The sequence below is a fragment of the Empidonax traillii genome, unplaced genomic scaffold, assembly GCF_003031625.1.
Source record: "Empidonax traillii isolate 1590-97213 ecotype Southwest subspecies unplaced genomic scaffold, ASM303162v1 scaffold171:size1303362, whole genome shotgun sequence".
Lineage (NCBI taxonomy): Eukaryota > Metazoa > Chordata > Aves > Passeriformes > Tyrannidae > Empidonax > Empidonax traillii.
Window position 1 is genome coordinate 791,751 of NW_020955364.1, and position 142,438 is coordinate 934,188.

The following is a 142,438-nucleotide window of genomic DNA, read 5'->3' on the forward strand; positions in this document are numbered from 1 at the left end:
GAGTAAGCAGGCTGGTGCTGAATGCTTTGAATCCTTTATTTCCTATAGCAGCAAGGAGAAAACTTGTCAGGAAAAATTATCTCCAACTTATTTTTGTAGGGGTTTTTTGTTTGTTTTGTTGAGTTGGGTTTTTTTAAACTTAAACCCATTATGTTAAACCTGTGCTGTTTTTGTTTGCTTTCTTGTCTGTTTGTTTTCTCTAGTGTGGGATTTCCTTTTTCTTTTTTTCTCTTTTTTTTTTTTTTTTTTTCCCCAACTCAAGGTCTCTCAGGAGAGATAAAATATGAAATGTACTCCCATTATATACATTAGTCATGGCAAATAGTTTGGCATATATGGCAAAGGCTAAGCTGATACTTAACAAGGGGACATTAGGAGAAACACTGGTTTTACTGTTTCTCTTCTTACTGTTACTGATACAGGCTTTCCGTATTTATTTACCTTTTAAAGTACATCTCCAAAATCTGAGTTGCTTCCCTACCCGACAGAGCCCTGAAAACACAAGGAGTTTATGTTGGAACAACTGGAACAGCCCTGAATGGAGATGAAAACAAAACAGAAGGGGCTGTAGCTGTTTTAGCTGAGCAGCTTTACTGAAACCAGGGACAAGAGCTGCAAAAGCAGACTGGATGGTGTGGGACTTGCCAGAGAATGTGGGAACTAAACCCCCACTATTGAACTCCTCCTTCTGTTTCCCATTCATTGTCTCTGCATGTTATGAAACACCACTGTGAGGGAACTGCAGTTTTCCTGGAATTGTTTGGCTTCTTGCTGTGTAATTATCAAGACTCTTCTTACACCTCACCTGAGATTAAAAATCAGGACTTAAAATGCATGTACCAAATTTGTGTGTGCATGGAGGGGAGCAGGGACAGGAACCCCTGGAGGGTGCTTCACTTTTAGGTTTAGTTATTTTCAAAAAGTAGCAGCAGCGATGATGATGATTAGCTTCAAGTTAGCTAATTAAATTTGTTTTTATTAATTTATTTTTACTTATTTTCTTTTTTTAAGGAAAACATTGATCCCTCCTGTAAATCGGGTGTGATCCTAAGCTTAAAGATATCTTAATCATATGGATGTTCTTTGTTTTAAACAAAAAAGAATGAAAATGTGGGGTTTGTTTGTTTGTTTGTTTTCTTTAATCTCATTTAAAACGCAACAGCTTGTTGTGAGAAAAGCACAGTGAGATTGAATTTAAGACTTGAAGAGAGAGCATAGAGGTACAAAGTGGAAAAGTCAAAACCAAAGAATTTAGAAGGAATGCTTTGCATGCAAACATTTCCGTGTAATCTGACTTCTCTTATCAGTTATCAATCAATTCTTAGTTGTCCAGAAATGTCAAAACTCTTTCAAATATTTCAGTGGAGAGACAAATAACAGTAGTGATACCACCTTTGGTAAAAAAGTTAAATAATACGTAATTTATAAGAAGCAATGTAGTAACTGGCTTTTGGAGTTACAACACGTGGCAGCGGACTTCTCTTCAGAAAAACTCACTTGCCTGGATATTACTCTTTTATTGGAAACTTAATACTACTGTTCCCATCAATGGGAATAGTGGAAAATATGTTCTTCTGGGTGTCCTCTTAAATGAGGACTTGTCCATCCAAAGCTGTGTGTGCCTAACATGTGTGACCTACTGAGCCACTTCTACGCTGTGGTGATGCTTCTAAAATCTTTTTGATCTCATTTGGAGGAAAGGAAAATAGAGATGGGTAAAAACCTCCATAATTTCTAGTTCTGATCCTCTGTGGGGGATGTCAAAACGGGAGGAACCAGATCTTCAAAGATGTATTTTTATTTGATAGAGGACTGGAGAAATTTATTTAGGAGGGTAAAAAATAGATTGTTTACCTGTAATAATAATAATAGTCATTTAAAAATACTCCTTCAGATAGAATCTGCTTTTTCAGAAGGGTAAGCTGTCTTGATTATTTTTTTATTTAAATGAATTCATTGCATCTCATTTGCAGCTAGACGCTTTATCAGACTGACTTTATTCCCCTGAATATACTCCCCCCCGTTTTTCCTCTTCATCCTTTGTAACATTTTATAGTTGATTTAAGGATGTAATCTCTCTGTTAGCCTCTGCCCCTCTCTATGTCCAGCTGCTTTCTCTTTGTCACGCTAATGACCCGTCACAGTGAACTGTCACTTGAGGAAGAGGGTGAAACCAGAAAACCTGCCCCTTTGGGTTTTAGAAACGTTTAATATCTGTCCTGTTCTGACAGCTCAAGCCTAGCCTATTTTAACAAATGCCTCTTGCCTATTTAGAAAAAATGCCGAATAAAAGCCTTGGGTATTCTGTTGCAGGAAGAGGGCAAAGGCTTGTTTTCTTAAAGGATCAGTGTGAGCGCACGAGTGGTTAGTTTGTACCAGGCTAACTGCATTTTCGTGTGTGTGGATGTAAACTCGTGAAATGTGAGTTTAGCTCATATTAATTGTAGCACAAGTTGTGTATTTATCTCATGCGTCTTAGGAACCTCAAGGAAGATGAACTTCTTGTTGTTTTTCTGCGTGTCCCTGGTGGGAGATGAGCTGGGCAGGCAGAGAGCAGGACCAGGGTGCAGCTGCACCGTGTGGCTGTTGCAGGAGATGATGCTGTTCAGGTTTGTCCTTCATCATCTCCGTTGTTTAAAAGCATGCAGGTTTCTCAGCAGCCTTTGCAGAATGCTCGGAAGGTGCCGTGGCTGTGGAGGTGATACAAATCTGTAGCTCTGCTGGCTGTGAGGTGTAGCCCATCTCCTGCATGGTTTTAACTCCACAGCCTGTGTTACTTGAAACGTTAATGATGGTGACTGCCTTCACAGGGATTCTGCTTCACCACTTCTGGATTTCTTCCTAGAAAAAGACAGGGATAGGATAAGAAAGTATTTAACTCCCATTCCCATGAGTAATGTCTTCTGTTGGCTAGAATGGACAGAGAAAATGGTATTGTGGGCAGGTTATGAGTAAACTCCCTGGCTGATTTCTGATCACCTGGCTTTCTGATCCCTTCCCTGGCTTGCTGGCTTTTGAGATAACAAAAGCATCTGGTGTTATCTCGTCTCAGCTTTCCTCAGCTTGCTGTAGATCTTGTTATTTTCTGTAAAGTAGGACACAGAGTATTAGAATTCAGGCAGTGTCAAATGTTTTGAATTTGGTAATGTCGAAAGCTACATTTTTGTGCATTGTGGCTTTTCTTTTTTGCTGGGTGGGGGAGATGTGTGAGTTGATGGTGTCTGTGATCTAGGGCTACTTTGGAAATGTGCAGGAGTTGCACTTGCATTTTTACTTATATTTTAATATTTGTTTCAAGAAACAGACTTTTAAGTACCTCTGCAACAAGTGTCTTGATAGCTGATGTTGCCTTTATTGAGACAACAAATACTCTTCTGTGGGCTTCTGCATGCTGTATAACTCAAAAGCATCAGTAGGTTGACCACGTTTTATTTGTGCAGTAAGAAATCTTATTTCTGTCTCTGCTGAATAACGTGTTCTCCTCTTAGGGGAAGGTATGATAAATAATTTTGTTAGGTTGATGACATACAGTTCATTACACTGACCAAGTTTTATTGTTCTCTTTTTGGCCTCGTTTTTTAAAAAAACTGTAAGATAAAAATGCAAAATACTTATTGAGAACAAAATGCCATGTAGTGATTTACTAGTGTATTTTTCTCCCTTCTTTCTCTTCTTCTTGGAAATAGAGCGAGAGCAAATTAACTTGGATACATAAAAGTTTACTCCAGTCCCTGCAGAGCTGTGCACACCTGTGTGTATTTGTGTGGTTTGTAGTCTGGATGCTACTCCAGAGATTGTCAGAGATCTCCCCTGCTCCTCCACATAAAATTCTGTCAGCAATTGTACACAATTCAGACTGAGGACAGGATTTGGAGGAAAGAGGACTCTTGTCTACTGAAACCACAGAGAGAAATATTAACAAACTAGGATGAGGTATTTTTTTTTCACCCCTAGGCTCTTCTTATCTTCCAGAGTCTTCCATTAACACATCTTAACATTCACACCCTTGCTGTCCATGTACTCTGCACCATCCATTTGTGTCCCACTCGTGGCACATTCTTGTAAGGTCATCTACAGCTTTCCACCATCCTGCCAACTCACAACCAAACACTGGGCTCTTTTCTCTATTTACTGTTTCATTCAAGGTCACTGTTCTATTGTGTAGCAACACATTCTCGTGGTGCAGGCAGGGCTTACCCTTTTGTTGGCATCTTTCTGTTGTCTCTCTCTGAGATGGCCCAAGGGGTCTGCCTCAAGTCACTGGGATGTGCATTACACTTAGGGCGGTGTCACTGATGTGTCTATAGGTGAGCATGTTTTTTTAAGTACTGCAGAAGAGTAGTGGTTGACTGGGATGGTGTTTATAGATTCCTCTGTAGGCAGCATGGGCAAACAAGTTCGCAGGTCAAGTGCTGTAAACAAAAGAATAGAAATTCTGTGGTACTTGAATCCAGGTCAGTTCTTGTATTTTCTGCACTGGTCTGGATATTATTTGAACATATCTTCTCTTTTCTGGCTTCTGGGGAAGTAAAAAGTGCTAAATATTCCAAATTTGACAGTGAAATTTAAGTTAGTCACATACCACGTATCTTTGGTAGATCAGGCTTCTAAAAGACATGGGATCATTGCTGTTTAACCTAGGTTTTGTAGGTTTTCTGCTTTGCAAAAAGTATTAAAGGATTGGATTTTCTTCCAAATAAAAAAAAGGAGTTAAATTGAAATTTGCAAGGGCTAAAAGTGATTTTGTAATTTTATGTAGATGATTAAAGTGTATCTGTGCAGGGTTAAGCAATGTGTCTTTATGTTACAAATTTATAACATAGTAAATATGTTAGGTGGCCAAGAGTTTGCATGTCAGTGGTAAATAAGACTTGAATTCCTCTTTGGATATAGTATATATACTATTAGACTGATCTTGCAAAGCCTTATTCATAGACTTGAGGATTATTTATGTGTATAAGGCTTTAGAGGATCAGATCCTATCATCTAAGTCTGCAAGGCTTCATGACTGCTTGTTTTTGGGGGTAATTACTAATAGGAGAGACCTAATGGAGTAGAAGCCAAAGAAAATAACAGAAAGTTACCTAGTGTTCCAGCACTGAAACCTCTCTTTTAAAAAAGAGCATGGATCTGTGTAGGGAGAAGTGTGGATCCGTGCTCCTTTGTGGTGCTTAATAGCATATTAGTGCTCTGACATGTTTTAGAACAAGTACTCTGGAGTGTTGAAGCCTCACTGGCTGTAGGGATTTGTAGAGTCAGAGATGGAGAGGGGTTTACAAAGAGCCCATCAGCTCCTCTGCACAGAACTGCCCTTACAGGTGGCCATCAGTGCTGTCTTCCAATTTGTGCTGAGCATTTGGGAGAAATACGGCTTTACATCTCTCATCTAAGTTTTGCTACTTGCTTTGTTTACCCTGTAAGTTCTCAGGACTTGGGTTTCTTACGTTTGCTGCAGTTTTTAATGAAATAACATGAAAAAAACCAGATATAATTTCTCCCTATATTCAAAGAAGCTTTTATAAATTTAATGAAGATCCCTTTTTATCCCCATCTGTACGGCAAGGACATTAAATATCAGCAACTAATATTATTTACTGGATTGCTGGCATAACTTATGGGGGGAATCTGCTCTAAATTGCAAGACAGCAGTTTGTAGCCTTTTCTGTACAACATACTGTCTCTTAGTGTGCATTTTGGCAGTACTCATACTCTCCTCGTGCTCTGTACAATGTAAGACTCTTTTACACAAAGATATAAACACGCAGAAAAGACTCCCCACACATTTCTTATTAATCTGTTTAGTATGATAGATTTTTTTTTCTTGCATGTCCTTCTATAAAGCATGAAAACCTACTATTTTGCTTTAACCTTTCTGTAGTTTCAAGCTGTATTATGTGGAAGTTGGTAGCAGTGTTCAAAGCCAAGGACTTGATTGGCAAGTTTTAGCTGTGAGTAAATTTTCACAGCTGATCCATAAATCCCCAACAGACCATTAGGAGCTTGAGAGCGGCTCTGGCAAACTCCCCTACAATAATTGTAGTTTTAAGTTTGTTATATTTAGTTTTCTCACCTCTTAGCTGGATGCCAGGGGGACCTCACTAGAAGCAAACCAGCTCTGTATATACTTTTTTTCTCCAAGTTAGCAGTTAGCACAAATAGCACAGCGTGGGAGGAGGGCTCACTGGTTTGGCTCCCGGTGGACAAAGCAGAGACTGACCAAGAGCGTGACTTGAGACAAATGGACCCCAGATCTGGGGTTAGACATTTCTGTTATTTGAGGAGACTTGGAGTACGTAATTTTCTGCCCTCCACCTCCATCCCCTGTTCTCAAGAAATAACAAAAATCATTAAAGGAAGCAGAAAAATGCTTCCTCAAGCTTGAACGCGACAGAGTTGTATGTAACCATGTGAGACAGAGAGGCAGCTCTTAATTTAAGTTCCCTGAGGTAATTGTACTTATTTATCTGTAGCAAAGCTGGCAGAGTGACCAGCTTTTAGGAGTGACCACTGCTCTAAGAACAGAAGTGCATGGGTGGCAGCGGGGAGAGCAACAGGCATTGTTTTGGGTGCCAGCGTTTGATGGTAGCAGTGTGTCTGAACCAGCTGGAAGCCTGACTTTGAGAACACATCCCTCTTGGGTTCATTGCTCTTTACCCACGCAGTAAAACCAGTGCTGTAGTGACTATGTTGCGTTTTCCATAAACCCTGGAGAATGCTTCTTATATAGTAGTGCCCCACCAGACAGCCTAAGAAAGCTGGAGGAGAGGTTCCTATCATTGCCCTGGATTTGGATCCTGCTGAATGGGCTCTGGAAGCAAACTCTGACTTGGCTGCTTGTTTGAGCAAGGGATGAGTATTTTGTAGTTTTCCTTCTGAAATCTGAACTGCTTTGCCAAGGGTGTACTCACCACTTGGTGGAGTCTGGTGTATTCCCTTGCTGAAGGACGAGGGGGCTGTGTAGAAGAAAGGAGTGTGTCTGCATGGAAAACTCTTTAAAAGGGGTATTTTTCCTTTTCTAGAAGATGGAAAGATAAATTGACTCTCTTTGTCCTCTGCCAGCCTCTCATAACTGTAACCCATGAATGGTTTGTTTACACAGGAGGGTGAAAGAGAAGCGTTAGCTGAACTATTTAGGAAAGCAAATTAAGCAGATCTGGTCTTTGAAAATTTTCAAAATTTTTTTTTGAGCAGGAAAAGCAGAAATTTTATTTGTATTAACAGCTCCTTCAAACAAAAATGACTTTATTTTACAATTTTGATTTAGGAGGATCAGAAGTTTTGTTGATTAGGGTCTTGTTAGGATAAGGATAGAGTAAGTAACTATAAATAGTGATACAGTGAGTGATGATCTCTCCCTACAAACTTTGTGTTGAACTTAAGCAGGAGAAGGTTAAAATACCAGCCAACAACCTTCTTGCAAGGAGGCATCTCTGCTTAAAATGGAGGGATATTCAGTAAAACAAAAGTAATTGGTCATTTCTTCAGTGTTTTGTTTCAAGTGCTTTGGCTTCATTTGATGCAATAAGTGAAGTGGAAGTTGTCATTCTTGTTGTGGGAGTAGAGTGCTCTTGATGCCTGGGCCAGTTTTGCTATCTGACACTTAAACTAGAAATGCTAGGAGTGATAAGAGTAAATGAGCTAATTTCATGTGTACAAATGAAATGCAGAACATGCTTCTTCTGGGAGAAAAGATGGTGCCCTTCATTTATATATCTAATTTTTTAGAACTATATGGAACTTCTAACATGGATTTGGGATAGCTGGATTGTGGAAAAAAAAATACAGTAATTAAAAATGCAAAGCAGTGTTATGATTAAAACCAAAAGGTATCAGTCATGTGGCTGTAAGTGAATGACATAACATCTTCCTGGGGTCAGCTGTGTGAGTGTTGTGCTCTGCTTTATTTCCTCAAGAGCTGAATGGATGGGAAGCAGGTCACTAAGAGGCCAGCATGGACCTCTATGCCTTTGGATGCACAGTTCACTAAGATATGGGGCTACAGATTAGAATGGCAGGACATCCTCATCTAGGAGCTGCTGACCAGCAGGAGGTTAATGCTAACTTCCACTAATTTGCATTTCACCTCCCTGGCAAATAAAATTTGCAAATGCTTGTTCACAGGTGTAGCTGGAGTGAATTAGTGACCAGTATTAATGTAATATTCCTCCTAAGGTGGAGCCTAAGGTGAATCTACAGTCTAAACAGGCTAAACATAACAGGGGGTGGGTGATTCTAGATTCTCCTGCTGATTGTTGCTCCAGAATACACACAAGCAAATGAAACTGTGGAAGATGAGGGGAGAGTTTAGCAGACTTGTTTTCACCACAGGATGAACTCCTGCCTAGGCTTTAACTGTTGCCATCTATCAAGAATATTAGTCTTAGTTGAAAAGGTGCTTTTGAGGAAGTTGAGGATTTTGAGGAGAATCTGACCTTCACTTGGATAGTTGACACTTTAAGAAGAGTATGTCAGAAAAATAATCTACAAGCTGGTTATCCTCCATTTCCACCATTCCCTGAAGGACAGGAAAAGTTCTCTGTGTGATGCAGTTGACCAGGAAAGGTTTCAGTCCTACCCCACTGTGAGAATTTGCCAGCCCCAAACAGTGCTGGATGGCTGTGGCGAAGCTTGTGCTGGTTGATCAGAGCTATGTCAGGAAGGTGAAGTGTGTGAGGGAGCCGTACCCAGAGGAAGAATCTTTCTTTATGTGGGAATACCTATGTACTTCTCCCCAGCTGCTTTGGGAGAGCCTAGGCACTGTGCCAGGATTAAGTCAAAAAACTTTTCTTCCACCCACACCCACACGCCTTTCTGGTTTGTATTGACATATTTTTTTTCCCAGCTGTTAATTCAAATGAGAATGAAGTTAAACTTATCTCAAGATGTAGACTCAATCATTTGCTTTTCCCCAAGCTCATGAGAGAAAATTACAGCTTTAATGATTGCAAGAGGTGACTGATGGGAAAACTAAGTGGTTTTTTTCCTGTGTGGATGTTATTTACCTGTGAAGTGGCCAGGGCAGTGGGACCGTTCTCCAACTTGTATGTCTTTGAGAGTGCCAGTGATTTGAAGGAGCAAACTAGAACTTTTTCCTGATTGAAAGGGTGCCTAGACTTATCTAGGGCTACAACAGGATATTAATAGCACATACTGCATTTCCTTCACATAAAAATACGAAGGGCACTTTGCTGAGAAAAAATCCTGCTGTCCCTTTCTGTCTTTGGGACCAGCTCATCACCCAGCTAAAATTAAAACGTGAAGTCAGGCAGTTCTTGCTCTCTATTTTTAAACTGCTTCAGCATATGAATGTGAGTGTGAAATCTTTCTTTAGGCCTCTCTTAACTTAATTACCTACTTATTCAAAATATTCTCTTCTCAAATTGCTGAGCTATAATTATATTAATCTTTTCTGTAGACACACTTTAGCTACTTGATGTTTGTTTAATTAGTTTTATGCTTAATTTGTAGTTCTATAGTTATTTACAGTGATGGAAACCTCATGGTAAGTGTTTAAAATCTATTTTGATTCGTTAAAAATTAGCAAGTAGATAATGGTTTTGTATATCTGTTCCGTGTTTTCTTCTGGAAAATATCATGAGGGAGTGCACTAAAAAAAAAAAGTATTCAAATTAAATGAAAACAAATGTCTTGGTAATCTTTCATTTATTCAAGTATTTTGTTTTCTGCAAGCTCATTCCTATTTTATTTTGGTTTTCTTTTATTTGTGTGGAAGGGGTGATGTGGTCCCAGAACTGGAGGTGCAGTGGAACTTCTTATAAACCATAGATTTATACTGGTTTTCTGCTGATTTGGGTCTGTGGAATTCTTCCTGCATTTCAGTCAGTCTAAGAAAAATCCCTGCAACTGCCTTTCAAATTGAGCTGTCTTTGCTTACATACAGCAGTCGTGTTTTCCAGAGCCGCAGTCTCAGCCTGCAGAGGGTGTGCTTCCTCCTGCAAACAAACCCTCCTCTCCCAGCTCAGCGCCCTCAACACCCGGTCCCATGATCACTGCGCTCCGGGCACAGCACTGCACCCAGAGGTACCAAGGGTGTCTGTCCACCTCTGTCCCCTGTGGCATCTGTCCCTTGATTTCTTTGACTCTCAGCTGTTTGGATCACAGGCTGTAAGACTTAATTCCCAACTGACCCCTTTCACTGAAAAAGGACACTCCTGAGAGAACACAGCGTTCCTTTGCATACTCTTTTGGGACGGGCTGTTGATCCTGTCCACAGCGCAACATGGAAATGGATGCTCTTTCCTTCTCAGTGTTTCCCTCGTTCCTTTGCTTTTGTCAGTGCGGAGATCTTGGGAAGAATTTCCCCCGCAGTTTCCCATGTCTGGTCAAGCAGTGTTCAGGCTCCACTGTGCTGGGTCATTTGTATTCTGTCAGGTAGATGAAGCTGGGTAAGGTGGGGGGTTTTGAAAGGCATTGCCTTCAACATCCACATTCTCTTGGGGCGTGCATATGGGACTCTATTTGCAATCCTGCCTTGGATATCTGAATGAGTAAATGGCCTGTCTTTAGGGTGGCTGGTACCTGAGGACGACAGTAAGTGTGGTTACATCTCCCCAGGCAAATCCCACCTGCTGTTCTGACTGCTGTATTTTCACATACCTCCTGCTTACCAGAAATACCGGAGATTTCATAGATCTGGGTATTGGATGACAGCGCATTTGTATCACTGGTGAGAAACATGTTGCTATTCACGGTGTTTAGTGGCAGTATAGTTAGATAGCTAGACAGTGATGTTAAGTAACACAAACCTGGAGCCAGTCTTTTGGACACATCTTCCCATGCCAATCTTGGTGCTTGGAACAGTTTGCTCATTAATTTGTTCCAAGCTTCCACCCCCGCCCTGCCCTCTCCAGAAAACCTTGGCAAACCATCTCTTCTGTAAATCCTCCTGCCTTGGCTGGCCACCGCCCCTCTGTTCATGCTCTCCTGTCCTGTTGCCCGTTTTTTACTTCAGATTGAAAATTTGTCAGCACAAAGATTTATATGAGCATTTTGCATCCTGTAAAGAAATACACAGACCCCTTATTCTTTCAAAAATGGAAAGTGTCATATTAAGACTTAAATGCAGATATGATGTTCACCCAGAAGGTGGTTTGGGGTTTTGTTTATAATGATAAATATATCAAGAGATTGTCTTTTCCCTAGCTGGAGACTGTAGTCCCATATTAGAAATGGTAAGCTAACAGTGTCTGCAGAACTTCTGCTCCCTCTGTGATCTTTGTCTGCATCTTCTGCTGCCGTTTAGCTTTCAAAACTGATTGTTTTGTATGTTTGTTTTTGTAAATGGATTAGCGAAACGCATTCTTGACAAAAGTATCTTGGCAAAATCAGTGGGTTTTAATGGTGTCCACACACTTCTGTGCTTGAAATGAAGCCTGAAGAATTTGTCCTCTGGAATGTTACATTATGTTTTGGCCACTGGAAGTGAAGCACCTGACAGCATTAAGCTATCAGAAGGATTTCCAGTCATGGGCAAGCAGCCATTATGTATATGTTGATCCACAGTAGGAGAGTTGGACAGCTTTTGATTTACTGGCGCTCATCTCTTCAATCTGAGCTGGCGGTCAGCACAGCAGTGATCTTTGAAATTGATTGAAGAGTACTGAAAGGGAAAGGAGAATCTCATGGGTATGATGCAAATCTGGTAGAATTGCTGGCTGTTCTTCTAGATAATCTTAAAAGTGCATTTCTCAAGGTGGCAAAAGGAACTGTTTTGTAATTTCTGTGACTGGTTAAAAATACCTTACCAGTCTTGTCTTATTTTAAGGAAGATGCTGTAAATTCTCTAATATCCTTTTCAATAGATTGGGCTAAATAACTGGAGAATTAGAAACTGTATCTGGTTTTTAGCAGCTTGAGCATTTATACATTTGTTTGAATGCTCCAGAGTTCACATGAAGAGATTTATTAGCTGAGCTAAACATTTGGTTTTAAAATGACTATAAAAATTCTTATGTTTGCTTAATATTATGACTTTAAATAGTTTAAATAGCTGTAATCTGAAGAATTCGAAGCATCCTCATTTTTATTTCCAAAAATGGCACATGAAATGTATTTGTTTAAGTGATAGTAAAACTAAAGAGCCAGGTCATAAAGCAGTGTTCACTGAAACCAACAAAAATAATGAGAAGATTCCTGTCATGTGATCTGATAAGGAAATCAGAGCAAATAGTTCTCTTGTATAGGATATCATGCAGATGGAATAGAAAACATCTATTTCAACATTAGATGTGTGTAATATATTAGTATTTTTATGTGTGCGTGTGTGTTTTGGTGTTTATGTGTGTTTGTGCACTTATATACAGTTCTATTTCTTTAAGGAGCTCCTGTTTTAGAGATTATGCAGGATTTTAGCTATTAATATTGCTAACCTTTCCCAACATATAAATACTCTGCTGTGGTCTCCCACACGGCTGATGTGTCATCCAAAAAGGCCTGTGCTCATTTCACTGGGGAATTGTGTAAAAACAGTGTTAGGATGATGATGTGTATGATAAACTATATCGTCCAAAAGGTCTGTTGGTTTCTTACCATGTTTCTGGGGTGGCCTGGGTCAAAGCATTGACATGGTGGAAACTGCCTTTATATTTTCAGGGCATGATTTTAAAAACAGACCTGAACTGTTCCAAATCCTCCCTAGTGATCTGACTTTTCTGTCAGTTGAGATTTCAGATTATTGCATGACCTATGACATGACCTAACTTTTACAGCACCTTCTAGAAGGTACTCCTTCTTTAAGTTTTACCACCTTATTTTTACATTTGTGATGAGGTTAGCCTGGCCTGATTGTTTGGAGAGCTGGGGATTGTGAAAGAGTTGAGAATGTTGTATGAACGTGACTTTGTATAGAATAGATAGATGTTTTCTTGAGCTGTGGTTAATAACTTTGTTGCATATCTCCTTTGGGATACTTAAGTCTTGAAACTAAAATGAGAATGACTGCCTGTAAAAGCCAGTCCAGTTTTCAGTTACTGAGCTCTCCACGGGTTGCCCTGTCAAAGGCTTGGCTTTGTCTTCCTGGAAAAAAAATCTCTGAAGGAGCACGGTGGGATGTGTCAGCCCAGGGCTATTTGTAAAGGTGATCCACTGTGAAACTAAACTGCTTCGTGGTGTTGACCCTTGTTGGCTTTCAGCCGTGGAACAGGTTTCACAGAAATGGATCTAAGTGGTGTTGTATAAGCTTTGCTTTGCATGTCAGAAGCAGTGCTAGTCCCTTGCTGGCAAGGAGGAGCTCTGGCTTATCCTGTAGCGAGAGTGAGCCCTGCAGCACACATATCACGGGCCAGGAATAAGCTAGGATGCTGTGCCTTCCTGATGGGAAAAGTGGGTGATACTCACTGCATACCTAATAGAAGGTGCTAACCAGTGACTAGGGAATCTCCCAGTCACCTTGCTGGTCCTGGAGAGCTATATCCCAGCGTGGTTTCTCTGAGCTAACTAATCCACCGCAAGAATGGATTTAGCAAGACAACTTATCGGTGGAGATTTGCATTGGTATATAATTGGTTAAGGATATAAACTGAAATTCAAGTTTGTACTAAGATATGGCTTTTATTAAGAATAATATCCTACTTAGGATTTCAGTAACATATTTTACAAATCACCCTTCAGATGCTCTTTCTGAAGCTCAAACAGTTACGTTATTAATGAAGAACGGATTCAGGAGGCTTCACAGTATTAGTGATTATCTTGTAATGTTTTCCAGATGGTGGAACATGATGTAATCCATACTGCCCAGTTTGTTTCACTGCACTGTATAGTGCTACACCCAATAAGTAACCGAGAGACTTTAGGAAGCTCATCAGGATGTTATGACGATAGCTGGTTAATCCATATGTTCTTTTTACATTAGGAAAACTACAGAATAACAAATCACTTGTTGGTGAATTCAGGAAGATTGATTGCTACTCAAAGCTCTGAGAGAACTGGATATGCAACTCGGATTAGCTTAGCTCAAGCTACACATTGGTGAATGAATTCCATTTTCCTCAGGGCTGTGAAGTAGTTTACATCTGTTTAACTGCAGATTTCCCTAGCTGCACTGGGTAGTTTTGATTCCTCTCTGGAGAAGTGGCAGGAATGTTTATTTGTTGTTGTTTGCATTGATCTGAAATAAAACCACAGCACTAGCATCACTGGTTGTGTGGGCATGGTGGCTAAGGTCAAATTAATTGCAGCTTGCAGTTGCTCATAATTCTGCCAGTGTTCGTGCAGTAATGTTGTTTACTAACTGGTGCTTTTATTAGGCTGACAGACCATCATTTAAATGGCAAACCCATCAAATTTAAGTAGGCACTTAACTCAGGATTTTCTCAGCATTAATTGAAGGCGCCAGGGGTACTGTGCTGGGACAGGTGCAGTCTTGCTGTGCAGAGGGAGGATTTGAGGAGTACATGGGGAATGAAAACTCCCTGTGCATCCTGAAATCCAGCTGTGTAGGATTTCTCACTTGAACCCACATGCAAGAAGTCTTCAAAGGAGATTAGAGCTGGGGTTGGAGGTTTCAGTCTGCTGGCAGTTATCCTGCAGAGTGGGTTTTGTAGGCACATCTTTAGGCTATCCTGCCCTTCGGTTAAATCCAGAAAAATGGCAAGGAGAGAATAACAAAAGAGTTATAAATATATGGTATTAACTAGCTTCTGGAAAGAAGAAAATTTCCTAAAGTGGGTTTAGTACTTTGTGGTTGTCTCATCATCTGTAGATTGCCATAGGTAGGTTCAGATCACTGGGCTGGTTGATCTGATCTGGCACAGCACTCTCTACCCTGACTGTAGGCATTCAGGCAAGGAGGGTTGGAACAGGAGCTGAGAAACACTGGAAAGGAGAGCAGTGTCCAACACAGTTGTCGTTCTGATGCCTGTGCTCTGTTTGCTTGTGTTGCTGTTTGTCCCAGTGACTCCCTCATCTGGTTTTTATCATGTATGGCATTGACTGACTGGTAGCTTTTTTTATTTTTCTTTTATCATGTCTCTGGGGAATTCCACGGTTCGGTGTCAGAACATCCCCTTGTAGGGAAGGAAGGAAAGAGGAGAGTTTTGCATAGTGTGCCTCTCATTTTACATTTTCCTGATGATCTTCAGTTTGGCTGCTTGTAAGGAGCATTTGTTGTTCACAGTCACTCAGCCTGGTTTTGTTTATTGATTCAGGCCATCTTTGCTCACTGCAGTGTTGCTGGTGATTAATGTGCTTTGCTGTTCTGATTGCTACAGCTTGTCTTGTGAAACAAAATTAATAACAGGGGCTTATGGAATTGAAGAATAGCAGAGACCTAATTACATTTTTCATTAAATATTTCTCTGAGACCAGGGGAAGAGCTGTAATGCTCAGTTTCTTGTAGCCTCTGTCTCTTTCTGGGCATCTTTTGAGTATGTGGAGAATCATAAGGTTGCTAGTGATTTAAGGGCTGGGAGAGGGGACACAGAAGGGGAGAGAATCCTGAAAGGATGGTGTTTTTATGCCTTTCTCCCACAGCCCTTCTCCCTTTCTTCCTCTTCTCCTCAGCAACTTTTCCTTCAGGTTTTCTCTCACATGAAATTTTTTAGTCTTTCTGACGTCCTATTGTGTTCTGATTTGCCATATCCCTAATTTCTTCTCCTTTACCAGACCTTCTTTGGTTTTAACATTTTTTTGTGTGTGCACGTGTAATAATTGGCTGCTTCCTCCTCAACAGCTGAACGTTGTGTATAAAGCACAGAGAAGAAATATGCATTGCTTCTTCCTGTTTGCAAGAAATGCCATAGAGAATCACAGCAGATTTGACACCTGGAAGGGTTTTTGCTCAGAAATCCAGCCCACTGACTTGGTTTGAGATGGTGGGAATGGAAATTCAGCATTTGATGGACTGAGGCCAGAGATTTTCAGACTTGAGAGAAAGAGAAAACTTTTATCTTCTGGAAATGTGACATTTATCAGAAACCTGAAAATGCTCTATTAACAACAGCTTTCTAGCACTATAGGGTCTCCACTCAAAACAATTTTACTTTCTTGATGAAGGTGGTAGCAACTGTAAAAGGCATTACCTTCCTGGGGAGGAGTAGGGAACCCTTTCCTGTGTTTTAAAGAGGCTATAAAACTAGTCGAAATGCTGCCTGGGAGGATTTTTGGCGTGCAGGGCGCTGCTGTAAGCGTAGATTTTGTGTTGGCTCAGTGCACAGACTGCAGGTCTCGTAGCCATGAGCGCAAAAGGTCAGGATCACATTTAGCCCATAACTATCAACTCTGTGATACACTATTAGTCATAGAAACTTGAGAAATTTGTTAAGAAACCCCGAGTTTGGTTTTGATACCTCAGGACTACTTTTAAAATTCCCTCACAGTTTAAAGTGATACTCCCAGAACGAAAGTTAGTTGATTAAAATACAGTGTTTTTAACAGATTTTACTCCTCTTATGCTTTCTTGGTGAATTAACAGTCATCTTCTAATTTTAAAAGAAAAAGGTTATCTGTAATTGTAAAACCTGTCTGTCTAGAAGTAAATTTTTTTAGGCATAATATGGTTAAAATATGTACATGGAACGATTCAGTTGCAGGAATAGTACAAGATCATTTTAGCAACAGTAGGTTAAAAAAATTACTCTGCTACAAGGTTGGTTTTTTTTTTTGTTTTGTTTTTTGTTTTTTTTTTTTTTTACAATGTACATGTTCCCTTAGCATTCTTAATTACGTTTTTCTTCTCACCTCAGCCCTTGATTTCTAATCAATCCCAGTTGGGCAATTTCTGTTAATCAGTAGTGCAGGACTGTATTTTGTCTTTGTTTCTTAGGAGCCGTTTCGTTAGGAGCTGTTCTTTATCTAAATCTGCTGTGTCAAGCTGTGACTTCTATAGGAAAGCTACAGAGCAAAACATAAACCACGTCTCCTGCATAAAATCACTTTATTCTTTAAACATCAGGTTGTACATATTAACCTTACCCTTTTTCTGTTTAAAGGTTTTATGAAGCAGTCACGTGACATGGTCTGTTCAGACTTTTTTTCTAGTAACAGGAAAAAAAAATAATTTTTGCAGAAATAATAGAACAGGATATCAAACTGTATTGTTTATTTTTTTCTTATTGATAATAGGTAAGATCAAACCTAGAACCGTTGGGAAGTCTTGTCCTATGCAGACACTCTTTTGAGTGGGTTCGTGGGGAGCGATGGGGCACTGCAGTGTGGATGGGACAAGCAGAACAGAAAATCACTCAAGGTTATCCATCAGTAAACAATAATATGCTGTGGCACATCAGACAGTTTTACTGTAATTAAATATTTCCTATCTAGGTAGATTAAACAAAATAGCATCTCACATTTGTTCATATTGTAGCTCATTCTTGCATACTACATCAGTGTATTTATTCTTTCCAAGGCAACTGCAAAAAGATCCCTTTTTTTTTTTTTTTCACTTATTCTCCAGATATGTTGAGCACAGAAATTTAAATAATTAGTTCAAGTTACTTTATGAGAGATACAGGCTTATTCTTATTTAAAATTGTTTAACGTCCTTGTTTATATATGTAGGGCAGAAGGAAATTACATGTTCTGATTTGTATCCCATGAAAAAGATTGTGTGTCATATGTGTGTGTCACATATAGGAAAAATCTTGAAACATTTTTCCATTAAATTATGTCGGGTTTGTTTTGATTTTGGTTGTGTTTTTTTCTTTGCTTGTTTTTTTTTTTTAGATAAGGCTTGGAAATAATTCATTAATTTAATATAATTTAAATTTGTGAATACGAATCTTTTAAATAAGAGGGAGTGCACATTCAGGAACAAATTTAATGTAATAATGCTAATTTCATCTGGCTTCATAGTGATTTTTATCCTGGTCTGTATGCTGATACTCTGTCAAATGTGACTAGTTAAGTATTACCAAATAATACTCATCCTTTCAGATACTATTTACACATCAATTCCCCCCTTGATTTAATGAAGTTTTTTTTCTCTCTGCAGCCATTCAATGCTTTAGAATTCCACTAAACCTACAGGTTTTGAAAGACAAATATTAAATATTTTTGAAAGCTTTCTGATCTCGAATTTAAAACACATGACAAAATTTATGTTTTGTGTAGTCTTGAAAAAAATCTATCAGTGCTCAGTTTATAGACTCTAGAATATATGATTTTAAAATAAGAGCAAAAATTTTCCTTTAAAAAGAAAAAAAGCTTTTTACACGAGAGAGTCTTTCACTGGAAAAAGCTTTGTTTTGTTGGCTTGCAAAGAAATCTGCATGTCTCGGCTAAAAAGCAACCCACTACCTTTTTATTAATTAAACTGCAAGTCTCAGAAACTGGTTTATTTCATTTTATTGTGAAACTATAAAACTCCGTGGTGGAAAAAGCATGGGTTCGAAATCTGCCTCTTTGAAAGAGGTGAAATGAATTGATCAGGAATTAGTAACTCCTGGTGAAACCTGGCAGACGATCTTGTTGTCAACGCTTTTACTTGGTCATTAATCTACAAACAGTAACTCAACGTTAACTTACAAACTGTCCTGGCCTGAAGTTCTGTTTCAAGCACCCTGTTCCCTTTCAAAAGATAAACTTTCCATGGGCCAGTGCTTATCTGCCCGGCTCCCTGGCTGGCTGAGTTTTGAGCTATACAGGCTCGGACAACGCTTGCAGTCGAACTGTGCGAACTTACGTGAGTTGCTCAGCGAGAACATGGGGAATTACTGATTTTGTATCAGAGGAAAGCAGACAAAATTTTGTAAGAGGAAAAACTCAAAAGCAAAGATAATGAATCAGAAAAGGTAGCGTATTTCGTTTAACGTGATGATGTTGGTTTGTTATAATTGCTTAGAGTAACATGTGGTGGTTAATGCTATTTCTCTCCGAGGTACATAAAAAGGAGGAGAACACGGTGTATCTCACTGCTTTGTGTGGCTATCCAATCTTTTGTTAGAAGCATTTGTGCCTCCAGTGGGTAATATTATTGTGTTAAATAACAAAGGCAGAGGAAGGTCTATGTGTTTTGATTTTAATGTTTACCATGAATGGGGTGGTGGTGCTTTTGTGAAGAAGACACCTATTTCTGTTGAAAGCATAACGCACAGACACGAGAAAAAGGACTTCAGGGTAGGATTTATTTTTCGTAATTGTTCTTATTGCTGTTGAAAAACATGCTTTTTCTCAAACAACATTCAGAGTTGCTGCTCCCAAATGATTCCATGGCAGATATGGATGCTGTTACATGAAGTGCTTAATGTGGTTTGAAAAACAACTAAGAATGAGATAACTGTGGAAATGTTCTGTGCTGCTTTCAGATGCAGACAGTCTATTTTTGACCTGGAGACTAGTATCAAGCCCTGGGTTTTGCCAGGTCAAGGGGGTGGGCACCGAAGACCTTATCTCTTTTTTCCTTTGTTGACAACATATCATTATCCTTCCTGGGTCCTGGGGTGACTGCTTGATAGTGCTGGTATTTAAAACACCTAGATAGGAGAAGTCACAAACTTTTGTCTATTTTTAAAGATGCGCTTTTTAAAGTGGCTAGCAAGACTCAGTGAGCTACAGGGCTGTGGGATGAGACTGGGGCAGAAGGCTGCTAGTGAGGCCAGGAAGCCACAGGAAATCATGCTGCCCTCAGCAGTGCTTTGTTAAATAGAGACCTATTAAAAGCATGAATTAGTGTTACATAAACATTACCTTGGAAGTACAAAATATTTTATAAACTTCTTAACTAATTTATGTATTGTTTTTATTTGATAGGTCTACTTTCAGGAAAAGCGTGTTTCTCTGGTGCATTTGGGATTTTTAAAATTGAACAGTTAATTCTTCTGTTTGTTTTTTTTAAGAAGGACCACTGCAACTGCACAGTGTGTTATTTGAGGAGAAGTTATTTATTTGTGCATTGTTTTTTAAGATTTATTGTTAGATAAGCAGTGGTAAGGCATTGAAGGAGGCTTTAAAACAACAAACAGGACACATCAAATTTTGTGCAAACCACACGCTTAATGAAGGATATGGTTTGTGCTGGAGTGTGGTAGTGGGTAGATTCGCTCACATGATGATAATTGATTGTTTCTAACCATTTAGTGTCTTAGGCTAACACTGCTCCCCTGCCCCAAATTCTTGGAACCTGCAGTGTTAAAAGAGCAAAGCAGTTTAATTGCTGAGTTACTACTCTGTCTCTGTGGGATAGTAATAAAGAATTACATAACTGAGAAACTGTGTGTTTTAACTGGTATATTTATGTTGGGATTTAAAAGCAGAACAAAATAATGTAAACAGACTGTAACTGTGAAAATTTATGAAATCTGCAGCTATAAATAATGCACATTTTTTTCAGAAGAAATTGTGAATATTGTCTTGAAGAAAATCCCATCAGAGACTGTGCAAAGCTTTTCATTGTTATGGTATCACTATGGATAAATATGTGTGGGTTTGGCAAAATGGTAGTTTTTCCTCTGTTTTCACTCTCTTTTATATCATAACTTCCTTTACTAGAAAGAAAGGAGCAAAGAGAAAGAGAAGGAGCAATTTATTCAATATAGGCATTTAGCTGACAAATGATTCTCTGTCTAAAGACACATTTGCAAAATTTAAGCAGAATTTTGAAGGAGAAAGTGAAAATTCATGAGGTTCTGTGCTAACAGAAAAATGAAATGCTCTTTAGTGTGTTCTGACTGTATAAAATTGTAATTCTTCATAATCATTAAGTTGCCTCTGTCTTTTCACCTTAAACATCCATGGAAAATATATTACAGTAATATTGTCCTCATGGAAGACATGGAATACTCTTTTTCACTGGTTACTGAGGGGTTTTTATGTTATTTGTTGACATGCCTACTGATGTGAGCAATCCTTGTGTAATTGGCAATAGTGGTGCATTATATATGACAAAGAAAAGGAAGGTGACAAATAATATTTGAACTTGTGTTAATGAAGCCTGGCAGAAGCTCCTATTTAATGCCTGCATGTGTATAACTTTTATTAGGCAATGGATGCAAGCCTCTTTATGAGGAGAAAATACTGCTGTGAATGAAGAAAAGCTGAAATTCTTTCCAAATAAATTCTTAATCAAATAGTCATGATTGAGGCAGTTCACACAGTCCAGTAGCTCATTTATAAGGTTTCCCTGAATATCTTCAATATGTTAACTGCTGTATATGTAAATATTCATTATCTGCAGTATTAATCTCATGGGGTTATTAAAATGGTTGGAAAGAGTTTTATGAAATCTAACTCAGTATTTCTGTAACAAATGAAAAAAAGTACTACAAGTTGGTACTGAGTAGGATTGAAAAGTAATTAGAAGAGATGAACAGATATTCCTTGATATCATACTTCTTACTTATATCACTGCACATAGTTTCCCAGTTACAGTGTGAGGTGAAAACCAGGAGTTAAAAGCAGAGAGTAAATTGTAGTATAATTATGCTCCTGTTTTTCCTGAATCAACAAAGACCTTCATATCCTTTAGGAGAAATTTGGCAGCGTATCTTATTAATTACAGTTACAATAAATGGTTTCTGCTGTAGTTATCCTCATGAGAGATACTCCCATATTAACTACAGTCCTAGTTATTAACTAAAAAAATCCGAATCAGACAACTTGATCACTCCGTGCCCTGGGAGTTTGTAATTCTGGCTTCACAGATTTTTTACGTGGTCTTCTAAAAATTATAAATTTAGCAGCACAGACTGCTCTGAAGCACTTCGCAATCATATGGATTGCAGGTGTAGATTAATCCACAGTGACTCCTAGGACTAGATGAGTTGATACAAAAATGTTTACCTGTTAAAAAGTGTGCTGTCTGTTTTTCAGTGGATTATGTGTAGTTTCTGGTTAGAGATCTGTGAGGTTGTTGAATGGAAGTTTTTGTCTTTTTTTAGTGTCATTTGCCTGTTGTGAAATTGCAAAAAAAAGGAAAAAAGCTTAAAAAGAAAAAAAAAGGGAAGAAGAAAAAAGTAGTATGGTAAAGCTGGTTTGGTCCCAGCCAGATCCTCTCTGCTTCTCCAGTTAGAGTTTTCTTCTTTAAGCTGCCTCTTTTCAAGGATTTTAACAGCCAAAATACTCTGTGTGAGTAGTAGAAATGGCTTAATAATATCTGCAACACATTGATATTTCCTATGTTAAAATTTGTCACGGGGACTTTTTGAATTTCCCAAAGCCCAGCTTTCAGGCTCTCTGTGTATCAAGCAGGTAATACAAGTCAGCAGGGTATTAGAACTGTGCTGAATGTAACCCATTCCTTCAGTGGTATTTCGCTGTCCTTCTCTTGCAGTTTGTTTTCTAAAGCAATGACACTCCTTTTGGTTTTTTTTTGTTTGTTTGTGTTTTTTTTTTAATTATTATTATTTTATTTTGTTTTGTTTTAATTTTAGTTGGAGTGAAAACTGGAGAGGTTACTTTTTATCAGACCTTACTGCTGATCTTCAGTAGGGTTGGAGTAAAATGTTTCCCGGTAAATGAAGTGGCAAAGAGAAGGACAGATCTCGTAGCTGTTGCAGCGCTACAAAGTCTGAAAAGTGGAGTTGCTACACTAGGAGCTAAACTTTTTGGTCCTGGCAGCAACCTGCTGTGTACAGCACTGTAAGCAAACCTGTGAAGGAGTTTAGGCTGCAAGTTACTCGTTTGCACGATACATCAAATATCATGTTGATGGGACATGGGGTTTGTTTATCTTGTTCAAGTACTCCAAAGGCATTGTTGAAGTACACTTAATTAAATCAGGATGGAATTATATTCCTTAGGAATAATTAGTTCTGGAAGAGTTCTTTACATGTGCCTTTTTGCTTGGTGTTTATACATTATAGGCATAAAACTAAGCAAATCATGCAGTTTTAGAAATCTTATTATGCCAATAAATATGTCCTATCCTGTTACCCCAAAGAACAGCAGAGGCAGCATGAACTCTTCTGTTTCAGGAACACATGAATACATTTTATATTCCTTTGTGTATCTTCATCATATCTCACAGTGAGTTTGTACCAAAAATTAATATTTTAGAGACTTCGTTCAACACTCTCAGAATTTTACCTGCATGCAAAATTGCCAAAAGCAGTTGGTTTGCGGTTTTCTGTTATTCATTAGTCCTCCTGGAACGTGCAAATTTCTTTCTTAGGATTAGCAGTTCTTTTTCTGAATCTTTGTTTGATGAAACCTGTCAAGGAATCCTCCATGTGCTCTCTGGTATCTAAGAAAATAGATGTTAATGTCCAGTATTTGGACATTACATCCAGTACACGGACACTAACATCTTTGTTAAAGAGCCCACAGAATGAATAAATGCTCTGTTTCTCAATAAAAAAGGTAAAGAGAGAATGGGAATCTTGGCTTTGTTGAGCAGGAAAATTCTCTCACTGTGTTCAGTTAGTGATTCCAAATACTTCTTTATAAATAGTTTACGTGGGACAATTTGAAGCCCAGGCCCAATTAATTCTCATCAACGGATCTTAAATTTTAGAGCTGTTATTCATGGAAATTCATTCACTTACATTTTTGGACTTGAGAAAAAAACAAAGCAAAAACTACCTTAAATTAAACCAACTGTCCAACCTGTGGAGATATTGGTAACCTTGACCACTCTCATCGAAAAGTGCTCATGGAATTAGTGATTTTTTTTTTTCTTTCATAACACAACTGGGACACAGAAACCCCGTTTTCTTTAGTGAGAATGCTTGGATGCCCTCCAGTAGACTGGGAACAAAGAGTTGTCTGTCAGGGTCTCGGGAGCCCCCACATCTGCTTTTTAAAACAGGATGTGGGGAAGGGTAAAAATCCTCTCCATTTGTGACGCTAACACAGCTTTGAGAACACCTGGAATTACTAGACCCAACATTTGATTCTTATCACTGGAGCTGATTTCTGATAGACCAAATGCCTTTAGAGGCCGAGTTTCTGTGTTGTGTGAGAGATGGTTGTTCAGGCGGATTTTCCACTGGAGGATCTGGACCCTAAAATCTTAACCCAGCCCTCACTTGGAAAACTGTAAAATAATTTCAGCAAGTAGCTTCTGGGAGACTGTTTAGTCTGTTTCTAGCTTTTACTAAAAAACAAAACAAAACAAAACAACCAAAAAAAACCCCAACAACAACAACAAAAAAAACCCAAACAAACAAAAAAATCCCCCCCCCCCAAAAAAAAACATGGAGTAGTTTTTAGTGCATTTCACTGTCTGCTCAGAATTTTGTAAGCAACTGCATCAAATTTATGCCATTATCTTTGTTAATTGCATTCTGGTTTACTTGATTTCACTTGTGTAAATGTCCAGTGGAGCAGAGAACATTAAGCACACAACCAGGTTGTTTAAGGAAGTTCCTTCTATGCTTGAAAGAGTGCTAAAAATTATCTGTGTGTTTTCAGTGGAGCATGAAAGTGTTTTCTCTGATCAGTGTGCAGTGAAAATGGCCCAGGTACATCATATTATCAGTCAGCTTTTAACAGAATTGATTTCAACAGTTTCCTTAGATAATTGGATAGCTAATGAAAAGAAGAAGAAATATTTTGGTAGACAATTTATCAAGAGAAAATTGTTTCTAGACTTTTTCATATTAATTATTCATCTGTCTCTGTTTCCTACTAAAGATGCTGTTGGTGAATTCTGTCGATTTGAAATAATTAGTGCTGTTTAATTTGATTAAATTTGGGGTTGGTTTCTGTGTGTCATGTAAAAAAAGATTTGTTTGGTATCTACTGTTTTGTTTGTTTTGTTTGCAATGGGGAAACAATAATGTTGGAGCCATTCCCTGGCTCTAACACTGCTAGATTTAAGGAACAATAACAAATAATAAGGAGCAATAGCAAAACTTGACTGGGAAACTTATAAAATGTCTACTTTCTATTTCAAATATTGATTTTTTTTTTTAAATCAGTGGCCTAATTACCTGCATATTAATTAACGTAAAGTTTCCTAATACAAAAATAAAGAATTTGGTCCAGAATACGTTACAATAAATTTTACAAAGCAGTCATAATAAAAAAATGTGGTTACAGGCATCTTTATTTCTGGAATTTTGAAGTTTGCAGGAAGGCTCTGAAAGCAAAGGGTTGACAATCATATTTGTAATCATGTGTTATTGAGACTAGTAGGTAAGTATGTTAATGACTGCTTTTTATAGTCCCTACTCATCATTTAGGATAGCACATAATCTTAAAAGTTCATCAAGTTGTGTTTGATGTTTTTATATGGAAACCCCCTTGCAATTTAAGAAGTTATGCAGTACTTAATGAGAGGCAACTGAGTATGTTTTTTCTTGTTTTGTTTTTATGATAAATCCCAACAATTACAGATGTTTGCCACTTTTTCTGTCAGGTGAGTTTCTGTTGGTTTTCTTGAGTACAAGTCTGATTGATGTGCTCAGAGTTTTAAAATTTGATTGTTTTAGAAGTCAGCTTAAGTTATTCAGAATGAATATTCAGTTTCGTGTCTTGTATAATTTTCTTCTTAAAAAAAAAATCTTTAAATTACCACAAACTACAGAACACTTAATGTCTGAGATGGGTTGGATACATCTTTCTTAACACAGGAGTCTGTGAAATGCTGGAACTATAGCACTGGACATATCTACTTCCTAAGTTCAAATAAAGATAGTGATAAGATTGTTTCAAGGTTTAGTTTTAAATTTTAAAAATGGAGAATATTTTAAATGGAATAAGTTAAGTGGTGGAAGGAAAATCCTGATGACAGCATTTGTGTTAATCTGGCTCACAGTTTGCCTTCACTCTCTTCCGACAGTCTTAATGCTGTGTAATCCTCCGTAATATAAAACTGACCATGCACTGCTTTTTTTTGTGAAATAAAATATCATCTAGAGGGAAAAAGAAAAGAAGGAGTAACAGTTATAGACAAAAATCCAACATTTATAGTAGAGGCTTTTCTAATTACTTGGGAGAAAGTACCATAGTCTCTGTAGCTTTTAGAGTCATGTTCCATTACTGTACTGCTGGCCATATATTCATCAAATAAGAAATTTGCATTTCTGTATTGCTGTTCTGAGAAGTTTGAGTTGCAATTCAACTAGAAGCTGCTCTGCCGTTGGCTTGCTGAAATATAGTACAGTGTTAATTTCCCTAGATGTTGGCTGTTATAGTAGTGTATGATTTCTGCTTCTTTGAAGTTAATATACTCATATTAATACTGGCAAGGAAGAAAGTTTCTTGAAATCCTCACTGGGTTTAGTAAGTTCTGTACTCTCCAAAGGAAATGGGGAAAAAAGCAAAAGCAGTTTGATGTTATAGTTAAATGTCAGTATGTTACAAACGTTGAACAAGATAAGTTTTTCACATCAGAAGATTCTTTATTGTGTTTGGCGTTAGATTTTGGGGGGCAGATATATGTAACAGATCATTTTACATAAATGTTGTTAATTACTACTAGTCCACAATATGATAGAAAGTCAACTAATGATTGTTTAAGTATTACAGTGGTTTTAATGTTGCATTTTAAAATTGCAAAGGATATAAATTTGTTTCCCTTTGCGTGTGTTTAAATATCTTGAGGAGAGTTTAGTTTTCTTTCAATTGTATAACTGTACTTTTCCTTTCTGGAGCCATTTTTGTTCTTGTAGCTTAAGAGGAAGTGTTTGCCACACAAAAATACTGTAGTGCGTTGCCACTTCACTTTAAAATGTAAAATACAGAGCTGTCTCATGCATCATGAATTCCCTGTCTAAACACGCACACACATCGGGAGGTGAGTTTAGGAGGCTTGAAACTAGCTGACTTTTTTGAAAAACAGAGTTTGTATTTGATTCCTTTCAATTTTTATTTCCAAATCAAGTACCAGTGCTTTCTTTTCAAGTACTTTTTAAGGGATGCGCAAAACGAAAATATCTGAAAATTATCCGGTAACTCCTGTAAGATTTGTGGAGAGTGACGACTGGAATATAGGGAGGATGAAATTACAGACAGTGCAGTAATCTGCCATGATACTGCAATAACTAATTAAAAATGTAATAACTAAGTAAAAGCGTGAGGCTGTTGTCTTTCCCACGATATCTGGGGAAGGCACGGTCTTGTCGCCGCTGGGAAAAGAGTGGGCAGTTGTGGTAAACCTGCGGTATGACCCACCTGGCCCTGGGTGTGTGGTGTGGGACTCGAGGTGTGAGGATGGTTTGCCCCTGGCTCCACAGTGGCTCCACTCTCGAGGCTCCCGGCGGGGCGGGTGAGTGTCCCGCGGCTGCTTCGGAGCCGGAGCTCTCGCCCTCGGTGTCGCCACGGGCTGGATCGCACAGGGACCGAGAGGTCTTCGTGCCATTCCCCTCGGTGCTGTGCACATCTAGCAGCAGTGGTTGCCTCTACCTCAAAGATTTTGTTAAGGATTAGGGGGCTTTAGCAAGGATTGCGTGGTTTCGGTGCTGCGAGCGTTGGAAAATGTGCTTGTGGCTTAACGCGGGTAGAGGTTACAGCCCGGTGTGAAAATTGAGCTACAAGAGGTCCCCGTAACACCGTGAATTAAGTGGTGTTAGTTGAAGCACCAGAAAGAACTAGATAAAGGTGGAGAGGACAAAGGAGAGGAATAACACCAACAAGTAAACTGGGCACACAGACACCAACAAGTAAACTGGGCACACAGGCTTGTTCTGGGAGTACTTTGGTTGCCTTGAGTCAACAATTTAATAGTGATTTGCCAGTGTATATTTGGCTACTGGAAGGCTCTGCAATCTCCTTGCATATTTTTTCATTTACATATTGATTAAAAATAGAACATATTGCTCTCCCTCATGTGAATGAACTGGGATACTCCCTGAGTGCAGTTTAAGATCAGTATTATAATTTAAGTCATAGAAAACACAGGTGCAGAGAACATAAATAAGATTGCACATGCTTTTGCCACTCCATATCATGAACTGCTTAATTATCCTTCTTTGCTTGTAATTGAATATATCCAAACCAGGCTTGTGTTTATGAACAGCAATGGGTGGTATTTCTTACAAGATTCCTTGATGAGATTGCCATATTAACTGACACTCTTGACCAAAAGTCATTTTATTACCTTCTAGTCTAAGATCAGTAGGTGGGGATTTTTTCATGGCTTGATGACAGATGAGATTAGTGCTGCACATGGGAATATTATCTGTGCTAAGATGTAAGTGAAAAAGTTTTATAGCAGAGAGTTAAGAGGGCTTGCACCTTTTTCTTTTTTAATGAGCATGAAAAGCATTGATGTGCGTCATCAGTGGTAACAGTCAACTCTAAGGGAAAAACACCTGCCTGGAAGCTTTATGAGATAGCGAAACACTGTGTTCAGGCCCATTGTTTTTAGTGTAAAGCCTGGTTGGAAGTATCTGAGGTTGGACTTTTTGGTGATTTCTGCACAGCAGACTGGTATGTCTGATTTGGATTCCCAGTGAATAAGCATCTATCTCACCAAGCCTGCCTGTTGTTCTCAGCAAAGGGAGACTGCATTACTTTAACCTCTGGAAGGAGCCAGTGTTCTCTCTTGTGTGTCAGCTATGTGGGTTTACTTATTCATTTCTGGCTGTGTTGCTGCTGTTTGGTGCATCAGTAGGATGCTGGTGGCTGGAGTGGCTGTATTTTTTAGTAGTCTGAAGACCTCTGGATTTCAGCTTTCCTGGCAGCTGGGGTCTTGTGTGGCTTTCAGTGGCCTTCTCAAGCTGCTGAAGTGGCCACATTTTGTTGTGTGTTTGCCCGTCTTGACCGGTTGCAATTGGGACTTCACCATTACTCCTGTAGAAATTATGAGTGTATGAAAGAGGGATGAAACCCCCACTGAAACCAGTAGACCTCTGAAGTTAGTGTCAGAATTGCAGTCAACCTGCTTATTAGTAATTAGGAGTGACATCTGAGAAACAGCCTTTCCCCAAAACAGGCAAGAAAAGAAACATCACCTCTTCTTGAGGCTCACTATGTGGAAGCAACATACAGGCTTTTACACACTTTTTTTCAATTTGGGGAGGAGCTAGGTTTATTCAGGCCAGTGTTAGGCTGAAGAGAGAGGCTTGCAAAGAGGTTACCAGGCTGTTGGAAGAATTACTGTGACATTGCTGCAGTTAGTGAGTTTGTCATGTTGGGGCACTGGAGTGACAACGTGGCTGGTTGATCTCTTCCAGAAACCTCTGAACTCCGAGAATAAGTTTAGAGGTGATTATAGTAATGCTGTATCATTTACATAACTTATCTATCAGTAACACTTCCCATATTGTCAAGTGTGTGTGTTTATATATATGCCTGCTGAAAGGATCGGGTTCAAAGGATAAACTGTGACAGTGATGTGGACTCTATTTGACCTTGTGAAAAGGTAAGTGCCTCCTCCTTGGCTGTACTGCTTTTCATAAAAGAAAAAGCAAATGCCTGCATTAGCTGTTTCTTCTTCCCCCTACACAGGCAATGCAGGATTTGTAAGAAAAAGGAGGAAGTCTGATTATAGCCCTTAAGCTTTTGATGACAATCTGGTTTGGTTTTTGTTCTTAAGCATTTTATGTTGTTAAAGACTTGACTCACGTTTAGGATAAAGGGCTGAAATAACAAGGATTTGGGTCACTGTTGATAGTCAGCAATGTCCATAAGTGTGGCTTTTCACCAGGCTTCATGCCATATTAATCACAGAGTTTGAGAGCAGAGGTGGGACTTGTCTCCTCACCATCAGTGCCCAGCCTGTGTGCTGGATGTGTCAGCACAATGCCGCTGGCAGATGGAAGAGTTGCAGTAAATATGCACAGTTATGGTTTAAATGAAAAAGCTGTGGGAAAGGAAATACATTAATCCGCTGCGGCTGTTTTTTCTTTTAAGTAAGCCTCTGTAATAAATTGTGAGTTTTTCCTGGACTTACCCTTTAAATTTCTAGATTCCTTTCTTGAGTGGAGGAGGGAATAGAATAGGCATTGAACTGAAGCATAAAAAAAATAAAATATGGAAGCAACTGAAAATTAAATTAGGTCGTGTATGTGGAATGAAATTTTCTTCCATGGGGCCTTTTTTCTGAACATACTTCAGGAAAACCTGGTCTAGCAGATCATAAAATATGCACTATGCATACAAGTGCATCATCTGTTTAGGTCATCTGGTGGTGTGGAAGTGATGTTTAGGAAGTGCTTTAAAGGCAAAAAAAAATGGATCCCTGAATATGGGAAGAGCTAAACTTGATGAAGGATTGAGTACAAGCTTGATCTCTGAAAGAATACTAAACATTTGATCTTTTAATTTGTTGGGATTTAGGTATTTTCTTCCTACATAATCAGGAATTTCATGTCTGATTCTCTTTGTTCACAGTTTTAAGAACATTTAGCATATAATTACTCTTGCCAAAAAGGAGAGGATGTTGAATAATTTACTAAACTTTTTTTAAAATTCAAAACTCTTAATATAGTTTTGAAAACCCTTTAGTGTCTCAGACGCCTCATTTTTGTTTTGATTCTTATGTCATCATTTTGTTATTTCTTTCAGTTGCCACAGTTTTTGTGTCCTGGAAGGACCAGATAATGCTAAGAAGGCAATTTCATGTGCCATACAAATGTGGAGGAAAATAATATACTCTTCTCTCCCATGTCCCCCTCTCCATTCGTTGTAAATCACCTTTGAGGAGCGTGAAAACTCTGTTCCTTACTTTTGCAGAGGCCCCTGCTAAGTGAGGCAGCAATGCAGGATGCTGTCTGTTCCAGTGCAGCGTCTCCAGTGTCTCCATAGGGTTAGGAAGGGGGTGTTTGGGCTCCTGCTCTCTATGGATGCCACAGCTGCTGTTGGGATATGTGGCACAGCCAGTTTGCCTGTTTGATGTGGATGTGGGTGTTGCTGCAAGGGCTGGTGACAAGTGACTGTGCGATGAGGACATGGGTAGCAGGAGGCTAAACTTTCTCTGCAGAAGTGCTGTTAAAATGGAATAAAATGCCTGCTCAAAATGGGGTAGGAGTGGCAGAGCCCGCTCACGAAGCTGAGCTCAGAGGTGGGCACTGATCCAAGCCTAACGTATCTACAGGCTGTGCCAGTTGCTTTTGATCCTTATTGGCATAGATGAAGCTATGGCAGAGCTCTGGGTTGTTACATCTAGACCCATTTTTTGTGCTCAAGCCAGTTTATTTTAAGCTATCTTGAAATATCTCTATGCTGCACCGTAGTGGGTAATGTATGCAAAGTCGTGCATCTCAGTGCTATCAGTTGCAAATTGCTCTTCTGTCACATGGAAACCTTACAAGGAAAAAAAGATAAATAGATGTAAATGGTGTAAAACTCAAGCTAAACTGTTGCTGACTCTTAAATATTGGTCTCTTGCTTTCCAGAAATTTTGTGGAAGCTGGAAATACTCTAGGAAAAGGTGGCCAGCTAAGGACACTGCTGAATTAAGCCATGGCTTATGTGTGTTCTGTTGTGTGAGTAATTTCATATCCTCCTAAGAGCTTGTTGATCTTTTTACAAGGGTTTTATGTGAACAAAATTGGGGCAGAGGATGATGCAAAATATGTATTACACAGCCAAGTCATGCACAGTGAAATGGGTAAACCCCATGTGCATGTGCCCTGCGGGCACCTCCTCATTGCTTAAATGTTATTTTGGTCAGGTCTGTCCTTTGGTACTTAGATGCATGATCAATTTTGTTCACCTTCTTGTGGCTTTTCAGCACTGAAAACACATTGAAAAAAATGCAAAGGTTACCTTAGTAAGCTAACAGTCATAGCAGAACAGATTTTTTTCTTTTTTTTCTTTTTTTTGTTTTTTTTCTCTTTCTTTCCTTTTTTTTTTTTTTTTTAATGTCACTGAGGTACATTGTGAGCAGAATAGCTTCAAGTTCAGCTCTCAAAGCAGCTTTTGTCCTTAGACAAGAATCCCATCCAGAGGAAAGTTGTGCGCTGGCCAGCGCTAGCTCTGATGCAGATGGGGCACCTAATTCCCTTGTGAAGGAAAAATTGTAGTCATGTAAAAAGGAGGAGATGCAGATGTTTTCCTTGTTCAGATCCTCTACTCAGTTAATGCTGTACTATGCACCATGTGTGCTCTGTGCCATGTGGATCCTGCAATTCTCAGAGAGGCTTTCTTTAAACATGCACTGCAGCATTCCAGAGCTGTGGCGACACGGATACCCCTCACAACCTTTCCCTTTCATGCTTCTTTTCTAGTCCTTGATCTGTGCCAGATACATAAGTATCTTAGAAATTGGGCTTTTGCAGGCTAATTTTCCTTTTTGCTTTTGTTCTCACGTGGTTTTCGTTCCTTTTTCTTGCACAAGTTGCATTTGTTTGTTGTTAGATAAAAGGTGTGATTTCTTGCTCGCAACTACAGGACTGCACTCTGAAGTTTCATTATTGTTTGCAAAACTTTCTGCCACTGCTGCATTTTGAGATACAGAATGTGAATCTCTTCTACTGCACAAGTTGACAGATTACTTTTCTTCTTAAATGTTTAATTGTTCTGTAGCTTGTCAAAGTGAGATACCCCAGATGCTTCCACCCTCCCAGAGTGAGGACTCAAGAACAGCCTAATGACTTGTTGGGACAGTAAACCAAGATTCTGGCCTCTTGTCTGAGTGCTTTGTGAGCAGTGTACCTAATGGAAGTACCTGCTGGCACGTGTGGAGGCTGAGAGGAAGGATAATACTATGTTACTGAGGCTATTTCAGCATCAAGGAAACAAATTCTTCAGCTGGGGTAATGAATTTCTCGGTCTGTTGTGTTTTAGAAAATAAGCTTCAACCTTATTATTGAAAACATTTTTAAAGTACCTTTTGTTGCTTTGGAAGAAGAGAACATAGCAGTCTTACACCAGCTGTCTTTTTGATAAGTGTCCCTACACAGACTACCAGAGGCCGTGACATTCCTCTTACCCCATCTTGATAATCTGAAAATCTTCTGTGCTGGAGCATCTGCTCCAGGGCAGTAATGCAGGAACGTCAGATAAATTCTGTGTTTCATTCCCTGGTGGATACATTAGCCAGCAAGTTATACAATAATCTTGTGTGAGAAAAAGGGGTTACGCCAAAACCTAATGGGATGTTTTCCCTGGGAATCAGAAAATTAGAAATACATTAATCACAGTACATAAAGATATTGATGACTAGAAGAAATGGGACTGAGTCTTGACATGATTGCATTATCTAAGAGAGAATTTTACACTAATCTTCAGAAAGAGTACTATAAGCCCAGTGCTTAATCCTGTATTATATCAGAGCCCTAGCTCTGCATATTTGAGCTGTAGAACTCCTTTCTGCTGTGTTAGTAGAAGCTTTTCTTGGTCTGTCCTGAAATTTGGGGCCTCATTGCATGACAGGATAAACCTTCTAAATTTGGGAATCATCTGCTGTTTTGTTTCCTGTAATACAGCATCCCTCTACTGTAGTTTTTCTTTCAAGTTTTATTGCTTTTATTTTATATGAACACGTGGGAGTAGCACTGTTGTTCTGATCACATCCCAAAAGCAGCAGGAGCTCTGCATGTTCACCTGCGTAGCATTGAATTCCCTTTATCTTTAGCAGAGCAAAACTGAAAGCCTGAAAATGAGTTGGGGGGGGACAAGAGAGGCAGGAATCTGATGTGCAGGAGATCCAGATTGCCCTGCACATGTAAAGGTCCTACTGCCAAAAGGGTTTTTAGTCTCTCAGGTATCATGAATCCAAAGAGACATACCAGTTGAACATGGTTTTTAAGCACCCAATTTCAGTTTCCTACTGACAGGTATCTTGTTTTAGCATGTTCATCAGAGGGCTGTGATTCTTTTAGCCTTCCTCTGAAGACTAAAAGAAGAACTGACTGTTGTTGCAAATATGACAGGTTTGTTCATCAGTAAGTTAATATTCAATGAATGACATTAAGTATGCTGATTAAATAGTAGTTGCAATCAGTATGTTCTGACAAAATTAGCACCAAGTGCCCTGTTTTTTTCTCTTGATGAATCAGATCTCTGAAAACCTGTTAGAACTCAGTGTCTTTCTTCAGAGTCTCCCTGTTTGTCTGTAAAGACATACCTCAAGACATCAGACATCTTGCCCTTGTGCACCTCTCCTGTGCTCTGTTAGTCTTCAGAAGCTCTCTAGAGCCCATGGCATTGCTCTTCAGGGGGTTGTTCAAGCCTGCTGGAATGCAAAGTGACCTTCGCTCTTAACTAATGCTATGGAGATCAGTGGGAATGCAGCAGCATATCCCAGCAGTAAATCTGGCATCCTTAATTTCAATTACATGTATTTTTCCTGCAACCAGGCTGAAGTTTGGGCTCAGTTTGGCTCAGCAGTGTAAGCTGATTTGAGGACTATGAGCAAATCTTACTTTTCAAAATCGTCTGCAGTTCAAGCTGCATTGTCAGGAACACAGATTTTGGAGATACCGAACTGCGTCAATAAGCAGTTGAATGAAGCAGCCTAAAAATTATTTCCCTTGTAAGATTTTTTTTTAAACAAATTTGACACCTCACGCAAGAGCTCCATTGCACAAAAGTATGTGAGAATGGTGCATAATTATGTTGTTGCACAATCCAAAGTGCTTGCCAAGGAGTAGATAACTATAATCTTCACAGATGTGGGAGATAATAAGCTGATAATCTATTTATTGTCCCAGCTACTAATATGAGCAAACATCAGATTATTTTGAGAGGTACATATGTGTGTGAATGTATGTAATAAATAATTTCTCCCACGTTCCATTCCAGGACAAGATTATTATAATGTGCTGGTTTTGGCACAGAATGTGAAATCATTTAGAAGATAAAGCCAGTGCAGAATGTGTCAGCTTGCTTTTTAGAGCAGTGTCCCTCTGTGAAAAAACACAGCACATATTGTGTGATCTGAACTAATGGGCTTTTTCTTGCAAGCATTTAAGGCATAAAATTTCTGACTCACGTTTTTTTTCCTCTCAAATGATCCAAGCAGGAGGTCCCTGCTTGAGAGGCACTGCCTCTGCATCGTTCACAGCTGAGATTTTTGAGTTGCTTTGACCCTTTGGCTCAGGAGGCAGAGCTGGAGGAACTCCCTGCAGAGAAGCTGGAGTTCCTGGTGGTTTCAGCAGCATAAGCCCAGGTTCCCAGGGCGCCCAGCCTGGGATGGAGCCAGGAGCTGAGCCTCAGCTGCAGCCAGTGCTTCAGGTTCCTGCCTCCATAAATGTGAAACTCAGTCATGCACTGCCCAGCACCTTGCTGATGATCCAGCAGACCAACCCTGACAGCCCTGTCCGCAGCCAGTTCTCCCAGGGCTTGCCAGGTTGGCTGCTGGATGATGGAGAACCAGAAGCCCAACACTGGGGACTGCAGACTATAATAATCTGTCAGGAAACCCCAGGAGACCTGCCAGTGTTGTCTTGCCCAGTACTTATGCACAGAATATTTTGATGGCAAATGAATTAAGGACTCAGAGACAACACTTTGAAAGGCATGAGTGTACGGTTAAAAGAATTTATTCTTTTCTGTGGAAATAAATAAAAATCTTTTTCTTGGCTTCAGCAAAGGTTGGAATAACATCAGGATAGTTGTTTTTAATTGCTCTGAGTATCCTAGGGAATGTAGTTGACGAGGTCATGGTAGCTATTTATGTAGTAGATATTAATTTACTGTGTAAAATCATTTGCATTAGAATTCATCTAAGCATAAAAGTTGATGCAGATTAAGCTGGGGTTCCCATGGACATTAATTGCTAGAAGACTTCTGTTCACACAAATAACAAATGAGAATTCGTCCAGAATATAATTTACATGGTAAACTGGAATCAGTAGGTAATGGAGTGATCATTCTGTTTTGAAAGTCAGATTTCAGATTTGTTTTCTGTGCTTAGAGAATGGATTCCAGGTGGGGCTGTTTACCTGATTTAGATGCAAGATGATCTATGCGTTATTTAACATTAATTCACTATGAAGAGAAAAAAAAAATGGATGTCTGTTTTGACTTCAGAAGCTCAAATTCTATTAATTAGGCTTATAAAAAAGGACGAAACTTGTTATCGTTTCTTGTGGTCATTAGCCAGAGAAATGTTGCATTTGTTCCCAATCTAGGCAGTCCAAAATCCAAATTATAACCATCACATGACTTTATTTGTTGACTATCAGTTTTATATATTGACTGTACAGGAAATCAAAGGTGACTATAAATCTAGGCTTATCATATTTGTGTTGTGGTAGGCAAATATAATAACGCAATATTTCCAGGGAGAATTGCTTTGATTTGGAAAAACATGCAATTCCTCAATTCTCTGTATTATTACCAGGTTGAACAGTAGAGTAGCTTTTCTGGGCTGAGCTGCAGTCACTGTTTAATGGAGTAGAAATGACCCATCATAGAGCAATTGAGTCCTCACCCTGTACATCTCTACCTGTGATCAAATTCTTCTGTTTGCCCAAACCTGATCAATTTGGATCTTGTTACCTTTTGCAACATCCCTCAGCCTCCTACCCAAGGCAGTCAGCAAGGGAGAGGTGGGCCAGGGGACTTTGTTAGAAACTTCTTCATGAATTTGCAGTAGGGACATAGAAAGAAGATGACAGACAACAGAAACTAATACAAACATAATAGGTTATAGAAGCAGAAGAGGAGATATTTGAAAATACTGTGCAAAAACAATGGCTTTGCATTTCATAGCTGAATATTTCAAAGGGATTTATGAACACATGCAGGATTAATTTGAGGTGAAAGAACATTGAAGTTGATAAAATTCGAAGAGGTGGTTATTCTGTAATGTGTCCAATTCTCAGGTCTGGGTTCTTGAATTCTTTCTTCTTTCTTGCTGCAGAAGGGCTTCTTATGTTTTCCAGATAACTTATCTGCTGTTTCTGGGAGGTTTCTAGGGGGGTTTGGCTCTGCATATCTGATTGGTACTTCCCACTTGAAGACCTGAGCAGCATGGAAAGCCTGTAACTCTGAGGGCAGCAAGTCCCCCGTGTGTTTCTGTAAGCACAAGGATTGAAAGACACACTTGAAAGACACCACAAAGGCCACTGCTGTAGTGTTCCTTCAGAAGCTTTATGGCTGATAGAGAAGGGTTAAATTTATTTGCCTGTTGGAGAGTAATAAACAGTTGTCACTGATCATAAATTATCTCAACTGCAGGTGGTCTTTGGTAACCACAAATGCAGACTTTATGACCTATGTTCAAGCTAGTAAACACTCCAGTGCATCTCCGTGCTGACTGGGCTAAAAATAGGCCCTAACCCCACTGAAATCTACTTTAAGGATTTCTGTGCTTAAATAACATTTGTTTTTACTATCTGCACTGCAAGAGGGACTGAGTAAGAGGGCATGATCAAAATAGTTTAAATCCTTATGGAAAATAAGAAAAGTTTAGAGGAGGAACGATTGCTGCAGCAGTGTGTGAAGGCTGATGGCAAATACTGTAAAGATTTGTTTATATTCATATCTTAAAATTATGTCAGTGCTATAAGCAAGGAAGCAATATCCCTGCAACATCTGTAAAATCTTAATCAGCACGACTACCATTTGCTTGAAATTGTTCCTCTGTCTTTAGATTATTTTTATGCTGCAGCATAATTATTTTTATGTGATCATGATTCCAATTAATTATTAGAAATCTTAGGACTTCCATCTATGGTTATCAGTTGTAGCTGCAAGACAAAGAAATGCATCAAGCCTTAGAATAGACAAGCAGTCCTCCTTTCCTGGCACGTTTCTACAAGTTGCATTATTTAACCTGTGCATTGTTTCAGTCAATATCTAGATAAGCTTAAATGAGCAGTGAACACCTGTGCTTTAGAGCACTGTTGATTTAACTTGATGAAGGTTTACTGAGGTCCCATGGGTACACCTCCTGCTAGTTAAGCATGTGTGCTAACCCGATTTGTTTAAGAAAATGCCAGTGTCGTCCTGCTTATGATGGGTTTGCTCAATTTCTCTGCCTTCCCTCTCTTTGCTCTCATGTAAAAAGTACATCACACTCAATAGTCAACAATCCAAACCCGCAAAACATAACTAAGCAGAATTACAAAAGCACCTTGGAGTTCTTGAAAAAAGAGAAGACTCTGCAGATTGAAACACCAGAGGATAATTTTGGGGAGGTAAGGCCAGCAATACAGATCTTTAATGCAGTAAGTCCAGATTGATGTGATTTCTCAAGCTCTTACAGTGTTGCAAGATGGGGAGGAGCTAAACAGCAAGAATTAGTTCTGTGTATGTTTGCACAGTACATACCAAAACCTCTACATTTTGCTGTGACTGGTAGGCACTAAAACACAAAGTATTTTGCCTGGAATCTGTCTTATAATTTCATTGGAAGGTGCTATCCCCATGCAAGCAAAGATGTTAATGAAAGGGGTGGGATTCACTCGCATCTGTCCTCAGCAACGTGCTGAGGCTGGTGCTTATCCCCTGGAGAGAGTGGGAAGGAAGAAGGAAAGTTACTGAAGATGAGTGTGGTGAAGTGCTGAGAGTATTTCCAAACAGTAGTTTTATTTTATTTGCATTATTATGAAATTAAGATTGACCAAGTTGTTTGGCCTCACAGGTAGGTTTGTGTACTTAAAATTCCTTATTCTGAAGACTCTCTAGCTGCTAAATTGACGTTGTGTTCATTCCAACACCCAGGAGAAGTTCATCCATGCTGTCCCCTTTAATGACTGGTATGGGATGCCAGTAGTTCTGAATAGATGTGGTCCAGTGTCCTGTGGATCTCAGTTATCTATGTCTACCTTCATCCAGAGAGCTAAGTCATTATGTTATAAAAAGAGAAGACACGATAAATGTTAGTTTGTATGGAATTAATTTAGTTTAGTTTAATCACATATGATTCACTATACCCTGTTGTGAAAGCATGCGTGCACATTTGCTCCAAGAAGGACCTTAAGACAGGTTATGGGAATAAAATTATTCTTATGCTCTTATCTCTGCAGGGTCTGGCTCTAGGCATTGAACTCATCACAAATGGGTTTAACATAACGCAAAGGGAAGAAGGGAGGTGTACTGTATTTATTGTAAGGTTGGCTACTGAGAATTTTTTATAAGAGTTACTCACACTAAATTATAGCACTCAGAGTAATTTCTCTTTCTATAACTACTCTGAATGGGCAAATGGAGAGACAGAAAAGGGTTCCTTACATTCTTTCTTGGATTTGTTTTTTCAGTGTACCAAATTAGCTTCTGTGCTGTGCTCTGCAGTTTGTAACAATCACCTGCTGCCCTTCGTGTGGGAATGTGCAATCCAGTTCTGCTAGGCCTGTCTTGACTCCTTGGAAACAAAAACCAACTTGCCCATCCGCACGTAAATGTTACAAACTGCAAATTGCACAGGGGCAAGTGAATTCCTTTTTGCATCTGTTTCTATGGCAGGTTTGATGTTCCAGGTTATTTATATCCTGCAGTCATTGCCAAATATATGATGTAATTTCCTAACTTGTGGCCTCATGACTACTTGCTGATGTTATTCTATTTCACAAATAGCATGAATGAAATACAAACTTTGTACACCTAAAAGAAATCTTGTCTCATCTGCTTCTCCCACCTGTTGTCTCTCTGTATCTGTAGAAGATGCTGCTGCCATTGCTGCTTCAGAGGTCACATGGTGAACTGCTTCTCCAGTTCTTGTATGTGCCACTCTGTGAAAAATACAAAGTACCTTTTCTGTCTTGTGCTTATATATATGTTGTAGGTTCAGGGTTCATATATATCCCAAGACAGTGGTGCCTGTGGTTTTATCTGTCTGTGTATGTTTTTAAGGTGGTCCAATAGCCTCCCATTTCTTCAGCTGACAGGCTTACGCAATTTTAAATCCACTGCCCTTGTAAAAACAATAATTTTATGGTTTATAGCTGTGTGGCGTGTGCACAGTAGGCTAAGCTGATTGGTAACACCAAGGTTTCCCGTGAAGCTGGTGGGATTGACAGCCACAGCTTGATGATGAAGACAGATGGAAATCTGCTGTGTCTGCAGGCGGTCATGCCCAGCAGGTTTTAAGGCTGCAGTTATGTGAACACCAGTCACACAGCAAAGTCCAGGCCCCAAACCTCTGGGCCTTGGAACTGGTGGGATATGGAGGAATGAAAACAGCTTTCCCTAAAAGCCTTTTATTGTTAGGCTTCTTGGCTTGCTGCTTTGGAGAGCTAATGCAAGATGCTGGTACTAAGACAAGCAGCAGTCTCGTTGAGGTGAGGAGGGAAGTCTAGATATATTTCTCGTGCTTTCCTCAGTGAAGACCCAGGCTACTTCTATTTCGCTTCTGTTCTTGATGCATTGGCTGAGTACATGTCAGGAAAAACTGCTGTCATTTGACATTGCTTGTCTGCAATGACTGTGACCTCCTGTGAGCTGGGCCAGGGCCGGTGATAACCAGAGTTCGTGATTGTGTTTAGTGGTGTGTCATGGTTGTCTCTTCTGAGGCACTGGGATCTGGATGCCTGTTTTAATCAATATGAAGAAATTTTCCCTTATTCCTGTGTATCTTTTAAGACAGATAACCAGAAGTGACACTTTTTTTTTCCAATCAGGAATAGGAAAAATTTAATTTCATGCCCATTGCTCATCTGCAAGAACATTTAACAAAATACGTTGTTCTCATTTTCCTTTAGATTTCACATATTTTTGTTTTTGTGTTTTCCTTTGCACCAGTTTTAAATCAAAGCATAGATCATTTCAGTAGGAAAATATATGTTCAGTTTCTTTATATTTGCCACCTTTTTTTTTACCATACAGGTGCAGTCACTGTAAGTGTGTGACAGTGGGATACAATTATTTCCCTTTACAAAATAACATCTGTGTTTTGGTAGTTGGCTTTATTCTCTCCATCATCATCTAATTTTAGGTTTACAGCTTGGACCTTTTTAGCTTTCTACTCTCACCTGCACAAGATGTCTCTAGATGTAGCTAAGAAAAACATCCTGTTTTTCACCATAGATGTAATCTATAACCAGAAGATAATTTTCAGGAGAAAGGAAGAAAGATATGTAGCATCTTATAAACTGTTTCCTTGTAAGCCAACAAAATTCATCCTGTTAGCAGAGCCCAAGCACAACTCTTGGGCCAGATTCCAGGGAGCTGCAGAGCTCCCTGCATGCAGCAGCCTGTACCTCACAAACTGGAAGGCAAAGCATGTCTGGACATTATAAGAAGCAGATATGAAGGCAGTGAATTAACATTTAATTTACAAGATTGGGTGCTATTGCTAAGTCAAATGTACAAACTGAGCTCAGATGGCTGTGAACAGACTGATCCCCTATTACAAAATACATGAGAGAGAAATTGCTCACATAGCACTTGTGGGCTGTGGGAGACCAACAGGAGGGAACTGATATTCTCAGTCATTTTAAGAAATGTTGCTGAAGCCTCGGGGAGCTGTTTGTGTGACTAGGGTCGTAAAGCTCGTGAGATATGTCAGTGGTCAAACCAGTGCCAGGTCAGGTTATTGTGACTGAGCAGGGGCTTTGAGCACTAGATGCAGATCTTGCAAGGGAGATTACCCAGTCCCAGTGGAAGCAAGTTTACATCTGCTTAAGCCAGGACTCATCGTACTGTGTGGTCCTTCTCTTGCTATATGGTGCCCATTCACTTCCCTCTCTGCTCATGTGGTCATCCAGACTCCTAGATAAAAAAAAAAAAGAGAGAAATGATGCTGGATGTTACAGTATTAAAGAATTGATGAATAACTCATATCCACTGAGTTCTGACTGCATAAGGATTAATTTGATAATCAAATTCTGGAAAAAACCCCATTAAATAAAACCAGAGACTGATGGGAACTAGTCTATTGTATGGCAGCGTGTAGGAGGAGAAGGCAAACAGATATGGAATATTTAAAAATGGGCCATTCAATATGCCAGAGATCTGACGCAGCCAAATAGTAGCATACTTAGCACTGCTAAAAACAGATAATAATCTTCTAATGCAAAAAACACAACACACAGTACCAGCTGAACCCATTTCAGACGTCATGAACAGTGATGGAGATGAATTGATCAAGGGAGTGAGATTTGGTGGTTGCCTAGGGACCAGTGAGCATGACCTACTTCCCAATGAAGAGGCTTATGCTGGTTTGCAAGGGTAACACGCTGATTTGGTGTTTCTGAAATGTTGAATTCATCACTCTCAGGAAAATCTTTTGAGCGAAGTTGATCAGGAAGAAAAAATAGAAGAGAATAAATTAAATTGGGGTTTTGTTAAGAAACACTTGCAAAATATCTACTGCACTCTTCCCACTCAAAAACTGAAAAATCAACAGGGGTGTTCTGGCTGGGAAGTTAAAAAAACTCCATGGTTGATGGGAGAATTAGATGTTTCGGGAGAATGACACTAGAAAGGAATGAGACCCAGTACCAGATGTAAATGAGCTAGAATTAATTAAAAAAAAAAAAAAAGCAGAACTGCTCAATAAATAGCTCATTTTTCAACAAATACTTCATTTTCTCTGTAAAAAAGAGCAGGATAACCTTGTTGTATCGAATGAGGAGGATACAGTACACACTTAAGTCAATATTTAGTAAGGATATGGTAATGTTTTTCCTAGTAGAACTGCACTGAAAATCAGCCCATCTGGTTAGCTGCACCAAAGATCTGAGAAGTTGGATCCCGAAGCTCCTAGAGATTTTCGGCCTGAGAATGTAATTAAAAAATTATGGAATGTGGGAATAAATTCAACTGAGGAAGAAGGGCTAACTATTGAAAAATGGTGACTGGGGTGGTCTGTGTAGGTGTAGTGTGGTTAGTCTAATACAAGTAAGGGAAAATAGTATAGGAATTTTTAAGGTGAATACAATTGATAAAGACAATTGAAATAACAAAAGCTTAGAGGGTAGAAGTGTAATTATTTCAATCAGTGTAATATTCTATAAGAAGGAGTTAGCTGAACTTTTTTTTCCACAAGATTTTTAGTTTTGTTTGATAAAGGTACTTAAACAGATAATGAGATTTCATGTTTACAGTGTATTTTGTTTCATACCTCCCCGTCTTTTTATCTTTATGGAGGAAACACATTATCTGTACAGCAATTTCTGCCTATATTAAAAACAACAAACTGAGAACTATGTCCAAGAACCATTGGCAGCAGTGAATTTCCTTCAGAAAGGGATCTTTTCAGTGTGATACCATAGAGACTTGGAAACAGTCTTATTCAGCATTTTCACCAACAGTTTGGAGTAAATCTAGATTATGTCCACTATGGAGGCATAAAGATTACCAGAGTTTTGAATAAGACTGTAACCTCAGTTTGTGCAGCAAGACAAGTCCTTGTTAACACATTTTGAAGCCAAATCCCAAGTAGTGAGTTCAGAAATGTGTATTTAAGTTGCAATAAAATTCCATTTCAATAGTAAGGGTAATTAGCTGCTGCAGCACATTAAAGAAAGGAGACGAACACAATCAGTTCTCCCTCTTGTGACTATCCTAGATCAAAATAGTGGTGTTTTGCAGGAGGTCTTGCTCTGAAGCAAATGCATGTTAGTGGGTTAACGAGGTGAAGCATCCCAGACTGTGGTACACAGGGCAATGCAGGGTGACCCCGTGGCACGTCCAGGCTTGAGCTTTACAAAACTGGTTTTCTGCAGCATTATGAGAGGAGGAGTGGAAAAGTCAGATGAGGCAGTATCAGGATTGAACCAAAGCATGCAAAGGGAAAAAAAGCTTGAAGAAGCAGTTTCCACATAGAGACAGGGAACTCAAGTTGCATTTATCCAGTGGGGAGGCAATGAAAAGATTAAAAGAGGAGAAGTGGTTAAAAAGGGGTATAAATCTCTCATCCTACCAACTGTTTTGTCTCTCATTGGCTTTGGTCTCTGGCTCATGAGCAACGATTTTTTTCTTAATTCCTGTTTGTGTTCCTTTTAGAGTCATGGAAACAGGTTGATCACCAGTAGTCAGCACTGAGTACTGCCTGCTCATGCCATGTCATCGTGTCCTGCTGTGTTGCCCATAGCCATGTCAGAACTAACACCAGGACGGGCTGGGGTTGACCCCGATTTGCCTCTTGCTAGAGCAGAGCAAGCCTCATGTGAGGAATGCTGAGATATTTGATGGTTCAGGTATGCCAGTCTCCAAGCTCTCAGACAGGGGATAACTTGCAGTGGTTCGATGTTACCATAAATAGGGCTGTCCACACGCTAGTGAGCAGCCTGTGATGGGGTGTAATAAAGGTCACAGGTCTTTGAGTGTCTGGATCTTGTGTGTTCACTGTTGCAGTATCAGAGGCTTGTCTTTAGTTTTCTCTCAGAAGATATTTAGGTTCTCTAGGGGCATTTGTACTGGGCAAGTGGATGTCACGCAAATACTGTATATGACTCAGCTGTTGTGTGCTGTCTTTGATGTAGAGGAGGCTCATAACTTAATGGAGTGTGAAGAGATGTTTATCTAGGTCATTTTGCTCATACTGAAAGATTAGCTCCTCCAAAGTGAGTGTGTCCATGTCACAGCAAGGATTTTTGCTTTCTTTTCCTGAACACTTTATCCTACAGGGAGGGTGCAGCAAATGCTGCCCTGGAGTAAATACGTAAATGTAATACCATACTACAGAGCTTCATTGACTTGTAGTGTCCAGGGCCTAAATCCACCAAAGAATTTCAGTATTGCTTACACTGGAAGCAACAGAAGTGGTTATTTGATTTATTCTTCTGCCTTAAACCCATCAAAAACCCACTAAATGTTAAACACATGCTTCAGTGGCCTAGAGGAATTAGTGGGTAAGAAAATAATTATGTGATTTTTTTTTTTTAATTGAAGTATTGCAACTTTTTCTTTGGCAAGTTTTCAGCTCTAACTGCAGGTTATAATGCTGCTTCGAAGATACTGGAGTATCTTTGGAGGGAGGTTTATAAAACTTTGACAAGGAAATCTTAAGTTTGTGGCCCTTTTAGGGTGTTCAGTTCAGTGTTTGAGAAGGGAGATAGTTGCTCATAAGCTGTGAAACATCAGATTACAATTGGCAAGGTTCCTCTGTGCTTCACCTCTAAAGCAAGTTGCATTGAGCTGAATGGGAGTCTTGGGCTGAAATTGCTCTGGTGGTGTAGAGCCCTGGGGCCAAGAGGTGACGTATTTGCTATTGTAAGACCAGTGAGGTGAGTTTTAATTCAGAGCTCTGAGACCCTTCACAGGTACCACCTCCATATTCTTGTTAGGCTTCTTGAAAACATTGATGTTTTTTTCGTACCGCGCTTCTTAGCAAGGGCTAAACTGATAGACTTGTAGCAAGTTCTTCCTCTTTCTTCTTTTAACAATGCTGTGAACATCTAAAGGAAGAAAAGAAGGCACAGGGATCTACCACAGTGGTGGTGAGGGGCTTAGAGCCTAAGTTGGGCAGGTTTGGTGGTGAAGGTGCAAGATCCCTGACCGTCAGAGAACATGACAGTTTACAAATCGTTGCCCCTGGGTAAATTGCAGTGGGTGAAACTATCTAGTAGGCCCAAGGTTGCCCGTGAGATGTGGTTTGCAGCTACGCCACGTCATAAAAATGATTTGGAGAATCTAATTGTCTTCATGAATTTGGTGTGTGTCTCTTAACGTGTGTATGATATGTGTAGTTGTTTTTATTCACACAAAGGCATCCACATATGTGTGTATTTCATCACAGAGACTTTTAATTTCTATTTCATTTCTACAGTTTCTAAGAGGTATTTGTCCTAATTTCAGTTACACATTTTTGTGTACGTCAAAAAGTATTAAGAAAAAAAAGACCTCTAAAATAAATTCTACTATTTAAAAATACATATTTTTAGAGTTTACTTCCACACATACTACTGATACCATCTTTAAGTGGGCTCATTCCTTTTCACTGCTCCAAAGACTTCTCGTTACGAGACTCTCAGCATACGTTGTTCTGCCTGATATCAGGTGGGTTGTCAAAATTTACAGGTTTTCCCCAGCACTCAATAATTTCCTTTTAACTTTTTTCCTGGGTTCAAGTAAATCCAGGTTGAACAGATACTGCATTGCATCCGGCTCATCTGCATGGCAGCGAGTGTTCATAGGTAGCTTTCTTTTTCCCTTCTGTTTCTTCAGTAAATGCTGCTGGGCCTCCCTGATGAGCCTTTTAAAAAGTAGAAAAGGGCAAGTATGTGTACAGAGCACTTGAAAATTGCAATAGAAATGAATCTACAACATTATTCCGCTGAAGAAAAGTTGTATTGTTTATAAGCATTTTCCACTCCCTGCAAGCAAGTCCCGCGCTGGAACAGAGAGGGCACAAGGGCCGTATTGTTTGTGAGTCCTGGCGTAAATCTCTGTCCTTGCTGCCCCAGCACCCTGGAGCAATGCAGAGGCAGTTGCTTTAGTGCAGCAGGCAAATTGCTTTTGTAAGCAATTCAGCTGCTGCTCATGAGAAACAGAGCTGCAGGAGTGGTTTGATTGACTAAATGTGGTCAGAAGATGTTTCTGGTGGGGTTTTTGAGTCCCAAAGATTTCACACTTCACTGCTGCCCTGTGCAGATGCCAGGGTACTGATCTTGAATGCTGGCCCAAAATTCCCTAAGAGTCAGTGTTCAAGTGCTGGATGCAAGTTATGAGACCTCTACAGATGGTTGCAAGGTGGTTTTTTTAAAACACTTTTGGGAATGTGAGAGCTGGCACCAAAATTATTTTGAAATGCCATCCGTCAGAAAGATGTGATATAAAACAGATTTCTGTGCACTGCTACAGGTTAGTACAACATTAATGTAGTTTAATTAGTATCATCCAATGTGAAGAGAGATTGTTTTGTGTTTCCTCACTGCTTTTTATGAAAGTCTCTGAAACACAACAAGGCATAATAGTATTATTTGAGATGAGTTTTATTTGTACACTGGACAGTATGGGAAGAGAAGGCACTTAAAGGGCTGCTTTCCTCACTGATGTGAATTTTACAGTTTCACTGGAATTATGGCCAATTAACCAACAGTAAACTTGATCAAAAAGCTGATCTAGAAAACTTTTGTTCATTTTGATGAAGATCCAAGAAACAAGGCAGGGAATTGGGAGCACTTCTACCAATTGGTGTTCTGTTCATGTGCCCTATAAACTACTGGGAGTTGACATCTGTAGGTGTAACATTATTTAGCAAATGTACCTTTTGCAAACCGACACATGGAGTGTTTTACAGCTTGAAATGGCATCTTTGGTAGAAGAGGTTAAATGCTCATCATTTGAGAATTTAAGGGAGATTCAGGGATTTGCAAAGGCTTGACAGGAAGAGGATGCTTTTCTGTGACAGAAAATCTAAATCGAGATATATTTCTGTATCCCAAAGTGTCATCCAAATCACATGCTGCAGCTTGCTTGTCTTTCTGGTAATGCTGTTTGACATACTGTCAGCAGCACTGAGTGTGTTTTTTCCCTTCCTCACCCTGTGTGTGTCAATATATTTACAGCTGTGATTAAGAATCCTGTTTTATGTTTCATATGTTTTTGGATTCCATTACACTGAAATAAGCAAGTCTTCATCTGAGGGTGCTAAAGAGCGTGTGCATCCCACTGCTTTTCCAGAATAAAAGAACTTTGAGAGTGTACCACATGTGAAATAATAGAATTGTGTGTGCACACTTAGGGAAAAGGTTGGAGAAAGCTGGAGCCCTGTAGTTGAGCAGGAGTTTACTTCTACAGCATGTTGAAAAATGTCATAAATGTATTCACAGATTGTTTAAATTCTGAAGGGAGGCCAGAGGGTTTCTAACTTGGCAAGCGAAGATTTACTGCCATCTACTGTGCAGCTGAACACTGGTTATATATAACACACTTTTAAAAAAATGTGATGAATTGGGTTAGTGTATGTTGTTTTGAAGAGGGAGTAAGGGTTAGGATTTGAGTTATCCCAAGCAGATGGTGGGATAACCATCTGAAGCTGTGTTTGAGAAATGGCAGGGCGATGGTTCAGAGCAGAAACCCATACATCAGCTTCTGGACTGCGTGTGACCAAGTGGCTGGGTACAGCCCTGGGCTGTCCCACAGGGCCTCCAGCTACAGATGTCAATAGTTTCTTTAAAGATGTCTTTCAAGTGCTAGAACAACACGCAGCTGTTTGTAATAGATCTGATTTTTATTATCTTCATAAGGTAGGTAATTAATTTAAAAAACCCTACTGCAGGTGGTACAAATCAAAAAAGCAGATTTGTACTAAAAAGACTCCTATCCAGAGGCAGGGATTTCTTAAAATTTCTGCCTGTTTTGTTGAGGTAAAAGGCAAAACACTGAGTGAGAAATATTTAAAGAGTGCCCACACATTACTGTGGCAGGGAAGGGAAACTTAGTAAGGAGATTCTTGTTGCTGCCCTCCTGCCTGTAACGAGGACTCTTTGGAACTTCTCTCTCACGTTTTCCCATGATATGTGACTTTTTACTGCAGTGTAAATCTCTGCTTGGTACATAACTGAGTGGGCCTCTGAGCACTTGCATCCTGCAGCTGGGGCAGTAGGTCCCTTCACAAGGACCAGGAATGCAGCCCTTTGGATTACTGAATTCCTGTCTACCTCCCTAAACCTGCTTCAGGCTTTGCCCTGCATTCTATTCCTCCAGGCTTGTTCCAGCATTTGGAAGGTGCAGTGGCTGGTTAGGGTGCCTGTGCTGGCTGCTGAATCCGTAGCAACTTGTCCAGTGGAGAAAAGCAAGTGGGTGTTCAGATGTGGATGCTGCCATTGAGGCTTTCCTTTTGGGATCTTTATTGTGCTTAAGACTTTTGCTAGTCAAGTCTTTCTAATCTAAGAGAGATTAAATGATCCTCCACTACTATTGCATCTTTTCTTTACACCAAAACCATGCATTTATTTTAATAATTAATTAAGCCTAGAGTTAGAATTAGAAATTAAGGCAATTCTAGACAATGGGGAAGCTCTAATGTAATGATCAAGGAACTCAGGCTGTTGTTAAATCCTTTTCTCTCCCAAGCACAGAAATCCAGGGCTTTCTTTTCACGTCTTCACCTGTTTAGGTTCAGTGTTACTTGGGATCAAAACTTAAAACCAAATTTAATATTTTGGAAAAAAATCCTTGTAGGTTTCTATTCCTGCAGTGGAAGCACAAGAATCATTTAGGGAAGTACTAGGAAGGTTTCTTCTACCTTTTGCTTCTTTCAAGATTATAATTTCTTCTGAAAAATTCTTACACCTAGGCTTGCAAGTGACTCAGTGCAGCACTTTGTAGTGTTATGGCAGTGTGAGGAGTTCTAATTTTCTGCTGTAGAATATTATTCTACTGTGTAGGATCTGTGATGCTGGTCTTATTACAGCCACGTAGCACCACAATTCTATTGCATCTAGTTTTATGTCTTTTACTGTAAAGCTGCAGTAAATTCTGATAGTAATAATGCTAATTATATCAGGAGGGAAAACAAACAGCACTGGCGTTAAGGAGTAGTCCTTTTTCACTCTTTCAAGACACCATTACAGAGAGATGAAATTTCTTACTAAATTGTCTGAAAAAAATTGCATCTCTCTCCTCTCACCGTTTCTACCATGTTGTGTAATCATTTAGTTATTATAGTTTTTCTAATAGTTTGCAACAATTGGAGAAGATTTCCCCAGGGATAGATATGTCTTGTTACTAACTGAGGCTGTTCCCATCTTTCTGTAGAAAGTCATATGATGTGGGTGTCATCTTTGTAGTCCAGTCACTGAATATTTGATGGATATCTGTGCATGTCAGTTGTTGATTTCTGTGAACTCATTGTCAAATTTCTTGATAGATATAAAGCATTTATGAAGGATGTTAAAAAAAATTCCACTGCCTATAGAAAACAGATCCTGGACACTAATGATTGTTGTGAAGGATGAAGCGGAAAGATAGGTTTTTCTGGCTTGCTTTTAAAGTTCTACTCAGCTCTATCATAATTAGGCTTTTTGCTATGGTATTGGAGTTCAGTGTGAAACTGAATTACTGTTCAAATAACTGTACAATAACTATTGTCTTATTAATACAGTTTGCTCTTGCTCCATCAAAAGAACACCTCAGGGTGCCTACTGCAAATGAGTTCCAAAGATCATAGTAGGGCTTGTGCATTTTCACTTATAAGTGAACCAGATGTGCTAGAAATGCCAATGTATATTTTTTGCTGGACTACTTAAGGTTCTGCTGACTTCAAATAGTGGTACATAAAACTGACAGATATTTTTAATGGCCTTTTTGGTTTTCATGTTTGAAACACAGTAGTGTGGAATTCATTCATTTAGAGGAGGGATCTTACAGCATCTGCTTATCTTTTCACCCTCACTGTGCACTCTGCTGCTCTAAAACCTGTGATTCCCTGGAGCATATTGGGGTCGAAATATCCAGATGTAGAAAAGGGACAAGGATTCTTTCCCCAGAGGAATTTGGCTTTTTGGCAGTCACTATAGGCAGACAGGTGTGGACAACTTCGGAGCTGGCTTTAGGTCTGTCACTCGATAGGGCTGCTAATGAGCTGTTTTATGCTTCCTTGCTGTAGTGGATGATGTTGTAATTCCGAGGATGGTCTCAGGTTTCCTTTTGGGAGTATTGTCCGCAGCTCCTCAAGAGATCTTTGCACAGGATCTTTCATGGAGCTGTAGTTAAAGTCTTTTCTGATGTGCACATATAGTTATTCTTCTAGTAAATGGGAGTGCCCACCCAGACACTGGTATGCTGGAGTATAATGCAATGAATTACTTTCTTCATGCCTGATGGGAGGGAATTCCACAGCCTAATTGGCTGCACAGAGCACTGAGCAGGACCAGAACAGGGGGAACACTGTGCCTTGCAAATGGCAAAATGCTCCTTTCCAGTCAGACGTGGAGCATGTCAGAGTCTGTAATGAGCCTGACTGAACCTTTACCAGTGAGAAGGTATGGAAGTTTTAGAATTACATGGAAAAATTTTATTCCGTCACTGTGGTGTGATAGAATTGTATTGTGCATACACTGAGGCTCCCATGTGACCATTAACAGCATCTTCTCAGATCTCAAGTATGTTGCATAAAATGCCCAGAGGGGGCTGAGTCTGTACAGCTGAAATCAGTAATGCTTTATCTTTGGCTGAAATGAATGGTAGATCAGGAATACGGCCTGCAGTGCTTTTTGTATTTACCTTTTCAGTAAGTTGAAAAAGTTATGATAAAACATTTTGGACATTAACTGTTTCTTTTGTTTGTTTTCTGAGAGTTTGAGAGGCTGATCAAATATGTGTCATCTCTAAAATGCAGTTTGAGAAATAAATTCAAGATTTTTCATATTAATTTGGAAGAAACTTTTTTAATACTTATTTTCCTTAGGTTTTTGACCATTTTTCACTCTTACACAATGGTATTTAAAAAGGAGATGCCCAGCTACTTTCGAAGCAGTAGTGGTGTTTTGTTTGTGATCTTTTTCCTTTGGACAAGGAAAAGCGATCAGTGAAAAGTTTAAAAGGCTTCATGTCTTTTTCAGTGTAAGCAGGTATCGGTTAGAAAGTTTTCATGTGAATAAATGGTTTTCAGCTGTGGAAAAGGGAAGATTGTTTGAAATATCCTCAAATCTGTCTGTATTCCTAAAAGGGTTCCCCAGGTGTCTTTTGTGGGTTTGTTCTTAATGTGAAAGCTGTTGTGAATCTCTCACATACTCCTTCAAAGAAAGTACTTACGTTCAGATATGTATCATTCCTACATATGATTCCATCTACAGGAAGGTGTAAGCAAATTCTCTTGCAGTTACGTGCCAAGACCAAATGTAGAAGAGTCTGACTTCGATGTGCCTCTTTCTCTTGACATACACTAGAATTTTAAAGTGATGTATGAAATTTTTTAGATATCTCTGAGTAGTTCCCCACTGCCCACTGCTCTGCTTCCCTGTGATTGTTTGGCCACTTGCTTTTAGGTGCTGGGGAGAACGGTAGTATTAGAAGAGAGGTTTTGAAGATGGAAGGAACATGGGCCTTGGATTTTAATGCAAAAGGCAATGCAGTCTTGAGGAGGAAGAGAGACAAGTGAGCCAGTGGTCTACAAAGCTGATTAAGTGGGAAGGTAAATAGCATTGCCAGTGTTGTGAAGAGGGTGAGGACTAATAAAGCCTTCATGCTCAACAAAGCCTCTGCTCTCCTGCAGGAGCTCTGTCGTGGGCTGAAGGGGTGAGGGCCATGCACATGTTATGAAGGGGGAAAGTTCCATTAATTTAGACAGGAGATGCATGTTGAAGTCCTAGCTGTAATCTGAAAAGAAAAGTGCATGGATAGAGGATCAGCAGAATTTGGCCTCCAGCTGCTGGAGGGAAGAGGAGAGGACCCATAAGATTAGCAGGGTGGGAAAGAGGACAAGCAGATAAGAGGAGGACAAAGAGCAGGTGAAACTACAGAAGGTCCCTTGTAGAAGAGAGATTTTCAGAAGTGTGAGAACCTGCCAGGAGGTCAGGAGAGATGCATCAGCAGTTTGCTCTTGTCTGATATTTGTTGAAACTATTTTCAGGTCAGTTTGGGAATACACAAGTTTATCTGATACCATTTTCTGCCTGTTTTCTCTTGTACTGTTTATCCTTTTTCACAGTGTGAATCAATCCATTGGTCTTTCACTCACTCAATCCAGAGAAAGACATGGAGAAGGCAAATGCACGGGCTCTTTGTTCCTCTTTTTCTCCTCCTTCTTTCCTCTTTACTTCTTTTCCTTAATACTCTGAAAAAGCTTTATTGCAGTTTGTTACACTGTTTGTTACTCTTGGGTCTGGTATATTCTGAAGCCGGACATCCCCATCTAGTGGTTATTCCACCTTCACTCACCGAGTACCAGTCTGGGGGGAAGGATGCCAGCAGTAAGATCAGTTGTAGCCCCTCTGATACCTTAGTGTTTTCTTTGTGGATGTCTTAAAATGCTGTGAGTAGAGAATAAGTACTAAACAATTTTTTCCAAAAGGAAGGGGTTTGTTACTATTTATAATTTGCATGTGGGAAACAACTTACGGCTGTATGGAAGGGAATTGTTTTACTGCTGTTTCTGACACAGCAAATACATGAGTATGTTTGTCATTATAATTGTATATAGAAAATAAAGCAGGATCAGGCTTGTTTGTTAACAAGAAAATGACAAAAACAACTAGTTACTAGACACTACTTTGCAAATTAAATTATGGCATTGAAGTAAAATCTTTGGGAGCTCATAGTGTGTATAATAATGCAGAATCATATTTCTGCTGCACTTAGCCCTTCGTGGCCTTTCAGAGAAGAACATAATCCCTTGTTTTTCGTGTTGGGAGTCCTGCTCCCTGCAGGTTTCCCCACAGCTCACTGTTATGTTGCTGATGGGTGTTGCTGGCTGGCTGTGAGTCAGGAGCAGTGCAAGGCAAACCCTCAGCTTCTTCCTCACAGGAAACTTCATATTGCTTTCTCCACCGTGGGGTCACTTCCACCTGTGGGCAAAGAAATTTCTCATGACTTGATTGCAGGAATGGAGCCAGAGTTTTCTATTTCTTCTCAATCTTTTAATTAATTTGGGTCTACATTACATCTGGTGGGGTTTTGTGTGGGTTTTGTTGTTTTTTTTTTTTTTTCTTTTTTGGTAAGCTGTTAATGACCAAAAAGCCATTGGGTGGCAGTATCAGCCAGCAAGCACTTCCCTTAGCTGCTGAGCTAAATGCAGAAGTCTAGGTAGGAAAGATTAGAAATGACAAGTTTCTTTAGATGGAAAACGTGTTAGCTTGTATTTGAAGAGCTCTGTTTAACTCTATAGCATGTAAGTTTTGAAAATCTTTTAAAATTAAGTGTAATCTCTTTGCTTTAATTTCTTCAAAAGCAGAAGTCTTCATTTGTAATATCAAGAATTTTTTCTTTAATAAGTACCTATGAATGTAGAATAAAATGAAGCAGGAGCTCTGGGTGATGCACTATGTGCCTTTAGGGTGTGCTTGCACAGGGGCTTAAGTGCAGTTTGAGCTTGGTGGTCCTGAGCTGTCCACACACATCAGGGTAACAGCATCTGGGATTCATGTCATACATTTATTTTCATTTTCCCTTTGTTCACTTTTCAGCTAATAAAAAGCTCATTTACGTGTTCAGCTTCGTGATTGGAAAGCAGCATTTGTGATGACTTACTATTTAATTCTACATTTGGAAGCAGCAGACTTTAAATATCAGTGTATTTGTAATGATATAAAACTTGCAAAACTGACTAAGAGTGCCTGTTTTAGGCTCTATTTCTAGCTAAGAATGTGTTTTCTGTAATAGGAATTGTAGTTATATTTGTCATGGGGTATGGTGTCAGCTTGATTATAGGCATTTTCACAGAACTCCTGTTCTTTATGTTCATGCTGGTAGCTCTCAGCACTCTCTCCTAAGTTCAAGGCTGGCAAGACTGTGAAAGCTGCAGGCAAATTTTAACTTGTTCGTAGTATCCTTCACAACACAAACCCCATCTGAACAGGAACATTTTGAGTGGTACCGAAAAAAGCCCCACGATCGTGTTGTTCATGTCTTGCTTTCAAATGTACCAGATAATGCCACTTGTTTAAGCTTAGTCATGTCTGGGGGAATGTCAGGAGTCTGCATCACATGAGCTGCTCCTCAGATTTCCCAGCCTGCATCAGCATGTTTTGCTGTGTAGAAGCAGAGCGGAGATGTTATTAAAACGGCTCAACCTAGATGTTATTATTCATATTTAAATCTCAGGCTTATTCCTGTTGATTTTCATGCAGCATTTCACATTTACGTTCAGCTGCTTTATGTGAAAATACTTTAGTATCTTTCTTTCTGTGAGGTGTATGCATCAGATGGGAGAATACACATTCTAACTCACCGCCCTGTTTGCGCTCTTGTTGACAATTTCAGCTTCTGCTCGGTGCCCACACTTACCACCCTGGGGCCTACCTTTAGATTAATTTGAAATACTTCTCTTGTTTCCACGATCTGTTTATAGACCTGGTGTTGCTTGTCTTCTTTATCTCCTTGGAGATCAGGAGGGCAGAAGGGCCGTTGGCACATCCTTGCTCGTGCTACAGATCAACAGCCTTCTCCCCAGCAAACATGGCATGCAAGGGACAGGGGAAGCACCCGATACAATCTGGGTTTGTTCCCTACTGTCTCCTGCCTTTGTGGTGCTGGTGAGAAATGCACCACTCCTGGAGATGCTCCAGACTGGGCAGATCACTGAGCCTTTCCTCCTCAGCATCAGTTTCAGATGCTCAAGGGCTCCTGTACTCACCACACCAAATCTGCCGACCCTGAAGAGAACGAGAGATGAGGAACCAAAAAAGGCTGGAAGCACTGAAACGCTGGGCTGTCTTACACCTTGGTATAGGGGGGACTTTTATTCAGGACAAAATCTGCTCAGCGTGTCTGACTCCACCCCAGGGCTCTGCTCCCAGGGTCTCTGATCCTGTTTCAAGAGTCAGGAGTTGATTGGCATTGCGTCCCGAGGCTTCAGGCCTGGGTTTTGTCCGTCCCAATCCTCAAGTCCCTCCCCCGCGGAGCACATGGAGTTGGACGCCCCGCATGTGCCCATGTAGGGAAGGGTGTAACTATCTTGTTGACATCAGCTAATCCAGCCAGGCATGTGGAGGGGCAGCAGAGTGTGATGCTCACATGTAGCGTGGCAGATGCCGCTTGGGACTGGCTGTCTCCATCACACCCCTCAAGACCGACATACAAGACAGGGAAAGAGCTTTTTTGCGTACCTCTGTACACTCCAGACGGAGCTGCTGAAGAGCTGGGCTGTCCTAGACCCATGTATTGAGCCACACTCATTCCTAGAGGAAAAAATGAACAACTCTTTCCTGTGCTGCAAATTAATGGCAGCTCTGCAGTACTTTTAATTTCTACAGGATCTCTGCGTTATATTAGATGGAAATAACTGAGCAGGACAAGGTGGCCTGCAGTAAACACCACTGTGTACTAGTGAAAGCCTCACTAACTGTATCCTTTTCCAGAGGTGTGGTCAGATGGGACAAAATTCACCTAAATGCTTTGTTACTGAGTTTTCATCAATGACATCTAGGTAGCCCTCTTTAAGTTATCCTTATGCTAATGCTGGAGTAGGCAGCAGAACTTAGTGTGTTATTCTCTTTTCAAGCTGCAATGATGAACAAAGACTTTGCTTTCAGTGGACAAGTCAGAGGGTGAAAGCTTCTGAAAGGGTTACGGACACAGAGACCACGGGCCAAATCACAGCCAGAAGACCTGACTGAAGGCTTAATTAAGAGAGAGACTTCGACACTGATCTGCTGTACTGGAGGATTTTAGGTAATTCAATTGAAAACCAACACAGCTATGGAAACTGCTCAAGATCCCTTTATAATTGTGCTGAACACTTACACTGTCTTCAGCTACTGTCCCGTCCACCAGATTATTTTCCTGTGTGATAATGAACCACTGCATTCACTGTGGACTACAATACAAAACCCACTAGGAGTAACAGAAAACTATGAAAAACACCATGAAAGCAGGTGACTGTCCTCTGCCCTTAGATGGGAGGCAGCTGGCAGTAGTGCAGGAGCCCCACGTTTCTCTGCAGTGAAAGGTCTTTAGCTTGTGTTATGCATATGGGTGATTGGAGATTTGCTGTTCCTGCTTAAAATTTAACTATTTTCTCTGGTAAATCATATTTTCTATGGAACTAAAATACTTATGTTAGAGTATTTGATTAGCACAATACTTGAAACAGCTGCAGAAGAAGTGTGAATGCTGGACACACGAGCAAATCTCATCTCAGTAGAGGTTTTCTTGGCTAGAAAAGGCCACTGAACAATCAACTCTGTCCTTAGGTGTAACACAGATGTCTCCTCCTTTGCCACCCAGGGGGTCCTTTAGCTTCCCCAAACCAGGTTTTTATAACTCATCCTAGCAGGTCTGATACCAGGGAGCAGGAATGACCCTGACCCTGGCAGCAGCACTATGCTGTAATCTCAGTAGTATGTATGGGCAGTTGGATTTGATGCTGCCCATCTCTGAAGACTTACTCTCTACAGACACTTGAGCAATTAAAAAAACGTTAGAATTACTGATGTGGGCCTGTTTTAGTATCTAGCAGTAATTGCACCCATAATCCCAGAAGACTATGATAAGGTTTGTTACTGTTTCTTGATGTCATGTTAAAAAAGTATTTGTGAACTTTGAATGGGTTTGCTTGTGGTTGTCCAAAAATGCCAATGTCCAGGTGCCCCAGAATTTTGGAATCACAGATCTGTAGAGTCTTCAGTTTATTAGTTTAGATATAGACATGTGAGACAGATGTTCAATTTTCCTGTCCGTGATAAAGAAGTTGTAGATGAAGTTGTGTGATTCCAGTCCCAATAAGGAAGCTGGTTTCCTGTCCAGGCCAAATCAGGCTGTCATGCTGCTGCAAAAGGAATTGCAGCTGCCTTTTTTAAGATCATTTTTTTGAATATTGCTATATGGAGCAGGATGAGAGCTCAGGAGGAGTGACTGACTGCAAGTAAGAGCAGAAAAAATACATGAGAAATTTTCTGCATGCACTGTGAAGACAACTTCTTCAGCTCTTCTTTCCTGGGCAAAGAAGATAATTGCACTGGTTTAATATGCATTACATTATAGAGGTTGAGATGGTTGAAGCAAACTCCTTTTAAAAGAACTTATTTGATTGTTACAGAAATACAGGAATTCTTATAGCAGATCCAACTGCAGTTCTGTCTGCCAGCCTCTCATTTTTGGGTATTATAGAAGAATTACTCTAAAGCTTATTTTTGTGGAATATGGAGATAAACTTTTTCAAAACTCTCACCTTGTAGATGATGGTTTATGCCAAGAGATCTTCAGGCTCACATTCTATCCAAATACCAGGAAGTGTCATTATTCATAATATTCTCTGAGAGGGGATGCTCCCATATCTGGAGATCTTGGTCCATTTTTTTTTTCTAAATTCTGCTGTTTAAATATTCAAATTGATCCGTCACATTCCTGCTTGGCTTGCACTGATGCATCTGACTTCTCAGGATGTTTTCCAAATGACGTACTGATGTTTTTTGTAATAGTAATACTATGATCCAGAAGCTCCAGAGATAGAGGCAGAATCTGATTTTTTTTTTTTTTTGTGCTTGCTGTAATAAAACAAGATTTTTAAATGCATGAAGAGATATCAGAGTCCAGAAATTACGCTGGGCAATTTATATGAAAAGATTGACCTCTCAATTATATAGTCGTGCTTAAACAATCTCAAAGTAGAGTATTAGAGAGCAAAATTTCCTGAAAAACTGCATCACAGGGCTTAGCGCTCCTCATCAAATATGTTGTTGCCTTTGACTCAATGATTTCTCAACTGCTCAGCTAAAATCCGTTCTCAGCTGCATTACTTCATCTTGTGGGTTTTTTTCCAGTCCAAGTAGTCTGAATGATATTTTCCTTACCTATACTAATATTAAGACTGCCAGTGAGCCTTTCTCATCTCACCAGCGCCTGGGAGCATTATATTCCCTTAGCAGAGGGCATCAGGCAGTTGGGAGACCTTGCATGTGCCGACAAGGTGGGTGTTGAGACCATCTGAGAACGATGAAGATGCTCCCAGCTGAAATTTAACCAGCTGAGAGACTTCACTGTCTCTCTCTGAAGTGCGTTAGCTTTCAAAAGTAATATTTATTTTTGATCACTATTAAGGTTGCAAAAAGAGCTGAAAAAGCACATAATACTGAACGTTAGGTCATTTAATCTGAATGGCAGGTCTTTCCTTGTGAGGAGGCAGAGAAATGACTAGCTGCTGTTTTTTTTCTTTTTTTTTTTTTTTGTTTTTTACTATGCCACAGGGATGAGACTTGCCAGATTGCCTGGAATGCCGTTGTTTTGGGGCAAGATCTTTCCCTGGGTGTGAAGGGAAACTCGAGTATCTGATGACAGATGAAAATGCAGGTTAGGGAACGCCATAGAACTGAGAGAGTGAATTTTTTCCCTCTCCAGAGAGATCAGTGGCCACGCAGCCCATGCGTTAGGTAGCGCTTTCTGAAATCAAATCGCCCATGTTACTCGCCTTGCTTTCTGTTATTGGCCCGCTTCAGCTCGGTGGAAAAAATGCAATTCCATCTGCTGACACAGTGCAGTTGGCCGGCACGGCCCGTGCCACCGATTGGACCGGCAGCTGCGGGCAGGGAAGAACCTGCAGCGCTCGGTCACGAGCCATATGCGGGCAGTGGGGAGGATTAGCTCCGCTCCCGGCCGGAAAGGTCCCAACACGGTTCCCAGGCTGAACTTGCCATATGTGTTTCACATGACTGTCCTGAGGTTGACATGAAATGGAGAGTTCAGATTCAAGTGAAAGTTGGTTTGTGTTTCTTCGCCCCGTTTAATGAAATGCAGATGCAGAGCAGAGCGTGAGGGTGTCTGTGCCAGGGGGGTGATGTGAGAGGCTGCAGAAAAGCCCTGTAGCTTTTACTAATTCCTTCTACTTCCCCTGAATTTTCTGCTGTTTCCTGATGGGAGTTGTATGTGGAAGGAACCCCTTGGACCACCTGTTAGGCGCCTTTCCCCTTTCAGTCACGGTCCTTGCCATCTCTCAAACATTGTGGGTTTTCATTTGGAGAAAAGCCAGAAACTTGAACAGTAGTTTTCTCCTTCGGAGGGATGGGGAGAACTCTCTGACGTGGCATGGGAAGGAAGGAAGAAGGCAAGAAGAAAAGTAGAAAATATGGATGGAGACCCTTCCAGGCTCCACTTTGAGTGAGTGTGAAGTATTGCAGAATTATAAATTAAGTTTTTCATAAAGGTAAGAGGTACATATTCACAGGCCAATTTAGTTTGCCTTACGGCAAGGTAATTTCAGAAATGGCATCTTCCATAGAAGGCTCATGTCACATACAAAATGCCGCTGCTACTACAAAAGGTTTCCAGACTAATGCTGGAAAAAGGAAATTTAAAAAGCTCTTGCTGTAAGAAGCATCATCTGATGGACTAAAGAGGCTTATGTACCCTTGGCAAAAATAGGAATATTTGCCTTACTTTGATCTTTGGATATGAGAGAACAGCTCATTTATTTCCTAATAACAGAATTTATTTCTTAATTCACTTGTATATTTTTGCATGTTAGAAACGGGAACAGGAAACTACGAGGTTTTGTGTCCATGTTAATTTCTGAATAGTGTGAAATATGGGAAGGATCATTAATTTTGTCACCCAGATGTAAAGCACAACATATTTTGGTTTAGGAAAGTGCAGAACTTGTTCTGAAAAGCTTTGGTTTTCAAGGAAAAGGTGGACTGCAACAAGAAAAGACCTGCTGAGATTACTCCATCGAAGGCTGCATTATGGATGTGCAGGCTCTGTGTTGTCTCTTGCCGATGCTTTGGAGGCCCAGCAGAACCTGTGGCACAGGTCAGCACTCGTGCGCTTTCAGGGCAGTGGATTAGCGCTGGATGAGGAGTTTCCTTTTCACCGAACGTTTCCGAGCAGGCAGACAGCTGACTCGAGCAATAACCCAAATGTCAACACTGTCTCTCCCCAAAACCTCGACTGTCCTTAGGAGGCAGCCAGCCTGAACATGGACAGATTGCTCCGGGAACAAGATGCGATGTATTTGAGCGCGTGTTTTAAGAAATTGTTAAACCTTCAGCTGGGTAATGCTTCTTGCCTTCCAGAGCAGGGGCTTACTTTGTAAAAGGCAGTCCCTCTTGGTCTTCGTTAGTGAGCCATGTTTTATCCGCAGTTTGCCTAATTAGACTGTGACCCTCTTCCCAGTAGGATCCCTACTGCACTGTACAGAAACAGGATTTTGGTGCCGATACGTGAAGAGACCGAGAACATATGGCATAAACATCAACTGATATTGTTTGCCATCCACACTTGCTGCGTGTAATGCAACAAGACCGGCTCCTGGCGGCCACGTGATCCGCCTTCCAGTCCTCCATTTGGGGTGGGTTTTTTTTCATTCCTAAAGTTGTGACTTTCTGGAAGGAAGCTCGTAAATAGCTGGGGCACAGAGAGCAGGTAGAATGCCAGTGGGATGTTACCAGGAGGCATGTGTGCCACGCTGACATCGGCTCCTGGCCGCGCTTGCTCCGCGCCCGCTCGCTGCTCCCGACAGCCCTTCATGTTGCTACAAGGTAAGATCATGTCGCGTCACCCGTGTCCTCCCACCACCACGCCGAAATGCCCGTGTCCCCCGTCTCCAGCAAGGAGGGTCGCCGATCTGCCAAGCAGAGTATCTTGGCGATCTTTAAAATTCAATTTTAAAGTACAGCTCTTTCCGTAGCGAAGGGAAAAGGCAGGCAAGTGCAGCTCTGGCGGCAACAGCTAACTGGGATTTCAAGTTAACGATATGATCTGGTTTGTGCAGTAGCTTCTTATCATGGTTAGCTTTTTGTAATACAAGGCTTTTAGACTTTAAAAGACATTCCACACCCTATTGTATCCTATTGATTTGCCATGGTTAACCACCNAGGGAGGAACCTGCAGCGCTCGGTCACGAGCCATATGCGGGCAGTGGGGAGGATTAGCTCCGCTCCCGGCCGGAAAGGTCCCAACACGGTTCCCAGGCTGAACTCGCCATATGTGTTTCACATGACTGTCCTGAGGTTGACATGAAATGGAGAGTTCAGATTCAAGTGAAAGTTGGTTTGTGTTTCTTCGCCCCGTTTAATGAAATGCAGATGCAGAGCAGAGCGTGAGGGTGTCTGTGCCGGGGAGTGATGTGAGAGGCTGCAGAAAAGCCCTGTAGCTTTTACTAATTCCTTCTACTTCCCCTGAATTTTCTGCTGTTTCCTGATGGGAGTTGTATGTGGAAGGAACCCCTTGGACCACCTGTTAGGCGCTTTTCCCCTTTCAGTCACGGTCCTTGCCATCTCTCAAACATTGTGGGTTTTCATTTGGAGAAAAGCCAGAAACTTGAACAGTAGTTTTCTCCTTTGGAGGGATGGGGAGAACTCTCTGACGTGGCATGGGAAGGAAGGAAGAAGGCAAGAAGAAAAATAGAAAATATGGATGGAGACCCTTCCAGGCTCCACTTTGAGTGAGTGTGAAGTATTGCAGAATTATAAATTAAGTTTTTCATAAAGGTAAGAGGTACATATTCACAGGCCAATTTAGTTTGCCTTACGGCAAGGTAATTTCAGAAATGGCATCTTCCATAGAAGGCTCATGTCACATACAAAATGCCGCTGCTATTACAAAAGGTTTCCAGACTAATGCTGGAAAAAGGAAGTTTAAAAAGCTCTTGCTGTAAGAAGCATCATCTGATGGACTAAAGAGGCTTATGTACCCTTGGCAAAAATAGGAATATTTACCTTACTTTGATCTTTGGATATGAGAGAACAGCTCATTTATTTCCTAATAACAGAATTTATTTCTTAATTCACTTGTATATTTTTGCATGTTAGAAACGGGAACAGGAAACTGTGAGGTTTTGTGTCCATGTTAATTTCTGAATAGTGTGAAATATGGGAAGGATCATTAATTTTGTCACCCAGATGTAAAGCACAACATATTTTGGTTTAGGAAAGTGCAGAACTTGTTCTGAAAAGCTTTGGATTTCAAGGAAAAGGTGGACTGCAACAAGAAAAGACCTGCTGAGATTACTCCATCGAAGACTGCATTATGGATGTGCAGGCTCTGTGTTGTCTCTTGCCGATGCTTTGGAGGCCCAGCAGAACCTGTGGCACAGGTCAGCACTCGTGCGCTTTCAGGGCAGTGGATTAGCGCTGGATGAGGAGTTTCCTTTTCACCGAACGTTTCCGAGCAGGCAGACAGCTGACTCGAGCAATAACCCAAATGTCAACACTGTCTCTCCCCAAAACCTCGACTGTCCTTAGGAGGCAGCCAGCCTGAACATGGACAGATTGCTCCGGGGACAAGATGCGATGTATTTGAGCGCGTGTTTTAAGAAATTGTTAAACCTTCAGCTGGGTAATGCTTCTTGCCTTCCAGAGCAAGGGCTTGCTTTGTAAAAGGCAGTCCCTCTTGGTCTTCGTTAGTGAGCCGTGTTTTATCCGCAGTTTGCCTAATTAGACTGTGACCCTCTTCCCAGTAGGATCCCTACTGCACTGTACAGAAACAGGATTTTGGTGCCGATACGTGAAGAGACCGAGAACATATGGCATAAACATCAACTGATATTGTTTGCCATCCACACTTGCTGCGTGTAATGCAACAAGACCGGCTCCTGGCGGCCACGTGATCCGCCTTCCAGTCCTCCATTTGGGGTGGGTTTTTTTTCATTCCTAAAGTTGTGACTTTCTGGAAGGAAGCTCGTAAATAGCTGGGGCACAGAGAGCAGGTAGAATGCCAGTGGGATGTTACCAGGAGGCATGTGCGCCACGCTGACATCGGCTCCTGGCAGCGCTTGCTCCGCGCCCGCTCGCTGCTCCCGACAGCCCTTCATGTTGCTACAAGGTAAGATCATGTCGCGTCACCCGTGTCCTCCCACCACCGCGCCGAAATGCCCGTGTCCCCCGTCTCCAGCAAGGAGGGTCGCCGATCTGCCAAGCAGAGTATCTTAGCGATCTTTAAAATTCAATTTTAAAGTACAGCTCTTTCCATAGCGAAGGGAAAAGGCAGGCAAGTGCAGCTCTGGCGGCAACAGCTAACTGGGATTTCAAGTTAACGATATGATCTGGTTTGTGCAGTAGCTTCTTATCATGGTTAGCTTTTTGTAATACAAGGCTTTTAGACTTTAAAAGACATTCCACACCCTATTGTATCCTATTGATTTGCCATGGTTAACCACCCTGTAATAAGCTTCATAGTCTGTGTGAGTAGGCACAAAGCAGAACTATATTAATGTTGTTTACAACTAGTGGGCAAAGTATTATTCACAAAACGTGAAAGAAGTCAAACCACCAAAATATTTCAAAGACTTTTTGAATTTTGAAATGCCTTCATTAGACTATGAATATAGCTCCTTGGAAGAAAAAAAAGAAGAATCTGAGCAACATTACTATTTTTTGCTTGTTTTGCCATCTTACTGTTTGGGATTTTTTAATAACTTATACTTTATAGTCAAGACAGCTTTTTATTTTCAGAAGTAAAGCCTGGTAAATAAATATGATAATTTAAAAGAAAATAATTATTTTATTTTTAAAAGAAATCATCTTTTCACACAAAAAAGGAATGAGTCTGAGAGTGTTTTGCAATATGTCAATAACACAAGGTCTTACATCTGCTGTGAAGGCCAGTGGGATAAATTAAAAACTATTTTTCCTGAGCTTCTTAGACAGTGGGACAACAGTTACTCAACAGAGCATGCTCATTATAGTAAAAATGGACAAAACTATCAAGCAAAAATTAAGAGGAAATAATGCAGTGCTTAACCAAAAAGTAGTGGCCGACCGTCTCCATTGACAGTTCTGTCAGCAGCACTGGGCAAATGCCCAGCTGGGTGTTGTGGATGGGTTAATATCTTCACACTTTTTCCTTCCTCACAGCTGCTACGTGCAGTGCTCTGAAACCTGATATTTTTCATCAAAAACTGATTCTTATTTTCCATCTTAGTATACTAATCAATTTTACCATGCAGAGCTTAGAGCATATTAACTGTCAGTTAGTCCTAATTAATACTGAAGGCAGACAGAAAGGGAGAACAAAATAATTGACGTGATTTAATATAAAATGCCTCTCCCAATTTGGTTTCCTTTGTGGAAAACTCTTTGGTCACTGTTCAAAATTTAAGCACGGTCCTGTTTTATGTTTTGTTTCACAAGGTTGGTTGAATGGCAGTTTATTATTCAAGACAATAAATTAAACTTCTCAAAGCCAAAGAGTTGCAGCAGTTCTGGCACAGGCTGTTTTCTGCCAGAAGGAACATGCTCAGGTCTGATTCATACAACTGTTGCCCTTTAACATAAGAAAAATAAAGAAAACCTCCTATATATCTTTTAAGATTCACATTCAAATTTCTTTAGCATAGAAATTGGGATGCATTAAAGAAAAAAGTGAGCAACATTCATGGCAAAACAGATAATGAAAGCTTCTAGGCTACAATACACTGCGTATTACTTCTGTGTAACAGTGAATATCATGGCCTAGTATTAAAGGCTGATTTCAAAGAGATCATGAAAAGTTTATTAGAGTTACAGAGTATTCTGAAGAGAGCAAACTTCTTTGATGTTTTGTGTTTAAATTAAATATAACCAAAACGGGATACAGGAGCATTGCTCTTGCTACAGTGAAATCAGGAAAGGCTTTCCAGCACGCTTCAGTAACAGCTGATTTAGGTCTGGGCTTCATAAGGCTCATGTATAATTTATGTATGTCGGTAATGTGTGTGGATACCTACACAATAGGAATTTAGAACGTTTATGTTGTTTTAAAATATACATAAAAGGAAAATGGAAAAATACGCCTAAGTATATAGTCATGTAATATATAATCTTAGGAAATCCACAGAGGTTCAGAGGTTCTGGTTTTGTAATCAGAAATCTGATTGAAAAATAGCTGAAGCTTTGAGGGGATTTTTGTGGTTGGTTTTTTTTTTTTTGGTTTTATTTTGGTTTTTTATTGTTGTTGTTTTGTGGGGGGTGGGGTTTTTGTTTGGGTTTTTTTGGTTGGTTGGTTGGGGGTTTTTTTAGATTTATTGTTTTAAGTTGCCTGCTTTTCAATATTAGCGATAAAGAGAAAGTAACTCATATTGGCCCCTTCAGATAGGAGCTATTTCAGCCTTTCTCTTTGTGTGCTCTTGTGTATGTTGGTTAGTAACACACAGCATGGAAGCAGCTTTTAGAGGACATGGGGATCCTGGATTAATTATGAAATGATTGTGATGCTCCTGGGTGACTTGTAGTCCCAAGCTGTCAGTTTTCAGCTGACCTGGAGTGCAAACAGAAGAGCTCAGGTTTGCGTGCGATTTCTGTAGCCACTAATGTTCTCCTAGAGATTTAATTTACTAATACGCTTTTTCATTAATCTTTCCAAGCGTATCATTGGGACTAAAGGTTAAAAATCAAAAGGGAGTTTAATATTTTTGGGGGGTTTTTTCCCCACAAATTACAATCCTTTCTTTGAGCACAAATGAAAATACTTTAGAAATAAAAATCCTTCTTAGTACTTTACCCCTTCCTCTGTTATATGTCATTTTCCTGTCTACAAACTGAAGATATTACCTTGGAAAAAGGGCTTTTATGTTGTCTTATGTTACTGTGAAATAGAAATGGCTTATTCAAATGAGGAATTATCCACCTACCGCATTATGGTTCCTACTTTAAACATACAAATGAAAACAGCCGTGCCTCCAGGCACTGTGAGATATTGATACATTCAGACTTATTATTTTTGTAGTGGTTAACAATACCATGCAGAAAACACATTAGCAGGAGGTGCAGTGAGATATTACTGTAATATCTTTTCTAGTAAATACTGTATGTCAAAGATTATTTTTCTGTTGGGCATTTGCCTCTGTGCTCACGTAAAAAGCCTTTGAAGGCTTTTTGACTTGTTTTCTTCTTTTTTAAAGGCTGTGTTCTCTTTTTTTGTCAACATAAGCTTTCAAGATAATTTCTGCCCAGATCTCTTTCATTTTCGAGGGGAAGCTTGGAGCAGCACAGCGAGCACCGGGCCGTGAGGCCAAGCAGCAGGCACTGTCCCTGAAGCAGGGTTGTGTTTGGGGGAGCCGCTTGCCTTCTTCCAGCCGAAGTGCCCTGGCTCTGCCAACACTAGTCTTTGTCCCTGCCTCTTTGCTCACCCTGTAGGTTTGCATTGCAATCCATACCACCTTTTCTCCTGTCTTTCACCCCACAGAAGGTCTTCTGTGCTCCTCAGCCTCCTGACAAGTCGCCGTCAGTTTGCAGCCTGGGGCAGCAGCAGCAGGAGGGTCTTGGGGCACGGACACGCAGACCCAGACACCATCACCTGCACAGGGGCTGTGGCTGTTTGGGTGATGAGGTTATTGGGGACCCTTCCTCCCTGCTGGGAGGCTGGTTGGCAGAGATAATCCAACCTGGGGGCTTTGCATGGTAAAGGGTATTTGAAGCCTGGCTGATAAGAGCTGGGAGGGTGCTGGGGAGGCAGGCGCGGGCAGTGTGGCACTGCCAGAATGTCGCAGCACACCCTGAAAGCTCCACAAAACTGTGACATGATTTCTCTGCTAATTTAGAACTTTGCAACGTATTACCGAGGGCACTGATCTGGTGCTATAGCTGTTTCTGGCTGGTTTTGGCATACATTTAAAACAAATTTTTTAAAATGCATTTCTTTTAACTTCAGTAAATAAATAATTTCATCTCCTTGGGAAGCAGCTGCAGCTAGATATATATAGCTAAAGGAATTAGTATGGCTGCCTACTGAAATTTAAAATGTAGACCAGTGTTCCGATGTGCACACTAATTCTCAGAGACATCTTTAACGTAGCATGGCACATCATCAAAACCAAACAACATTTAAATATCATGAAACAATATAGTAATTCTTCCAACTTCTGGAAATCATTACATAGAGCCTTTGGTTTAGGTGGTACGTTTGCTAGACTATATCCCTTACTTGAAAAGAGCTGGACTTGGTGTAACTAAATATTTATGGAGAGATGTTTTGCATAGGGGAAGGAAGAAATAAGCCTAGTATACAATCTGGAGTTCTACACAATATAAAGGACATGTTTTGAGTATAAAGTATCTACTGGGTAACAGACACAGGAAGTGTGACGGCCAGTGCAGACTTTGGTGGTACCTGGTATTGTTGTTCTGATGTTGATAGTGCCAAATGTTTTTTATGGCACTGGATTCAGTATTTGAAAGCAGCTAAATGAAATAGAAGCAAATGTTATTGTAAAGGAGACAGGATTGATTTTAAACAACAGTCCAAAACAACACTCCCAGAACTATAGAGCAAGAGTTGTTAATACGAAATCAGTCTCACCAGAGATGATCCACCCTTTCATTCTTGCAACTGCATATAGAACAGTTGCTTTTTTTGAGCAGAAGTGACTGTGAGGGAAGAAAGAGCGTGGTCTCTTCAGCATGCAGAGCAGTGTTGCAAGGTGGGTAAGATGTCCTTGAATTACTGGTGTTTGGAGAGCAAATGGAAAGTACACCACAGTTCCCTTGGGAAGACTCCTTAGTCTATTTGATGCTTTCATTGATAATTTGGATGAACAAAGCATCCATTAAATCTGCAGCTGGTGCCAAGAGGAGAGGATTTACATGCTGGAGGCAGCATGAGAATACAGAGTTATCCTGACAAACTGGATCCAGCGTAACCCGGATGCAGTACTGATGGGGACAAAATGAAATGGTAATACAATTAATCCATTGGACAGTCAAAAAAAGCAAGAACTGTGCTGGTCTTTATTGTGTGGGAAGTCAGACCAACTGAGCTCCAGAGATTCTTCCTAGCCAGCATCTCTGGGCAATATCCCTTCAGGAAAGTGGCTGAGTGTAACAGGGAACCACAGAAGGGGCTGTGCTGTTATGAAGCAAAGCAGTCTGACCAGGCATTACAAACAAACACAATACACAACACAAAATGTGCAGAGAAAGGAGCTGGGATGATTGTAGAGAAGATACGATAGCAGCTACAGGAAGGTAAGAGAAGCCCTTCTCTGTGTGCATGGGCAGACTGGTTATGCTGTCACCAGAGAGCCATTATCAGCTTTTACAGGAGCTGAGGAGCTTTATAAAACTAAGGGGAGCTGAGGAATTAATTATCCCTGGAGGTTGTGAAATCTCCACCAAAGAAGCTTCCTAAGAGCAGATTAAATAAATATGTCAAGAGTAGTTGAGTTCAGCTTGATCCTACCTCAGGAACTGGTACAACCATCCTCCTAAGATCGTTTCCTATTTTCTCTCTGTGTTCACAATGAACTGTTATCCAAGATAGAGCCATGTGTTTTGACCTTTTATCTTGTCCCTTTCTTGGTGAAAATTGCTTGGCAGAGAACATTTTGGATTGAAAGTTTCAAGAGTAGAAGGTGCTCTTGGTAGGAGCCAAGCACTTAACTCCTATCAGCTTTGTAAAAATCAAGGTTAGCAGCTCTGTGTGATAACATTTTACATTTCATCTTCCTGCTAACTGTTAGGCTGGGTAATTGTCCAGATGATCAAGTTTAGCATTGCCAAACGTATGCAAAACTCACTTGGCAAAAGACATGTATACATTGGCTGATGTTTTATTTTCCTCTCTCGGTAGTATAATGGAGGGCTTTAGAAATCGTTATTTGGGATAAGAAGGGTTTTACTTGCAGCTTATATGTATATTAAAGTAGCTTAAGGTTTTTAGTACTCCCCATCATTAGCTGGGAAATATGATCTCTTTCTTTTTAATAATTTCTAACCATAATTCAGCACAAAAAAGTTTGGTAGTAAATGATTTCAGAGCTTTAATTATAAGGGTGGAGGGTTTTTCTCCTTTCAGCAGTCTTTCCAAGCTTTTCTGACCAAGGAAGCAATTTTACTAAAACCAAAAGAAAATACTTCTGTAGAGCCGAAGAGAAAGTAAACACTTATTTAGTATCGGCCAGAAACAGTCTAGAAGTATAGGAAAAAGTTCTTGTATCCATTTTTTAACCAGTGTTCCAGTCTTTGTTGATATAAGTGCTGGATTTATTCAACAAGCAAAAATGAAAATAAATCCTGTATTATTAATGGGATCAGCAAAGCAACATAACATAAAATGTAATTATAATAACAATAACTAATTATTAGTATAATGACTAATGGCTATTATAATTAATACATGTTGTTGAGATTGCTGAACTTTGTCTTTATTCCTGCCAGTGTTTGAACTTTGCAGTTTCCTTGTACTCAAGAGGCTGAATTCTGTCCTCATATACAAACATGTAATTTCAGTGAAGTACTGTCACTTGATACATTTTTGTTTGAAAACTGTCTTGCCAACTTTGTCTATCTAACAGTTGATCTGTAAATTTTTAAGGCTTTCTTATTTGCTTTTTTAATACAGCGGCAATTGTTTTGGGTGAGTTTAGAGAAGGCAGCCCCGTGTGTTTTGCATAAATGATACGTTGCAGAGAAGGGATATTCACATTTCTGCATAACAGAATATAATTTATTTTGTGCTTGAATAATTAGGAAATGGCCCTGTGGGATTTATTCAAGAGTCCTGGATTACAAATTTATAGTTTGCTGACTGTTAGAAATATTGATTCAGAAACAGTTTTAGAGAAACCAGCACGCTACTGCAAACATGGTTTCAAATGTAGTACTGTGCTAGTGCAAGTGATGATGCATCTGGAATACCTGGGTGTCTTAATGTCGTTGGCCACTTTAATTCTGAAATTTTAACAGAGTAATAGAGACAGCTTGAAAAAAAAAAAAAGTGTGCATTTTGGAACAAAAAATATTAAAAATTTTTCCTGCAAAAATTTTGACAGGTAGGTGTAATTATATGTAAAAAGAAATATGACATAGGGGAGGGAATGTAAAAATCTTAGAAGATATGCAAGATTCATGGAAAATGTAAGAAAACAAATTCTGCACTGCTATGAATTACTTTTTGTGGGGTTTTTTTAAGTGTTCAAATTCATACTCTTTGCAGTATTTCAGGTACTTTTGGGTCTAAATTCCTAAATAAATAGTTCCATCATCACTTTATTAGTTCAGATATTTTATTTATTTCTTAATTTTGAAGGGTGCTGGGCAGCACCTGAAAACCCTTAGCTTTAATACTTGAAAATCAAGCTCCAGGTCGTTGGTCTCTTCTAATAGACATGTTTTGTGGTCAGCCTTTTCATCACTCTTGTAGACAGGATGGCTCAAATAATCCAGACATCTAGATACCTTACCTCTGACACTGTGTTGCTCTCTAGTTTTGGATGCTAAAAGCATAATAAGGATTACAGGGATAGCAGGTGGGCTGAACTGATTTATAGCAATATGACCTTGCCAGTGTTTACAATCTCATTGTGAGTATTGTAATAGTCGATGTACCACATCAACTCCTATCTTCCTGAGCTATGTGAAAACCTGCCTGGATTATGGATTTCTGTGTGGAAACTGTACGGCAGCACTCCTGCCTGTCATTATTTTAGCGAAGAAAGACCATTTCTGGCTTTCCTAGTTGTGCAAGAGACTGCTGGTGCAGGCCAGCTGTACAGCGGATGTTAAATAAATAATTGCAGAGGACAACTTCTGTTTACTTTTTACATTGCTGACCTTATAACCGGGAATGTTTTGCACGGGATAGAGCTGACTGTCTGACGCAGGCCAATTCCCTGAGCACTGCCTGGAGAATGAGAGCTTCATTCAGCTGCTTTCAATCATCTTACAGCAGAGACCCCCCACGAGCAGGTGGGGGCTGCGTTTTGGTAACCTGAGGACGAGCTGGGGTGGGAGGTGTGTATGTGTACGAGTGGTGAACGGCCCCCACAAAATGCTTTAGTGCTATCTTCACTTTTTGTTTGCACTTCCCAGTGGTTTAAGAAATCTGTAGCAGGGTTATTTACAAAATGGTGTTATCAAATACATAAGCATTATTATTGTAGAACAGGAAGAGGGAAAGAAACTTTCAAACCTGTGCATGCTGGCCTTGTGCATCTCTTACACTGTGTATTTCATAGCAGAACAGAAAACCTCAAATCTGGGTGTCTCTCTAAAAGATGCTTTTATACACAGCTCTCCTCCCAACCTCCCATCTGCATATCTGCTTTTCCCACTGACCCATGAACAAGCCCTTCCTTCTTTGCCTTGATTAGATGATAAAATATTCTGTTTCTGCTGTGGGAAGCTAAACTCTGCAACCTGAAACGCCTTGAAATCTGGAAATTCATAACAGACATGGATTTTGAAGCTCTGGCCCATTCCTGGCCTTGCCTTCCCCATGCCCAGCAGCAGATCCCAGGAGCGAGAGCTGGGGAGCAGCAAGTGCCCGGGCATGACCAGCCAGGGGTTGCTCTGACAGGGCACTACTTGTGTGCTGGGAGGTTCTTAGAGACAGCACTCCAAATTTGGTCAAAATATGAGGCTGAGGCAGCTTCAGGGCTTGTGGCAGTGTCAAGTGAGATGTTCCTCTGGAGAGAAGGAGTCTGTGCCTCCATCCAGCAGGTAGCCGCCAGAGTTGGAAAGTGGCTGCAGCTGTTGGGATATGCTCGCTGCTGTGTAGGCTTGCACAGTGGAATTGCTGGGAACAGTCATCATCTGTGGCTCCTGAGCCTGAAAACAATATATACTGCTGGCTTTTCTTTTTAAGACCACCAGGCAGGTCTTATTTGCATGCTCTATAAAACTTTTTAGAAGAGTTTTGCAACTTACTTAAAGAACAAAAGGTATAACCAGCTACAAAATGGAGCAATCATCAGGACTGTGGCAGATCCCACTCAGCACAACATAAGTCAGGACACTCCAGATGCTGGTGGCACAATAAAGCCCACGTACAGGATCAGACCATGCCCCCCTCAGCCATGTCAATGTATTTCACAATGTGACATCCCCTGCTTGCTGAGCCCCTCACACCACATGGACTCCTCGGTATCTTTTATGGGTCCTCAGGATCTCGCAGGTTTTTTGGGCTGGGGTCCATGTTGTTTTGACTGTCCTTGCACCCTGACTCTCATCCATAATCAAATTTACAGCAAACTGTGTTGTAAGTGCAAGTCAGAGGGTAAGCGATGGAAACCACACGGGAAAACAAAAGGCACCTCAGCTCTGAAGCTGAGCACTGGTGTCAGCTTGTGCTGGCAGGGAGTCGTGTCATTACATAATGATGCACTTATCCAAACAGCGTTTTGTATTTTGGGAGACAGATGTGCCTTGCAGTTGCTAGTGGAAGTTAAATGTTGAATATGAAACCCATTCGTTTTCTCTTAGTCATACTTTGGATTTAAGCAGATGTTTTCCTAATTTGTGGTTTTCAAATGTAGCATGCTGACAAGACATTTATCATTGACTACAACTTCATCCATGCAGTTTAGCAAATTGGCCAATTATTAACAGTGAGGGTTGCATGATGCATAGCTCCTGCTACTTTGAAAGGCCTCAGTTGAAACTCAATACGTTTTTACAATGTAAATTAATTGAGCTTTGGACCACATCCCTGTTGTGTAAGTGCTCTCTGCTCTCATTGTCAGAATGAACAGCCATTTGTAATGCACTGAGTAGTTGTGCTGTCTGTGAGCAGAGGTCCTGGTGGTGGAAAGTGAAAGATAACATTTTTCTGGTAGGGGCATGGAAATGGCTGATGGTGTCCACATGCAGGCAGCATGATATATAGAGAGAGTGTGGCCGTGGAATGATGTAGCTGTGTGGAGACCAGGCTCACTTTGCCACAGATGCTGCAGGAGGCAACCTGAAGGAGTGCAGGGAGAGCAGTAAAACCAGGGTGGGTGCAGCTGCCTGGAAGTTAGTGCTGCCTAGTATTTTCCATTTTGCTTGCTTGTAACTTTGCTAGACTTTCACAGAATCATAGAATGTCTTGGGTTGGAAGGGACTTGAAGATCATCTAGTTCCAACCCTCTGGCAGGGACACCTTTCACTAGACCAGCTTGTTCAGAGCCCTCTCCAGCCTGACGTTGAACACCTCCAGGGATGGGGCACCCACAGCTTCTCAGGGCAACCTATGCCAATATCTCACCACTCACTTTACCCATATTGGTTTGGTTTGTTTTGTTTTTTTTCTTGTTTGTTTGCAAGGTTTGACAGGGTGGAAGGAGGGAATTTTGGTGGTGGTGGTGCTGTGAAGTGGTAAGATGTTCCAAAGGTGCTTCCCAAAGCAAGGAACTACCATATGGCTGAAAATGTCATCTCCTATTTTCTCAGCTCTGGAATTCAAGCAGGCAATTTAGTCATCATTTATTCATCCTATGTATGAGACTTGAAGGAGAACACTGAGTGCACCTCTCATTTCTAGAAAGTATAAAGACCTTGATTTTCACCATCTAGCACTGCAGAAATTTTGCCTTACATTCCAGCTGAACAGGGGAAACTCTTAAGGACAGACTGTTCAGCTTCTGGCAGATCTTTTTTTTTTTTTTTTTTTTGGTCTTCTATATTTGCATCTGCTCAACAGGGAAACTATATACTTTGTTACAGAACAGGCTGCTGTGGAGATTAATTACATGAGAACTGTAAACAAAATAAATACCTGTGGTATATTTCATCTTGCTTTATGCAGCCAGATGTGCTGGTTGTGAAGTACCTATGGGGCTGGCTTTATAGTCCCATTTGATGTCCCTTTCTTCACAACCCCCTGTTCTGTGGGAAAAGGGAATAATGGTAACATCACAAAACCAGTCAGGAGCAGTGATGTCTCAGCAGGGAGGCTGGAAGTTGCATGAAGTGCAAAAAAGGGGAAAAATTGTTGATTGGAGGATGGTGTGGGAGGGCCTGTGTGGCCTCTGTTCTTGGTCTGCCTTAAAAGCATGAGCCCTGGGGGTATTTAAAATGAGTTGAAGGCCTGATCCAGAGGTTGATGAGGGATGCAATGAGGGCTTTAAAGTGAGATCTTTGGCATAGTTTTCTCCCCTAGAAGCTTTGTAGCTTTTTGATTGAAATGGTTGCAGCAGCAGATGTGGAAGGGAAGATGGCTTGTTATGGATGTGTTCTCAATCACCCCACTTGCTTTCCCTGGGCTTAGGTAAGCTAAATCTCTGGAAGAAGCTGTGTATCCCATGCTGGGCTTTAAGATGAGTGTAGGTAGATGTGGGGGTGAATTTGGCTAACCCAGATCCTTATCCCTTGCAGCGCTGCCAAGCTCCTGGAAAAGAGCCCGTTCTCTGTCGGCGCCCCGAGCCCCCTGCTCCCCTCGCCGGCGAGCCTGCAGCTGGCCCAGCTCCAGGCGCAGCTCACGCTCCACAGGCTGAAGTTGGCTCAGACGGCCGTCACCAACAACCCGGCCGCTGCCACCGTCCTCAACCAGGTGCTCTCCAAAGTGGCCATGTCCCAGCCGCTCTTTAACCAGCTGAGGCACCCTGCCGTGATGAACGCCCCACAGGGCCACGCCGCGGGGCCGCCGCAAGGGCCCGGCATCGCTGGCACGAGGTTCCCCTCCGGCGGCATTGCCTTTCCTGCCCAGAGCCCGGCCTTAGCCACGCCAGGGAGCGGCCTGGGGCCTGTCCCGGCCCAGGCCCCCAATGCCATCGTCATGAGCCCCTTTGGAGGTGTCATGGCTCCAACCTCTGGCCAGCAACCTGTGGTGGTGGGCCTGAACAAGGCGGGTGCCTCCACGTCCACTGCCGCAGGGGGCTTTTATGAGTACAACAAGCAAAACGCCGCCACGGCCACCCCTCAGGCGTATGCCTCGGAGGGGGACCAGTCCAGCCAGCACAGCTTCCTCTCTGGTGGGACCCACACCGCTGCCTCGGCGGCAGGGCCGCGCTATGAGGGTCACTTTGGGGCTCCCAGCCAGCTGCAGCACGAGGCGTCGGCACCATTTCCCAAGGAGCCCTACGGGGCGGCGGCGCAGCATGGGGCAGCACGGGCCTTCCCCAGCGACCCACACGCCAGCTCCCATCCGAAAGGAGATCCCGGTCCCGTCTTGCATGGCAGTGGTACAAGCAACCAATGGGAAAATATCCCTAATTTCCCCAGCCAAAACAAGCCTGACCTCATGCCCGGTGACAGCCTGTGGCCGTCAGCGAGTCAGCAGCAGTATGAAATAAGAAACGAGCTGTACAACCCCGAAGAGCCGACACCTGACACAAAGTTCAGCGCTGCCGCCCCCCCCGCCTTTGGCCGCCTCAACCACAGCGCGCAGAGCTTCGGCAGCCCTCGCATGAGGCAGAAGGAGGAGCGGAGCAGCGGCGTGCCCGACCTGACCGCTCGCTCCCTGCCACCGCACCAGCTGGGCGACTTCCGCGGCGTGGCCCCTCTCCACTTCCCCCACGTCTGCGCCCTGTGCGACAAGAAGATCTTCGATCTGAAGGTGGGTGGTTTTAAGGCGTCCCTGGGGCACAGCTCAGACCCTTGAACAGGCTACAAGGTGGCTGATCTGGCCATCAGCTCCTGCCACCCCTCGCCACCAGTGTCCATCACAGCCGAGGTGCCCTGAGAGAAGCAGAGACAAAGAGTCATAATTTGGCTTAGGGTGTTGTGCATCTGTTTCATGGCAGTTACTGGGGTTTTGAGATCTGGTTTTGTTCCGCATCTTGCCGTGAAAGATGATGAGATTACAGCGCTGGCAATGAGGTCTGGGCTGAGGTCACAGCTCACCTCATGGGCCCAGAGCGAGGTGGGGAGGAGCTTGAAGCTGATCCCCCAATCCTCAAGCCACTGTTGTAACCCCACATCTGCAGTTTCATCTGCTTCTCCCTTTCTGATCCCAAGGGCTTCTCCCTAAGAACCTTGTGGAAGCAGCTTGATTACACAAATCAGCACATTTTTTGATAAAATTATTTTAATAATTCCTCTGTAGAGATCTCTTCCTCCTAGTATGTCCCAGGAAAATTTAGGGCTCAAGGTCCACAGCCACTTTGGCCTGGAAGCAAAGAAGCTGCTCAGCACATATGTTGCACACCGTGTTCCCACTTCTCTGTTATACTGCCAAGGGAGCTCCAAATTCAGCCTCACCCTCGAGAAGCAGCTTCCCAGATCCCCAGAGAGCCTGTGTGCTAAGTCATGTTATATAGGTCAGGTCTGGAGAAGGCCTCTTATGTGGCCCTCTGAGCCCCACAGCCATCCATGGGCTTTGGCTGGAGTTGTTCTGCTCTTCTGGTGAGCCCTGTACAAGTCCCTGTGACCTTTTCCATCATATCACAGGACCAGCACCTAACCACAAAGGCATGTACTCTCATGCTCATGGTGGCCTGACAATAAAATTACAACAGCATGTGTGTAGGAAGGAAAATGGACAGCAAATGAAATCTTACCTGATACTTACACACCCTGGGGCTTTGGGATATTTGAATATATTTGCTTTCACGTTTCCCAATTACTCTTTTAGCAACTGCTTGTTAAAGGGTTTGCTGTAGTTACTGCAGCTCCAGGGCTGGGCCAAAGTAGCTCCTGTGTAGGGAATGCTGGGCATTTCTTCTTTTCATTAAGCATTTAAAAAGAGCAGAGGAAATGTTATTACAGTAAGTTTCAGTGGGTCTGTTAGGTGATGTTTGATGCACTGCCTCAGTTGGATCATAGAAGCGTAAATAGCTGAATGTGCCTTGACAAATGCTGCTAATATATTGAAATAGTAAGCAGCCTTGTGGCTGCCCTGAGTACTAGCACCTTCTTTATGGATGTTGCAGGAGTTGAGGGTGCTTAGCACCTTGCAGGATGAGCTCTTCAGCTAGAGTGAAGTAACTTAATTAATTGAAATATACCAAATTTTAAAGTAAATACAGAGAAGCTCCCTTTTTGTAAAGTAAAATATAATTTAACCTACAAATAATGAATCAGGATGAATAATAATGCACTGGATGCTTGGCTCCAACATCACATGGTTTGATCTTCAGCATGTCAGTATTGGTTTTAGAATAAGGTAAACTGAACGGAGAAATAATCTCTTTTAAATTTGTCTCAGGATTTTTCCTGTGCTCATCATCTCTTTGTTTCAACATAGGACTGGGATCAGCACATTAAGGGAAGTCTTCACATCCAAAAATGTATGGCTTTTTCAGATAAGTAAGTATTATTTTAGAGTCACTCTTCAAACTGAACTGCTAACAGAGCATCGCTTAATTCAGTGGCTTTACACTGGGAATTTGCTGCCTAATAATTAAGCTTGAATATTTATGGCACATTATGCATGCTTCTAAAGTTCTTTTCTTTCTTTTCCAGCACTGGTATCCGGTGTATGTTAAGCTCAGCAGATGGAACATTGCATTTATCACCAAATAATGCAGCAGTTTTCAATCCATCTAGTATCGAAGGTAAATGGTTGTATGTGCAATAGTTAAAAACACTTCTAGTAGTTGAAAGGGAATTCAGTCTCTGGGGAGAAGTGGGCTATTTAAATGAAAAGTGATAAAAGTTTCCAAGGAAAAATTTTGATAGGTTGTGCACAGAAAGGCTAAAAGCCAATACTGTGCCTTTCTAAGTATGAATTTATTTTTCTTTCAAACAGTGACTGGTTTTTTACAGTACAACAAAACAGTGTATAATTTGGTGTAGAGGCTATGAAATTACTTATTATGTAAATGGGGCACTGCTTATCGAGCACATTAATGCAATTGATATTAGTCAAGATTTTCATGTGTGTAATCCGTTGTTTAGATTATCCACCAAATGTCGGTGCATCTTTTATTGCCACGCCAGCAAGATCCTTTGGCCAGCCAGGTCCTACGTTTTCTTCTCCTCCATCAGGGGTAAGAGTGAGTACCTAAGCAAACTGATCTCTTTGTTAAGATTCTTGTAGGAGTCACTTCTGCTTACCAGAATTTAAACGCTGAGGGCTTCCTTTCAGACAATTATCTGAATATTCAGTCTGTTATTTCAACTTCCCTGCAGCTTTTTTATGCGTTTGATTTTGGGGCCAAATAGGAGCTTGATTGTAGTTTTTGTTTTGGTTTGTTTGTTTTCCAGTGCTAAAAGTTGTTTTCTTGTCAGGGAGATTTGGGCAGGTGGGTAAATGGTTTTGTGTGTATCCCACTGACCTTTCTCACCCATTTTCTGAGTCTTTTCAACTCAGGGAGGTCAACTTCAACTTGGAATTAATATTTGGATTAGTCTTTAGTTACTCTCAGTATCTATCCCATCAAGCAGCCTTCCATCTCTCTGGTTATTTATTTGTATCAGTCGTTCTCTGCCTCTCCCAGACTGGGATCCTTCTCCCAGGCTGCAGTAGTGGCAAAGATAGTGGCTGCAGCTTCACTGTTACACACCTGGAGGTCCCGGATCAGTTCATTATACTGGATTCACTTTGCCTTAGTTTCTTTTAGTGTAGTATTTATATCAACTGATGCCACTGCTGGCCTGTCAGCAAGTTTGCTTTGGTGTAGAGCCTTCTAGGTGTACTAGTCCCCACCCTGCATTCAATACAGGTCCCCAGTTATATTACTTGAATTCCTAGCTCTGATCAAAAAAATGCTAGGAAAAACCCCCAACATTAGAAGTGGTTCTTACACTGACAAAACAGAAAGATTTTAGAAGTGAAAAAAAAAAAAAAAAAGGGGGAAAATAAAAGCGAATCATATTCATAATGAAAATACAAAGTTGTTAGGTTAAAATTAAACTCGTCACATATCAGAAAGCTGCAGCTAAAGCTGGAGACACCAAGGACTCATGTTAGGGCGTTCATGGAATAGCAGCAGTAATCCAGGGATTCAAGTTTTCACCTTGTTAGCTTTTGTGTATGTATCCTGATGTGGTCCCAGACACTCTGGAAAGCCAGGCTGGGTTGTGTCCCTGTGCCACTCCAGTTTGCATCAGGCATTGCTTACAGAAAGGTCACCCAGATTTCCTTAATCCAACCAATTTTCTACCGTGCAGTTTTACTGTGCAAGAGGTTATTTGAAGGGTTTTAATTTCTGCCTGTCACAGACACTGTGTGTGCAGGGGAGCAAAGAGCAGAGCTGCTCATGACAGCTGCCACCAAGGTCAGAGGTGGAGTAGCAGCGGGTGCAGAGGAATGTTCCTTTTCATCATGTCTGTCAACTTCTCAACAAATGAAATTACTGCTAATACCAGTGTCATTTCTCCTTAGAATCTGTCACTATTTATCATTTAAGCTGCCTGCAGAAATCCTCCTCCTGAATGACCTGTAGTATTATGAGAGATAAAAGAAACAATAACTTTGATTTTCCTGTAAATCCTCTTTTTCTTCAGAAGCTCGTCAGATGAACAGGGAGCTATATTAGAGGTGTTAAGACTGAGTTTGCCAGCTGTCATTCACTCTGCAACCCAGGTGGCCTATAATTTATTACACCTTTGCACGGCAGTATTCACTTTCAGCTAAGCTGCTGCCATTTAACTGAGCAGTGGGAGATTATACTTGACCCTGCATGTAATCATAAACAAAGTGTTCAGATTTCTGGAAGAGCTTGCTCTGTGCTATCCATCTGCAAATAACTCTATCCGTCTTTAAAAGGCAAGTGCTACCAGTCTTGACTCGGGCATGGAGAGACATTAGCACTGGGGGGATGAGATTGGCCATTTCTTATTATCTTTAAAAAAAAATTCATGTGAAGCTTTAGAGAGGGATAGAGAACTTGAAAAACAAGAAGCAAACAGACAAACAAAGCTGTAATAATTTGGTGAAATAATATTTCAAATTATGTGAGGTGCATTTCACTGCTGTGCATCTTTTTTTTTTTCTTTTTCTTTTTTTTGTTTTCGAAATAGCCATGCAACTGCATTGGTAAATGCCCCTAGACATCAGTTACAAAGTAAGTTAGCAGAATCTTATTGAAAAATACATTCAACACCTGGCACACGACTTTAGCTCCTTTAACTTCCTGATTGTGGATTTGGAAGGTGTATATTCCTTTTCTGGCTGTGATTTATGGCCCTATTTAATGAATGGATCCAATTTAACTGCAATCAGCTGACAAGATCATTGCTTGGTACAGCCTGTTGACTTCTGGCAGGAGTATGTGACCACTTCTTAATCATGAATTACAGCAGGTTTATGGCATAGCATTTTAATTTAAGCCATTGCCAATTGTGAGGAAGTGGTAACAACTTACAGTTGTTTGATTTAATGTACTGAGGAGCGTGTGTTGGAACATGGGCTCTGGAGCCAACACAGAGAACAACTAAATCTAGTCCCACAGACTCTTAAACGCCATCTTTTACCAGATCTAACAAAATAAACAGAAGATGCCCAGTAACCTGGCGTGTTCATACAGTGAGACTGCATTTGCTGTTTCCTTTTCCTCTGCTAGCTGTAGTTGTGTTCTTCTGTTCTGTGCTACGTGCTGCCATGCCAGATGCGTACAGACATCACTGCAGTTCAAGTGGAGTTGAGTTGCTTCATCTTTTTCTCGGTATTAGGTCTTTGTTATTTTTCTGCTAGAGAAAATATCTTACTTGTGGACTTTTGCGCTTATTTGACTTACCTTACCCACCTGGGCAGGCTCTGTGAGATGCAAGCTAAGTAGCAGACCACTGTATAATGCAGGGTCTCGCTGCAGCAAAAATACACAAATGGTTAAGTGGGGAAGCCTGGAAGGAAGGCAATGGGATGAAGGTGTAAATAAGATAACATTAGCTCTGTAACTTGTGAACTTGCTGACAAGCCAAACATTTGTGATGGCTCTGGTGAACTTGATCCCACAAGATTACGTGATTTGCATCTTCCCTTGAATGGCACAATTTTAATTGAAGGTAGAGTTACTTCTTCAGCAAAATCCTAACAGCAGAGGTCATGAGCATGGAAGTAGTCTGGAAAGATTTAATCCTGTGTGACTGATGTGTTGCTTGTCATTAGCTGGGGTAAATTAACTTTCTCTCCGGGTGTACCCGATGCTTCTTTGCACAGAGTGTGTAGAGCTTGCTTTCCATGTCAGGGAGATGGGCAGTTCTTTGGGAACTGCCCCAGCACTCCAAAATAGACTTCCACCCTTGGAAAATGATTACCACTCCGGTGCTATGGGCCTGTGCCAGCCCAGTCTGGGAGATGTGCCTCGCTGTGTGTCCAGTGGTCACTGTGCCCCCAGGGCAGAAGTCCCTCCTCCTGCGTGTTGTTGCAATGAGAGGGGGAGGTAGACAGTTTTCTGACTCGAGGTAGAGCTGTGTGTCCCCTCACAAGTTAAATGAGATCGCTTTTACCCCTGGCCCAGTGTTTTCCACTATGGCAGAAGAAAGATTTAAACTCCCTGCTGTCCTGAACACCTCTGTAGTCACCTGAACTGATTTCTAACATCCATAAATTGAGCAGGGACTGCAGTGAGCAGTTAGTTTTTGCAGCAATATCATTAATCCTGTTTGAAGGGGAGCATCTCTTCTAGAAATCCTCTCTAGACTTTGTAATACCTAGAGATGGAGACTCCATGGCAACCTGCACTACAGCTAAAACATGTAGTTCTAAACATTTGTATTTCTAAACCAGGATGTTAAAATGCAAGTTTTTAAAGAAGAATATTTGTCCTCAATAACAGGTACGCAGAGCAGAGCATTTTTTGCAGAAATGTAATATCTAATCTAGTAGATTGAATATCTAAGATAAAAACATTGGTTTGAATTGTTTTATTTCCCAGTTTGCCCAGAGGAAATCTACACTGGGTCGAGTTGTTCACATCTGCAACCTCCCTGACGGAAGCTGCACGGAGAATGATGTCATTAACCTGGGCCTCCCATTTGGAAAGGTCACCAACTATATCCTCATGAAATCCACTAATCAGGTACTGTGCATTTAGGGCACCAGTATTGACATCTATTGGCTTGAAGACAGAGTGTTTGGGGAAAATCTCTTATTTTTTGATAGAAACTTATATATATAAAGCCTATTCCTCAAGTGAAAAAAAAAAACAGTTGATGTTCACAGAATGAGATGAAAACAGACACAAACATGGCCACTGCCTCATAGTTCTTGTTCAAAAAAACCCCAGAAATTTCAGTGAAGAAGTGTTGTAAAACTGTACTTTTAATAATATTTTTTTTAAGGAGATAACTTGGCTGCCTTCTCTTAGCCATTTAATAGGGTTGCTTTCAGACTTGTCTTATTTTTCATCATAGCTGAAGTCTACCCTAAGTAGCTTAAATGTATCAGTAGTGTAAGCTGGTAAGAGTAGAATATCTTCTCTCGCATACCTGCAGCAAACAATATGGATGGGCATAGAATTCACACCAGTGGTCGGTGTTTGAGGTTGTAATGTTTCAAAATCACTGAACCATAGAATGGTTTGGGTTGAAAGGCTCTTAAAGACCATCTGGTTCTAACTCCCCTGCCATGGACAGGGACGCCTTCCATTAGACCAGGTTGCTCAGAGCCCCATCCAGCCTGGCCTTGAACACTGACAGTCAAGAAAGATTAGATACCAGTTATTTAGTTTTTAGCTGAACTGGCTGCTAAAGTCACATATTGGCCTTAGGAGCTGGTTTGAAACCATTTCTTGCAGTTAAAAGAAGGCTGAGAAATGGACCGAGTGTCACTGTTTCAGCTTCAGGGCTGGAAAGCTACCCTGTTTTGTACTATCAAGACATTTTGCACAGGAGGAATCTAAAGGAAAATTATTTCACTGCCTTTTCTCTCTTATACTTTGTATTTTTAATAATGTAATAGATTGTAAAGTTCTCCCCATTTGTGCTAGGCCTTTCTGGAAATGGCTTACAGTGAAGCAGCTCAAGCCATGGTACAATACTACAAAGAAAAACCTGCTATGATAAATGACGACAAGTTACTAATTAGGATGTCTAAAAGATACAAGGAATTGCAGCTGAAGGTAAGATAGTTATTCCTGATTGAAGTTTCTGAGTTTCTGTGGTATGTCCTAGAGAATACATCTAAAAAAAAATCTTTGCTGATTACTGATCTCTGATTAAAGCTTTAACATTATGGAAAAAGAAACTAAGAAAGATAAATTAACAAATGTATGTTAATGATCTTTTATACTTGGCTTCTTGGTTTTGTTCTCAATTTTAACTCTTGGAAGAGACCTCATTTTCTCTAGTCCACTCAAACCATTTAAAAAATCCCTTCTGAGCTTCCCTCTGAATGGGCTCCCCAGATTGCTTGGTCTAAAAAAGGTCTAAAGCACAGCCATGTGTAAGATACAACATGTCAGCAAAATAAGGTTGTCTGGTCCTTTCAGTCAGGCATCAAGCCTGAAGCGACTTTTTTTTCACTGCTTGCATGCTTGAGCCATAGTACAACCTTGATACCAAGCAGTGATGGCAGGACTAAACAACACCACACTGATTTCTTATTTCCTTCTTGTGAATGACCTACATTAAAAAACAAGATTTTTTTTCATATTGCCTTCCAATAGCCTTTAGACTTTCTGTAGAGTGTGTAACACTTCTGTTGTAGACACCTGGGTGATGTCCAAAAATCACTGCGCTCGTGAGCATATTTATGAAGGCTTATCTACTGCCATGGGTAATGCTAAGAGGGTGTTTTTATTTCATGGTAACTTGGACCAGGACTGGTAATGTAGAGCTTAAAAGGTCCGTATTGTATTAACAAACATGACACAAAGTTGTTTTTTAAAACAGCTCTGTAATGTTCCAATTTAAGAGGCTTTTATGTGCCTTGAGGAAAACAAGGAGCTCAGATGGTTTGGTCTAATCTTTGGAAAAGTCTCTTTCTCTCCTGTATCTGTATAACGGTTTAAGGGAACTTAAAGGAGTTGCCAAAAGTTCATAAACCAGGGCAGTCTTTCCAAGTGTGGTACAGTGAGGGATCCAGATGTTAGGTGGTGCAGGCTGTGCATCTTGACATAGAGGCAGGAGTTACCGAGGAGAGGTGGTGGTTTGCCTAGATTTCAGGAAGAATTTTCTGCTCTTCCAATGGCAGTTGTTTCAGGTTATGGAATTACTTTGCTCTGCACAAGCAAGAAAGCAAACAAATAAAAGCACAATATAGAAGGGGGAATATGCATGAGCTCTTTACCACTACAAACTGCTGAGCCCCTGCATGATTATGTTGCTCAGCTCTGCATGCTCCAAGTGTTTGACAAATTGAATGCACTCCAGCCTGTGTAGCACATTCTACGTAAATGATCTTGAATCTTAAGTAATCAACACTCCAGTACACATCTTTCTTGCACTTGGCTTTTCTGAAGCTCTCCTATCTAAGCATGGTCTTTTAAAGCTATCCTACAGAAAGAACTAACTCTGAGATGAGGAGAAAGCAGTTCATTCCCAGAGGATGAGAGATAGGCTGCTATACATATTTAATTCTATACTAGAAAAATTGTCTGTTTTGCCTCCTCTTAGATCCAGTTCTTAGAAAATTCTCTGTAGTGATTGTGTAACAAGGAAGGGCAAGCCAGTTTTCAAAGCCTGTCCTAGCAGCCAAGTATGAGGAGACAGTGCTACAACGTAATGGAGCAAACTTTCCATTTGTATCATTTTACCGCTTTGATCGTGTTATTGAGAAACCAGCTGCAGAAAAGAGTGTAACCACAACACTGAAACTAAATATTTCTGAGCAATAATATAATTGAATGCATGGATACTGTTTCTTGAAGGACAAATCACATGTATTCGAGAGTAGTGCAGCATGCTAAGCATGCTTCTTTGTTTTTATTAGAAACCAGGTAAGAATGTGGCTGCTATCATCCAGGACATCCACTCGCAGAGGGAGAGGGACCTGCTGCGTGAAGTGGACAGGTAAAGTTTCTCCACAGTTTGGAACTGGAAGTCTGTAAACCTGTAGGTAGAAGCAGCATTATCCCTGTGCTTCCCTCTCCTATTTCATTTGCTTTCCTAATTTGGATTTCACTTATAGAGTAGTATGTATTTTTATATAGTCCAATGGTAGGTACAGGACCCGTATAATGAGATCAGATTGAAACTGTGCATGTTATGAAAATAAAAGATCTCTTTCCTACTGACGATGATGACTCAGAAAGTACGCCTGGCATGTGAAGAACGCAGAAATGAAGCTGTTCCACTCTCCTCCCTGTTGAGTGAAAAGCGTAAAGGGTGGGGGTGCTGTGAGACCTGCTGGGAAGGAACTGGTTCAGATTAAAATGAATATGGGTACATTTCTGATCTGCCTGACTTCTGGACCTTCCAGCAAAATTGGAGAGGAATCACAGTCCTAAAACATCTCTTTTAAACAGGTGGCCTTTGTCACTTTTGTCCCAGAGATGCCCTAGCTAGTGAGTATTCAGGGTGCAGACATTAGGGTCATTGTAAAGGTATTAACGTATTATAAGCTTTTAATGCTAAACCCCTATGAGACGCTTTTAAGAATGAATGAATATATTCTTGACAGTTCTGTGGGAATTTAGTTAAGCTCTGTGGATATGACACTGCCTTTTCTCCTATTCACTGTGTTTGCAGCTGTGCAGTGCATGTCTGTGAAAGGCCTGGGGTCTCAGGTTCACAGTCCCCAGGGCAGTTTCCTGTGAGCTTCCAGTGTACAAGAACTTGGTAGCCAACAGTGGGTCAGCCAGTTAACAGCTGCCTTTTCCCTCTGCAGCAGGTATGGCATGGACAGGCCCCGCTCTCGCAGTCCCATCAGCCGCTCCTTGTCACCCCGATCCCACACTCCCAGCTTTACCTCCTGCAGTTCACCACACAGCCCAATGGGGACCAGCAGGACCGACTGGGGAAATGGGAGAGAGGCATGGGATCAGTCCCCATATTCCCGGCGGGAAGAGGAAAGAGATAGCAGAGAATGGCGAGAGAATGGGGATGAGAAGAGGGACAGGACTGACACATGGGTACATGAGAGGAAACATTATTCCCGACAGCTGGACAAGTTTGATTTGGATGAACGGCTTGAAGGAGGCAGAGGACACCGAGAAAAATACTTAAGGACTGGTTCCCCTGGCTCCCTTCACCCTTTATCTGGCTACAAGAACAGGGAGGATGACTATTACCGAAAATCCTCTAAGTCAAAATCTGACAAGTTTCAGAGGCAGCTGCAGGATGTACCTGGGAGATCTAAGAGAAAGGAAGAGGCAAAGCTAAGGGAACGCAGGCATTCTTACAGCGAGGACACTGCCAGGGAGGAGGTGGCTGAACAGAAGCACAGCAAAACATCTGAGGGCTCCAGGCAAAAACTAAGTGAGAAGAATAAGGTGAAGAAAGGCGAAAAAGACCAAGAAGAAGATGCTGCTGCTGAAGACAGTGATGTGAAGGAAACCAAACCACCAGAGAATGAGGTAAATAGAGATCTTAAAGTGTATTTAAAAGACAGTAAATGCTGAAGTAATATATTTTCTGAAATATCTTAGAGCATTTGTTGTGGGTGGTGTGCCACTGACATGAAATGTTTTGCCATGATAAAATCACGCAACATAGTCCTATAAAAGGGATCTTTGGAGATCCTCTTGTCCATATCTTTGCCCAGATCATGCATGTTAACCCAGTGTTGGGTATGGTATCATTCTGTGTCAAGCACAGAATCTTTGGGTAACCACTGAGGGGATGGGGACAGACAACTGAAAACAAAACCAAGTGACAGTGTGCTGTTTGCATGCAGGCTGTATGTGCAGGGGCAATTGCCCTCCTGCTCTCTAAGTCTGTGCAGAATACCCCATAGCTGCTCTCCATAAGCTACTTCCACTCAGTGATGAGGATTGAGGTATCTGAGAATTAAGTGATATTTTACAGAGATGCACAATTTTTGTAGGATGATACATGGAAGTGGTTGTTACACTACTAAAATGGGGAATTAACTTTTAATGAGAGCATTTTCTTTCTGGATAACTCAACATAGGAATTGGTTTCTATTAATCATATGTCCCTGCTCTCAGCTGTGGTAGGGATAATTTGTACCACTCCTTTCAGTGTGCTGGCAGGAATGTTCTCCCATGGCAGAACCTATAATCAGCTTACCTATAAAATTACGGGATCTCTGGAGAAATACTTTCAGTTGTAAAATGGCAATGTTTGTGGGTTTGATCCTCCACTGGGAAAAAGTGGGAGGGGGAACAGATCAAGATGCCTCATTTGCTCAGTCCCAGCACAGCCCATACTCATATTCCCACCCTGTGGGGATCTGGTTACTGGCTCTTGGCCACTTTGCCTCCCCCAGCTGCCCCCCCGGGATACGCTGCCGCTATCCACCCCCAGGGCTGCTGGCATGGGAGGCTGCTTGGCTGACCAGGGCTCCATCTCCAGCTTGTGCCTCTGGGCTGCCAGGGCCATCATCAGTTGTTTTCAGCTGACCTTGTGTTCATTCTTCTCATGTGAGGGCAAAGTTGATGGAAATCTCTAGATTTGTAACTCAGCTGGTCTGTACTAGCTGCAGCACTGCCTCATGCCACAGATATGTGTGTTTGTACCACCTTTTATCATCTTTCTCCTTCGGCTGGTATTTCACTATGATGTATGGTTACTTGGGAGGAGATGTCAGAGAGGAATGTCAGACAGCATCCTAAATCACCAGTGTTGCACGCTCCTCTGCATGTTTTTCAAGTTATTTTACAGTGGCTTTGCTAAAGGCATACCTCACCAGGGACTACTGTTAGTAATTTATTTCAAAAGGAAGAAATAGTTTTGAATGTCTTGAACTCACATGCTGCTTTGCCCCTCTTTTACTAAGTGCCAGGTTTTGTTCTTCCAAATTATGAACTGTGCTAGCAGTTGAATTATCAACTGATCCTATATCAATAAACAAAACTGTTGAGGTCTTCTGCAGAGTTTTAACACTGCTGCTCTCCTTACCACGTCTGAGCCAACATAACAGATGTGTACAGAACAGAGGAGTGGAGGCTGGAAATTTTAATGAATTGACATTCTCCCCCACCTGTCTTCTAGCCAATTCTGTGATATAAATTACACCTCTCTAATTTTGTTTAAAATTCTTTTTCTTAATTCTTATTTGTGCAGCTCTGCTAATGGAATCTAATTGTCATGCCTTTTCCCACAGCCTAGTTGGCTTGCATAAACTTTAGAAATAAAGAATGTGACCTTGTGAGTGACTTTGATTCTCTAAACCCAGAATAGAAACATACTAGAGCACCACTGTGTGTTGCTATACATGTATATCTATTTATTTTAGCTTGAAAAAGAGGAGCAAGTTCCTGAGAAGAGCTCACCTTCAGATAATGAACAAGGAAAAGAATACGGAGAGGTTCTGGAAAACGCAAGAAAAGAGAAGGTTGGTGACACATTTTTAGTGCAGCTGTATGACCAAATGAGTAAAACCCCAGGTTTGGTAGCACATTCTCCCAAATGAAATATTAACCCTCCATGAAGAGCCGTGCAAAGGGGTTGTAGAAGGAGGTTGTCTAAATTAACTTGCCTTATCTTGACCTCTGCTTTAAGGGACAGCTTTTCCTGAAGTCTCCAGAACTCTTTTTTTAGTTACTCTTTGCCCATGTACATTGCTTCACATGCGCAGCCCTTGGCACTGGCAGCTGTAAGGAACGTATGCCCAAGTGAACCGTGCAACTTCGCAAACCATGCCCAAAAATAGGAGATGCAGTCAGTTAGTGGAGAAAGAGGGGACTAATGATGAATACTCTTCAGAGCATTGGCCCTATGAACTATAGATAGTAGCCACTTCTGATTGTTTCTGGTTTTAATTAAATAATGCCTTTACAGAACCCCCACTGCTGCATCACGGTCGGGGAGAGCAATGTCCTTGGAATTCCTCCAGCTTCATATCTGTAGGGTCATGGGTTGATGGTCAGATATGGAAGCTATTGATATCTGTTGCTGTAGAAAACTGATCTCCTGGCAAGAACAGTGTCAACTCCCAGAGTTTTCATGCTGTTTTAGGATTCTAGGAGGGGAAGTGTGGGAATGGCCAAACAGGAGGAGAATATGGATTATTAATAGATTATGTGTACACAAGGAGTCTGGGAATTGAAATCTAAGCTGCAAGTGTGTCTTAGCAGTAACATACACCTTTTAATTCTAAGACTTCTTAAGTCTAGTATTAGTGTCTGAGTCCTACAAGTCCATAACTGCATGAGTGAGGTATTTCAGAATATGTACCTTGCAGAATAATTGTAAACCTGATCTTAATGAAGGTTTAGGCCAGTCTCTACCAGCACAGTCCCTGGCAGAGGGCTCTTGCTGGTGGAAGGAAATGACTGCAGAAGGAAGCCACATTTTCTCAGTCACCATAGGAATTTAAAGGACCTAGTCCAGCCAAGCGAAAACCCCAGCGGCTTGACTGGGGTTTGATATGTTTTCATTGCACTGATATGGAGGTAGAGGAAGGGGAGATGTTCATTTCCTTGAGTATCACACAATGGCATCAGTTGCATAGTAAAGTATAACAGGTTGTGCCTTGCTCTACTGCTTACAGAAAAGTAACAAGCAGAAGACCGGAGAGAATGCAATCCCCCAGGCAGTTACAGGATCTCCACAAAGTGAAGTTTATGTGATAATTCAGTAGAGATTGCTTGTCTTTGTGCATAAGGTTCAAAATCACGCCACCAAGGCATATCGTTCTCTGAAATAAGACGACAAGGGGGGTTAGGCATGGCCAGACCAAGGTTCTTCCTGGTTTCAAAACCCACTTTTTAACAGGGATGATCTATAATCACCAATTTCTCAAATGTTTTGCATCTTTGTGACAGGACCGAGACTGGGAGAGTGGAAGTGAAATAGAAGGTGAGACCTGGTATCCTGCAAACATGGAGGAATTAGTGACAGTAGATGAAGTGGGAGAAGATGATTTAATTATGGAGCCTGATATAACTGAGCTTGAAGAAATAGTACCAGTTGATCAAAAAAATAAAGCTTCTTCAGAAATGTGCCCCTGTATGTCAACTGTGTTAGAACTGAAAAACAATCACAGCCACTTAAACAGGAGTGAAGACAAATTTGCCCATAAAGTTTTAGAAACAAATTTCAGAACAGGAACAGGCAGTGCAGCTTCTAGCGGCTGTCAGGATGATGAGGAGGATGATGGTAATGATGATGCTGTAACTGAAGCATCAAGCCTAAATCTGGACCCTGAAGAGAAGCCAGAGGAATTGAAGGAAGACCAATCTGCTAAGGAGTCTGATCCCCAGCAGAAGGAAGGAAAAATTGATAAGAGCTCTGACACTCATTTAGAGCCTGAAGATCACCATATACCTTCTGTTCATCTGAAAGAAGAGACTCTCCAGCTCCCTGATACATTTATAGATGATTACAAACAGATGGGATCACAAGGAGCTGAGAGCAGAGAAGTTACGGAAACACTCGTTAAAAACACCAGTGAAGAAACAAGACATGGAAGCCAAGAGTGTCCAGAGGCCAAGGGTAACTACTGCTTTTTTTTCTCTTCAGCCCGCAGAGAGCCTTGCATGTTTGCTCTGACATTAGACTGAAATTTATTGCTAACGAGAATAAGTGTTGCTAATAGTATCGAGACTTGTCCTTGGAGCTGCTCAGTAAAAGAACCCCGGTGCCTTTGGCCAAGCTAAACCATTAGAGCCTCTTAGCTGAATAGTGTAAAGGAAATATGATAAGCAGCTTGCAAGCTTTCTAAAAGGCATAAGCTGCTATAATTGTCATGTCAAGGTTCACATGAGTTTAGCTGAAGTCTTTCAGTGCCTTGCTAAATTTATTTTGAATTGTCAATGAAATGAGTGACAGTTCTCTGAAGGTCACCAGAAAAGTATCTGTAATGTCTGGCTGGCTCCTGGAGAAGGTGGGTATTCTTACACACTGTACTGAAGCATTAGTAACATGGAAATCATCTGTAGATTGTTACTTCTCAGGTCCCTTTCACGCAAATAAATGCCTTTTGTCAGGACTTGCCTTATCATCTGTTAGCTACTGCATTCTGCCTTTAATATAACTGATAGGATGCGCTGGGAGATTGTGTCAATAAATATAATCATAACTACATATTAATGTTTTAGCTGTCAGAAAAAGAGGGATCTTGAGTGTCTGAAAGTGAGTTCAGTTCCTCACTTTCAAATGATACTTGAGTTAATGGGCTGTGTATAATGACATGAAGTAGAAAACAACAAACTGTGTTGGCCAGGAATGCTCTTTTTTTATTGTTACCAGAACCCATATGGTGAACAAGGGGTTGTGAAAAGAAGGTGATGTAAGATTTTTGAGGGTGCAGTACTGGAAACATTTAATGTCAGTCTCTGATTTTGAACTAATTTCTTCCTTCAGGATAAATTTCAAACTCACTTGGTTTTCCATACTTACCTGTTTTGCCTGAAGACACCTTGCCTGACTTTGCATATTTGGAGATTACATTGCCATGCAAACTCCCTGGGACTGGGCATGGCAAAGTTGGCTACCCTGGGCTGCCCAGGCAGACAGCTGATGAAAGAGTTGGGTATCTCAGGAGCATAGTTACTTTAGTGTTTTCAGCATCTCAGCTTCCAGCTTGTCAGCAGGGAGCCTGGAAGCTCCAGGGCATCTCATGCCTCCCAGGTTTCTGACATGGACTTGATATCTGGGATCTGCAGTCCAAGAGTCTGGGCCCTCTGCAAATGCAGCTGCCAGCTCAGAAGCACAGAAATCAACTTAAGTGTGACTTAGGTTTCCACAAAGGCCCTGGATGTCTTAAGAGCTTACTGGAGGTTTTCCAGTTCTCTGCTGCAGATTTGGAAACCTGGGATGGGTTTAAAATTAACTTGAAAGCCAACAAGTCAGGATTTTATATTATTTTCTTTTTAAATCATGTAATAAACATATTTAAAACAGTGAAAGAAATTCCTTCTCATAGCCAGAAACTGCAGATCTTTGAACTACAGACCTGAAAGGAAGGGAGGGTTTGGTTTGGGAAAGATGTTTGTTTTATGAGAAAATATATGCCTTATCTGGGTAAAATTTGCAATGCAATAGCAATTTTGTCAGGGTAAGGGAATTAATTCTTTGATCTAAGAACTGAAGAATAGGTTTCAAATAAGTTTATCTGTAATTCTGTTGCTCTGTGATAACAAATTTCTTCTTTTTAAAATAAAAGTAAATCATATGTTGAGAATCACAGGAGTAGAGAGCATCCTGGATTTTCACTGGCTATATCTGCCTTAGCAAATCAATCCAGTGTTTTTACACACCTTGAATATTCTGCTGCATCCATTGATGTTGGTCAGCAGGGACCAACCATTCCAATCCTTCTAGCCAAGGACCAAAATCTTTTAGTGGCTAGGAGCCATAGAGCAGAAACTGTCCCTTGGAGGGCCGTGGGATGGGAGAAGAGTGGATCCAGGGAGAAGATGACAGTGATGCTGCAGGGATCCTACAAGAGGCAGGTCTGGGGATTTGCTGTCACCAGGGCCTGCTGGCCCCACCATCTCAGCAGCCACTTTGTCAGCCCAGCTCCATCACTGGTCAGGCTGTGGTTAGAGAGCTGCAGTCAGACCGTGCTTGTGCCAGAGACACCTGTTCTACTTAGAGATTAAAATGTGAAAAAATAAAAAAAACCTAAACATAACAAGAAATTAGAAATAGAAAAATGGTGTACTCAGAGAAATAGGGGTGACTGCACAGTGTAGTACAGTTGGCCTCTGATTTGAATGGAAAAGCATTTTTATCCAAAATTGACTTCATTTTTTTTTCTCTCTCCAAATTTTACTTCAGTTACAGATCCACCCAGAAAGTGCTCCCAAGAAGCTTACAAAAGTCTCTTTAATAAACTCATTTCATTCAATACATTTATTCATTTGTTAAGCAAATTCTAGGTACCTGGAAATGAGATCTCTGGAATACCCGGAGGTGGAGTCTAAACAAAGGCACTCTCCGCCAGACTGGGAACAAGAGGACGTCTTCACCGAGCTCAGCATTCCCCTGGGTACGTTGGGCCGCCCACTGCAATACCCAGGGCTTACAACAAGATGTCACTTTAAGGCTACTTGCTATATTTATTTTTCGGAACAGATGTGAGGAGAGTGAAGGAAGAGGGTATATGACAGAGGGGTAGCTGTTGAAAGAAATGGTCTTTTGGTTATAGATCATTGCTAATTTCATTCCAAATGAATGGCAACATGTAGCTGTTAATGCCGCTGGTGAGGTGAACTAAGTTCCTTTCAATGATGTATGAAATACATATGAAAAAATATTTAGTAATTTAAAAGTCTTTTTCATAAAATTATTGACTATACTTTCAGTATAAGCAAAAGTATTGGGTTTACTGTGTAAATACTGATAATGGGTAAAGCACCTGGAAGAAGTACATCCTAAATGCAATCTTTGTAATTTAGGCATAAATTCACTGCTAATAAGTACTATTGCATTTCTAGCCCTTGAGGTTACAAAGTGAAGTTTCCAGGCAATATTATATGTGAGAAAGTACATTTTAAAATATGGATATCTAAGAGAGAAAAGAAAGGTGTATTTGCAATGCACAGGATTTTAAACTGCAGCTCAGTATTGCAAAATTAGGGAAATCACAGAAGTGAATCCAGGATTCAGTCTTCCTGTCCCTGTCATTTAATTAAACAGTGCCTTTTTTCTTTGAAAACGAGTTTATTGTGGGAGGGGTGGGGTTTCAACTGACGCTTTAATGTAATTCAGAATTTCTCAATAGGTGTGGAATTTGTGGTGCCTAGAACTGGGTTTTACTGCAAGCTCTGTGGACTCTTCTACACAAATGAAGAGACAGCAAAGACAAGTCACTGCAGGAGTACTGTTCACTACAAAAATCTTCAGGTAAAAACAGACTTGAAGCTACCTAACAACGAGCTCATGGGGTGGACTGTGTGTAAGGTAGAGGTTGCATTTACTCTGTGGACAGAATTCAGATGAAGTGAAATTCAGCTAAGCAAACCTTTCAGTAGTTCCAAATGTTAGCACACTAATTTCTCTCTCCCAGATCCTTGAAATGAACTTCTGGATCGTAAGTAAAACGGGGTCAGGTGATTAATTTGGTCTTCTAATCTATGTTTGACCCTTGTCACTAGCATAGCATACAACTCAGATCTTTAATTCTCTGTTCTTGAGGGTCCCAGATGTTTCTGTCACCAGGAGTGAACCCTGCAGCAGCCTTTATTATGTCCTAATTTCAGGAGCACTAAACATGCCTCTCGTTCAGTAGTGTTGCCAGACTTATTTTTGCCCTGGTGTGAATTTGTGCAGCGTGTTTCAGCACGCAGAGAGTGCTCTGTGACGCACGGGCATTTCCTGTGACCCGCCGAAATAACCCCCCTGCGCTGCAGAGCAGCCACAGGGAGCACCACTGCGGAATGATTTCTGTGAGGACGTGCACAAGCATGTCAGCACTTGTTTCCATAAGAACATAACATCAGCATGTCAGCAGTTGACACCAGCACACAGAGACCACGTGTGCCTGCAGTTCAGTGAAAAGACCCTGCCTTTATCGCTGTCTGATGCACTGTGTATAGGAGCAGTCATGAGCATTCACTGCCCCATGCTGAGGACTCCTCAGAGGAGGTGGCTCTGCCTCTCAGCTCCAGTCCCTGCGGGTGAGCAGGGGGTGTACAGTGCAGAAGACATTTGTGTTGGCCTTCTCACTTGTGTTGGTATTCTCATACTCTTAGCAAAAGTCACGAAAGAGCAAAGCACAGCTGCTCCTTCTTTTTCTGTTCCTTCCCCTCTGCCCATAGTAAATGCTGTAACTCTGCTTCTCTTCAAGTAATAACTCTCTTTCCTTAGCTGCGAGTGGGCATTGAGCTTTCCAGTGATGCTCAGAGTCAAATAATTTCTCTGGGAAAATTTTCTTCATGACTTTCCCGAAATTCTATAGCTGTAATCATACAAAGGCCTCCAGCTTACAAAGACTGGGCCTGTAGAGCTCTGATGCTTGCTCGTAATGGATCCTCCAACTGCAAGCTTGAAAAGCAGGTGCCCGGTTTGCATGCCTTTTTTGTGCTTCATACAAAAAAATCCAGAGGGATTCACCAGAGGTGGCACCACTCAGTGCAGGCTGTGTATCCCATGCAAGTTTGTCCTGAAGAAACTCATACTAAAGCAAAGAGAGCAACTCCAGCTCCTGCCCTGGGAAACCGGTTCCATGGGAAGAAGAGGGATTTTTTTTTTTTTTTAATTTCCTAAGTTATTTTGTTAAAGTCATAAGAAAAAACAGCCCAACTAAAACTGATCTAGTGCGAAAATAACTTCTTTTTCTCCCTGTTATGACATTTCCCATGAGGACTGTGGTTGATAACTAACACTGAGTGGAGATAAAAGAACAAAGACTATAAAAGCTGTTAAAATTAAATCTGTCAAATGTGGTAATGAAAACAGACTGTTCTGTTGAGGTCTACCTCTTATCTTACTAAATACAGGAAGTAAATACCTCAGCCAACTTTTGCCTGCTCGAGTGGAAACTTAGCAAATTTTAAATAATTGTTCTCTGTTACTAGAACCCTTTTAGTTGCAATAATGCTCACTTATGCACTCTGCAAGAAATGTCAGTCTTCTCCTGTGATGATGCAAGTTGTGTATCCACCAATATAGGAACTAAGGACTCTGTATGTGAAGCTATGGGAGTGCTGCTGCAGCCTGTGTTTCTGTTCTCTTGCCTTCATCCAAATACCAAATGCTGTCACAGCTTTGAGTCTTTTACAGCTGATTTGCTACCTGTTGTCTTTCACGTGATCTCCTTGAGACACATGCAAAATGGATGTTCAGTGTTTGCATTTGAATGCAAAACTAAACAGTTTGTTCGCCAGTTTTCTTCTAAAAGCCTTTTTTATATGATGGCGATTTTGTCTTGAAGTAAAATAGTGGACTTCATCTGAGTAGAATGCCCCTTGAAGAGCAGCAATTGCTGACAAAAAGTCAAATGTTTCTTTGTCAGCTTTGCAGACTTTTTGCAATTTTCAATTCTACTCAGCTTAATAAATTATTTTCCCAGTTAGTGTTTATATTCATAGATTCACTGTGTTTTCCATGTACAAAAAAATCTATCATTTGGCCAACGCTACCACAAAAAGCTGTCAGAATCATCTGGTGGAAGCTACCTTGGCAACTCAGTGCAGCATTTTATCCTGTTTTCTGCTGGCTTTATGTGGCATTCATCAAAACTTGTATTTCAATGAAAAAAATGCACAATTTTTGCTTGACTGCCATTTTGCTACAAATTAATCTGAATCTGTGAACTTCAAAACTGGTGTTTGTGGTACTCATGATAGCTAAAGGTGGTGTATAAAACTCAGTCTTACTTTGGTTGGTAATCATTAAAAACCAAAAATGCATGGGTTATCTAATCCAATGACAAGCGTTAGTGATTTATTACAGTTCATGGTGTACAGAACATGTCTTCCAGCTTTTATGGACCCTATATCTCTGCATAATATTGTAACATTTACTCTGGCTTTCTGCCACATGGAATTTTGCACCCAGAGATCAAGAATGAGGGTTGTGTAATTTCCACAGCCAAACCTCCATATTCAGAACAACAAGGGCGCAGTCGTCACTTTGTCACGGATATGTCCATTCATTAACAGCGCTGAGACCCTTTCAGATGTACCTCTTACATTCAAAACTTGTATTTACGTGACGGAACCTGGCAGTCCTAACACCGCTCTTAGTGTTTTTACATCCATTTTTCATTTCACCTCCTCCCCATGAATGCCAAAGAGCAAACTGTACTCTGGGGGAATCCTGCAAGTAGACAAAATTTTGCAGTGATGTGGGATGGTCTTTTCAGAACAAATCAGAATGAGTAATTATCTGGAAAAGGGAGTTTTATGATCCTAATAATGTGCAGGTCAGTTATTCTTGCATGCGATAAATGTGTAAGTCATTAATAAGAATATCTCTGCATGATTACGTGGGAATTTCCCATGTGTCTCTACACTAGCTGCTGCTGAAGAAGCTTCTTTCCATCCATTTCTATGTCTGCTGACCACGAATAAATACTTTGATCACCATTTTCAGACCCACACCTATTCATCATCCATTTTGTGTGCAGCTCTGCCAACTAAGAGCACTGCCAAAAGGCTGAAAGCATCACTGGCCATGTCTGGTTTTTTGAAATCTCACTGAGTACTTAAAGCAGTGAAAGGCTTTATCTTAGAGAAACACAATAAATGTAAATACTCCAGCCAAGGTGCTAAATTAAGTCAGTTATTACTGTGTGTGATTATTCCCTTAAAACAAAATGTTCTTGTACAAAAGGTGTATCTCTGTACTGGACACACAGAAAATGTACTGTATATGCTTTAATTTGTGGCTCTGAAATTGCATCTATTTTCTGATATATCAGTACTTTCCTAGCATAATTCAGTTGACTCAGTTAGTCCCTGCCCTATAGCACATGGGAGTAGAGAACAGGTGAGGTCTCCTAACACAGTTAGACTGATGGGGAGTAGAGACCCTCCTAGTTCTGTCACTATTTCCCCTTGTGGCACAGAGTAAACCACTGAATTTCTGAGGCTCTGAGTGTATTCAGGTAGTTTGCCTGACACAGCCGTATTTCCTGGCTTGAGCTTTCACCAAAATGGGGCTTCTCTGTGTTCTCCTCCCTTTTGACATGCTGGAAGAGTGAGAGCTCTGAAAAGGTATAAAGAATCCCGTGTTGAGTATTTTCAGTTTGGGTAACAATGCTTTGGTTTTTTTTATGTGATTGCAGAAGTACCTATCCCAGCTTGCAGAAGAGAGCCTGAAAGTGAAGGAAGAAGGCAGCCATCAGGACGACACTGGCATTGTTCCTCACTTTGCAAAGAAAAAACTATGATGCAGATGAACTGGAAGAGCTATAATGAGTGAATGCTGATATTTTTTTTTTTTTTTAATTTCTATGATATAACTGTCGATTTGCACTGTACAGAGGAGGGGAAATAAAGAGCATGTTTCCATGCATCTATGCCCAGAGTGCCATTAAAAACCAAAAATGCCTGAAACTGTTTCCCACGGTGAAGCAATGCTGGCATATCTGTAAGAAGTGGAGCAATTCTTTCTCACACTCTGCGTGCTGGGAGTGGTTTCCTAGATTAAATCAGAATTCTCAGGGATTCTTAAAGTTTTAATTCTGATGTAACACATCAGGTCAGGCGGAGTACTTAGAAGCACTCAGCATCCTCCAGTGGACGCTGGAAGGAAAGGAGATGTGACTATAAATAGGCTTTAATGTTGCTTAAAATATCTTCAGCCATTTCACTCATTGCCCCAGTGAGAAGTAGGATTTGCATAGGACATTTAAAGCCATTGTGTTAAAATTAGTCAGTAGATGGCATAATGTAAACCCCATCAGCATCCACCTCCATGTCTTAGAGCTTGGTGAAATGATAAAATGTTTGTGTTGTTAAGCACTGACTGTACAATGCCGGTATTGTGAACACTGAGGGAGCCACAGTCTGTCCCAGGGACCTTGTAGCCTGAACCCAGCATAGCAAGAGCAATTTGAATGCACGTGCTGACAGCCAGCCTGCTCTGGTTTCAGCATTTTCCATAGTGTGGTCAGGATGTTCTCCAGGTACCACTGTGTTTGAAACTCTTGTTTTTGATAATTCTAAAGGGTGCCAACTTTGAGTCTTACAGACTTGAAACTCTCACGAGAGGCTTTTTAAAGTGCCACATGTTTGGACCATGTCTCTTTCAGACATTTTACTCAAGATCCTTGCTTTTGGGGTCTTTTTGTTTTCTTTAAAGCTTGCTTTTCCTCAGCTTGGCAACACTGAATTTTCCTGATTTTCGTGGAAAGATGCCAGAATTTTAATTTTGTTTTTGTATTTTATTTCCCTGAATTTTTTAAGGTGAATACAACAACTGATGGCTCACGAGTGCTGCACTGAGAACACAGGATGCACCAGCAGCTCTGGCATTATTATGAGCTATTGTTTCTGCACAGTTGTTGCTTAGTATTTTGCAAAGTCCCTTTGAAATGCACTGTACAAGTTTCTGGTTCATTTCAATAGGGCTTTGTGTACTAAAGTGAATACTCATGCAAACCATTGCCAGAATTGATCCCAGAGTTTATAAAATGTCCCATGCAATCTGGGCAGATGGGGATTGCAAGCGCATTTCCATTTCTGCCTGACTCTAATATTCATCACAGTACGTTCTGTAAAAATTGCTGGTGCTGGATGTCCTGTTAAGATGTTGTTCAGAGGAAACAGATTCTATCCCTATCTAATCATTCTATCCCTAAGAATGACATGGATGTTGCAAAATATCGCCAAGTGGCTGGATTGCCAAAACTCTTTTCACCGAAGTATTTGTGCCCTTATGTCTTGTGCCATGCTCGTTCTCTGAGGTACCCTGTAGCCAGGCAGTGTGTCTCAGAGGTGCCTGGTGTTGTTGCCTGAAGCCCTGCTCCATTTCATGGCCTGTGCTTTCCACTCGTTTTTACCTGAGGTAGGTTCAGATTTCATATTTGGAATTCCTGCCTCTTGCAAATTGAGGGATTCTTTGCATCCCAGGTTCGGACAGGGCCAATCCAAAAGAAAGGGGAAATGAAAAACATTACAGCCTAAATCCTCCTTTGCCCAGGCTTGAAGTATGTGAAGACTTGGGTCCATCTGTCATTTAAAACAACCTACATTTTTTGTTGTTCTCCCCCATGGAAAAAAAAAACCAAAACCAAAACAACCCAAAATCAAACCAATATTGCAAACCAGGTATTTTTCCTTCAAGGGTTGGGTTTTTCTCTGACTGTTTGTTTTTCACATTACAGTGAAACCTGAGCACAGGGCTGTTAGGACAAGAGCTTGTATTGCAGGCTGAAAGATGACGAAAATGGCAGTAAAGATTGTGCAATTGTCTTCTAAAGTGCAGCTCTCATGTATCATCTGAATATGAGGTTCCCTTCATGCCCTTCAGCACAAACTGAGCACAGGGGAAGGAAATCACTAGAAATGCAAGCATCAAATCTTTGAAGCTCACCCTGCTATCAAACTGGGGCTCTCACCGGCCTAATGGGAGCTTGTTAGACCATGTGGTTAAGCTTAATTGGATGTGAGACATAGCTGACTGTATATCAAAGTCATATGCCTCCAGCAAACTTTATCCCCAGGTAACCTCAAATGAGAAAAGTATCACTGTTATTATTCTTTATTTGTATTGCAGTAGAAGCTACAGGTCCGCTGCCTTTATTACAGGCAAGGCACAAATCCACAACAAAGACTTTCCCAGGCCAAAGAGCTTTAAATCACACTTTCTGAAAACAGACAACAGGTGGATACAGGCAGGCAGGGAAAGCAGCAGGTAAGCATGGGATTTTGACTGGCAGAAGAAGAATAATTAAAATGAGTATTTACCGGGGGGCTTATTTTTGGATTTATGAGAGATGATTCAAACTACTTTTCCCCTTCTCTGGCTCTGAACTAGGTTCATTCCTATTATTCACAGCTTGCATTTAACCTCCTTTCTTTTCCTGGACAGTTGCATTAGAAGTGCAAAATCCCATCTTGCTATAGTGGGTCTTAGAAACCTTCCCTAACCTTAGGGTTAGTGTTAGGGTCACTTAAGTTCTGGTCTCCATCTGGGGCTCCAAAAGCTGGAGTCTTGACCAAGCTCACCAGGAACTGTCCAGTCTCCAGATATCCTGTTGGGGTCATGGGTACAGGCCCCTGCTTGTCACTGAGGAAGGAGGAGGCTCTAGATGGCATCTATGCCCTGTGCAGTTTCCTCTTCTGGAGGTAGATGACTCAGGTGAGTGATGCAGAAGCAGAGCCCAGCCCTACAGATGTGACCAGACCCAGACATTTGTAGAAATAGATTGGACACCCCTGTCCCTTTGAGTTCTGTCCTGACACAAGAGCAATCTTTAAAATCCTGGGAATGGCCAAATGGGCAATTCTTCTTTCTGAGAAGGTCCTTTTTCCCCCTAATTCTCAACATTTGAAAGCAGTTAAAAGCAATCCCAAATCTCAACGAGCTCCTAATGATCCCCATGATCAGTTTTCAGCCCGATGCACTTTGAGAACTCGGAGATAATCTCCTTCCCTCTCCAACAGGCCATCATGCAATGCTGACAGGCACTCAACTCCTCAACTTCTCTCTACTACCTATTTTGCTGAGGAAGAAGGCTGCTGTAGGCAGCCCCTTACCTTCCTCAGCTTGTGTAAAAATGTGTTGTTTCTTTTGGTTTATTATATTTAAAATCTTGACTTTTTTTAGTTGGCATAATTCATCATCACTATAATCCACGCTGTTTATTTATATATCTCTATATATCTATATATATAGCACAAAGCAGGCTCAGGTCTAGCCAAACAAATATTGATATTTAAAAAGGAGCTTCCTTAATATATACAAACCATTTCAACACATCTCAACCAAAGATTGCACTTTTTCAATAGGGACTGTGTTTTTCAACTTTGTGAAATCTGTATTGATCTCAAATAGTCTTTAACGTCAATCTGCAACTTACTTTCTTTGAAGTAAAAATTGAAAGAATTCAACATTTGCCCCATAAGATTAGACAAAGTTTCATATTGGCTTTAACACTAAATTAGTGTTAGGCTGGTTATATTCAGGGTTTTTTCTATTCTCTAAGGATTAAGGCTGTGATTTGTTGAATTATACTTGAACTGGACCAGATGTACTATTTATTGAGCTTATATAATCTTGTTAATTTAAGTTTTGGCTTGTAAACAGTTGGAATTTGTTAGTACTTGTTTAATTATGTAGGAACTGTCACCAGTATTAACTGATCTGTGTAACTGATTGCAAAGTGTTTCAATTTGTGTTTCTTAAAAAGAAAGATTTTAATAAAGAGAATAATAAAGCATATACTTTGGTGGGCAGTTGTACCAGTAACAACTTCTAGCTTCCCAAGGGATCCATTAAAAATCACAAATGAATTAAAGATAGTTTTGGGAGGTAAGAAGGAAACGGGGACAAAAGGTTTGCTTTTAAATATAATCTCTACCAGTTGTGGTTCTTAGCAGGCAGCTCCCACTGTACTGATTGAGAGTGGTTGCCATCATCTGGTGCTGAAGTTGAAGTAAACGCATCTCAGTGGTTCATTCTGTAATCATTATTAATTGCTATTACTCACTCCTGTCCCTCTAGATGTGTCCTCACTTCCCTTTTTCTCTTAATTTGTGACTGAACTGGGCAAGCTGTCTGTCCCCACTGGCTTTTCTCTGTCTCCATCCAGGTTATCTTCTCAGCCTTCTGAAAGCACTATTTAAAGTCCTCCCCAGCCAGGCACCTTCTCCACCTCTCACCTCAACCGAAGTCCCCTGTTTGCCCAATTACTCAGTTTCCCTTGTGCTCTCCCTCTGTCTTTGCTGATTTTTCTTTTCAGCAGTCTGTCCTCCCTGATGTCCCTCCCCAGCTGTACAGGGACCTTTCCCACTCTCTGGCTTTCTCTCTGGCTCAGATTTTGTCACACTTCATTTTCTTGCTGGAAATGGGAACTCAGATCTGAAAAACTTCACCGGTGAACACCAGCCTGCACCCAAACACCAGCCTGGCCTTTTGACTCAAGGCTGTGACTGACCTCAGTGGGACAGCCAGGCTTTAACCCAGCTGTCCTGCCTGACCCACAGAGCAGACCAGGTCAGTGCTGTCTAAAAACAGGAGCCCTCCCTGGGAAGCTGACTGGAGGAGGGCAGGGGTGTGCAAGGAGCTGAGGATGGTTCTGCCTGCTTTGGATCAGGCTGATGTGGGGTCGGCTGGTGGACACTGCCCTGGCACATCAGCCGGGCTGATCAGCAGCACATGCTAGCCGTGTGTGAAGCAGCCTCCCTCTGCCTTCTTTCCAGCACTGAGGCAGCCTGGGACTGTGCTGTGTTTGTGCAGGTGGCAGCAAGGGCAGCCCCAGAGAACAGGTTTGCCTCTGCTTCCTTTTCTACAGCCGACTCTGCCAATCTCCGCTTATCTGTGTCAATAGGTTGGGCTCTCCTCGTGTGCTTGGCTCACCTGATGCAATGCTGCAGCATGAAGCCATGACAGCATGTGGGATGTATTCGTGAAGGAAAAGCGCTCCCTGTTGTGAACGAGATGGGAACCAGGGATTCTTCCTGAAACATCTTAGTAGAAGGTCTTAGATGAAACAAAGTGTCTCCTTTTCCCTTACACAAAAGAAATACCCGTAAGGATCAGCATTCAGTGGCATGAAGCTGTGTTGGGAGGTTTAGGTTTGATATTAGGAAAAGGTTCTTCACCCAGGGGGTGGTTGGGCACTGGAACAGGCTCCCCAGGGCATTGGTCACAGCAGCAAGCCAAAGTGAAGGAAGCAGAGGTAGTTTCCACCTCTTCCTTCCTAGCTGTCCCCTTTTACTGCAAACATGAGGGTGAGCAGGGCCCTGGTGGGTGTCACAGGGGATTGGGAGCAGCCAGGGGAGTGGTGGGGCCATCAGGATCAATCTTCCACACTGTGAGAATGGTTTTCTTAAAGCTCATCTGCACACAATTGCATCAGCCTACTGCAGGGTGAGTTTTCTAATCAGATACCCAAGGTGATTAAAGCCAGCAGCTCTCTCCTTTCAGTTCACATCAGGCCCGTTCTGGTTAAAGCATCAGTCAGGAGCAGTGTTCAGCTACCTGATGTAGCTTCCTTTAAACTGAAATAGGACTGTATGTCAATTGTTAATTAACTGGGTCAGATCTGAATGAGTGGGCATGTCTGAAAGCTTTTTGTGAAATAGAACGCTGCATAGGGCAGGCTGAATCCAGCCTATTTAATGTTTAAATAATCGCCAGGCAGAGTTTTGGCCACAATTTCTCAAGGTAAGACAGTATCAGCAGCACAGCCCTGGGTCACGAGACAGCTTTTTCAGCCTGTGCCTTAGAAACAAAGGTTCTTGTTTAAAAGGTGTCCTCCCCTTGTTCCTGAGCCTTGTTTGAGAACATGTGTATTAGTTCCACCTTCCTTAAACAGTGTCTTGGTGTCTTTAGAGAACACAGGAAGCCTGTTTTGTTTGTGGGTTTCTTCTCTGGTTGGGCTGTTTTTGCAGCTGGTTTATCTTTGGCAGATAGCAACGTGTTCTTGGCAGCAAACTTTCACCTTGAGCTCAGGGGGTGTAGCCACACTGTGTTTTGCACACCTGTGGTGGAGAACTGGGAAAAATTTGCCTGTTTCCGTCGCTGCTGAGATGTAAAAACCAGTTTCGCAGCTGTGTTATTAGTGTTTTGTAGAGGCCCTGGCTCCCAAGACTGGGCACACTGGAGGGCTGTGTGTGCATGTGTGTGCATGAGCAAGACTTGTGCTGCCCTGCATGGACTTTAGCATTCAGCAGATGGCAATTGGACATACGTCACCAGCCACACAGTCATAAGTAACATTGTTTTGGTGTGTGCCCTAGTTGAGCTTCTAACCCCCTTATCTACCCTGATCACTTTTAATTCCCATTGCACTGACTGTAGGTAGGTGCTGTGATGAGGAGCTTGCCGAGCCACTCCCTGCACTGAGACATGGACTGGTGTTGATGTTCCCCGAGGTGCCTTTGCCACCAAGTGCAGGGTCTCCGGAAAGAAGTCAGACCTTAAATAGGTGTTCTTGTAGCAGAATAATAAGAAGGAACACTGAGACCAAGAGGAAGAGCAGCCCAAGTCTGTCCTGATGCTAATGGGAATCAGCACCACTCCAGCTGAGCTATTCTAGTGCCTATTTCCATCTGATCACAATGAAGAAAGATTAACTCAGGTAGGCAGGATATGCTAGATATTAGTCTTCCAAGATATCTGTAAGGCATCCAGGATGCTGTAAATGATCCCAAAAGACTTCTCCTTCCTTTTCTCTCACAAATTACCCTGTGGGTGGGGTGGGGGACACCTGAGGGTGGGGGACAAGCGTTATTTTAGTGAGTCAAAGTAGGGATTTGCCATTGGACATCCCCCTCCTGTGCCGGGCACAGAAGGCAGCCCAGCTGCCACAGGGGCACAGAGACCTGGCAGTGCCTGGTGTGACTGAGGCCAGGCTGTGTATGAAACGGACCCAAGAGATCTGAAATAAATGGGTTGGACTGTGTTCATGGGTATTTCCCACCACAAGCTGATGTCCCTGTGACTGCATATTCACAGGCTGTGTGTTACATGTTCTGCTTTTCTCTTCCTGCAAAAGCAGATGCTGATTCAGGAGCTGCTGCTGTTGTTCAGCCAAACCCCCTCTAAAACCCTCATCCAAAAACCTTTCTTTGGGGTCTGATCTCAAAACTAGGAGTGAGAATCTCACTGAATTGAAGGCTACTTGAGCCTTAAGGTAAGTTAAAACAACATCAGGTGCAAGCAGTGCCTAGCAGTGTGAGAAAACATGTTCTGCCAGCCCAGGGAAAAGAAAAAAAACTGAGGTAAAAGAAACGCTTCAGAAATACAGTTTGGATATGCTCCCCCCAGGAGCTGCTCCATCTCTCTGCACTCAGGACATGTTCACACCAAGGCAAGGAATGGCATGAACTCACTTTCATTAATCGCTTCTTGTTAGCCAAGTAAAGTGGGAAGTAAATTCTGTTTGCTGAAAGCACCACGCAGGTGGTCTAAGCGAGTGGATGTCAGCTCAGCAGGAGCAGGGAGGGGTGTGCACCAGGGGTTACTGTGGGTCAGCTGGTGTCTTGATTGCTTGTGATTGTGTGAACTAGCCTGAAGGTGCAGACAATATAAAGCAGAGTGAGGATTTTGAATCTCCTATCTGCTCTTATTTGGTCCTGGAGTTTTTCGGCAAAGATCACCCACTGAAACAAGGAAGAATCACTTTCTTGAAACACAAAGGATCAAGTCATGTATTCAACCTCTTTCAATGCCCTTCTGTGATCTTGCAGAGCCTTTGAATTTCTCTTTACCTACAAGAGGCTTACTACAGTGCAAAATGAGTTCCTGGAACAAGAAGATGCTCCTTTTCAAGGGATATGGGTTGCTGAGGCTTCAGGTAATGCTTTGAGGTGAGTTGTCATATGTTGCTCAAATAATCTTTTCCCACCACTTTCCTCATGTCAGCATTTCTAGAGCTCCAGAGTGTTGTGGCTGCTGTTATGTAAGAATTTATGAATGGCTGAAAAGTTCAAAGGCATACTGGCAACCCCAAGTCCCGAAAAACCAGGAGTCATCCCAAGCCCTACCCCGTTTCCCAAGACAAAGTTGTTTGCCAACTATTTCTTTTCTTAACTTTTTTTTTTTTTTTATTAGCCCACAAACTTTAGGAACTCTTTATTCACCTCCCAGGTTTTTTGAGCTTTTAGATTGCACTAGTTTCATGGTTTCAGATCTTTCATCCACAAAACCTTGAGGGCTAGGGACATACTTTGTTTACAAATGAAAGCTGAAATTCCCTTGTTTCAAGCAGTTGGGATTTTAGGATATAATACCCAAAGTATAAAAGTTGTGATAAAATCACAGGAGTTGCCAGCAGTGCACAGAGTCTCCTCTATTTGGAAGAAGAGGCATTGGATTGCAGGGAGCTGCAGGCATCACTAGCTACTGTCGTTTTAGTGAGTCAAATAAAAATAACATTGTGGTTAAACATGAGCTCTACAGGCCCAACCTGTAGAGATAACCTCATCTCTTTCTAGCTGCAGTGCTTCACAAAAGCATTGCCTTTGTAATCCTCTGGATTAACGTTCACACTCAAGCTCTCTGCCCCAGAAGCCTCTGCACCCCTGGCAGAGTGCGTTTAAAAGGATAAAGCCTCTCTGGGATGCAGAGGAGGCTGGTGCCAGCCAGGCACCTCCTGGGACACGTGGCTGTGGCTGCTTCCAAATTAGGAGCATTTCAGCCCAAGTAATCCTCCTTTCTTCCCTCTCATTCCTCTTGACTGTTGCTTTAATTTCAGTGTCGTGCCGCCTTTCACGTAGCCCCCTTCAGCCTGAATTGGATCCCTATTGTCTGTGTTGTCAACACAGCTGTTTAAATCCCTTCCCTCAAATACCCCAGCTTTCCAGAAAGCTCCTTTCTGCAAGGCCCAGGCGCTGTTTTGAGTTTGCAGCTTTCTGTCAGGTCCTGGGCTGAGCTCAGATTCCTGTTTGGACCAGCATGAGGTAAAAACGGAAACGAACTCAGGAAAACCCTCCACTTCAGCACAGCCTGATGTTCACTGACTGTGTGCTGGAGGCTGCTGCAGCGCTCCAGCCTGGGACTGGCAAGCAATGCAGGGCAAAGAGAATGACTAGCATTATTAAAAATGCTTTGCAATTATACAGCACCTTTTCATCTGAAGATTTCAAAGCTTTGCAGCACTCACACAAAGTTACTTATTATCCCTGGCGTTTAGCAGAGTCAGGAAAGGAAGGAAAGCAGCAGCTAAGTGACTTGCCTTAGGTCATGCAGCGAGTCGGCGTCAGAGGTGGGAACTCAGCCCCGAAGTGCTGACTCTGTGGCTCATGCCCCAACGCGAAGACACACCTCGCCTTCTCCCAGAGTGAGAGTGCCAGACCACCTCCTTGGGGGTTGCAGAGATGGGGGAAGCACTCTGCCCACCCGGAGGGTCAGCACAGCCCAGGCAGTGCGCTGGAGACACCTGGCTGGGAGCAGCACCCACCTCTCCTAAGCCCTGCTCGGTTCCCCCAGAGCCTTGTGCATGCTGCTGAGGGGCTGCTGTGGCATCTGTTGTGCCTGAGGCTGCAGCCCAGCTTGCCATGGCATGGTGTGGCTGAGCGTGGCTAAGCATACCAGTGGCCTGGAGGGCAGCGTGTGGTGTGCCACGGCCCTGGGCTGAGCATGGCTACTGCAGCCCCCATCTCCAGCGTGATCCCTCCAGCCCACTGGCTGTATGCACATGGGAAAACCATAAGGACCTTCCTTGACAGGGGACATCTCTAGGGATAATTCAACCTTTATACTCCAGAACACACTATAGAGGACCAGAGATGGTTTTCCTTATATCAGCACTGCAGCCAGGCTGCTAACTCTCCCACTAGCCAAGCCCTGGCTACAGTGATGGTACAGCAGCACTGGTTTCCTCCAGACCAGGCAGTCCAAGCCTGCCAGGGAGCCTGGGTATACATTCAGTCACCTACCAGGAGATCAGAAACACACATTTGTAAGATGTTACACTCTTTGACTGGCTCACAGGGCTGTGCTGTGGGAGGGACTGGGTGCTAAACCTTTGTGGCTTTGCAGCAAGAGAGCTGAAAATGTCAGGTCCTTGTAAACCAACACTTCTCTAACTTCAGGCAAGTGGTAGGATTTAGTGACGTTGTACTGCTTCCTGGAGGAAAGTCAACAGGAGGAAGAGGGTAGATGGAGGAAAAAGCAGATGTGAAATGGGGTGAACAGAGGCAGGTAGACTTCTAGACCTCACCAGCCAGGAGAAGGCCTTGGCTGTGTCTCTAGGCCCTGCTGAGGTAAAACTCCTTGTTGGTGTTTACCACAAAGGATGACTTGCACAGTTATATTTATCAGGTTAAAAAAAAATATTTCCACAAAAACCAACTAATCCGCTTTTGCTCTTCCAGTGAGCTACTTATTTTTACCCTAGAACTATCAGGAAAATTCCCTTTGGTCAAGTTTTTTCTCAGAGACTTGAGATGCTACAGGTTTTTTAATAATATTTAAGATAAACAGTACCCTGCTCGAAGTATCATATCCCTATTATGAAGGCAGGCATGACTGATACAGCTTCAGACTTCCAAGGGGCGTATTTAAATAAATAACAGGAACTAATCCATATAGTCAGCTTTCCTTAGGAGCTTGGGGATTTACATGTCTAAACTTTACCATGATGAGACTCCAGGACTGGGGGATAAAACTCTAGTTAACTAGAAGCGTAACTTCACTGGAGATAAAATCCAGGCAAGGGGAAAAGCTTGAATACAGAGACTGCAGTTAAATGAATTTCAGTCTCAGAAATGATACTTAGAATGAACAATCATTACAAGAAATCATTTTAAAAAGCAAAAGAATCAATCAGCTATAAAAGCTATGTCTCAAAAGTGAGTTGGAGTTTTGTCTTTTAAAGGACATCAATAAAAAACGGGAAAGAGCTTTTCCTGGTTGCATATGGCTGAAGAAAACAGGAGGAAAAAGAGATTATATGGGGTAGAGGTTAATCTGTACTGTGTATGTGCAAAACCTGAACTCATACTTTTCTTTAACTTTTGATGAGGATGTTAATCATGTGGCTGCAGATGTGAGGGATAATAGGATAGGGGTATGGAAATGTTCGTGGCCAGGATAGAAGCAAATCTCAGGGCTCCTTCCTGCGCTGAAGGCAGAGGAACGGGCTAATCCACATGCCAGAGCTCTGGAAGAACTGGCCCAATGTCTTTAACAGGTCCCTCAGTCAGGGACGGGAGCACAGTGAACCTGAACAGAACAAGTGAACTGATCTGGACAAGAACAGGCATGAAGGTTTCATCTTAATAGTACATGGACAGCTTCAGACAAAAATGGTGAAGAAAAGGCTAGCAAAAGAGAGGGAGGTTATGGCATGAGATTAAATGGGTTTATCAAACCCATTTATCTTTCTTGGGTAAGGCAAGCTGCAAGCTATTTGCTTATTGAAGGAAATAGGGTGGATCTCACCTATGTGGCCTTAAATTGCACATTTTATATGGTACCATGTGGAAAGTTCTTAAGAAAAGAGAGAAGTGATTTAGCACAAGATATATAAAGATACATCATTAAAGACCTGCTGTAAGAGCAGCGCAGGGCTGTCAGGCTGGAGGGCAGTTACCCGGGGAGTGTTAAACATCATTCCTGCAGATCTGGCAAGAGCTTTTGTAAATGAGCTTGATACTAATGTTTCTTGAGAACTGGTGAAATTGCTGATGACAGAAAATATGAAGCAACCTCAGGACAAAAGAGGCTTGAGATCTTACACAGGAAAAGGTAGTTAGCAGCAGAAAGTGGTGGTCATAGGCACAAACGACCAAACCCTTTCCTACAAACTAGCTGGCAGCTCACACTTAAATCTCCAAGTAACTGACTTGCCAACACTGTGGAAATAGGAAGCAAGAAATGCAGCCCAGGAAGGCAGCAGGAGAGGTGCAGCCCAGGCTGCAGTGAGGGCTGGGGTGAGCTCGAGGAGAGGCTATTTCGCTTCATTTTGCAAAGCAAATGCCAAGAGCAGGAGGACTTCTCTGCATAAATACTCGCAGTAAGGGAAGAGAGAAGAGCTGATAGTGCTAAGGGCCAGTGCTGGTACAGAATAAATGATCAAAAAGAGGCATCAGACATTTTGATTAGAAGATCGTTACTAGCCATTTGACAACGTGGTTCTGGAATAGCCTCCCCACTGCAGTCGTGCATGCAAAATATTAAATTGCTTTGAGGATGGAACTTGGCAAGTTTATAAAAAGGATTATATCACACAGTGCCTTTGATAGAAGAGCTGATAGCACAGAGGTTCCTGCCAATCCTAAGCACAAAGGTAAATGTTCTGTAACCCTCTGTCCATATAATATAGAGCATGTGATTATATACACACAAAAAGCAGGCATATGATTTATTAATCACAGGACCTCAGCTTGTCAAATAATAATTACAAGGCAATAACACACCTTGTTTCAATAAATGGCTCCCTAAGACTTTCTCCCACAGTAAACCATTAAAAAGGACAATTATTCTGAGGTAAATGCGGTATTTCGTATTTCTGGTTGTTAGCTCTTAAATGAACTCGCTGTCTAGAACTCTTGAATCAAGTAGTCCCATTTTTCTGTACATTTCACAAGTTCAGCCCTTTCCAGTTAAAGCGTCTTTTCAGATGCGTGATTGCCCTTTGTTAAGGCAAGAATGAACAGATGACAACGGCAGCACAGAGGAGACATGCCCGGAACAGTTTTACAGAGCAAACCCAGTGGTAATGTTTCTGCCAGCAGGGCGTACTCAGAACTACGAACAGGGGAGGCTTCTTGTGCAGCATGAGGGACAAGTCCTGGAAAGCCACGATAGAGACAGGAAAGCAGTGGTTTGGGAAAGTGTTTATCCAAAGCCAGGGCAGCGGGTGACACTTCAGTTTCCACGCTCGGGCAAGCGCAATGTGATTTCCCCTCCACCTCCCAAGGGTGCCCAGCCTCGACAGGCGCTGCTCACACAGGTCTGCGGTGCAGCCCCGTTCCCAGCTCTCTGACGAGGGCTGCACGAGGATGTTAAAAAGCAGCTCTAATTACTGAGCATTAAAAAAAAAAAAAAGTGAAGGCGTGTTTTAGCACCCTTTCAACCTGGAGCTGACGCTGCCTGATGAGGAATGATACTGCTGTGCTTGCAGTTCATTTTATAAAGGCACCTTTGTAGAAGATGCTAAAATATAAGTAGTCTGAAGGAAAAGAAAGCGGAAGGCCAAGAGACGGGCAACTGAACAGAGCAGACTGATTTAACAGATATGATACGTTTTTGCTGTCTGCATTATGTGTGGAAATTTATATTCCAAGTGACACAGTAACAGACTCGACTGTAATCAAACAGCGCTGCTGAGGTGTCAGGAGCACAGATGCTGCCTATCGAAAATATTTAAAACAGAAAGTAAAACTTTGAAAAATCCGCATTGGGGAGCACAAGGAAAACACTCAGTGATGTTTCTAACCCAAGGCAGCTTCTGTCTGTTTTTCACTGCTCCCTCTGATACGGGAGGTCGGAAGGCCTATGTGAGTCACCCCAGCGACAGCTCCGATAAACCTTGATGAAAAGCAAAGGCCGGCAGCAGACTGGCCAGGGCAGCCTGGAGACACGCCGTGTCTATTGTGCACTACACATCGGACGGGGGGAAGGGCTGCTCCACGCGTTTTGGGGAACTTCAGCCAATGGATTCCTCCCCTGGGTGTTACGGGAGGGCTTGGCCAGCATGTGAGAAAGGGAGGGGAGAGTTTGAAAACAACCCAGCAGGCTCTAAGGAAGGAAGGCTGCTAGAAAGTGACCTGCTCGCCTCCGTGCAAGCATTTTGCTCCAGGTGATCGGCGGAGCTCGGGGTGGAAGCGCAGGAGGGGCCTGGCAGCCCCTGGCGGGTCCCGCTTGGCGCTGGTCGGCACAGGTAACCCGGGATGCAGGTGCGGGGCAGCGGGCGCCGGGCTGAGCAGCCCACACAGCTTGCCTCGAGCTGCAAATCCACCAGAAATGGTCGAGAGAGGTTTTTCTCTTTTCCTAGGGAAGGAGGAATAATTCTGCTCTTTTGTTTTAACGTGGATTTTAGTAGTATTTTTGCTATTAATATGGCTGGGGGAGGGAAGGCAGGAGAGAGCAAGTAGATCTCCACAGATCAGAGCTTGGCATGTGATCAGCTGTCTTTTAATTATTGCAGGCAGTTTTGAGGTTAGAAAGGCAGAAGAGGCGATATCTTTTAGTACACTGGTTGATACAGTGGAAAAATACAAATGATCTTTCATGCATGTCAGCTCTTTTACAGGTCACAGTGCTTTAGAAATCAGAAAAAATGTGCAATCAAATCTAGAGGAGATTTTCAGTGATTGATAACTCAGCTGCTAATAGACACATTCAGCAGAAGAAAGAAAAAACACACTATTTTCTTGTTTGGAGGTGTGTTGGATGCTTTGGCGGTTTTCATCTTCTTTTGACTACTGGCCCAGCTTTTAGGCCTCTTGGAAGTGATCCAGCCCTAAATGTCACCAGAAAATCTTCTAGCAATTTTCCACGGCGCTTTAAAATGTGTAATTGGCATGATTGTGGCAGTTTCTCTTGTGCAGGTCCTGGTAACTGTTTCAGTTTCTATGCCACCTCTTTCCTCTTTACTGAAAAATCTCTTTAAAGCCCCTTTCTGCCTTGCAGGGGAAGCTGAATTCCATGATCTGTGTTAATAGCTGGAATGTATTTTCCAAATTTCGGTTATGACACTGTAGTGGTTTGCTTGGTAGTGCTAGTAAGTGGAGGTGCAAAGAGCAAACTAGGAATTGTTGTTTGATTGATGGGGAAACAACACCTTTTGAGGCTGCCTCTAGGTTGTATGTGATAAAAAGTCTTGTATGAGCACGTTGGACTGTTCTGACTTGAAATAGTCTGGAATTTAGCGTCTTCATGAGCAAGAAAGGTTTTCTTTCTGTCATTTGTCTGATGGGGAAACTATTTATCAAAAAATTATGCCAATCGTGCTGCACATTCTTTTAACAGATAATTGTTGTTTTAATTCTTAAACCCAGTTCTGATGATTCATGCAGAGCTGGGCCAGTAAATTAATTCAGAGGTTCTTACACAAGGGAACTTTGGCTCTTATTTCAGTCAGAAGCACACAGACTTGGAGTAGAATTATTCTGGAAAAATATATAAAAAATACTACGAAAATCTAGCCATAATCTGTTAACTGAGGAGGTTTCTCTCGCTGGCAGCTGAAAAATCCTGCAACGCACAAGTACCAGAGCAGAAGGGATCTGTGTTTGCTTCCCTCATTGCGCTGCTCTGCTGTTGCTTGGGCTCTGGGGAGCGACAAATTAGGGAGAGAAAACAAAGGGTTAGCTGAGTTTTTAGGAGAGACCGTGAATGGAGGCAAAACACATGACAATGACTGTCATCTCTAATTAAGTGTCTGGCCTCAGGCGGCTCGCCTGGAATAAACAGGGTAAATGTAAACTAAAATAAGGCGGAACGTTTGGAAGGCTGTTGGATGGACACGCACGGTTTGGCTGTCCATCTTACACCTGCCCTGTGTTGAGAGTTCCAGCCGTGGAGAAGGATGCAGCACCTTTTCCCGTCGACTGCCTGAGCAGTGGGAATCCTGTCTGCCAAGTCTGTGGTGTTTCCCAAAACCCTGTCCCAGTGCTGAAGAAAAGGTAGAGGGGTCATATGTGGAGGAGAAGCAAAAGGCCTGAATTCTCTCTTAGGAGAGAGAAACACGCACAAAAAGAGATAATACATTATTTTTCTGATGGTTTTAGTTCAGAAAAGGATAAAAAAAAAAAGAGAAGATTTCTAATTAAAGGGGGCAGACAGCACGCAGAGGGGGATCCGGGTACAGCTGTCCAGGCTTGCCCCGGTGCAAACACCCGGCGTCCCCAAGCGGGATGTGAGGAGCTGTTCCCTCTCGTCCAGGGCTCCGTCCCTTCACCCCAGCCCCAAACCCTGTCTCAGGTGTTGCCCAGCGGTGCCAGCGATCCCCCTAAGCGGAAGGATTCGGGCTCTGACCGCCCGGGGCGGGCCGTGGAGCAAATGGAGGCAACGGGCAGGGGCGTGTGCGGCGCCCCCCCCTCTCCCCCCCCATCCCGCACCGATGGCTCCTTCCCGCTCCCCCCGCCGGCTCGCCCAACATGGTCTCGGCCTTCCCTCGGAGCCGAACCCGCTCCAGGCCCCGCCCACCGCCACTCGCGCCTGCCGATTGGCTGCGGCGGCGGGCAGGAGCCAGCCAATCGCGGCGCCGCCGGCGGCCCGGTCGCTGGGGTAGAAAACACAAGCAAGCAGGGGGCGGGCGCGCGCGCGGGGGCGGGGCCGGGGCGCGCGCGGGGGCGCGCGCGGGCGGCGGGGACGGGAGCGGGAGCGCGCGGCAGCGGCTGAGGGAGCGCGGCCCGGCCCCGACGGCCCTCAGGGAGCGGCGGTGCCCAGGACGCATCCCGGGAGCTGCGGGCGCATCCTGAGGGGCTGCGGGCTCTCCTGGGGGCCGCCTCAGCCGCTGCCAGGCCTGTGCCTCAGCTCGGCCCCGCTCCCAGCGGCCTGAGCGCCTCAGGGCCCGGGCTGCGCCGCCGCTGGTCCCTGCCGGTGGCACGGGTTTGGTACGGGTATTGAATCTCACCTGTTTTGTGTGTGTGTGTGTGTGTGTGTTTGTGTGGCTGCGGAACAGCAGCTGGTGCTGATGGGTCTCCAGAGCTTCGGTGATGGGGGAGGGAGGAGGTGTTGGCCTAAAGTTGGGGAGAATGGGGGAAAAAAAAAAATGTATGCTGTGTGGGAGGTTCCTCAGGGATGTTTTGCACATAAGGGAGGTCTTGATAACTTCTGGAGGCCTTGTCCTGCAGCGTGTATTGTTCCTAAAGGTTAATGTGCCACTGTTTGCCTGCTGGGGTAGAGTTGCCTGTTTGCATAAAGGAGTGGTGATGGGTACGGAGCACGAAGCATATTTTACTGGTGGATTTCAGTGACTTAGGAGATACTCTTGTCTGATGAACTACTTTAAAAGCACTGTTCATATCACTGATTCATCTCAAGATCTCTCGCAGCATTCATGTTTTGCAGATGCATACAGTGACTTCTGTCCATTTTGTTCCTGTATTATCTCTTGTAACAAAATCTGGGCGTTATTTATTCTGATGTTTTTAGGGCAGTTTTTCGACGACGTTGGTTGGTAGTGCTGTGTGCAGACTAGAAAGTGATGGGGTTTGGGTACAGTGATAAATACCAGAATCCTGAAGCTCCAGCAGATCTGGTGGCTTGAGTTAGTGAGAAGGTGCATTGCCAAACTGAGAGTGTATCTCCTGATTAGTGTGACAGCAGGAATTGTAAGGCTCGGGTATTCTGTCATCCTTTCCCGCTAGATCTGAGAAAGACAGCATGTGGAAGTTGAGTTGTTATTTACTACGTTGCCACAGATGGAGGATTTCAATCAGGGTCCTCTGCAGAAAAAACAGTTCTCCACTTGAAATTACAAACTTGTTTACAAACAGTGAAAGTTATGATTATTATTTAATACGGGTTTTGTCCTTTGTTGTCTTTTTCAAAGAGGTGGAACAGCTGATGGAACATTCCACTGGGAAGAATAAAACTGTTCTTACAAGGTAGTTTGCACAGATCAGATTGAGACCTGCACGGAGAAATCTCTCAACCAAGAGTGACTGGGAACACTTGAGGGCTCCTGAATGACTGCTTGAGGTAACTCACAAAAAAAAGTTTATCTAAAGAAGTGGTGTGGGGCCTGGAGGCCTCTTATTACACAAGGCTGGTAACTGTTTGGGTTGGCATTAGGAAACCCAAGGTCACGACAGCTGAATGCTGTGGCCCAGACCAGAGCTGCATTATTGCCAACCGTCCTCAGTGAGTCATGTGCCGTTAGTGGGTCTGTGGCAGGGCAGGGAAAAACAAGGGAAGAGAAGAAAAGGGGAAGGGAGAGCAGTTGGTTGGTGTGATGATCTTACCAGAAAACGGTGAGCACTTCTTGGGGCAGCAAAGGAGGGGGGGTGGGGAAAGAGCCACTGAGTTTTTATGGGGCAGACGCAAATACCAATGATATTCCCAGGTCTGTGAAGGGATTTGTAAAAATCTTGCAGGTGGAAAAGTGTTTGGGGGAATTCTGGGACAGCTTAATTTTTTTGTGTATATAAAGGAAAGATGCACGATGCCATCCCTTTCACAGTGACGTGGGGTGGTTGGTAGGACAGCAGCTACTGGGAGGAGAGAGAAAGAGTAACAGAAGAAGAGAAGTGTTTACGTGTAGAGAACTTTATCCCTTGCAGATTGAATGGTGGTTGTAAGGAGTGTTTGAAGGGTGCAGAAGCACAGATATAAAAGCTTGACAGCTGTTATACATGTACAATAGAACATAAAGACTCTGTCCTTGAGGGGAGGAACAAAAATAAACTTGTTTTCTAAGGGCTGGTCTGAACTCGATAACTTGGTACCATTTTATCAGTATAATTCACGTGAAGAACGTTCCTCTAGTGGATGCAATTATAACATTGATATTGTGTGCTGGTACAGATAACGACTTTGGAGAACAGGACAGTCTAGGTTGATAGAGGTGGCTTTTATCAGCTAAAAAAAGGTGCATACACAGGCTTTTACCCTTAAAATAAGGGCTTTTGTCCCCTTTTTAAGCAACAGAACTGACAGCTGCTGAGACATCCAGGTTTAGATGTGTTTGAGGGTAGTGCTTCTCTCATGCTAAACCATTTACCTTCCCAGGAGCTTTTCAGTGGTTACTGATAGTTAATTATAACTTAAAACCCACCACTTTCTGCATTGTATCTTGTGAGTGAAGCCTTTGCAGCTTTTTACTTTTAAGATTTGGTCTAGTGTTTTTCTTTCCCTAAGCTTCTCTGTTTCTGTTTAGGCTTTGGAGGGAAAGCATTAAGAGTTTACATTTCAGTCAGTTCTGTTAAGCAACTATGGAAATAGAAAAGGAGCACATTTATATCACTCCAACAGGTAAGTAATATATTCAGTATTTTTTCACTTAAAATTGCTTAGCTGACCAGAAGTGTTCTGTGTAGAAAAAATGTATTACCTGATAGTTTTCTAACAGTACTAGTTAAAAAAACAAACAACTTATCCAAAGTTTACATAATAGTTATTTCAGTTTATCACAGTATCCTGCTTTATTACATTTATTTCAAAATTTATGAAAATGATGAAGTTAACATTTCCTTAAGTTCCTAAATAGTATTGGCACTTGTCTTCTTATCTTTTGAGTTCAAGTAATTCTGGTGTGAAGAAAAGAATAAACTCAAAAGCAAAATGTGTAGGTGTGTTTGAGAGGTACAAATTCTGCTTTTAAGTAACTATTTATGTTTGAATTAGAGGAGACAAATGATGAAGGGCTTGCCTGGAAGTGGGCTGGCATGGGAAAAATTTAGGAAATATGTGTTAGAGACTGCTCTGAAATTCTGTTTTGTACATATCACAAATGTCTCTTATGATGCTTAGTCAAGGTAACACAGCTTCATGTTGTTTTCTGTGTCTCCAAAGTTTATGATGGTCTGGACTGACTCTTTTATTCAGAGAGTTTTTGTAGGTTTAAATGCTTTTGAGGAAAAAAATGTCTATATGTTAAGATGGTATGTAATGTAGTTGAGGTAGCAACAAGCTCCATGTGATTTCTTACATTAAAGCAGAGTTAGGCTAATGTGGAAGACACATTGCTTCTAAGCATCTTAGAGTTATATTTGGATAATAAAGGGGAATCTGCTAGAGAGCTGGGTTGAGCAAGTTTGGACAATTAAATTGGCACGTAGGTCAGTACTTGTAGAAGTCTGTTAATTAAGGTAGCACCGTAAAAGCACAGATTTTAAGTGAGCCTGCTGGGCTTAATGGCAGGGTAATAAGTTAAAATTGGATAACTTCTTAATATATAACAAGCAAAGTATTAAAGTTTATAGAAGACTCTTATTGCTTATATATGTGTATGTTATATGATGCAAAAATGAGAAGATGGAAAATCTGCAACATTTTATATATAATTTTAGTTAAATTATTATATTTTAGAAAATTGTTGGAAAATAATATATGTGTCCAGCCTGTTTTTTCAGGTAACTGATAGTGGAGGGCCAGTTGGTCACGGTATTATGGAGGAAGAGGTTGTAGCTGGAAGTGACAGTGTTATATAAAAAATATTAGTTTAGTAATGGAGTGAGAAATATTAAGTATTATGGGTTGGATGTTTCCTGTGGAGGATTTCCTTTAGTCTTGAACCTGAGATGAAACTTGTGCAAGGAGGTTGGACTGTAGCTTCCCCTTTTATCCTTAGTTGCCGGATCCAGACTTGTGTTGGTTGCTGGCCATTTTCTTTGGAAACTGAGAAAGAAGTGATCATTGAAAAGTGTAGTTTCTGGACAGCCAGGTCGCAGGTCTAAACTTAAGAAGTTCATGGGAGACTGGGCATGAAGAATTCGAGTGCATTTGTCTGAGACGAGCTGGTTGTGCTGATGGGGTCTCCTGGGGAATGAGAGGAAGGAAACCTGTTCTGTTTGGGTTTGCTTTTTTCCCCCCTCTGCTAGCTTTATGCAAATCTCTCATTGTTTTATTAAAATGTTAGACAAACTGAGAAAGCTGCTTGTGAGGAATCTTTTCCTGGATGTGATGCATGCTTTTCTTTTTTAGCTCGCTGCAAGCATAAAAGGAATGCTTTTGTGGGAGTAATGAGTGGAAAGATGAAGCTTAGACTGGAATGGCTGCATTTGCTAAGCTATAGCATTCACATCTGTGAACACTAGTGTCTAAATGTTATTTTTTGTGATCTTTGATCACAGAGGAGGCAGTTCCATCAAACTTTACTCAGTTTGTAATGTAGTATCCTCCTTGATAAGGGTAAATACTTTGAGGTTGGAAATGTTTTATTAGTGCACTTTGCTTTCAAAACAATTTTTTATGGACCTGTTTTGAAGTGAAAAAACACAGTTCTGAGAAGTAATGCCAAATGAATGCTGCTAATGATGATGTATTTGGTATGGTGAAGTGACACATTAGCTAAGTTCAAATACAAATTTAAAAGTACTTTTCCTATTCTGGGTTCATGGCAGTAAGCTTTTCTGTAAAGCAGGTTTGGCACAGTTGGAAAACCAGCTGCCTCTGTATGCCTTTATTGCCCTTCTTGAACTGGGGCTGTAGGTTTTGTCTTTGAGATTCCACTTAGTCTGCAAGAAAAGGAGGCTGTTTCCTTTGTGTGTGTCTTCCAATTTGCAAGGATTCCCAAGGTACTTACTGGAATGTAAATAGGATCCCAGGTGCCTTTTTTTTTTTTTTTTTTTTTTTTTTTTTTTTTTTAATGTTGATGAGTTAAGAAGGGGAAGAAGAGCTTAGGAAGGGGTTTGGCTTTAATGCTCTCAGAAGACATTCTGCTGAACCATACAGCGCAGGGGGGGACAACCTAACTGTGAAGTAGGACTTGAGGTCTAAATTTTAAATGTGCACTAACTTCTTTAAAGTGTGAAGTTGCTGCACTTCTCGGTGCTCTGAGACATTTACAGATCCTTAAGCTGTGAGAGAGTTTTTTGTTGGGTGTGAAACAAACCTGTTATGTCTGATTGTGCTGGAGAATAATCCATGTCTGTTTTAGAAGCAGTCTTGATAAAAGTTACAGTGAGGAGCAATCCGTAGAGAAGAGAGATCCCACTGTTTCAAAAGACTTTATGTATTCTATGAATCTTCATTACTGAACTCTCCAAGCTTTATATTAAACAGCATTTCCCCCCCATAACTTTGAAAACAAGAAATAAAAGTAGTGATGTTTTTATATTCTTTTAATTCTAAACCACTGCTTTTCTTGCTAGTGAGCTATGTTTGAAATTCCTTGACTTGAATAAGGGGAATGTTTGTTGATGATTTAGGGAATTAATTTCACTTTGGTGACTAGTCTTTTAACATTAGTGAGTTTGTAGAGAATTTACTGTTTTGGCAGTTTCGTTTGTTTCTAAATGAAGAGATGAGTGGGTGGAGTGAGAACTAGGCACTTAGATCTTACACACTTAGGAGTTCTGATAGTTTTTGCTTAACAAGGGTGGGGTTTTATGTGGTTTACGTATTTTTAAATGGTTTATTCATTTGCTTTCCAACTCTTGACATATGCTCTGTTTAGATTGTAGCTATTTTGTGCAGGGGAATAAGGAACTCCTTATTACTGTGATACGTAGTCTTATTTTAAAAACAACATCATTTGCCTTAACACTGTTGAAAATAGATGTTCTTTATAATGTTATCATCCTTTTTAAATGCAATGTGTTTTGGTATTCCGACATAAAACTTTTTAAAACTAACAGATTTTTTTTTCTGTCTCCTTTTTAAGAACTTGAGAATCTAAATGATGCTCCATGTTCTGGTGATGAAGAGAATGGTGGGTCTGAGGAACGAAAAACTGAAATCAATGGAAACTGGATTCCTGCAACTTCTATTACTGAAGCCAAAATAAATGCTAAAGCAAAGAGACGGTTGAGGAAAAACTCTTCTAGAGATTCTGGGAGAGGAGACTCTGTTAGTGAGAATGGGGAGACACTGAAGATTGGAGTTGTACCAACGAGCCCAAAGGGGAAACTCCTGGACAGGCGATCCCGGTCTGGAAAGGGCAGAGGTCTACCAAAGAAAGGTTGGTGTAATTTAATGAAGAGAACAGCATGAAATTCTCATATGTAGCAGAAAATCTTATATGTCTGTGATCAATTAATATCTATATTTGAGGTAAGTACCTTTTCTTAGAAGACTTAATACATGGAATTGAACTGTTGGTGGTTCACAGAACTGTTACTACTGCAAATATAAAGCATGGTTATATTTGATAGTACAGTTTTAACCTTCGGTAATTCCTGTGCAGTTTCATACTGCTCCTTGAGTTTTACTGAAAAGTGATGGAAAGCTTAGTTGCTGAAGTGGGAATACATCAGAGAAACAAACCCTTTTCAGCACATATTGGTAGTCAGGAGTTGGGTACAAGCAGTGACAGATCACTTTTAAGTGAAAGAATGTTGCGTTCGACTCAAGTATTCTTTGTAAATTGGTGGTCCTTACTTACTCTCCTGTATTTTGCCAGGTGGAGCAGGTGGTAAAGGAGTTTGGGGGACACCAGGTCAAGTGTATGATGTCGAAGAAGTAGATATTAAGGATCCTAATTATGATGATGACCAGGTAGGCAAATAGTTTCTTTGCAAAGTTGTGTTTTATTTCCTATACTGATTTCAGTTGCTGTGATGGTCGTATTAATGGAAGCTTGACCTCGTGAGTTATGTGAGTGTCAGCCTGGCTGCACTAAATGGTCGTTTTTATGTTAAAAAATGGATTATTGTGTAGTTTAAAGTCAGCTGGTATAGAAGTGTCACAGTGTAATACTCACAGATCTTACCCCCTGAGCATGGCTAAACAGTGCTCCTTTCCCAGGTGCGTTCTCCACTGCTGGCTCCCACGGAGGTGGATGTTGCAGAGCTGCTCTGTGTTGCACACAGGCACTGTGTTAAAAATGCAGCACAGACTTGCTGACGTTGGGAGTTAAGTGGGGGACAGTATCCTTTATGGATTTTTCTCTTCCAGTGTCTTGTATCTATTTGTTATAAACTCTTCAAATACTAACAAAAATAAATGCTGAGATGTATTTATTTGGAATATGTTATGGAAGGCTGTATCTTACAGCCATATTATTGAGGCAGGGAGAAGACAGTAAAGCTCTTTGGGCAGAGGAAGCTTTGCAATATTAAAAGGGAAACAGAGTGTTTAGGTCCCTGAGATCAATATAATTGTGAGACCATACGTAAATTTTCTGTGACATAAGCAGAACAATGGTGGCACCCTTTGAGTAGAGGCTGTTTGCTGTAGCTATAGCTACTGAAAGAGTGGTATGTGGGAATATCAAAACCACCTTCCAGGATCAATTTTCCCTATAATTCAATATTTTACATTAATAGAGACAGTCATTTAAAATGAAGCGGAGAAGCATATAAAAGAAAGTTTAATGAAAAATGAATATTCTACGTAACTTCTGTAAACAGAGGCTGATGTGATGGAAATAACAGATTTTTTGACTTCTGATGTATTTCGTGATCATGAAAAGTTTCTTTCCATTAAACATTAGTTGGAAAACTAAGTCTTTGTTCAGATTTCTTTGTTGAGGTCTGTAGTATTGCTCCAAATGTTGCTTCTGTAGTCTGTGGAGAGTAGGGAACTGAATAACAGCAGGGAGATCTGCTGGAACTCTGCAGGGAGATCTGCTGGAACTCTGCAGGGAGATCTGCTGGAACTCTGCAGGACAGGGAATACAAGAGGTAGTTGCTGTGTGACTTTTTTTCCCTTGGGGAACAGCATTGCTCACAAATATTCTGACAATGCCTTTTCTCTGATTCATACATGGTATCACCTGTCTGGTCACACAATCACTAAGGAAGAGGGAACAAGGCAGGGATTTGCTGTCAGGGACCCAAGTGCCACTTGCAGGGGATGGTGTTGTGGCCCAGCTAACTCTGCTGGCCTGGAACAGGAGCTTCTGTTGCTCTCCCTTCAGTACACAGACACTTGAACTCTCTGCTTGTGTGATGTCAGCAGAATCCGAGGAACAGCATTTGGAGTCTTTACCATTGTTTATCAGTAAATTCAGCCTTTCAGTTGAATTCAGGTAACAGTAAGGCATATGCTTTTGTTGTCTTTTATAACAGGAGAACTGTGTCTATGAAACAGTAGTTTTACCTCTGGATGAAAGGGCATTTGAAAAAACTTTAACACCGATCATACAGGAGTATTTTGAACATGGAGATACTAACGAAGTTTCGGTATGTTACGTGCCTTTTTGTTTCTTTATTTTAGGTGGCAAACCTGTAGCATACAGGGTAATGCAATTGCTAGCTGTAAATGAGTTTATAGAGAAATTGGCAAGAAAGGTGCTGTAAGAGTACCCAAGCAGTTACATTAATTAAGTGAGCAGAAGCATGTATGTGATTACATAAATATAAGCACATATTTATTTATTTATAATCTATACATTTAAATAATAAAAATGATGAAATCTCATTCTGTTTTGTTTTTCAAATCTTCCTTAGGAGATGCTGAAGAATTTAAACCTTGGTGAAATGAAATACAGTGTGCCAGTGCTGGCTGTTTCCTTGGCCTTAGAGGGAAAGGCCAGTCACAGGGAAATGACGTCGAAGCTTATCTCCGACCTTTGTGGGACCGTAGTCAGCAAAACTGATGTGGAAAAATCATTTGATAGACTGCTTAAAGAACTACCTGAATTGGTGTTGGATTCTCCCAGGGCACCACAGGTATATTTGTAAACTTTTATTTCAGTAGTCAAAAGCTTTGTGTGGCTAAAATAGATTAAGTAAATTGAAATAGACTCTATATTTCAAAAAGTATCTGTTGATTTTCTTACTGTCTGTAATCCTCTCCCAATTTCCCAGACTGATTTTACTTTGAGATAGCTCATTTAAATAAAATCTGAAAACCAAGCACATTATAATTACCTACTTAAAACCACTTTGAGATTCAACATTTAATTAAATATTCTTCTGTTTTGTTGCAGTTGGTGGGCCAGTTTATTGCTAGAGCTGTTGGGGATGGGATTCTAAGCAACACCTACATAGATGGCTACAAAGGCACTGTGGATTGTGTCCAAGCTCGGTAAGTTTCTTTTCTGTATAGTGACAATTTTATATTCCAGATGTCAAAGGTGATGATCAGGAATTTAGGACTTCAGGAAACATATAGTTCTTTAACTTTTTTTTTTTTTTTTTAATTTAAAATCATAAAGAAACCCCACAAAGTCTGCAACAAACCCAACAAAATCCAGAATGACTCAAGTCAGAAGAGAAATACTGAAAGTGCCCGACTAATGTGTTAATATATATGAGTTCAGTTTGTCAGATTTGTTGTCTGGCTTATGTTTGAGGGTGAAAAATGAGCTGAAACAAAAAGTGCTTATGGAAGGTTTTGTCTGAGAAAAGCTTTAATGTGATTAATGAGTAAATATAGCATCAGGACAGCTGCTGTAAATATGTTGTGAGAGGCACAAGGGATTAACTGTTTTGCCTTACAAAGGTTTGAAGCTTGTGCAGTGCTTTTCGAGACTTTCTCTGTAATGCTTTATTTGTCAAGAAATGTAATTATTTTCCACGTCGGTGTGAGAAGTTTGAAGGAGCAATCCCTAACAAAGAGGAATGTTTTAATAATGAGTCATGTTTTATTGTTTTTTTTCTCCCATAAGTGTATGTTTCAGGCTTGATACAGAAGTGCTGAACTCCAGTATCTTCTAGAAGTGGCATTTGTAGTGACTGTAGTTGAGCACTTTTAGAAGAAAGGGAAATGCTTAGCTGCCTACCTCGGGGGTCCAGATTGTGACAATTATCTGTCACTTATACAAATGTCTCCTGTGATTTGAAGGATTGTAGCCTACATTCTGCACATCTGGGATGCTTTGTTGCTTTTTTATTTCTTGGCCAGTCTTTTCTGCTCGTTAAATCTTGGTGAATAGAGTTATTGTTATTGGCTTGCACCCAGCATGAGGACTGGGATAACTGTTCATTCTTTAGCTGGATGGTACATACTGTATTTGAGGCTTCGTTTTTTTACCTTACTTCCCGTTTTATTCTTTTTTCAACAAACTGGCAAGCCATCCCTAGCTTGTGCCATTTTTTTCCCAGCTACATATTTACCTTCTGAAGTGCTTTCTTGGCTTAAATTCTTAAGGTTTCATAATTCTTTAGACCCAAATGGAAAATAATATTTCAGTAGAAAAGCTGGTCTTGAGCGTGGCAGCAACTCAGGCCTTCTTTGTTTGAGATACACCTGCCAAGCTGCGTTCTTGGAGGAGCCGGGATACAATCCATCTCAGCATAAGAAAAATATTCATCTCTTTCCTGTGAGGATGTTTCAGGGTGTTCATTGATGATTCAGATCGTACCATCACAGGGTTGTTACCTGGCCTTGCCGTGGTATGACCAGGAGCGTAAAGGTGGCAGAAAGAGAATGTGGGGAGCTCAGTTGCCCTGTGGTTCCCATGGAAGAAGTTGCAGATGCATTTCAATGAAGTTCTGTAATAACGTTTTCAAACACTGACTCCGTTTCCAGAGCTGCACTGGACCGAGCGACTGTGCTGCTGAGCATGAGCAAGGGCGGGAAGCGCATTGACAGCGTGTGGGGGTCAGGAGGGGGCCAACAGTCTGTGAAACACCTGGTTAAAGAGGTAACCAACAAAACTCCTCTCTCCCCTTCACTCTCTGTCTAAGCTTGCCTTGTCTGGGTTAGAGGGAAGGGATACATGTGTTCTGTACTATAATGATGTCTTTTGAGTGTTGGTTTTGTTTTGGTTTTTGGTTTTTTTTCTTTTTTTATACTTCATTTATACAAAGTCTTCAAAAGCTGATTCAGGTAATTTTGTTGATTTTTGTAGTATTTGTCACTGGTGGGAACATGCTAGTACAATAACATTCTGTATTGCAAGTATATGTTTATTTTTGCTTTAAGCAAAATTTGTAAGCATTTAGCTTTCTAAGAGCTCACAATATAAAATGCTCAAGTAATTAGAAGAGCCAAGATGAAACTGGCTAAACTAGATAAACTTTTTTTTTTTTTTGTTGGCATTGCTGATCAAAAACACAGTAAGAAAAAGAGAGAAAAAAGAGAGAGGAAGAAACAGGAGTGTTTAGGGATCCATTCTGTGAAGTAAGCAGGTGTAAAGGAAATAATAAAAATAATGTCTAGGCTGTGAGTGTAACAGATGACAGGAGGAGGCATTCAGGGGAGCAGATAAAAACTTAATGGCACCCATATTAACCTTCTATGGTGATACAACACAGCTTATAAAGCAATGGTTTTGGTGCTTGTGCATTAGCACTGTGGGTTGGTATTTGGCTTACACTGTGTTTCAGGTTACTGATAACGTCTCAATTTAATTAATGCCTGATTTAATTACATTTATAAAAACACTGGCAGGGTTGATTGTGGATTATCAAAACAGTTGACAGCTTTTAAATTTATCTAATTAATATTGGGGTTTTTTGTTTGTTTTAAAATTCAATAGATTGATATGTTGCTGAAAGAGTATTTGCTTTCTGGAGATGTGCTGGAAGCTGAGCGTTGCCTTCAGGAACTGGAAGTACCCCATTTTCACCATGAACTTGTATACGAAGTAAGGAGAAATTAGAGTCCCTTTAATAATTATCATCAATTTGATGTGGGCATGCAAATGATATAACTGGAATTTAAAGCTCAGGTTGCTTGTTCTGTTATTTGAATAACTTAATTGTTTCATGTAAAGTTAATGCTTTGCTCATTTGTGTGTGCATTGTGCAACAAGTAAGCTGTTGCCAACTCTTGGAAGATCCAGAGCTAATTTTAGGGGGCTAAATAGTTGAATTCAGATTATTATAGGTTCCTGAAAAATGAGAGCTCATTTTGTTTTCTGCTGAGGAATAGCAGCAAAAAAACCCTCCAGTGCTTTGTTTTGGTGTTTATTTTTTTGTTTATTTTTTTTTTTAGTTTGAGATATCTGGGTATTCTAATGGGTGTTAACTATTTTTGTTAAGTTATAGAGCTTCCCTTTTCAGGGTGGGATTGTTTCATCTAGCACATTTGTAAAAGCTCTGAGATATTTCAGACCCAGACTAATTGGGAGACTTAACATTTGTACTCTTTTATCTGCCAAATTGGGAAGTGGTTGTTTACCAATAAAGCTGAATGCCAACAATCTACAACATTTCTTTTGCAGTGAATTGACTCATTTTAGAAAATTCCTTCACATTAGGAAACCTGAATCATTTCAGTTGATGTGGGTTGTGAAGATTTATAGATTTTAAACTTCTTAGTTCTTCTAAAATCACAGACACAAAAAATCCATGGATACAAAATTAATTTCACAAAATTAATTAATTGCCATCTGTACTGCAGCAGCTATATATAGTCATGTAGTTCTGAACAGAGAGACAGAAAGGTAGTGCTTCTCACTCTGTCTGGTCCTTTCTGTTTTTTTCATACTTTTTATCTAAAGAACTTTTCGTCAGTTTTCGTTTTCAAATAATAATGATAAACTGAAATTATGAGTGTACGTAATGAACGGACTTGTTTCCCCAGAAAATGCCTAATAACATATTCATTCCATTCTGCACTTCATATACTTACACACCCTGTACTTGAGCCACTGTTTTTAATCAGGATGCATGATTTGTTTTAGGCCATTGTACTGGTTTTGGAGTCAACTGGAGAAAAGACCTTTCAAATGATACTGGATTTGTTGAAGACTCTCTGGAAGTCATCTGTCATTACTGTGGACCAAATGAAAAGAGTGAGTATGGCATTTAGAAAATTTTGTGTAAGGTCTTCCAAAATTTCTATAGTTTCTACCTTCTTTTAAATACTAGTACACTAGTACACTAGACTGCTAGGGGTTTTTTTGAATTCTCCATGACCATTCTGTATCCCATACAAATAATTTGTTGTTTATGGGAATGGCCTCAAGTTGTGCCAGGGGAGCTTTAGATTGTGCATTAGGAAAAAATTCCTCACCAAAATGTTTGTCAGGCACTGGAACCAGATTGCCAGGGAAGTGGTGGATTCACCATCTCTGGGGGAATTTAAAAGACTTGGAGAGGGGACGCTTGGTGGACTTGGCAGTGCTGGGTTAGTGGTTGGACCCAGTGATTTTTAGAGGTCTTTTCCAACCTAAGTAATTCCGTGATGCATGTACAATAGAGATTTCTAGCTGCCTTTATGCAGTTAAATGGTTTAAACTAATAATTTAAAATGCTGCAATATTGCTTCATTTTTTAAATGTATCTTTTTATCTGATAGTTCTTCCTACTTGAAATAGTACCATAAAGGCCCACTAATTACAAATGTCTATTAGAACGGTGTATAGAAATGAGTGTTTTACACAGTTGTCAGCCATGGCTTTGCTTCTTGGTATGAGTATGGGACAGCAGTTCTGTCCCAGGACACAGAACTGGGTACCACACCAGGACTTATAGCAAAATTTACCCAGCTGTGTTGCTGTCAGGAAGTGATGAAGTCATCTCTGGTTGTCACCATTGTTTCTCTTGCTGCATAAACTGCTGTGGTGGTGATTTGTGGCCACATTTTGTTCATTTCCATGGAAGACATACTAAATTTTCTTTCCATGTTACTACCTATGTGGTAGCAGTCAGGCTAACGTACAGATTATGTGCTGTCTGGATTTCTGACTTCTAAAGAAGTTAAAAACTCAGCTGGTGTTTTTATGAAGACAGGTAGTTGTACAATACCATGGTATTGGCTGCTGTTATACTTTGTTTTTTCGCTGACTGGCAGCTGCTCTGCTTCGGGTTTGGGTGAAACTATACTGAAAAATAAATCGTCTGAGTGCAGAAGGGTATTTAAAAATTGTAATAAAATCATAGAATAACCAGATCATTATTTGAATGCTTGTACTGCAGGGCTATGAACGAGTTTACTGTGAAATCCCAGACATTAACCTGGATGTGCCACACTCCTATTCTGTGCTTGAGCGGTTTGTAGAGGAATGCTTTCAGGCTGGAATAATCTCCAAACCACTGAGAGACCTCTGCCCTTCAAGGTAATTGTTTTATTGTAGATAGGCACTGCTTTCTTCCTGTTGTGGGTAACAGAAAACAGGATCTTGTGACCAAGGTATTACAGATTGGAAGTGGAAACTATGGAGGTTGGACAGAGAATTGAATTAGTAAAAAGTTTATTATGAAGCTGCACTGATGTGAAATCTGTTACGTGGCAGTTGGGATAAATACTTGAGGAGAGTCAGCTTCTGGTGAGTCCCGGGCAGCACCTCAGTGCTCCCCAAGGGACCAGGGCTGCCTCTCCTCTGGATTGCTGACTTGCTTAGTAGAAATTAGTGCAGCACCAAGGTGGAAGATTCAGGTGTCACAATGATCCATGTAGGTGAGAGCGGAAAACTGTCAGCTGCAGTGGGGGAAACGCATCCCCCCGGCCAAAACCTTTAAAAATGGTTTAAGCTTACCAAACAGCATGAGTAGATAAGAGTTCTGAGAAGAGACAACCAGTTCTGATCTTTATGTCAGGACACTAATGTGAGATAAGTCCTATACACCCAATCCTTCATATCTGTCTGTCATGTGGTTTGTTGTTGTTTACTTACTTATAGCATAATTAATGCTGTTTGAACTGTAGCTAATCAGTCTGCTGTTTTCTCCTTACTGGTCTCAATACAATTAACCTGTTTCATTTCCTGTGGGGAGTACATGTAAATACATGTGAATTTTTAAATGTGATGTTAGAACTATTATTCAGTTTTTATGCATTGGGAATACTATTTATTCGATAGATCTTTTCCAGTTTGGGTGTTTTGTTGGAGTTCTTAAACCATCTTGACAGCTTGTAATAAATTTGGATCTTGAAATGTTAGTGTCTTTATTGAGAACAGCCTCCATTTGTGAACTTTACACTTAAAACTGTTTGTGTGTGTCTTGGTATCAAATGCTTTGCAAGTTTGAGGTGTGGGAGGGTTGAGAGTCATCACTGCATCAAAAGCTTGATTATATTTCAGTTACCATTAGTATGCCGAGAGGCATTTTTGGCTTGTGTGCTTCTGCTTCAGTTTTGGGTAGAAAACTGCCATTCCTGGGTTTTCAAACTTGCATTTTTAAGCAGTTGAGCTGATCCTGTGATCACTGATAACCCTGCCGAACTCGCACACCTTATGTTTGACTCCCAAGAAGGTTCTTTTCAGGGATAAAAACCAAGCAATGCTACTCTCAGTTACTGAAAAGATACTTTCTTCTTTCTTACAGGGGCAGAAAGCGTTTTGTGAGCGAAGGAGATGGAGGTCGTCTTAAGCTGGAAAGCTACTGAATGTGAGAACTGACTCCTGAAGCCTTACAAGTTTAAAGGGAACATAGCTAGCTATCTATATATACAAACACGCATGCTTCTTCGGTGTGTGTATGTATATATGTATACACATATATAATATACCAAATCTGAGAGTTGCTTAGCACAGTTCGTATTTTTTTAAAAGCACATGTTTCGGGTACAAATTTTGGTTTTGTTTTGTGGTTTTTTTTGTTTTGTTTTGTTTTTTTAATAGTTTTGTAAATTTCAGAAAGAAGTGTTCTTTCTCTGGGCATAATAGTAGAACAACTGACCACTGCTGTGGTGGTGCCTTCAAATAAGCTATCTCTGTACGTGCCATGTTTATGACCTAATCATTCCCCATGTGCATCCATGTCCGACTGCTGCGCGCTCTTTTCAGGACAGTGCTGTCATCATAAAATCACTGTTTATATGAAGCTTTATAGAAGGGTCAAGTTAAGCTGCTGTGATTCCATTTCCATTGCTGCTGAAGAAATACTGTGCTTTGGGAGGAAAAAAAAAAAGTTTGTTTTAAAGAGCCCAAGAAAATAAGAGTTGGATCATAAAGATAAATTCATCTGCTTCAGGGGAGAACACTGGTTGGTTTCACCCCCTGTGTACCAAACTTGTCTTTTTTTTCTATGTAACTAGAAAAGTGAAAAGTTCTGGTAAAACATATTAAAAATATTTTTTGTGAATTTCTTGTTCCTGCCTTCTTTTTATTTCTTTTAAACAGAACAAATTTAACTTGTGTTCAGATCTCTGCAGCTTGTGCAATTCAGCAGTACAGCTAACACCGCCCTTTGGTATTGCAGTCAGCATGAGAGCACTGAGTAATTAAATTCAAGGTAAGTATTTACCAGATCTGTTGTTGAAAACACCAGTGCCTGGCGTAGGAGCGTCCAGGCTGGCACAGATATTGTGAACGTGTCTGTACAGCACAGCTTTGCCAAGCCCTTGCTCAACAACAAGATGGATCTAAGGAAGACTTGCGTACTGGAACAGAGTGGAGCCTCTCCTGTGTTTTTCAGTTTTCATGACAAGATTTGAGGTGTTCAGAAGTACTGGGAGAAGCTGTTCCAAGCCCGGGAACACGATGTGCTCCAGGGGACAAGGGATGCCCTGCTTCTGCGGGTCTGGTAAACCCCGCTCAGAGCAGTGAGGTTGTGTAACTCGGCTCCTCCCGCGCTCTGCCGGGGCCGTCCCAGAGCAGCTTCTGGGGGGGGGAGGTGGGGTGGTACCTCTAAAGCCGCGTTTAAAACCTCGCCTTGGAAGCGACCAGCGGAACTTCTGTACGAAAAGCGCCCGACGCGCGGCCTCCCCCGCCCCGCGCAGCACCACCTCCCGCGTTCCAGGCCAGACTTTAATCCGCGAGCCCCGTTACAAAGCGCTACCTCTATCGCGGGTGCGGCCCCCCCGGGTTTAGTCCCGCCTGGCTCGGCGCCCCCCGCCCGGGGCTACGGCCGGCCCGGCGCGGCCCCCGCGGACGGCGGCGGGGCCCCCTCGGGCGGCTGCGCGGCCTCCAGCGCCGCCCGCTGCAGCTTCTCCAGCTTCTCCAGCGACACCGACTTCAGCGGCAGGATCTTGGGCTTGCACAGCACCATGGTGGCCGCGTCCTCCACCGACAGCTGCCCTGAAAGGAGGGGAGAAGGGAGGTGCGTGAGCGCCGGGCCGGTCGGGCCGGGCCCCGCCCGCAGGCCGTACCTTGCTTGGGCAGAACCTCCCGGAGCGCTCCCGTCCCCTCCGGCATGGCGGCTCTGCACGGGACCGCCCGCGCGGGAACTACAGCTCCCAGCGCGCCCCGCGCGGAGCCCCGCCCGCGCCCCGCTGGCCACGTGGCCCTGTGCATGCTGGGAGTGGTAGGCCTAGCGAGAGCGCTGGCTCCCACTGTGCGCGCTGGGAACTGTAGTCCTTGTCGTGGCGCTGCGCTGGGGCAGTGCTGGGGCAGCGCCGGGCGGGACGGGAGTGGCTTTCCCGGGGCCGGGATGCCGCTCCCTGCCTCGGCTGCGCCGGGCTCTGCGCTGGGGCGGCGCCGTCCCACCTGCGCAGGCCTGCCCGGCCCCGGCGAGCCGCTGCTTGCCCGCCCGCCGGGGCCGCCGCGCCTACCCCCGCTCGCCTCAAACTCGGACTTTGGGGCGCTTTTATGGTTTATTTTATGGTGTTTCTTAAAGAAAATCCCCAGGAGACACCGTCCAGCAGACGGGCGTGGCCAGGGCGTACGTGTCCCGGTGTTCATTTCCAGGCAGCGTCTCGGGATTCGCGACGTGAATCACGCTCCTGTTTGACATGTAAACAGCAGTAAAAGCCGGTGTCTTTCTAAACACCGAGAGATTAAATGTCGCCGAACCTGATGGGCCAGTGCACGCCCCCCAGGAGGAGAGGTTCGGCTTTTGGAAGATCTTTGCCGCTGGGAGCAGCTTCCCTGGGAAACCCCCCTGGCGAGCCTCGGTGTGACCCGGTGTCGGCGGGCAGGGATTTGCCTGTCTTGGGCCTCTGCGATGCCCCAGCAAGCCTCGATTCCGGGACGTGTTGTAATTTTAGTTTGTTAATGAGCTTGCCTGTGTGCCCAGCACACACTGTGTGTGTGCCTTGGGGATTGGCAGTGCAGGCTGGTAATCCTGCTAACCTGGCTCTGGCAGGTGGTGACAACTCCTTTAATTGTTCTAGGATTGAGAGCTGGCTTCTTGCTATGCACAGGGACTGGCTGTGAATGAGTAAAATGAGGGAGAAAATTATTGGTGCTAATAATTCTTTTCCAGTCTGCCTTGATGGTGGCTGTGAGCAGGCTCCCCTCTGCAAGCTCAGGCACCGCACTGGACCTGTCAGCTGTGGGACCCAAGGTTCAGGTTTGCTGGGACATAAAACTGCGATAAAAACGTTTATATTCCAGTAAGCGACACCTCTCTGATAGTTATTTAAAGTCTCTGTCTGCATTGTTCTAGAACTATTTCCTTTTTCCTCTAAGCAACCTCGAGTAGGAAGCTGACGGTCCCTCAGGTAACCCGCTTTCACCTCGCTGGAAGCCTTGCCTGATGTTGGGTTGAAGGCCAGCAGAACCCGCAGAGGGTGAGAATGGGTCTCCTCCTTCCTGCCTTTTGTTGAGCTGGCCAAAGATAACACTTCTGGGTTGGTCCCAGGCAGTGCAGAAATGGGCCCTTTCTGTTGTTACTCACATATTCCAGTCTCAGGTCAGAAAATTGGCGTTGATGACGCTGTAAAATGGACGTGTTCGCTTGGGACATCCTTCTCTACCCTTTGAAGTGCTCAGAAGCGTTCCTACTGATTTCAGTGGGAAAAGATTCTTTGTCTGATGTGTTCGTCTGTGTGCCAATTAGTATTTCATAGTGACTGGAAGGGAAAGGACTAGGGATGGATTTATGATGGTTGTTTGTAGAGCAGGGCATTTTAAACAGTAAGTGCAATTTGCAGATCAGTAATTTGGCAGTTGTTTGTTTTCAAAAACCAATCCAGCATCTTAGATATGGCTATGGCTGAAAGTGAACATAAAAGACAGCCAGTTGTTTCACACTGTGAAACCAAGAGTTATTCCTGTGGTAAAAAATATGGCCTGTGGAGCAACAGAAACTAACTGAAAGCAAGATGTTGTAAATCAAATTGCAGGCCAGTTTTTTTGCCAGTGGCCTTCACAGTGCCAATGACCACCTGGAGTCCAGCATTATGTGAGGATGGGCATTTGGAGCCCATCTCAGTCATGCAGGGAATCACTTTCCAAACACAGTTTTCCTGCCAACGGGGTTTGTTTGCTTGGTGATAAGAAACAATGGTCAACTCAATTTGTTACATGAGCATTTTAGTGACTGAGAAATGGAGTCTGGCATCCTATACTAAATCCATTTTCTTAGTGACTCAAACGCCAGCTTGGCAGCCTATTTAGAAAGCTGATAGCACTGGGACAGGCGTGACTGTGGAGGTTGTTTTCAACATTCTCTTGTAAGTCTGCTTTTAAGACACCTCTCTCAGCTGGGAAAAAACCCCACAGTTGCCACCTTCAGGACGGGGAGGTCTGGATGAGAGAAAGGAAAGAAGCAGGGGCATTGTCTGCAGCTTAATATCCTACTTTTCAAAGTGCCTTAAAAACAGTACTGGTTTTAGTTTTGAGTAAGACTGATTTATCCACTAGAGTGGTATTAGTTATACTTAAGAGGGAAAAGCATGTCAGAGGACATAATTTCCCTTGTTCTGTTGGAAAAGAAGCAACAAGAGAAGTTGTGACTTTTCTAATTACAGGTGAGTCAGTGCATTATGTCGGTGTCACCCCACATGGCTGGAGAAGCCAGAACTAGACCAAAGCAAAATGATGCTCAGGTCTCAAGTTGTGTCCCCATGGCATGCAGCTTCCCAAGTCCTGAGACTTGACCTTCAGATTACACCCCGTGTTAGAGAAAACGTGAGTGTGGCATCCATGGAGAGGACAACACGCTCACGGTTGCACATCCTTATTTTACTGATGTCACAAACAAGTTATTCTTGTACACTGCAGAGAGCCTCACAACCACAAAAGCAGCAACAATTTTATAAACGATAAGCTTGTTTTCCTCCTCCTCTTCCCAGATACTCCAGAGTGCAGCAGACAGCAGAGATGTGCATTGCTGGAATCCAGAGGGTTTCGTAATTTGGCAGCCACTTGCTGAAAGCCCTGCAGATACAAAACAACACTTATTTCAAGTCTTGAGAAACATCTACCAAGTAGAAGAAAAAAGCATTTAGGTGAAGCAATGTTGCCAGTCCCATTTGTTTATGAGGCTTGGGTTTTGTCTCTATAAATTTTAAATGCTTTTTATTTTCCTTCTGCTTTTTGAGCCTTTCAAGTTCATGTTTTCCATGTTTTCCATATAACAAGAAAGTCTGGAATCAAGTCCTTACTTTAAAAAACAAAAATTTGGTTCAGAGTCCTGTATAATCATGTAGCTCCAGACAAACGGTGTTTAAAAATAAAGCCACTTTGATGAGAACTAACCATCTTGAAGGTGACTTTCTCTGGAGTTTAAGTAAATACTTTGTTGACAGTTTAAGAAGCTTTTAACAGCACCTGATCTGTGTTTGTTTTTCACTCAGATCTCTCTCTCTTTTCTTCTTTTCTAAAAGTCTAGAGCGTGTTTCACCTCTATGTGCTGACGAGATCAGAAGTGCAGTGTACCAGCATGGCTGCGACTGTGTTGAAAAATGCACACCGATGCTTTTAGAAATACAGGTGCAGATTTCATGCAATTGTCTCCTTAAGCTGCTGAGTGGTACCATGGGACACAGAGCCCAGCTTCAGAGACAGGAGGAGGAAGGTGGTTTGGGTTTACTGGGTGGGGTAAGGCGGGGAACAGAAAGCCTGGTGTGACTCCCTGAGGGAATCCCAAAGAATCCCAAATGCCTTCAGAGCCAGAAGCTTGATAGCTTGTGTTTAACCCAGTCCTTGTTTTTGAAAGGGAGTTGACAGACGAGTGCTTTCTTTTAGCTGAGCTTTCAGAATATGCTTATTTTAAGTTTGTTGTTTGATGCAGTGGGATCCTCAAGCTGTGTGCAAAACGCACGAAGGAGATGACCTTATTCAGTGTGATGATTTTTCTTTCACTGCTACATATGTAAAAGTGCTTGGAAATCTATTATCCAGGCGACATAAAACTAGCTTTTTGACAGGCTGCTCATCCTGCTAACACCTGGCAAGTGCAGAGGCCTGACTACTTGTAAGTCCCATCCTGGGCTCCCAGGCCAAATGCTCTATCCTGGCATTTCTAGGAGGTTACTGCTCTACTTGTGTGGTTTGAATCGCTTAAGTCTTTGGCCCTGTGCCTTGGAGTGCCAGCAGAGGCATGCTGTAATTGCCCGTAAATGCACCGTCTGTCATATTATTGTTTAATTATTCCAGTTTCTTACTGCCACACACTGCTCAGTGTCTCTCTTGCTATCTTTATTTAATTGAGTGGAAAAAATTCTAGACTTGTGCTTCACTTACATCACTTTGTTTTTACTCAGCTTTGCTGGATCCTGTGATGAAGTCCTACCTTTTGTGTGCAGAAGTCAGTCTTCTATATAGAAAAACTATTGTCAATATCTAAAGCATATGTTAGAAAGAGAATCAATATTTTAACACATGGTAAAGTCAAACCATAAATTTCCTAACACAGACAAATGATTGTATTATTCTGCCTTGAAACACTACTCCTCCCTCTGAGAAACAAGAGGGGGAAAGAAAACTCTTGAATAACTAAGCCCTTGTCCTCACAATGCAGGACTGTTCTTAGCCTGTCGCTCTGTGTCGCTTCTTTCTTTTCTGTCTACTAGCTCTCTCTTTTTTGTGTGTGTCAAATACCTTCCTTTTCAAGACCCATCTTTCCCCTAGCCCATCCCTGTTCATCTGTTCCAGACTATTACCGGGATGTCAGCTCTCTCCTGAGATCAGCTTGTGATGACCAGTCCCACTGCCAACTTGCTACCATTTCAAATATATCTGTGCTTCCTCCCAGCCTTGCAACCAGCCCCTTATTAATGTGTGTTGAAAAAATAATCTTTTAGAGGTCTCTCCAACACTCTCCATGTCCGTATGGCCTATAAAAAAACTTGGCAGCACACTGACTGCTTTTCTTTCCTCATTCTCCCTGTGTCTGTGACAAATGTATGTCGGTTTTCTGGTCTTACATTAGCTTTCAGCCTCTGCATTGAAACACTTCTTGCACAGCCCCCTGCACACAAAGCAAGGCTCTTCTGCACTACAGCAATAATAATAAGTATTAGGGTTGCTGGCACTCGCTCTGCTCTACTTTTCATGGCTCTGGGCAGAAGGAGTGTCATGGTGTCCTTTTGGAGATCTGTTTGCCAGATCTGAATGATCTGGTTTTCAGTTGGTTTTTTTTTTTAGAAATCCTCAGCTGAAACTTTCCTCTACAGGTGTAATCCCTATAATGCCTGGCTCCCTAACTGAGCCAGCATCATTGTTGGGGTGATTCTTCTCACTTTCTCTAACTGAACTGTAAGATTACTCATTACATATTATTTTCTGATTTGTTTTATTTTTTATCCTTCTCTTTTCTGCAGGAAAGAGCAACTTATATTAGGATTGGAATTGACTTCAGGCTTTACTGCTATTTGTCATCACTCAGGAAACCCATCCCTAGTTCTAGGAGAACACTCAATCCCTGCTGAGAGTCTGGAAGAGGAAGAGAAAATAGCAGAGCTGCAGCTACTAAGACCAACAGGCAAATATTTTATTCAAACTAAACTTTTTCTTCCTGGGTTACTTTCAAAGAATATTTTTCTGTTTATGGGAGTGTGAATGTGGGTTGGTTGGTTGTTTTCCTGGGGACTCTCCTATTCAGCCGGTCTTCATCTTCTCCCACAATTCAGACAGCAGAGCTTGCAGCAGTGACAAGATGTAATCCCAAGTAAAACTGCCTCTGCCCGTGGCCTTGGTTAACCTGCTGGCAGTGATACGTGCCTGGGCACGGGGCAGCTGTTTTACACAGCTCAGCATGGACGTGCTGCCACTCCCAGTCACTTTTAGGACCCAGTTGAGTTGTTTACAGCAATCTCAAAAAAACTTGTAATAAAATTGCTCTGCCTTCCTGAAGCCACCACTGCCAGAGACCTTTCCCTTTCTTGTATACTGTGGGAGCCTCCTTCCTTCGGCTTCACACCTTTATCACCTGAAAATGATCCAGTACAGACCTGGTTGTTGTCAGGCTCTCCCTTGGAAGGATGGGCTACACTGCCACTCTGTTGTGACTGTTGAGAACTGGAAGATCAGAGAGGAGCGCTGGGAAGTGGAAGCCTGCTCCCTCTTTTATGTGGAACAGAGTCAGGATATGCCCTTGTATGAAGTTCAGCAGAGGAAAACTTGGGCTACACTCGCATTCCTACATACCATGCCATACCAGTCAGCCTGGTACTAATCTTCACGAACCTCTGAAGGCATGAAACAACATGCAGTGTAAATGAAATCTAAGCCACATCATACCAGATTATTGGTGCCAGCCAGTTTTGGAAGACTGACACAAGAGCCAAATGAAACAGGTACAGTGGTAGGAGATGCCTTGTACCACTTGCAGGCACACAGATCCACAGCAGCATCTGAGTCCAAAAGCAACGTGCCGCATGTAAAGAGCTGGTGAACCCAGGGCCACTTAGACTTGAATGCACTTTCCTGGGGAGGAAGTGGCTTTTCCCTTGGAAAGCTCAATTCCCCAGGGTCTGAATGAGGTCAATGGAAAAAGTGATTTCTTCAGAATATGATTCAGAGTGCCTAAGCACAGTCTTATCTTATTGACTACAGACAAAACTCAACCTCTGTAGATGTAAACTAGCTTTTGTGAATACCCATCCCCTCTTGCCCCTTCACTGTGGGATTTACACTAGCCCTGGACATGGTTAGTCCTTGGTAGGTCCACTGCCTACTGAAATTCATGTGCTGCCAACCTGAGCTAGGAGAAGCTTGTGTAACAGAGCACAGAATGTCCCGCTGGATCCTGCTTTGTCCTTTTGAGTTACCTTACGCTGTCAGAAATGGATTTGCAAGTACCAGAAGAATGAAGTCAAGAAAGGTTGATTTTTTTAGGAATGCCCTGACTGGAGCTGGAATAATCAGCATCTGTTTCAGTTTAACTGAGTTTTTCATTCTGGCCTTTTTTCCCTTTAAAGTACAGGCAACTGAAGCCTTTAATTTGCCCTGCCTTTCATTGCAGAGAAAAGCAGGAGTTTCTAGCAGCTGATACTATCCTGTATAGAATAGCTACGCTAAAAAAATACAGTTTATTGTCTGTTGTGAATGAAAAAGCTCTTGCTTGTTTGTGTTGTTTGTTGTGTTGACTTTGAAAGATAAATTGTTTGAACTGGTTGACTCCCCATCTGTATAACTGAAGATTAGCTCTTGATAGCCTGCTGGATTTGCAGTTTTCTCTTGAACAAAATAAACTGAAGAACTGCTGGCCCAGGGGCAGTTGGGACACAATGCATACTGGAAAAAGTTTGTGTGCATACAAGTTAATAAGAGAAAATAACTTCATGCATGACATTCTGGATGTTCTGTTTTAGTATTGTTGTGTCCTGTCTTTCCACCTGGAAGAGCTCCTGTAAGACCTAGGAAGTTCACTTAAAAAAACTGCTAACAGACATAGATAGGTGGCTAATGAGTTGAAAGTTGAAGCTGGCAGGACAAAAATTGTTTTTTACACAAAGTTCTACAACCCTAAATCATGCTGCTTGTTTTTGAGAACACAAGTACTCAGTCCTTTTATCATACATCTGCTTTGTAGAAAAAAAATGGAGAAAAAAGCAAAAGTAACTTCAAGGAAGCAGACCTGGTTCTGAACATTTAAAAGGAACAGAGAGGAAAAAAAGCAACATGTTACTGTACTGAATCCTTCAACAGAGAACCACATTTTGAGGTTCCCCTTCTTTGCATTCTCCTTTGTATTGCAAAGGCACCTTGCCCCAAGCAGAAGCTTTTGCTCTGGGGAGGCAGTCTCTGTTTTCCATGGGACACAGCTTGGTGTCAGCCATTCCACTGGAATATCAGCTTCCAGGTGTTGACAAGGGCTCTGACTGTCCACGTGCATCCTCCAGGTATGGTTTCTGTGCCTTCCTCTCTACCCTTCAGCTTCTGAGTTGTGCCAACTGGTCTGGCCTTCCCAGTCTTTGTATACTCATAATAAAGGCAGTGGAGCCAAAGTGATAATCAGGGGGAAGATAGGAAAGAATGACAAAGGCATGCACAAATTTCGTGATGGGTATGATGGCCACAAAATGAAGTGGGTTTTGTTGTGCCATCAGCCTTCAAAACATGCTTCTCTCTCCCAGAATGGAGACTCATTGCAAACTTTGGCCAAGAGATTGAAGCCAAACTTCTGGTAAAGCAATTATTCAAAACAGAAAGGTATAGGATAGGGCAGGAAGATCTGGATAGACTGAGGTGTAGATGAGAAGAAGGTAAAAACCTAGGACAGGGAACTTGGAGAATTGAGATGGGATAGAGGGAAACTGAGATACACAAAGAAAGAGAAACTGGGAATTAGAGGAGTTTAATGCTGAGACTGGCTGGTAAGGAACTGGCAGCAGTTTGCCAGTACAAGAAACAAGAAGGAAGAGTGTAGAAAGTCAGGGGTATAGGCAGTGACATGGAGAACCAGGTAAGGGACTGAACTAGGACCTGGCATAGGGAACCAAAGTTGGAGAGCCTGTTGGAAGTTAAGAAAGGAGAGGCAGCCTGGGGAAGGAACAAATGATCCAGCTCTGAAAGTGGAGGCCAGGCACAGGCAAAGGGGAAGGTAATGGAGCAGCAGGGGAGAGCTGTGGGAAGCAGCCCTGCACAGGGCAGAGCAGAGGGGTATGTGGGTGGAAAGGGGCCCAACGGGCTGTGCTCGCTGGGACATCCTGACTTGCAGAGCTGGAAGTGGAACAGAGCTTCCCTGAGGCTGGCCCTCATATTGGCTCAGCCAGCAAAGAATTTGCTTCTTGTGCTGTCTGCCCCAGCCTGTGGTACAGAAACGACTGGAGCTGAGTGTCCTTGGACAAGGCAGCGGCAGCTGCCTGCCCGGGGGAGGAGAGCAGCCTTTCTTGTAGTTACATGACAAAAATTTTACAGTTGGGAGGGGGTAGTGAAAAGGCCACATGACCAAGAGAGAAAGGGTCAATTCATTAGTCTGGCAGCCACTAAATTAAGAAAAGGCAAGTGGGACTATTATATCAGAGGTAATCTGAATTCAGTCAAAGATGATTCTGAAGTTGCTAGATTGATCTTGTGGTTGGCTTAAGCAAGCTTAACTAATTAATTGCTTTATTTTAGTTCATTGTGTAAGAGCTAGCTCTTAATAAATCACACTGCTTTGTAGAAATATGCTTGAAACAACTGTGTAAATACTAAATAGCCTTAGGAATGGTCTTATGAATCCATTGAATAATCCAAATTCCAACAGTCAAACCCCTCTGCTGCTAGTCTAGATGGAGGATATCAGTCCTGTGCTGCTGTTTCTCTTTGAAAGGGACAGAAGTCTGTGTTGGGCACACAAAGGTGTCAGCACAGCTGATGACAGACGGAGGTGCCATGATGCTGCGTGATCTTGCACTGACAGTTGTCCTTTTCAGGAACACAGGAAATGCTACCAGTATTACTGGAGCATTAAGGAGGTTGCAAAGCCAAGCCTTTAACAGTTAGGCAATGTCCAAATGAAATTGCCAGTGAAACCTTAATTCAGAACCTTAATTCATTTTAGTGTGGATGGCAATAATTCAAGGTCCTTGCACAGTCCTGTGGGTTTTCTGGGGCAGTGAAGACTGAGGAACCTCTGACTTGCTGCCTGTGGAGTTATCTTAAGGAGAGGTACTCAGTCACAGTACCACAAGGTTCAAAATAGGGGCCTGTCAGTGTAGTCTCCTGATCCTGAGACCCTTTACTAAAAATTGTAAAGGTTGTGACTCTCATACTCACCTTCTGCACTGGGACAGCTCTGCACCAGTGAGATCTGGGGACAAACAGTACTGATGGAGACTGGGAGTAGGTTGGAGCTGAGCTTTCCACCATCCAGTAGGAGGGTATAAAATTAACTACTCCATTTGTGCAGATTAAAAACAAATCTTGTGTGTATGAATTCTGCCTTTGCAAAAATGTCTGTTAGTTCTGATTGTTGGCACAAGTATTACCATAGCATTGGTCTAATCTCATTTGACATATTTAAAGGATTACAGCAGAAGGGTGGAGTTACCAGTGTAAATTTCTTGGCTGATTCCTCGTAGAGTGACAATTGTCCTGTTCTGCTTTATATCAGCTTTTCATTTTTATGTTTTGTCATGAAAAGAGTAAATCAGGGTTTTTGAGTATAAAGCAACATTTTTTTTTTCAGTTTTCAAATCATATTTTTGAAAGCAAAGATAGTAGAAACAGAAATAGAATCTCTAAAAGAACCAGAGTAACATATATCCTTTGTAAATACTTCAATGCTAAGGCAACTGGGCAGTGGCAATTTGCACACAAAGAGCCTGAGAAATGTAAAGGTACACGGTCAACAAAACGTTCAGATCCTCCCTACCTCTGGTGAGTACACACTACAGTCTTTTACTACAGAAGAGTGTGTTCAAGTAAGTCACACAAGAAACACTTCTTTCAGATTCCAAACTTTCAGGGCAAAGCGTATATTTCTATGTCTTGTAGAAGATTTTGGGCTGTTCAAACTGAAGTTTTACTGAGTAATAACAACAAATAAATATCCAGTTACTGTTCAGAAATATTGTCACTAGGAAGTTACACTTGGTTTCTGCCCTGTGACCCCCTATGCCAAAAAGTCAATTCTGCTTTTAATGCTGCATAATTTATTAGTAAAACCGCATGTAACCACATTGAACTGCCTGGTTTGCCAAGGACTCACACAAAGGGAATTGGCAGAACCCAAAAAATTGAATGTGGGTAGCCTTGTTTCACTGAAACCGCCCTAGATGGTTGCCAAAAGTTGTAAAAAACCTGATGGAAATAGAAACATTTCAGATTTGACTATCTGATGTAGGAAATGGCTATCAAATGGTTTTGATTCAGTTGAGGTGGCCGCTGTTCCTTTCAAATGTGAGCCAGTGGGACCAGTCCAGACCAGCAAGTACTGAGACCAATTAGTAGACTCTCACTAGCTTGAATGCGTCTTAGAAAGTTAAGATACTACTGCAGTGCAGAATCTATCTAGGTTTGAAAGGGGAACTGATTGCAACCACCTGAGAATTTAGCATTAAAAAGCTAAACCTTTCTCAGCAAAATACTGAAAGATCTAACAAGTCATCAAAGAACTTGCTTTAAAATCCCATCCAGAATCAAAGGACGAGTGATCACAGATGCTCTGCCACACTTGAGTGTACTTGTCTACACAGAGGTACGGTTGTCACCTTCC

General features: G+C 41.7%; 3 protein-coding genes and 1 long non-coding RNA gene across 9 annotated transcripts; 3 read left to right on the forward strand and 1 right to left on the reverse strand.

Annotated features, from left to right (window-relative positions):
- Positions 1-31,227: 31,227 nt before the first annotated feature.
- On the forward strand, positions 31,228-101,556 carry RBM20 (RNA binding motif protein 20). 3 transcript variants are annotated; one of them, XM_027885738.1, is made up of 14 exons: positions 31,228-31,265; positions 74,202-75,381; positions 77,011-77,072; positions 77,229-77,320; positions 77,664-77,755; positions 81,587-81,730; positions 82,640-82,771; positions 84,583-84,662; positions 85,480-86,167; positions 88,012-88,110; positions 89,543-90,212; positions 92,593-92,712; positions 93,448-93,569; positions 97,456-101,556. In XM_027885738.1, exons 1-14 carry the CDS (start codon positions 31,243-31,245, stop codon positions 97,558-97,560), a joined length of 3,609 nt encoding a protein of 1,202 aa, XP_027741539.1. In that variant the 5' UTR covers positions 31,228-31,242; the 3' UTR covers positions 97,561-101,556. The 3 variants fall into 3 exon arrangements, with proteins under 3 accessions (XP_027741539.1, XP_027741540.1, XP_027741541.1); XM_027885739.1 differs by having other exon boundaries at positions 85,483-86,167; XM_027885740.1 differs by lacking the exon at positions 88,012-88,110.
- A 9,992-nt stretch (positions 101,557-111,548) lies between these two features.
- Positions 111,549-130,267, forward strand: PDCD4 (programmed cell death 4). 2 transcript variants are annotated; one of them, XM_027885753.1, is made up of 13 exons: positions 111,549-111,672; positions 115,294-115,442; positions 116,620-116,714; positions 120,067-120,363; positions 120,805-120,899; positions 122,414-122,527; positions 122,795-123,016; positions 123,277-123,374; positions 124,821-124,935; positions 125,773-125,880; positions 126,922-127,032; positions 128,159-128,298; positions 129,509-129,955. In XM_027885753.1, exons 3-13 carry the CDS (start codon positions 116,675-116,677, stop codon positions 129,567-129,569), a joined length of 1,401 nt encoding a protein of 466 aa, XP_027741554.1. In that variant the 5' UTR covers positions 111,549-111,672; positions 115,294-115,442; positions 116,620-116,674; the 3' UTR covers positions 129,570-129,955. The 2 variants fall into 2 exon arrangements, with proteins under 2 accessions (XP_027741554.1, XP_027741553.1); XM_027885752.1 differs by lacking the exon at positions 111,549-111,672 and adding an exon at positions 114,273-114,358 and having other exon boundaries at positions 129,509-130,267.
- Positions 130,268-130,300: 33 nt separating this feature from the next.
- Positions 130,301-131,334, reverse strand: BBIP1 (BBSome interacting protein 1). Its single transcript, XM_027885754.1, has 3 exons — positions 131,274-131,334; positions 131,091-131,202; positions 130,301-130,982 (listed from the first exon to the last, which is right to left on the reverse strand). The coding sequence occupies exons 1-3, from the start codon at positions 131,317-131,319 to the stop codon at positions 130,625-130,627; spliced, it is 516 nt and encodes a 171-aa protein (XP_027741555.1). The 5' UTR covers positions 131,320-131,334; the 3' UTR covers positions 130,301-130,624.
- Positions 131,335-131,736: 402 nt separating this feature from the next.
- On the forward strand, positions 131,737-136,771 carry LOC114058414. Of its 3 annotated transcripts, none has more exons than XR_003571445.1 (4): positions 131,737-132,635; positions 134,142-134,297; positions 134,681-134,781; positions 136,614-136,771. It is a non-coding gene; the product is annotated as an uncharacterized LOC114058414 (long non-coding RNA). The 3 variants fall into 3 exon arrangements; XR_003571444.1 differs by lacking the exon at positions 136,614-136,771 and adding an exon at positions 135,083-135,264; XR_003571443.1 differs by lacking the exon at positions 136,614-136,771 and having other exon boundaries at positions 134,681-135,264.
- Positions 136,772-142,438: the final 5,667 nt, after the last annotated feature.

Excerpts from the sequence above, each read along its gene's own strand:
- BBIP1 (XM_027885754.1), bottom strand. The coding sequence starts at position 131,319 with ATGCCGGAGGGGACGGGAGCGCTCCGGGAGGTTCTGCCCAAGCAAG. Across the intron at positions 131,203-131,273 it reads GGAGGTTCTGCCCAAGCAAG|GGCAGCTGTCGGTGGAGGAC; the intron begins GTACGGCCTGCG and ends CCCTCCTTTCAG. Across the intron at positions 130,983-131,090 it reads CTGCAGCGGGCGGCGCTGGA|GGCCGCACCCGCGATAGAGG; the intron begins GGCCGCGCAGCC and ends TAAACCCGGGGG.
- PDCD4 (XM_027885753.1), top strand. The coding sequence starts at position 116,675 with ATGGAAATAGAAAAGGAGCACATTTATATCACTCCAACAG. Across the intron at positions 125,881-126,921 it reads ACCATGAACTTGTATACGAA|GCCATTGTACTGGTTTTGGA; the intron begins GTAAGGAGAAAT and ends GATTTGTTTTAG. Across the intron at positions 128,299-129,508 it reads AGAGACCTCTGCCCTTCAAG|GGGCAGAAAGCGTTTTGTGA; the intron begins GTAATTGTTTTA and ends TCTTTCTTACAG.
- RBM20 (XM_027885738.1), top strand. The coding sequence starts at position 31,243 with ATGGCTTATGTGTGTTCTGTTGT. Across the intron at positions 31,266-74,201 it reads GCTTATGTGTGTTCTGTTGT|CGCTGCCAAGCTCCTGGAAA; the intron begins GTGAGTAATTTC and ends TATCCCTTGCAG. Across the intron at positions 93,570-97,455 it reads TTCACTACAAAAATCTTCAG|AAGTACCTATCCCAGCTTGC; the intron begins GTAAAAACAGAC and ends ATGTGATTGCAG.